The 144179-nt window shown below is 40.1% G+C and overlaps 1 protein-coding gene across 2 annotated transcripts; it reads left to right on the forward strand.

The window, feature by feature from the left end:
• Positions 1–7697: 7697 nt before the first annotated feature.
• LOC149234427 (small ribosomal subunit protein mS33-like) lies at positions 7698–90422 on the forward strand. Of its 2 annotated transcripts, none has more exons than XM_089461172.1 (2): positions 7698–8053; positions 56898–57020. In XM_089461172.1, exons 1-2 carry the CDS (start codon positions 7845–7847, stop codon positions 56959–56961), a joined length of 273 nt encoding a protein of 90 aa, XP_089317298.1. In that variant the 5' UTR covers positions 7698–7844; the 3' UTR covers positions 56962–57020. The 2 variants fall into 2 exon arrangements, with proteins under 2 accessions (XP_089317298.1, XP_089317297.1); XM_089461171.1 differs by lacking the exon at positions 56898–57020 and adding an exon at positions 89988–90422 and having other exon boundaries at positions 7722–8053.
• Positions 90423–144179: the final 53757 nt, after the last annotated feature.

The following is a 144179-nucleotide window of genomic DNA, read 5'->3' on the forward strand; positions in this document are numbered from 1 at the left end:
TTCAATTTATTTTTAGGTGTGGAGCTTGATTATCTTCCTGATTGTTCAGAGGTTTTTGTTTTAGTCAACTTGGATCCTTGCTCCTAACGGGGCGGCAATGTCAACCATTTAATCACTGTTAGGGGGTCCAAAGGGGGGAGGGGCGCGGGCGATGACGACCTTTTTGACCCTCCCCCTGGCAAGGGTTCATGGGCAACACCCCCAATGTTAAAAATAGAGAGTAATAAAAAAAATTGTCTTGTAAAATATTGTGATTTCGTAGCCAATCTGGGTCATTCATTAGGCGGGTGATCTAATAGTAGAAGTTATGTTAATTTAGGGTTTTTTACCCTAGAATACAACCCTCAATTTATATGAGAGAATTGTATTGCGACTGGGCATTATGATTCTAAGTAAGAAAGAGAGAGGAGATTGTGTGAGAGCGAAGATGAAATTACAACAGATCTACTATAGGTTGTATCTCTTCATTTTGCTAGATAATATAAAAGGGAGGACTGGTTGTTTCTCCGTGGCATAGTCCAAATTGGGTGCCATGCATATCTGTGTCTTTCTTCTTTTATGTGTTTCTGTATTTGTGTTTCCGCAATATTTTATGTGTTTCATTGCTTCGTTAATTAGTTTCTAACAACTGGTGTTAGAGTCAAAGGTGTATTTGGCTAATAAACTTGTAGGAGAGAAGGGTTCCTGGTTCGAGTGGGAGCAATGGAGGAAGATGGTAGGTTTAGGGTCGAGAAATTTAATAGCCAAAACTACCAACTCTGGAAGATGCTGATGGAAGATTATATGTATCAGAAAGATTTGTACCTACCATTGAGCGAAAAATCAAAGAAGTCAATGATTATGATGGATGCATGGGAGATTCTTGACAAAAAGGCACTAGGAACAATGTGATTGTGTCTGGCAGCGTCGGTGGCATTCAAAATTTCAAAGGAAACAACAACAAAAAGTTTGATTACTGCATTGGCCAAACAATATGAAAAACCCTCAACCTCAAATAAGGTATTTCTTATGAAGTGTCTATTTAATATGAAGATGTCAGAAGGTGGATATGTTGCTGATAATTTAAATGAATTTGACACGGTTACTAGTCAATTAAGTTTTGTAGGGGTAAATTTTGATGATGAAGTTAGGGCTTTGTTATTTTTGTGCTCATTGCCAGAAATTTGGAATGGCTTAGTTATGGCTATTAATAACTCTGTCTCTAGATCTAGTACTTTAAAGTTTGATGATATTGTTGGTGCCATCCTTAGCGAGGAAATGTGACAGAAAAGCTCTTATAAGACATCAAGTAATGCTTTGATTACAAAGACTAAGGGACGAAAAATGGAAAGAGGAAGGAGCCCAGGAAATCACAATAAGTCAAGAAAAGGTAGATCCAAATCCAGATCAAAGATAGTGTGTTGGAAATGTGGGAAGAAAGGACACATGAAGAAAGACTGCAAATCTCGGAAAGGAAAAGAAGGAGATGGACATGAAGAGAACAATCATGAAGCGAATGTGACAGGTGATGTGTTGCAAGATGCTTTGATTCCTTTATTAGAAAATATCATTGATGCCTGGGTGGTTGATTCAAGGGCTTCATTCTATGCTACACCTGATAGGAAACATTTTCATGACTATGTTCAAGGAGATTTTGAACATGTTTGTTTGGGTGATGATAAACCCTGTAAAATCATTAGAATGGGAAGGATTTTTATAAATAAACAAAATAGAAACCAATGGCTATTGAAGGAGGTATGACATGTTCCAAATTTGAAGAAAAATCTAATTTCAACAGGGAAGTTAGGTGGTGAAAGTTGTGTAACTACATTCACACACAAAACCTGGAAGGTCACTAAAGGATCCGTAGTAATAACAAAGGAGAAAATGTTGGTACATTAATGGTATTTCTTATTCTGTTAATGCTTTGACCTCCACAGGAGCATATATGACATTGTGGCATCATAGGCTCGGGCACATGAGTGATAAAGGGATGCAGATTCTTCACTCAAGAAATTTGTTGCCTGGTTTTAAGCATGTTGATTTGGATTTCTATGAAAATTGTGTTTACCGAAAATAGAAGAAAGACAAATTTATCAGAGTTGGGAAGGAAAAGAAGAGCAAAAAATTAGAGGTTGTGCATACTAATGTATGGTGACTTGCTCATGTATCATCTCTTGGTGGCTCTCGCTATTATGTTACTTTTATTAATGATGCAACTATAAAAATTTGGATTTATTGTATTCAAAATAAATCTAATGTAATTGATACTTTCAAGAAATGGAAAGTTTTGGTTGAGAATGAGATAGGAAAGAAGTTGAAGTGTCTCAGATAAGAGAATTGATGTGAATATTGCAACAAAGAGTTTGATAACTATTGTTTAGGGCATGGAATTCGTAGAGAGAAGACAATTCCAAGAACACCACAGGAAAATGGTGTGTCAGAAAGGATGAACAAGACAATCATGGAGCGTGCAAGGTGCATGAGATTGCATGTAGGATTTCCCTTGCAATTTTGGGCAGATGCCATAGATACTATTGTTTATCTAATAAACAGAGGGCCTTCAAGTTCCTTGCATGGTGGTATTCCAAAGGAGACATGGACATGTAAAAAGGTAAAATACTATTTTTTAAATACTTTCAGTTGTGAAGCGTTTGTCCACATTAATAAAGAAAATAGAACAAAGCTTGAGTCAAAATCAAAGAAATGTACCTTTATTGGATATGGTGTTAATGATTTTGGTTATTGCTTATATGATTATTAAAATCACAAAATCATTAAGAGCAGAGATGTCATATTTAATGGAAAGGCCTTGTATAAGGATCAGATGGGGGGAAAGAAACAGGTAAAGAAAAACAAAGAATACATAATGCTTGATGAGGTCACAAAAAAATAAAGGTGTCTGAAAATCATAACGATGAGCAACCACAACAACAACAAGCACCTCAAACACCCGAAAGTGGTGTTAGAAGATCCACCAGGATAAGTAGACCTCGTGAATGATACTCTCCTTCATTATATTATGTATTGTTGATTGATTCTGGTGAACTAGAAAGATATGAAGAAGCAATGCAGGTAGAAGCCATGGAAGAAGAGATGGACTCCTTGATGCATAACTAGATTTTGGACGTAGCCAAGTTTCCTCCAGGTAAAACAACACTGTAAAACAAATGGGTTTACAGGTTGAAGGAAGAAGATGGAGGTAAACACAAGTATAAGGCTAGATTTGTGGTGAAGGGGTTTTCACAAAAGAAAGATATAGACTTTGATTAAATATTTTATCTTGTTATTAAAATGACTTCAATAAGAACTATTTTAAGTCTAGTGGCAACAAAAGATTTGCATCTTGAGCAGTTAGATGTAAAGACAACCTTTCTCCATGGGGATTTGAAGGAATAAATATATATGGAGCAGCCACAAGGGTATGAGGTCAAAGGGAAGGAGAAATTAGTGTGAAGGTTGAAGAAGAGCTTGTATGGCCTAATACAGACTCCAAGGAAATGATGTCTAAAATTTGATAGGTTTATGTTTGAACAAGGTTATATTAGAGGTCATTCTCATCACTACGTTTATCTTAAGAAACAAAATGATGGCAACTATATTATATTACTATTGTATGTAGATGACATGCTTGTTGCAAGGTCTAACATGCAAGAAATAAATGTGCTCAAAGGAAAATTGGCAAATTCATTTGCAATGAAGGATTTGGGTGTTGCAAAACAAATCCTTGGTATGAGAATAACTAGAGATGGGAAATATCACAAATTAAGATTGTCTCAGAGTGAGTACATAGAAAAGGTGTTAGAAAAATTTAATATGCAGAATTCAAAACCAATTAGTACACCTTTGGCTAGTCATTTCAAACTAAGTAAGGAGATGTGTCCCAGGAATCAGGAAGAGATGGATTATATGTGTAAAGTTCCATATGCATCAACAATTGGAAGCTTAATGTATGCAATGGTTTGCACAAGGTTTGATATTACACATGCAGTGGGAGTTGTAAGCAGGTATATGAACAATCCAGAAAAAGAGCATTGGATGGCAGTGAAGTATTTGAGAGGTACCACAAATGAAGCATTATGCTTTGGTGGTTCAAACATTACTCTACAGGTATATGTTGATGCAGATATGATATGTTGTAGAGATAATATAAGGAACACCACAAGGTATGTGTTTACTGTAGGTGGAACAACTATCAGTTGGGTTTCAAAGTTACAAAACATTGTTGCACTTTCAACAATGGAAGCCGAGTATGTTGCTGCTACAGAGGCTAGTAAAGAAATCATTTGATTACAAAGGTTTATGGATGAGTTGGGCAAGAAGCAGTAGATGGGCAGGTTATACAGTGACAGTCAGAATGCCATTCATCTTGCAAAGAACTCAACATTTCATTCCAAGACTAAACATATACAACCCAAGTACCATTTCATATGGGTAGTGTTGGAAGATGGACAGTTGAAGCTGGAAAAGATACATAATAGCCAAAATCTTGCAGATATGTTAACAAAAGTTGTAACTAGGGAGAAATTGAGATCCTGCTCAGTTTCAATTGGTATTCAAGTATGATGATGAAGATGAGAAACAACCAGGTCCAAAGTGGAAGCATTGTCCAACAAGTGAAGCAACAATGGAGTTGCTATAATCAGTCTCCAAGTGGGAGATTGTTGGGTGTGGAGCCTGATTATCTTCCTGATTATTTAGAGGTTTTTGTTTCATTTGTGTTGGATCCCTGTTCCTAACAGGGTGACAACGTCGCTCATTTAATCCTTGCAGCGGGGTGACGACGACCTTTTTGAGCCCCCTCCCCTACGGGGGCTCGGGGGCAGTGCCCCTAAAGCTAAAATAGATGAAAAATTGCCTTGTAAAATATTGTAATTTCATATTCAATCTGGGCCATTCATTAGGCGAATGATATGATGGTAGAAGTTATGTTAATTTAGGGTTTTTTTCCCTAGAAGGCAACCCTCAGTTTATATGAGGGAATTGTATTGCGGTTGGGAATTATGATTTTGAGCGAGAAAGAGAGAGGACACTGTGTGAGAGTGAAGAGGAAATTACAACAAATCTGCTGTAGGTTGTATCTCTTCATTTTGTTGGATAATATAAATGGAAGGACTGATTGTTTCTCCGTGGCCGTAACCCAAATTGGGTGAACCACATTTATACGTGTCTCTCTTGTTTTATAAGTTTCTGTATTTGTGTTTCCACAATATTTTATATGTTTCATTGCTCCGTTAATTAATTTCTAACATTTGTTATATTGTAAATTGTTTTTTTTAATAAAATTATATGATATGCACATCACATTAAAAAAGTAAATTATAAAAATTATAAAACATATAAAAAAAAAATGATGCATATTTATGTAACTATATATACTATCGAGGACGTAACTATATATATTACCAACCTAGATCCATCTTAATTCCACTAAGGTCCCAGAGGGATCAAATCTTCTTCTTCTTTCTTTTTCTTTTTTCAAGGAGAAAAAAAATTGTAAGTTCAATTAGAAAAAAAAAAATCGAGTACGTATACTGTCGAGTATGCCCATCATATGCACACCGAATACTACAATCCCAAAAAACGACCATCAAAAATCAATATAATGTTGTCATCACATCAGGCATGTTTGTTCTACAAAATCCTAAAAACACTATTCTTTACAGATTGAAGACTCATATACATCCATATTGGAGAGAGTTATGCACCCGATCAAATATAAAAAAACAAAAATGAGGAAATAGGAGAAGCACCTGTCCACACTAAAAGAGTGATCAACATAGAATGATCTCGCCCTCATCCTGCACTCTACCATCATATCTAAAACTGTAGTGAAAAAACCTAGAGTTGTCACCAAACCTTTCTTGGACATCCCATCCGTCACACTGTGTAACTCCTTGTACACATGTTGAAAGGAGATACCTGTAAAGGGTTGTTTTAAAATCTCAATATGAGCCAACTAATTAACCAAGTTGTGGGTGAAAAATTTGTCTTTCCTGTAGCCTAATCAATAATAGTCCTGAAGTCTTCGTAGAAAGAAATCCGATCCAGTTGATGTTTCTTGGCCATGCATAACAATCACCAAAGGGAAAGGGTCTCTGCTCTTGTATTTGCACCCCCACCGCCAAACTATAAGAATTGAATCTTAACGTGTGAATCAATCACCAACACAGCCCCACAACCACATCTTCCAGATTTGAGGCACCATAAAAAAACTAGCGGGATATCTCACCTGTAAGAAATTCCTCCTTGGTGTGGGCGCCCTATCAACTTTGCTTTCCTGCACCCCAACCTCCAACCAAGCTTAAATGTTGGTACAAATCTAGACAATATTCGAGGGACTATCCTCAAATATCATAAAATTCCTCGCTCACCAAATTTCCCAGGTGATGAATAGAGGGATAGATTTGTACTTCCCTTGCTTGTTGAACCACCATTGATAGCAAGATTCAAGTGAGGAGAAAGCCCAAACTACAGGAAGCTGGTAAATATCCAAGACCCTCACCTGCACTGCAATAGCAAAAGGACATTATAAAAAAAGACAAAGGACATTCTCTTGTGATTCCCTATAGAAAGTATACCATCCCGAGCCATTGATGCCTCTTTTACAAATGTTGTCCCAAGTAAGAATGTGATTTTTCCACGCAAGCCACCCAAAAATAATTATTTTCAAAGGCATTTTCCAACTCCATACCTTCCTATACCAACATTTATTTGTCAAGCCATGTGTATTGCAAGAAATGTATTTGTATATTTCTGAAACTAACATGCTCCCACTACGAAGGGTTCCTCTCCAAACTAAGCCATCCCTCGCCCCCCTCAATACTTGACCTACCGACTATAGATCTGCAATGAATTGATTCCAATAAACAATGTTTGAACTAGATAGTCCTACCTCCACAACATCCATCCAAGGCGGGTAAGGAAAAATATCTTCCTTGTTTCCATAAGCCTCGTCAAGGAATAAAACAACCCTTGCATGCAAGGCGACAATTACCCTAAAAGGTAGAATATGGTTATTACACACCCCTTGAATTACATCGATCCCAACCATAATTTTATCCCCACTTCCGAAGGACAACTACAAATTACCAAAGAGCCACCTCCTAACTTTTTGGAAACTATTCGTGATGGTATGAAGAACGGATCAAATATGTTTTCACTATAAAAGAGGTTTGCATTTCAAGAGATTTGATCCCTTCTTGGCATTTGGTAGATCCAGAGTTAAGATGGATCTAGATTGGTATAAATAATATTATAAAGAACCATCATAGATTCATTTTAACTCTAGACTAAAATATTGAGAGCGATCAAATATTTAAAAATGCAAATAAGTTAAAAAAAAAAAATTACATCTTAAGAAATTTAATGCCTCCAAATTTTATACTCATCTATTTTTTTTGTTGACATTTTGAATGATTTTATCTTTCTCTATATTTGATAATTCCAAAATTTAATATTAATAAGAAAAGTAGTGAAAAACTTAAAAAAAAATGAAGATATGTGAAAGCCTCAAATTTTTTATTTATAAGTACATTTAAATGTATACTCAGTGAAATGAAGCTCATTAAGTTACCGTTTGACAATAAACTCTTAAAAATTATCCTCCTCAATATTTAAATATCTGAGATATTATACCACTTAGCAAATTGGAAATTATATTTGAAAGTTGGTTAATCTAATTATTAGAATTTTACCATCAAACAGGATTCTTAGGGCACCCTTGCGCGTCTTTCTTACGGAATATCTCTATATTTTGACAGTAAGTTCGAGCTTTAAAATTGGCTTGACGGCACCCATCTTTTTAACTACTTAAATAATGTAAAATCGAAACGCTGGTCGGGACTGAAACCTCAGGTAAAAAAATGAGTTTGAAGCTGCTTTTAAAGGAGGCTGCACTGAAGGGAGTGACAGAAGCAAGGGCAAGGATTTTTGGACATGTTCTCAATCCCACTGGTCAGAGATCACCCCACAAAATCCTGAGGAAGAAGCTTATTGGTGAACAGGTCGCTCAATGGTACCCAGACGATATCTGCAAGGATGACCCTATGCTTATTGCCAGATCAGAAAAGGAGTAAGTTTTCACCTTTTTTGGGTTAAAGTATAGCTTGTTATAATAGGGTTGAATTCAATCATATGGAACTGTGATTGTTGTTGGATTTTGCCCAAAACCCTATACCCCAGAGATTTATAAATTTCCAAAAAAAACCCTGGGCTGTTATGGCTGTTGCATGAGCTACCTTATGAATTTTATTTAATAAATATAATTTGGATTGAACTAGGATTCCACATTGGACATATCCATTACAGCTCCTATAAGGATCTTAACAGGGGAGATGCAAGGGATAACTAGGCATCTCCTACGGGGGGTGAGAGATGTCTTAGTATCCTTTTTTGCAGTGGATATACTTGGAATGTTCCTGAGATGACTCCATTCCAGAGTGATCGTCTCGTGGAACGTCATCCGACCCTCCCAACCTGTCTCCTCATTTCCAATGCACGCGAGACACAGGAGACTCATCCTAGTCCCTGTAGTGCACCACTCATAATAAGACTTCCATGCTTAATGACATAAAAAAATAACTCAATTATTACTGACATAGAATGAGGTAAAGATGTCTTGAAATCTACATTGTTAACTCGTATTGGTTGTCCATGCCAATTGGTCCACTTTGCCTGTGTAATTGTTTCAAGTTAATCTTCATTCAGTGTTTTATGAAAAAATTGTCTGAAACGATTCTTATGCAACAGCCAGTGCATCTTTCACCAGGAACCACTTGTGACCCTATTGACAATGAATGGGTTCTGTGCCTCTATTATGGATTGAGATTGCAAACAAGTTGATTGGAGACCAAACCAGACAGATGGTTACTAATTGAATATAGCTAATGACTGATCTCAGGCAATTGGTAATCAATTACTAGTCATTTCATTGTTTCACTTTTCCTTTAGCTTACATATCTCACATAATTCATTGTAAGATCAAACACAGTGTCATGTTAGACACGTCTTCAAATTTGCTCGATCAACTAAGTAATCACCTGTTCACTTTTCAGCTTGAACTATTGAGGTTTTCGCAGCTCAGAAGAATAGGCGTATTTCTTTTTTGATTTAAGCTTTGGTAATCTTTTTGAAGTTCCAATATGTTTTGGGTAAACGGTAAACCTGTACCCATCATCATTTTGCCCAAAAGTATCTCTCCTCACCATTTTCACTATGTTTTCACTGTTTGGGTCCTTTGGGATCTTGCTTTTGTTTCAAAATACTCCCCACAAGTTAACGAAATAAAATTAAAAAATTTATCATCTCTATTGAGACAGTGGTGGGCATTTTTTTCTCTCCCTTTTTGTTTAAAGATCTGTTGGACTTGGCTCACCATCTACTTGAGCATGGCTTTCCATTGCCTTTAGTTGTATGTGTTCTTGACTCTTCTAGACTGATTAAGCTTTGTGATGTTGGAAATGGCAGATTTGTAATAACCAATCATTTCTCTCCCTTTGGTGTCAAACATCCATTTTACACCATGTATCTTGCTAATCTAAGGCTTTTGTTTATCTGGAACTGTGCTGACATTTTCTACACCTTTTGGAGCTTGGCACTAGTTTTCTCATTTTGTGTGGTTTTGTGATTTCCTTATTTGAGATCTTGTTTTTTGACTTCTTCAATAAATTTAGTTTAGTTCATAACTCTTATAGACATATAGCTTCTAGTTCAGGTTGAAGTTTCTAGTTGTGAGGAGGTGATTGGGGCATATTGGAAACAAAAGAGGGTAATAAATGACCCTCATGGTGGAATGTCCAAGCATAAGGAGGCCATATACACTTGAAATTGTGAATTGAAGTGTTGCATTTATTATTGGAAAACTTGACCCTAATGTGAGGAGTCCCAATTTAAAGGAGAGACCTTCTTAAAATTAACATTTATTATTGGAGAGGTTGGCCTCAACCCAATTAAAAAAATAGACATTTAAGGCTCATTTCAAAGGAGAAATGATCATTTGTAGTGGAGCACCTTTGTTGATGTGTGCCAGGGTTTAGAAGGCTCCTTGGGAGGTGCACTCTCACTAGGATGGCCTCCACCTGGCAGTGGGATATAATTATGGTGGACTTTTCAAACCGTAAGTGCCCATATGGAGGAGTACCTGAATTATGGTTTGTCTAGGGTAGGAGGTTATAAATAATGAGAGTTTTATTTGCCAAAAAAGTTTTAAAGAATTGCGAAGAAGAGATAAAGGGCCTAGTTGAATATCTAGTTGGAGCAAAGAAGTCAAGGGCATTTGAAGTTGAACTTTATCATCTCTTCTTTGTATTTTAATGGGTGAATTTGATGGTTGAAGCTACTCTTGCAAAACTGATGTAATAATCTTTTGTTGGAAAATCCAAGGAGTTGGCATTTAAACGATTTCCCTTATTAATGACATTAACTTGTGATGTTTTCATTATTAGTATAAGATTTCTTAATTATTTTTCTTATCATCAAGATTAATGGCAAGCAACAAATAGAAGAGAACACAAGATATAGGCACGTTGCCAAGGCAAATCCCCCCTCGAGGGGAAAACCCAGTTACAAATTCTTCCTTCAGTAGATTCAAACGATGAGACGACCAAGACCCTTACAATCTAGACCCAAGACATCCTCCATCCATCAAATCAACCTTGTCATTCTTCGTCATACTTTGATCCTTGCAATGACACTGAATCAACAAGATAGCACTGAGTTTCCAGCATTGAGATATTCACTGTGGTAGCAATGAAGTACATCACTGTAATATCACCGAAGTGTGATCACTGTAGTAGCACCAAGGTAGCACCGAAACTATGATAGACATAACATTGAGTCACTCCTCTACAATCTGAATTCTATATGCCAAGACTGTCACGAAATTATCTCTGAGATCACCGAGAGTGATTCACTGATATCACCCAAACTTCACTGCAATCTTCTTCTGAGATACGAGCTAGTGATTTGTGTTATCTTACCCAAACTTCTCCTCTGAAAAATGCGAACTTCTGAGATAACCGAACTTGTACTTCTATGATTTATGCGAGCTTCTGTTATGGGTAATTCGAAAACCTCAGCCTGATATATATAGTAGTTTTCCTATCATAAATGAGCCGACATGACCATGAAGAGATGCGTCTTTGTTGTAAGCCGACATGAGTTTATTTTATGACTGTTCCTTTGAGGTCGACTTGAAGGAGTTTTGTCATCCAACAAGGAGACATTGATGGATGGAGGAGTCTTCACAAATTTGACTTTGACAGATAACCTAAAGCCTACGATGGAGGCTTGACCTATACATTTGACCCAAGCATGAAATCCATGCTTTAATAAGTCGAATAAAATAAGAATAAAATTATTTTCACTTTCTTTTGACAAATGTATTACATTTTGACTTCAAGTACAATAATGAAGACCAAACCTAGTTACATTTTCCAACACTCCCTCTTAACTAGGGAGGTATTCATATTTACATATAATGGAAGATCTCAACACATCATCTATGAAGAAGGCTTATCGCAGTCATAGGAGAGGCTTTAACACAAGTAAGGAGATGCCCTAGGAGCAATCACAAACTTGGAGGTGTGGAACAGGTCTGGATACATTCTTGAATGGATCTGACTTCTTGTTGTCCACCTCGGCATCAATGATAAGTTAACCTCGCATGACAAGGAGCAGTATCCTATCTCGACATATGTATAGGCAGCATACCTATAGGTGCTGTCTTGTCTCACAATCAAATGGATGGAGCAGAAGGCCTTAAGACCTGTAACAAGTAGTACAGTCTCAACATAGCTACAGTCTTGGGTGTAAGATCTCGGTGACTAATGCAGTCATGGATGGAGCAGAGATCTGTATTATAGAGGACAGTTTAGGATGTCCTTCTCGGAGGTTTGATATCTCAGATGAGGTACAGTAAGGTGCCTCTGCTATATCATATTTACAAGTTACAACTAGCTGCTTTGCTAGGCTGCAAGCCATAGCAAGCAGCTAAGGCTGTTCCATGACAGTATTGCAGTATGCAGCATGAATGGTGCAACATAGTGATGATGAAGTGCAGCATGAAAGTGCAACATGGTGCAACATAGTGATAATGAAGTGCGGCATGAATGGTGCATCATAGTGATGATGAAGTGCAGCATGTTGTAGCATAGTGATGATGAAGTGCAGCATGAAAGTGCAACATGAATGGTGCAGCATAGTGATGATGAAGTGCAGCATGATGGGTGCAACACAATGATGATTGGATGCAGTATGATGAGTGCAGCATAGTGTAATGAAGTGCAACACAGTGATGGGTGCAACACAATGATGGGTACAACATGGTGATGGAATCACCTGTGTTCAGATCTGCTACCTCATTTGTCCTCTTCCTAGAGAAGATCTCTGCTCTTATATTGACAAGTCAAAATGTTGACTTCTGATGTATATGTAGTATGTACTACCTCTCTCTCTGCTAAACTATTGAAGAACATAAGAATTGATCAAGGGTTTCCCCACATTGGGGTTTGTCCCTGGCTGGCGCCACATCTTGTGTCCTCTTGTCTTGGCTTGTCTTCTGCGATTTATGTTTATGTTCTATCTGCATTTTACTATCATGCTAAATGTGATTGCTAATCTGGAATTGATATTGAGCTAATGTGAAAAATTGAAGTAAATTGCTCTAAGCATAGAACATACCTAAAATTTAACATGGTATCGGAGCTGAGGCGAAGACAAAGCCCAAGCAAGAGTGAAAGAGCAATCACCAAAGATAGTTGGACAAGGTCAAACGGCTCAATGGGTGCCTCATCCCACTTCAAATTCACCAAGGGTGAAGTTGGAATAAAGAAGTTTATCAGAGTGGCGCAGCAGAAGCATCTAGTGGCCTATCTAAAGGTCATTTCTATGGGAAGTCCGGATCCAATAAGTTTGGCCATTATGTGAGGGAGTGTCCGAATAGAAGGGACACATCACTTGATGATGATAACAATCATTCCAGGGGCATCTTCAATGATCAGAGGAATGATAGGTACAATGGCAAAGGAAAAAGGAATGCAGGTCATCAAGGAAATGGTCGACTCTTCAAGAAAGCAAGGAACTCCAGGTATGAAGAATCAAATGTTGTTTTTGATAAGCAAAAGGAGCATTAACTTATATTGGCCCCCTCCACTACTTCTCCTCCGGACTCTTTGGGAATCTGGCTTATTGATAACAGTGCTTCAAGGCACTTCATTGGATACAAGGAAGCTCTCTCTAATTTGATAGAGAAGGAAACAATCGTGGAGATTATTCTTGGAGATGATGCCACCTATCCTAGAAAGGGTGTAGGGAATGCTACCCTTCAATTGAATGAGGGTAGCACGATTCATTTACAAGAATCTCTTTATGTACCTGATCTCAAGAAGAACCTGGTGTCCATTTCGATAACGAAAGTCAAAGGTTTCTAGGTGGCATTCATCGATGGAAAGGTACGTGTTTGAAAAAGGAATTTTCAAGATGCTTTTACTCTTGGGTTCAGGGTTGGCAATTTGTATCAAGTTGCAGGAAGTCCATTGGGGACCATGTCGTGTGACACATCTCTTCTATGGCACCGGAGGTCTGCCCATCTTCATTGTGGGGCCCTACCCGATGTGAGACAGATGGTGATAGGGATGCCTGAATTCAAGAAGAGCATGGAGGTACATGTCCGAGATGTACCAAAGGAAAACTTCAAGGGGACCATTCCCCTCATGTAATAGCAAGACCACAAATGTGGATCAACCCGAGGGGTTTGAGATTCATGATCGGGAATCTCATGTATGTAGGTTGAAGAAAGCTCTCTATAATTTGAAGCAAGCACCCTGGGCTTGGTATGAGAGGATTGATAGCTATCTGATGAAGCTGAGATTCACTAGGAGTGAAGCCGATCCAAACCATTGCTTTAAGGTTGTGGATGATAGACCTCTCATACTGGTACCTTATGAGGACGACCTCTTTCTGGCAGGTGCAGACCCTCTCATTTGCAAAAGTAAGAGGGAGTTGGATTCCAGATTTGGAATGGTGAACTGGTAGTCTGTGACTACCTCGATGAAGCCTAACTTTAAGAATTTATGCGATAGTGATGCCAAACCTGATTTGGAAAATGCCTCCGAGTCTCATAAACTCATACTAGCATTGATTTTCTTGGTGAGCTCTCGTCTGGATATATGTTTTGCAGTTAGCATGTTGAGCTCATATGTGGTTGAGCTTCTCTGCATTGGTGCCAAGAATCATTTGAGATATCTTCAGGGCACAATCTCTCATGGATTGAGATACATTGCCAGAAATGTGAAGCTGCATGATCATTTTGATGCTGATTAGGCAGGCAGTGTGGAGGATCACAAGAGCACTTATGGGTGTTGGTTCTGCGTCGACATCCTAGATGAGCAGGAAGCAAAAGGCGGTTGTTTTGAGCACCGATAAGGTCGGATACATAGTTGTGAGTATGACCTCCAGGGAAGCTGTCTCGTTGTGGAAGCTCTTTCGTGAGCTGTTTGGACACGTGATGGATACCATCGTGATCTTCTGTGACAACCAGAGGGAGATTCGATTTTTGAGGAATCCTGTGTTCTATAACCGCTCCAAGCATACAGACATCAGGTACCACTTTATCTGGGATATGGTACAATGGGGAGCAAGAAGGCTCCATCACTCTGGGACTGAAGTGCCGGTCATCGATATTTAGATGAAGCCCTTGGGAATGGTCAATTTCTTGACTTTCCGAGAATGACTAGGAGTCGTGGAGAGACTCTCTCCTGAAGGTCCAGTATAATATGGACATTGAGCTATGGGAGCTCTGGGGGACTTGGGGGTACTTCTTGGAGCGATGAGCAACCACAGGGTGAGTGGTTCCACCTTCCCCTAGTGGTCTGCTATGTAGGCAGGATGAGTGGTTCATACTTCTCTTGCCGAGATACAATCATAGGGTGAGTGGTTCAGCCTTCCCTTAGTGATTTGTTGTGTACAGGGTGAGTGGTTCAGCCTTCCCCTGGGATACCCCATGGCGACATGTAGGCAAGATGAGTTGTTCATGCTTCTCCTGCTGAGACATCCTACCTATGCAGTCTGGGACTCATGGGAAGTACCTCTCATCTGGCCAATGAGTAGGGAAATGAGGATAGGGACCATAGTAGTACCGATGGATGCATTGTGTTACTACCATACTCCATATGCTAGGATGATATTGATCTGAGATCAATTGGAGCTGACTTCCGGTCAATAAGAGTGATATAACTCACTCTCTTTTGGAACTGATTTCTGATCAGTAAGAGTGGTATGTTACACTCTTTTTATTTGGAACTGATTTTGGATCAGTAAGAGTGGTATGACACACTCTCTTTATTGGAACTGACTTCAGGTTTGTAAGAGTGGTATGAGACACTCTCTTTTATATGGGATTGGCTTCGGGTCAGTAGAGGATGGTATGATACATTCTCGATCACTTCTTCTTCATAGTTCAGCAGAGCAGAGTAGAGCAGTGCAGGGCACTGATAGTTGAGATAGTACGGACTGGCAGATGGATTAGCAGATGGAGTTCTCCCTAGTTGAGAGGGAGTGTTAAAATTGGCAACTAGGGCCAAACTCCATGTGGGTCTACTTATTTATGGCAACTGATATTTTTCTTGGATTCCTCTCGTTGAGAGGTGTAGGATTGATCTAAAGATCATCCAATTCTGACATGTATTCATAGAGATACAAATTTATCTGTGTTATGTGACAATTCATCAAGGTCGGCCAACAACTAAATTACCCCCATCTATCCTCAACGTTTTATTATAAATAGAGGTGGCCTTTAAGTAATTTAGTCACTCATCTCTTGTGATTTCTTCCTCTCCACTCGTTTGGGTTTTGGTGGAAGGAGAAGTCACCAAGAGTATACATTGCCCTAGAGAGAGTGCCCTAGGCTCTACGCTGCCCTAATGTAAAATACCGAACGCAGTCAATGAAGTAACCTTAACGCTATCATGTAGGACAACCCTTAACATGGTCATGGAGGAGTCTAAGAAAGGTTCCTACGCTGTCCTAAAGGAGACCTTTCTATGCAGCAAGGAGAAGCCTATATACGTTGCCACTGGATGCTCCAAAAGGAGCCCTAGTTGTAGTCTTCTTCTCACACAGTTAGACACAATCCTAATGAGAGGATATACCCTAGCCGCAGATAATAATGAGGGTTCTTCGTTGTCAAGGAAGCAGCGCTGTAAACTCTGTCCTAATAGAGGATGATCATCACATTGATAAGAAGGCTTATCGCAGTCATAGGAGAGGCTTTAACACAAGTAAGGAGATGCCCTAGGGGCAGTCACAAACTCAGATGTGTGGGACAGGTCTGGATACATTCTTGAATGGATCCGACTTCTTGTTGTCAACCTTGGCATCAATGATAAGTAAACCTCGCATGACAAGGAGCAGTATCCTATCTCGGCATATGTATAGGCAGCATACATGTAGGTGTTGTCTTGTCTCACAATCAAATGGATGGAGCAGAAGGCCTTAATACCTGTAATAAGTAGTACAGTCTCAGGGTAGCTACAGTCTTGGGTGTCAGATCTCTGTGACTAAGATATCTTGAATGAGATACAGTAAGGTGCCTCTGCTATATCATATTTACAAGTTACAACTAGCAGCTAAGGCTGTTCCATGATAGTATTGCAGTATGCAGCATGAATGGTGCAGCATAATGAAATGCAGCATGAATGGTGCAACATAGTGATGATGAAGTGCAGCTTGAAAGTGCAACATGGTGCAGCATAGTGATAATGAAGTGCAACATGAATGGTGCAACATAGTGATGATGAAGTGCAGCTTGGTGCAACATAGTGATGATGAAGTGCAAAATGAAACTGTAGCATGAATGGTGCAACATGAATGGTGCAGCATAGTGATTGTGAAGTGCAGCACGATGGGTGAAACACAGTGATGATTGGATGCAGTATGATGAGTGCAGCATAGTGTAATGAAGTGCAACACAGTGATGGGTGCAACATAGTGATGGGTACAACATGGTGATGGAATCCCTTGTGTTTAGATCCGCTACCTCATGTGCCATCTTCCTAGAGAAGATCTCTGCTCTTATTTTGACAAGTCAAAATGTTGACTTCTGATGTATATGTACTATCTCTCTCTCTGTTGAACAATTGAAGAACATAAGAAGAATTGATCAAGGGTTTCCCCACATTTGGGTTTGTCTTTGGCTGGTGTTACATCTTGTGTCCTCTTGTCTTCTGCGATTTATGTTTATGTTCTATCTGCATTTTACTATCATGATAAATGTGATTGCTAATTTGGAATTGATATTGAGCTAATGAGAAAAATTGTAGTAAAATTGCTCAGCATAGAACATACCTAAAATTTAACAATCTATCCTCACTCCCTCTCAAATAGGCAGAAGATATCTTCAAGCCCAAGCTTGTGTTGGAAGTATTCATACTTCCCTTATACCAACTACCTATTCTTCCTTGAAGATCTGTTGTAGCTTCTCAGCTCCTATCAACACCTTGCTCTTGAATCTTCCATGAAAACTGTGTTCTCTACAATGATCTTTGATCATTTCAAAGTGTCATGGTTGAATCTAGAATCTCGTTAAATAGTTCATTTTATGGAGTCAAAACTGCTTCTCATCCAATGTTTTAAAACTCAAACTCCGACTTCGACTCGGCCGAGGGTCGACTCTGACTCCGACTCAGTATCGACTCGGCCGACTCGATTTCAATGACTCGGTTGTTGTAAAAAATACATTAAATATTTATTTTTTATAAAAACACATAATTTTAAAGATTTTCATTCATGTTTCCAAACACACAGCATTAGAATATAGATAGAAGACAACATATGATCAAAGTAGGCTCATGAATATATCCATTAGATCAAAATGGCACCCAGTGCACTGTCCAATACATACACGATGATGATGAGATCAAAACAAAAACACATAACCAAGGAAGCTATAAATGGCCTCTACAACAAAAGTCTGTGACTAGTACTATTGGCTATTGCTAAAGTTGCCAACATCATCTGGCTTAGTGTTTGGGAGCGGGAGCGAAAACAGGAGCGGGAGCGACATTTTCAAAAGCTACTGGTTTGGGAGCGAATCCCAGAGGAGTTTGACAACCAATGTCACTAACATCAAGGTACATAGAGGGATTGGTGCTCTTGATTAAATACAAGCTCCATACCCTAATACATGACAAAATTCAATGGAAACATTGCAATCCCCCAATCCTGAAATCCTGAAAAACTGATAAGTCTGCTGGATTTTGAATGAAATCTAAAATTCTACTTTCTCCATATGAAATCCAATGAGGCCGGAACCACTCTCAAACATCCTGATTCATTTCATGGTAATGTTAAAAATTTAAGTAAAAGGATGAAAATGAAGATTATGGAGAATGTCACATTCTCCTTAATCTTCATTTTCATCCTTTTACTTTAAGAATTTAACATTACCATGAAATTTGAATAGCATATCAATACTAGAAGAGTGGAATGGACCCCAAAGACCAAAAAACCAATTAATAGAACCATTTGGAGTCCCCCACACTTAGAAAAAACATAATTTTTTTTTTTTTTTTTTTTTTTTTTTTTTTTTTTTGGGGTTCATTGGCCGCTTTCCTTGACCTGGCCGGGTTGATACGGACTCGGTCGAGTTAATACCGAGCTAGCCGAGTCATGCAATGACTTGGCCGGCTCGGTATTAACTCAGTCGGCCGAACCGGTTCAACCACCGAGTTGAAATTTTTTTGGCCGACTCGGACCAACTCGGCCGAGTCGATTTCGAGCTGGCCGGGTTTAAAAACACTGTTCTCATCTAACATTACAAACTACTAAATCTTTTGGCTCTCTTCTGCTCTGAAGAAGACCGAACTTAGTGTTAAGAAATCTATAGGGCTGCAATTAGGATGATTTCTCTTATACTTGATAACTGCTTGTGATGTATTTTTACTTTTTTCTTACTTATTAGCTTCTTCTCTTATTATTATGTTGTTCTTATCATCAAACAACTACCAAAAACATGAAGATCAATAGTACACAAGAACACAAGATGTAGGCTGTAAGCCAGGGCCAAAACCTCTCCACTTGAAAGGAAAACCCACAAATCTCTTCTCTTGTGATAGATTCTTCAAATGACGAATTCCAGGACCTCTAGACCAAAACTAATACCCTTCCAAGACCAAGCCAGACCTTCCAAATGATGTGCTTCTTCTGTCTAAGACAAACCTAGTAAATTCTTTCCAGTTGCAGAATTTTGACCCCAACTGCAGAATTTTAGCCTTCACTGTTGGTCTGAAATTTTCGGCCTTGCAACAGTTGTTGCTTCCACATGTGTGAGCAAATTTAGGGCTTGCAAGACTTCCTTTGACCTTCGCTTGGGTTGCTTTTCCTTCTAGGGCTTGTAGGTGACCTAGTAGTCCTTTCTTCGATCTTCTTTCTGCAATTTTCACAACTTCGACCTTGCAGCTGCAAAGCCCTAGCCTTATCTTCGCACATGTGAGAAAAAAGAGAGAAATAACCCAAATAGTTTGTCCTTCGTCCTTCTATCCTTCTTCGCTTGCCTTTCTTCTGCTTCTTCTTCGCTTGGATGATGAGGAATGAGTGTGTGTCCATAGGAGGTCGAGTTCCCTCCTATATATAGGCTTCCAAGGAGGACGACATGCCCTAATGAGGCCGACTTCTTAGCTGCCAGGCCAACTTGGTCTTGGAGGGTATTTTGACAGTTTTAAATACAAAAATAATTCTTTTGACATGTTACAATGTGCCCAATGGGTCTTCTTCATATGACAATGACTCTATTGACTTCTTGACACTAGGACAAACCATAAAAGCACTCAATGGGTGCTTGACCACTAAATAAAATGACATTGAGCATGAAACCCATGCTACAAAAATAATAATAATTTTTCTTTCTTTTTACAATATATAAGAATCAAGAGTACATTTCACATTTATGAAGACCGAACCTAGTTACACATTTCAACACTTAAGACTTGGAGATTGCCCTCTTAATTGCTTTTAGTTACCTCCAAAAGCAAATCCTTAATCACTAAAGAAGGGCACACAACCAAATTGGCCACTAACTGATTTCTGCTGCTAAAAAATAAAATCAGTTCTTAGGGTACAACAAAACTGCGCTCACACAGTCCTTTTGGCTCTTCCAAAGATGGCAGACCTAGGGCTTATGGCACAGTGCACACAACAACGAATCCTCTCATGGTTCACTATAGTAAGGCACACATTCATTGTTGTTCAAAATCTTTGGAACGACTCTTCACTAGCAACAATACTGACATACATTAGCCCACACTTTGTAGCTCTCCCACAGTCCTAACACGACTTTGGCCTCCACATTATGCCACTGTACCAATTGTACAGACTTTGGCCTACTTAACAGGTCTGCGGCTCCCTTAAACCAACTTGTAACTGCCCTTAAACTCGGCCTACAAACCTTCTAGACCTTTGTGTCATAACTTGAGGCAACTCGGGCCTCAATCGTCAAGCTACCGGACCCTCAAACCCTACTGTTCAAGCAGTTCAGTGCCTCGAATCTCCTCAACTATACTTCGACACTACCTTCCTCTTGCAAAACGTAGCCTTTAGGCCTTGTTCTAGGCTTTTTCCAACATGAAACTCAGGTACACAAAACTTAGACAAAGAGCAATGAATTTTGACCAGACCTTAGAACACAAGAAGAATAACTCACATGTCCTCTTACAACTCCAACGAGGCTTCTTGAAAATTCAGTCACCTTGGCTAGTTGTCTTCTTGAGATGTCGCACTTGTCTTGCTCCTTCATTCTATACTTAGAAAGTTTTGTTGCTACAAATGTTCCATTTCCTCCATCTTATCCCTTCTTGCAAAGATTTGGTCCATTGACTTCAGATGGGTCGGCCTTGCTGATGTAATTCTTCTTTCTTTTATGTATAAGAATGTGATCTTGGTAGCGTGACTACTTCATGTATTGGTTTCACAAAGATCAGCTTCAAATGTCATGTCGCAATTCTTCCATAGAGCTCCAACGTCTTGATCTTCAAACTAGGATATGAACCAAGGAAATTTCTTGGAGCTGCCTCAAGGAGGTATGTTTGTAACGAACTTGGACTTCTTATCTCTATAATTCAGTCCATAAGAATTCTTAGTAGCTATGTCTTGTATGTTCTTCAAAAGGTCCACACATCGATCTTCAACTATACTATAGGTCCACACATCGATCTTCAACTATACTATGCCTCATTTCAGGGATGCAAACTTGGGCTTCTAGATCAATGTTGCACGAAGCCCCCCCCCCCCCCCCCCCCCAAGCCCCGAAGCGCATCCCGTACGGAAGCGCCTAGGAAGCTTGGCCGGAAGCGCGCTTCCGAATTTTTTGCCGCTTCCTGGAAATTCGGAAGCGTGATACGGTAGCGCCGCTTCGGAGGAGGAAGCGTATGCTTCCCGTACGCTTCCAGAAAAGCGTTTAGAAAATCGTTTTTTTTTTTTTAATTTTAGGTGAGTTTGCTTGTTGGGGGTGGGTCCACCTTGGGTTAGGGTGACGAATGAAGGCAAAAAAAAATATAAATATAGCAGATGCTCCCTCATGGTAATGTTAAATTCTTAAAGTAAAAGTGACATTCTCCTTTATTTTTCATTTTCATCCTTTTACTTAAATTTTTAACATTACCATGAAATGACTCAGGATGTTTGAGAGTGGTTCCAGCCTCATTGGACTTCATATGGAGAAAATAGAATTTCATATCCTATTCAAAATTCAGCAGACTTAACAGTTTTCAGGAATTCAGGATCAATGGGATTGTGGCATTTCATTAGATTATATCAAGTATGAAGGTATGCGATTAGCATTTAATCAAGAGCACCAAGCCCTATATGTACCCTAGTGTTGGTGGTGTTAATTGTTGAATTCCTTTGTCACGCGGCACGACCTTAGCAAAAAACTACCTTTCAATCAAGTCAAAATCATCGATCAAGCATGTTAAGCTTTTTCTACCATATTTTAAGTCTTGAATTAGGTAGTTTGATCAAAATTGGGCAATGTTGACTAATATCCCTAGACAATCGAGGTAGAGGCAAAGGCTAGACAAGAGGAGAAGAATCTATATTCTAGATGGTTGATGCATTTAAATGGTTGATGCTCGAATAATTAATCATTAATGTACAATGGATGTTATATCTATCTTGATTTATGCAAAAATATGCATGTTTTCATGTCTTCTACAATTAATTTGCTATTTGGGATGCTTGTTTTGAGTATAAATGCAAATATATATATATATATATATAGCAGACGCTTCCGCGGACGCTTCGCTTCCTAGATTTTTGGAAAATGACGCTTCGGCGTCCCCGCTTCCAAAAAACGCTTCCGCTTCGCCCTCGCTTCGTGCAACATTGTTCTAGATCAAGGCAAATATATTGGTTTCAACACTTCAAATTATGGTCTATTTTACTTCATCCTTAAATCTTTCCCTTGATTATGCGTTTGCTCCTTGTAGTGTTTGTACGATATAGTGAATGTAATGAACAAAGTTCATATACTCGGAGGAATGCTCAGATACCAATGTAATGAACAAAGTTCGTATGCTACAACGGTATGCTCTGATACCAATGTAACCAACAAAGTTCGTATGCTTAGAGGAATGCTTTGATACCAATGTAACGAACAAAGTTCGTACACTAAGAGGAATGCTATTATACCAATCTAACGAACAAAGTATGTATACTTAGAGGAATGTGCTAATACCAATGTAATGAACAAAGTTCGTATACTCAAAGGAATGCTATGATACCAATGTAATGAACAAAGTTTGTATACTTCAGCGATATGCTCTGATGTCAATGTAACAAACAAAGTTCGTATACTCAGAGCAATGCTCTGATACCATTGTAACGAACAAGGTTCGTATACAGCAATAATCTTTAGAACACTTCGAAGACAATCACATCCATTGTAGGACAAGTAATTATATATAAGAATATTTGAATACAAGTGAGATGATGATGAGAATGTTACAAATGAGGCCCATATTATATACCTAAGCAGGTGCCTATTCATGAATGGTCATGTTCTTTAAAGACATGCCTCTTCTATACTAATCACAATTAATTAATCGTTATTGCAATTATCATTTTATATATATATATATATATATTTTATTCATAACATTAATACCAATGTAACGAGCAAAGTTTGTATACTCAGACGAATGCTTTGATAGCAATGTAACGAACAAGGTTTGCAGTATAGAAACCTTGTTCGTTACATTGGTATCAAAGCATTTCTATGAGTATATGAACTTTGTTCGTTACATTGGTATCAGAGCATACCGCTAAAGTATACGAACTTTGTTTGTTACATTGGTATCAGAGTATACCATTGAAATATATGAACTTTGTTTGTTACATTGGTATCAGAGCATTCCTCTGAGTATATGAACTTTGTTCATTACAGTGAACTTCAGATATCGGTTAATGGCTTGTCATAAAGGGTCTACCCTTTTTATTGATTTACTGTAGAGTGTAACCTTCATGGATTTGTGCCTCAGAGATATGATTATAACCTTTACTTGCTCATAGATTCCTTAGGATTGTTGCTTCAGATTTTGTTGTCCTCCCAAATTCCTTGAACGAATGGCCTAGTCCTTTAGTCTCCAAAGGTAGTCTTACTTCAGATTGGGAAATGTGATTGTAAACATAATTCCAAGAGATGAAACTTGCTTCAGCAGTCAAGATATTTTTGGAAATCTGCCGAGATGACAAGCTTCTTCACATATAAGTTCTGTTCTTTGCATGTAACAGTGTAACGCCTTCAAAATATATCACAGAAACGTATGTTTGTTTGCCACAGAGTTCGCATAGTACTTCATTTTGGGCACCACAAAAAAATAACTTCATGTACCTTAAGCTTTGGCCTTCTAATCCACTTGAACAAGGGCTAAGTGTGACTTCTGTGTTTTTAAGACTTGCATCACCATAGAAGGTGTCTCTAAAAATTTGCATCATTATGTACCTTTGTATCAAGCCACCACAGAGATTGCTTACTGAGTATCACTACAATTTCAGACTGTACTAAAGTGTCATCACATGTTTAGATCTGCTTCATTTCTTGGATTTGGATGCCCAAAACTTTCTTTCCTTGCTTTGAATGAAGATACACAGTACTTTGTAGATTGCAGAGGTGATGGCTTGTGTGTTTGCATCTAAACCATAGAGATTCGCATCACAGAGGAGATATGTCATAGAGCTTGCATCAACATATAGTTTTGTTCCTTTTGTGTATTTCAGATCCCAGGATCATTGTTAAAACTTCAAAGATGTCATATAGAGCACGCTTCATTGTAGAAAAAGGTATTATTGAAACTTGCATCAGCACATAGAGATACATTACAAGAATTCATATCATTGTAGATAGTTGCATCACAGAAATATGCTACAATAATTCACATCACAGGGAGCCTTATATATTTGTGTGTTACAGTCAATAAGAACTTCATATAATGCGCACTTCACAAAGATCTGATATTCCTTTCTTGCTTGAGTGAGTGTATGTATTCTTCCTTGGTATGCATCCTTCTTATTGTGCTCAGATGTGCGTAGAGGGATGATTCTTCTCACAGATATTCGACCTATTTGCCCAGACTTCAGGTGTTTATTTGATTTTCCTTAGCTCTGATACTGTGTTGAAACTCTCATAGATGATAAAATTTATTTTCATGGTAATTAGTTATGACTGATATTCATTCTTTTCTTAGTTTTTTTTTTTACTTGTTAGTTATGTCATCAAGCAATTACACATTAGCAAAATATAGAGAAAATAATGCACAAGAGACAAGAGACACCAAAAATTAGGCTCCAAGTCAGGGAAAAACCCCACAAGGGGGAAAACCCAACAACAATCGTTCTTTTATAGAATCAGATCAAAATGAGATATCCATGACCAAGACCAGACTCAAAATTCCCACCAAAATTCCTAGTTCAACCTTCCTCCAAGTTATCTCCACACTCAAACTTAATATAGGTCAAACTGCATCAAATCTGGTCAAACTGTTCCACTTCCTGAAATTTTGGCCCCTGAAATTTTGGGCCTTCTTGAAATCTCGCTCCTAAAATTTTGGGCTTGCAACAAGATCAAAACTTTGGCCTTTCCTCACAAAATTTCTTTCATATGTGCAATCTCTTCCTTTCCTTCTTCTTCGTCCTTTTCTTCATAAGTTAGGTGCAGAAGATATGTATGCTGATGATGAATGTCACTCAAAGTGATTGAACTGTCCTCTATATGTATCTGTCAAGGAGGTCGAATGGGTGGCTCTTGGAAGCCCAGGCCGACTTGTTCCCAAGGGAACCTAGCCAACCCTAAAAAGTTAGGGAACACTTTTATGGGACTTGGTCTAGTGAGATATTTGAAGATGATCCCAGTTTGAAGTATTATTATGCCCTTAGCAATTAAGTATGGTCCACTTAGACGCATCTATGGTTATTGTCCCCAATGAATGGTTGCTTTCACTTGAGTTTGAGATGGTCTTTCCAGGTGGTTTTGCATAGAGAAGCTGAGGCCTTAAGGGTGCATTATTCCACTCCTACTCCACATGAGGCCCAGGCCAGCCTACACTTTCAGAGAACATGATGACCTTGCAGATGCAGCGCTGCCTTTATACGACAGGATGTTGGGAATTTAGATGATCTTGGCAGTTGATGGACACCCCAAAGCACCTTCCTATGCTAGAATGCTGAGCTTATCTTGTTTAGCATTGAGGATCCTTGATGATGTATCAATGGTCCCAAGATGCCCCCAGGCTGTTCTTGATGGGCATGCCTTAATCAAGAGCCCAGATGAGGATGATTACCCCCTAGGGTGATTCAGGAGGGCCTGTTACACTTGATGGAGCCCCAACTCTGGAGAGAGAGTACACCGCGTTGTCTAGATGGCGCCCATAGAGATGACGCAACACACCTAGAGCTGGATCTTCGATACATGGAGATGCTTCGATGCTTGGAGACTCATTCAACCCTTCCCTTGCATCTTTGTATCATTTTGAGCCGTAAAAGGGCATGACGTCATGGTTATTGAGGGATTACGACTCACACATGTGAGCATTTATTGTCATATTTTATTTGTTGAGCTATTGGGTTGGCTTGTAACCCATTTTTATTGTGTCTACTCAAAATTAAACTTGTTTTAGGGGCTTTTAGTGAATTATTGGAAGTGATAGACCTCCTATAAAAGGAGGATCACTCCATTTCATTTTCATCATCACACTTGTGGATTTCAGCCTCTCTAAAAGAGCTCAACTTAGCCTATTGTACTTTGATACTTTTGGAGATGTGATATTATGTGGATTATTGCTATTAGAGAATAGTTTGTGTATTGAAAACATCTTTTTGGGATTGAAAGAAGGCATGTTCTTGGAAAATTTGTGAGTATTTACTGCATATTTTTTATGGTTTTATATGTGATGTAATATTGTCAGGTTTTCTATTTTATCCTTGTAAGTCTCAGTAAATTGTTGCATGTTTAATCTATTTTCCTTGAAATCCCTAGGAGACCTCCTAAAGAGCAATCTTCTAGTTAATTTCTCCCCTGATAAAAATATATCTAGGGTCTGGAAATGAAAAGTAGGGTTTCCCCCCTTACTCCATGCATGAATTTGATATCCCTATTGTTTAAACCCATAAGACTCCATCATCAAAGTAGGGAAAGGCACTAGGATCCTATTGATGGTAAAAAAACATTAAAACTCTTATCCTTTTCCTCTTGATTTACTTTTTTGGCCCTTCAAGGCAAGCCACTAGGGTAAGGACCTAATTCTACTAGGGCTTGAATTATTGGAACATTAGAGCTGATTTGGCATTCACTCACATTGCTTGAGTTCACAATCTCAAAATCTAGCATATTGTATGATGAAATGTGCCTCATTAGGGTTGATGTCATCAACCATGAGTAATTTAGGGCCTTACAAAACTTTAATTATATACAAAGCTTCAACTTAGGCCTTGTTGAAGGTTTACCATCTCCTATTGTTGACATTACCTTTATGTAAACCTTTTTCGTGTGCTTGTATGCCTAAATGCACTTTTATTGAATCATATCTCTAAATCTTAGGTCTCATGTACTCTTTCCAAGGCTTTAGCTTATGGTATGTTGCTCCTTAACATAAAAATTTGAGCCCTAATCCAGTTAAGAAGTACCTTAATCCATTCATATACATCACCTTGAACCTATTAACTTAGAAAGCCTTTAGGTGATATATACTAGGAAGCCTCCTATGTGGTGAAATTCCACTAAAGAATAGGAGGTGGAGTGCTAAGGTGATAGTAGCAACCACCTCGTTGTTGTATCTTAGTCTAGTTCTTGCATTGCGAGTCTTGTCACAAAGCTTGCTAGATTTTGAGGCAACAAATACCTAGGGGAAGAGTTGGAAGATATCCCACTTTAGCTACAACAATTGGACCTTCCACGTTAGGCTTAGCATCAACACATGCATCTATTGCTTCCAGAGGAAGAGCAGTGACCTTTGCCCATAAAAGTGGTAGAGGGAATCATTAATTCCCATTATCCTTGTGGTATCTAGATTGGTCATGATGATTCAACTCATGAGATACATTTATTTTTGTTGTTATGTGATTTTGTATGATCTTGTCAGGAATTATGACTCCCAATATTATATTTCAGTGTTGATGTATTGTTTGACATCATTTACATTTTACGTATCAATTTTATTTTTATATTTTTTGTAGCAAAATGTTTGTTTAATATCTTTGGTGAATGGATGGATATATTACATGTTATCTTGTGCCATAATTTGTTGAAAATAAATTATAATGGTTATCTAGTTGAGAATTGCATATGTTACTCATTATATAACATGTAATGAATGTTTCTAGTGGAGGAATTTTTATAACTCTCCATCAAACAACATTTATTAGGTGGGTAAATGCTAAAATTTTGTTACCTAAGGCATCAAATTTTGGCCTCCTTAGCAACAAATTTGACTTATCTATCACATCCTTGACTCCATATGCCTAAAGAGCAACTAGTCCAAGTCATTGGTGATCAATCCTAATTTTTCTCCATAATTTTTTAGGGTTATAGTAATTTTTTTTACTATTTTTTAGGCTTGATGTTTAGGCTTATAGTAAAATTTTAGAGAGGCGGCTTTGTGGTGATTTGAGAGCCTAAACATCAAGCTTAGGGTCTAGCCTACCTAACCTCCAAGTTTGGTGGGCATCCACTCAAATTTCATCAATAAAATCTCTTGCCTAGGTGTTACCCCAAGAGGGAAACCCTAGTCTTCTTTCCCTTCAACTTGAGGACTATCTTGAAGTTTGTATGAGCTTGGTACTTGTTGAAGTATATCATAAGAAGGTTTTTCTCTCAATTGCTTTGACCTCAGAAAATCTTAGACCTAAGCAAAAATCACAAAACCCTAGGCCTTGTGCATTTTCTTTATAGAAGGCGACCTAAAAAGGGCATGTCGTCCTCCTTGAAACCCTATATATAGGAGGGATCTCGACCTCCTATGGTCACTCACTCATCTTCTCATCATCTAAGCGAAGGAGAAGCAGAAGAAGGCTAGCGAAGAAGGACGAAGGATGAAGTTTTGGGTTGTTTCTCTCTCTCTTTTCACATGTGCGAAGGAAGGAGGCTAGGGTTTTGTTGCTACAAGATCGAACTTGGAGAAATTGCAGAAAGAAGGTCAAAGGAAGGTCTATTAGGTCATCTTCAAGCCCTAGAAGAAGGAGAAACCCAAGTGAAGGTCAAAGGAAGCCTTGGAAGCCCTAGATTTTCTCACACGTGTGGAGGCAACAACTGTTGCAGGGGCTGAAAATTTCAGACCTGCAGTAGAGGCCAAAATTCTGTAGCTGAGGGTCGAAGTTGTGCAGCTGGAAGAGATTTGACTGGGTTTGATTTGATTTGGATAGAGGAAGCACATCATCAAGAAGGTTAGGCTTGGTCTTGGAAGGGTATTGGTCTTGGTCTAGAGGTCTTGGAATTCATCATTTGTATAATCTATATAAGAAAAGAAGAGATTTGTGGGTTTTCCTCGCAAGTGGGGAGGTTTTGGCCCTAGCTTGCAGCCTACATCCTGTGTTCTTGTGTATTGTTGATCTTCTTGTTTTGGTAGCTGTTTGATGATAATAATAACATAATAATAAGGTAAGAAGCTAATTAGTAAAAAAAGGTAAAAAGATATCACAAGCAATTATCAAGTTTTAGAGAAATCATCCTAATGCAGCGCTATAGATTTATGAACACCATCCACCATGGGCTTGTTATAACAAAATCTAACAACCTAGTGTAAAGCCTCACTAGGCAACTTAAATCAGGTGCAACAGTGGGAGCGTCACCATTGTCACCTTAGCAACAACTCTTGTTTTATTGATGGTCACAATCCAACATAATGTAGGCTTCCCTAGTAGATCTTAGGGATTAGATAATCTAATCAGTGTTGCACGTATCATGATAATATCAAAACTATCGGGATATTATCGCCAAAAGACCCTTTGCCAAAAGATATTTTCGCCGGAATTATCATGATATTATTGCCAAAAGATCCTTTGTCGATATTATCGGCGGAATTTATCGCGATAATTTGCTCAAGTGAAATTATCACGATAATTTCGAAATTATTGCAATAATTTTGAAATTATTGCAATAATTTTGAAATTATCGTGAGATGATAAGAAATTATTGCCCTGCTAAAAAAAACATGAATATAAGTTGCGGTTTGGGTTTTTTTCGGGTCATTTTTGTTTTTCCTTGTGCTAAGATTGAGCTTTGAGGGTTGTGTGAGTCTTGTGACCATTTTTCATCAAGCAAACAAGGGGAAATCCATAGTTTTCTTTGCCATCCGCTGAGCATTTTTGGAGTGGAGATTTACTCCAGTATACCATATCCATATTTATTATTTCCAGGTATGTAAAAAAAAATTCCTTCCTTTTCTTTGTTTTCCAAGATTAGTATATACTATAAATTTAGAGTCTACCTCTTCTTATCCTCTTTTGAATTTCCACATTTGTTTTGTGTGGTAGGTCCAAAACCTGAAAATTTAATTAGAGCTCTACAAAATGGCAAAGCCATTGGACCAAATGTGGGAGTATGGTGAGCCATGTGAGGATGATAATAGAGCAAAGCTGAGGTGCAAGCTCTGTGGAATGGAAATGTTTGGCGGAATCACCCGCTTGAAATACCACCTTGCCAAAATCCCAGGGCATGATGTGCATATTTGCCCTATAGCGACCCCAAATATTGTCCTTATTGCAAAGAACTCAATTCGTGATATTACTAAAAAGAGAGAACCACAAGCTTAGTGAATTATCGTTATAGAATTATAGTATCTAGAATCTAGATGCCTCATGATGATCATCTCATGAGATGCATTTATTTTTATTTTAATTTAATTTTGTATTAAGTTTCAACTATTATCTTGTCAGGACTCAGAACTTATGATGAGGAGTCAAGACAAAATGACAAATATCATATTTTAGACTTCAGTATCTAGTAGTAGTATGAAGTATCTACATTTTATATTGTAGTTTTATAATTTTATTTTCATATTTGTGTGACAATGTGTTTGTTAATTGTTTGATGTTGATGTTTGTGAAGTGCTTTAAAGGAATAAATTTAAAAAAATGTCATATTTTAGTTATCTACGATCTAGTATTAATGATTGATGTACAACTTGACATCTTATACATTTTATATTGTAGTTTTATTTTCATATTTGTGTGATAATGTTTTTGTTTGATGTTGATGTTGCTTTAAAAGAATAAAAAATTGAAAAAAATGATTATTTTTGTATTTTTTTCAAGTTTCCCGATAATTTCCGATATTTTCTCCGATATTGCTGATAATTTAAATTTTGGACCCTCAATGAGAAATTGCTGATAATGATAAATGTAACATCTTGTCTCATCACTAGGTACACCTTAATTATGTTTATTGACTTTGTTATCGTTGCTCTTGCTCTTGTTTTGGGATCTTCAGGTACATCAGATGAATGTAAGGACCTAGTCCTCAATATCGAGATTGAGGAAGATGCAGAGCCATCCCATGATTAGATTAACACTTGATAAATGGACAACAACTTATACCTTGAAGAAAGGATCCAAATCTCTCAGGTTGATATCTCTGATTGAAGAGGGTTCCCATTCAAAGGGAGTACACTGACATATAGCAGTCAAACGAGATGTACTAAGGTAAAGAGATGTTGAAGGCTATATGTCCATGCAAGGACCATTCTAAATGACAAAGATGGTGCAGTGGTAGATGCTTCCACGATATTAAGTCTAATAGTGATAAGATAGATGCTCTTAGAGGGAGAGGACTGTCATATGATCCTAGCACTTGTTGCCGGATGTGTGTGAAGATGGCTTCATCCGTGATGTGTAAGGACGTAGCATACTTAAGGCTACCTCAAGGCTTTGAGGCACATGAGATGAGACTCATGATTGCAAATTGAAGGAAGTCCCATATGGACTGAAACTAGTCCCTTGGACCTGGAATGCTTGGATCGATGGACGTCCAATGTGGACACTAACCTCTCTTTAAGGTTACTGGTATGTATTTGATATTTGGTTTTATATGCTGACAATTTATTTTTGATAGGATCAAATCATCTCCGTGTTCAGTGCCAGAGGGAGTTGACCTCTAAGCCTTGATGATCAACATCTTGAGATGGATAGTGTAATAGAGAAATGTTGAGGACTGATTTGTTAAGGAAAGTATGCTTGGCATGATGAATTACATTGAAGCAGTTGAGAGAGACTCATCTTCTAATTTAGATCTGATGGATCCCATGATGAGCAGGTAGTCAGATGGATCCTTGTTTTGCATCATGTACTCTGAGCCCGATTAAGCCTTGTTAATTTTAGATAACAATGGTATGTTCTATGCTTAAGAGCAATTTACTTCAATTTTTCTTATTAGCCCAATATCAATTTCTAGATTAGCAATCACATTAACATGATAGTAAATGCAGATAGAACATAAATAAAAAGTAGAAGACAAGCCAAGACAAGAGGACACAATATTTGGCGGATGCCAGGGAAAAACCCCAATGTGGGGAAACCCTTTGATCAAGTCTTCTTATTATTCTTCAAAAGTTCAGCAGAGAGAGAGAGTACAATATACAAAATTCACTTTTAGAAATACAATCTCATCTGTCCAGTCAAACTACAGTCAACAGGATGCCCTAACCAGAAAGTCAACGCTGGTCAAATCAGCAAAATTATTCCTCCAAGTCAGCTTAGTCAAACCCAGTGAATTCGACCTCCAACAACAATCCAAATCAGCCCAAAATAGTCCTGAAGAAATTGGTCAAACTTGGTCAACGCACAGTCAAACCTGCGGTCAAAGCTGGTCAAACAACACAGAAAATCTCGGTTTTTGTGCCAAAGAATGTGGCCTGCCCAAATAGAATTTCTCCCAAGAAAATCACAGTCAAACAAGGTTAAACATTGCCCAATCAACACTGGTCAAACTTGCTGCAACTTTGGTCAACACAGAAATCAATAAACCCTAGTCAAACTTTCGCACGTGTGGAGGAGAAGAAGGATGCCTTGCAAGTCGTACGACCCAATCAGATGAGGAGAGAGAGAGATATGTGTGAGATGATGAGTGCCCAAATGAGGTAGATGCTCCTAATATTTATATGCAACGTTGAGGGTGAAGAGACATGACTTTTGGGCTTCTGAGCCTACATTAGATTGCTAGCCTACCTTGACAATTTGTCCATAGAAGAAACAAATTCATAATTTCATTTATACATGTCAGAAAGAGGAATCCAACAAAAATATCATCTCCATCATATGCGTTGTCCAAGGTGGAGTTTGGCCCGAGTTGCCAGATTTAACACTCCCTCTCAACTAGGGAGAACTTCACCTGCCAAACCATCTGTCGATCTGTTCCATCTCTGACATCCCTACTCTGCTTTTCTTTGCTCTGCTGAACCATGAAGAAATAATGAAGAAGAAATGATGGAGAGTGTATCATACCACCCTTCACTGACCCGAAGTCAATCTCCATCTATGTTGCGGGGGAGCGCTCCCCCCCGATCCCGCTCCGAATCCGCGCTCCTTGCGGGAGCGGGTCGAGAGCGCGCTCCCTAAATTTTTTTTGGCTCCCTGCCTTTTCGGGAGCGTTTTGCCTTTTTTGCAAATTTTTTTTGTAGTAATGTTCGAAATGCATTTTTTTTTTGAAAGAAACAAATAATTTTTGAGTGGGGCAGCTTAATGATCAAGTCTAGGCCCTAGTATTGATATGCTATTCATGGTAATGTTAAATTCTTAAAGTAAAAGGATGAAAATGAAGATTAAGGAAGATTAAGGAAAATGTCACTTTTACTTAAATTTTTAACATTACCATGAAATGACTCAGGATGTTTGAGAGTGGTTTCGGCCTCATTGGATTTCATATGGAGAAAGTAAAATTTTAAATTTCATTCAAAATCCAGTAGACTTATCAGTTTTTCAGGATTTCAGGATTGGGGGATTGCAATGTTTCCATTGAATTTTGTCATGTATTAGGGTATGGAACTCGTATTTAATCAAGAGCACCAATCCCTCTATGTACCTTGATGTTAGTGACATTGGTTGTCGAACTCCTCTATCATGACCCTCCTAAAAATGTACGCATCACTCAAACAAAATCTTGATTTGACATGCTATGCTTTTTCTATCTTATGTTAATGCTTAGAGGGTGATATTAATGACAAAGATCCCTATACAGATACAGAGGTAATGACAAAGATACCTCTGGATATTAATGCTTAGAGGGTGATATTAATGACAAAGATCTTGATTTTCCAACAAGACTAAAAAATTAGACATTTCTTGTGGTGGCAAGAGGCCCAAGCATAAGAAATAGATAATAGATTTACTTCTCTTTTCTAGTTTCTAGTAGCTTTTATAACTATTGACTCTTTCATATTTATTATGATATTTTTTTAAACAATATATGACAATTTAAGTTTGAAGTTGGCAATTATAACTCATTAGTAATGAATTATGAGTATGATGCTTCATGAAAGTTGAAAGTTGTTTCATTTCATTTCATTTTATAACATTTCATTTCATGTTAGATATTATTTGTTGTAATGGTTACACTTAGCTTACAAGTACAACTTTGGTGACCAATGATGATAAATTTTATATATTGAATTTTGAAAGCTTGAAACTTGAAGATTGATGAATCATGAGACTCAATATGTTGTATGTTACTATGTTACTAACTTGTGGACGTGGTTGATGAAGATTATAACTTCTAGATGATTGTTGTTATATGGTTCAATCTATGTTTTTTTTGTTTTTTATATCTAATTCATTATTCTACATGTTTTTGTTGACATATATGTATCAAAATAAAAAAAATAAAAATAAAATATATATTATATAAAAAACGCTCCGGGATCCGCTCCCAAACCGGGAGCTTCTGAAAATGTCGCTCCTGCTCCCCTTTTTCGCTCCCGCCCCCAAGTAACATTGGGACTCTCCATTGATCCTAGATCAATATCAAACATCCTAGCATAGGGGGGACAATAGTACACGGTGCGTCCACCGGTAGTACTATGGTCCCTATCCTCATTTCCCTACTCATTGGCCAGATGAGAAGTACTTCCCATGCGTCCCAGACTACATGGGTAGGATGTATCGATAGGAGAAGGTGAACCACTCATCTTGCTCATATGCCATAAGAGAAGGTGAACTACTTATCCTTTGCATATCTCAACCATCATGGGGTATCACAGGGGAAGGTGAACCACTCACCCTGTACACTGCTCACCATTAAGGGAAGGTGAACCACTCACCCTATGGTCACTTATCGCTCCAAGAAGTACCCTAAGCCCCTCGGAGCTCCTAGAGCTCAATATCCAACTCAAACGGGACCCTCATAAGAGGGTCTCTCCACGACTCCAAGTCGTTCACGGAAGGTTAAGAATTTGACCTTCCCAGGGGCTTCATAAGAATATCTGCGACTTGATCATCAATCCCAATGTGACGGAGCCTTATTGCTCCCCATTGTACCATATCTCGGATAAAGTGGTACTTGATATCAATATGCTTGGAGCGGTCATGAAACACGAGATTCTTAGAAAGACGAATCCCACTTTGGTTGTCGCAGAAGATCATGGTGGTATCCAACACATGTCCAAACAAGTCACTAAATAACTTCCTCAACCAAACAACTTCACAAGAGGCCATACTAGCAGCAATATATTCCGCCTCAGCGATGCTCAAAGCAGCCGATTTCTGCTTCCTGCTCATCCAGGATATCGAAGCAAAACCTACTGGGAAGCAACATCTCGATGTGCTCTTACAGTCCACCACACTGCCAGCCTAGTCAGCATCAGAATAACCATGGAGCCTCACATTCCCAACAATGTATCTTAGTCCATAGGTGATTGTACCTTGAAGATATCTTAGAAGATTCTTGGCAGCAATCCAATGTATGTGATGAGGCTCGACCATAAATTGACTGAATGTATTCACTGCAAAGCATATGTTCGGATGGGAGTTCACTAAGAACATCAGGGCCCCCACGAGTTGATGATACTCAGAAGGATTTCCCAAATCGGGCCCAACAACACTTTCGCATAACTTCTTGAAGTTAAGTTCCATCGGAGTAGTCACGCACTTACAATCCACCATCCAAAATCTTGCAAGTAGCTTCACAATGTATTTTCCTTAAGAAAGGAAAATCTCACCTAGCTTTTACCAGACCTCCAATCCTAGGAAATAATGCATCTGTCCTAGGTCCTTCATCTCAAACTCGGAAGCCAACTCCCTCTTGCATTGATGAACGAGAGGGTCTGCACCTGTCAGAAAGAGATCGTCCACATAAAGTACCAAGATGAGAGGTCTATCATTCTCAACGTTAAAGTAAAGGTTTGGATCAGCTTCACTTCTTGTAAATCCCAGCTTCATCAGATAACTATCGATCCTCTTATACCAAGCCTATGGAACTTGCTTTAACCCATAGAGGGCTTTCTTCAACCTGCATACATGTGACTTACGATCTTGAACTTCGAACCCTCTAGTTGTTCTACATGGACTTCCTCCTTAATTGAACCATGCAAGAAGGCGGTTTTGACATCCATTTGGTGTAGGGTCCATCTTTGCGAGGCAGAAAGGGCTATAATCGAACGGATTGTGGTATATCGGGAAACTGGTGCAAATATATCATCGTAGTCCACACCTTCCTTTTGAGAGAAGCCTCGAGCAACAAACCTAGCCTTGACCTTTTCAACACTTCCATCAGCTCCATGCTTGATCTTGTAGAGCCATTTCGAGGTGACAACAGATTTGTCGGTGGGTTTAGGGCCCACATCCCAGACATCATTCTTCATAATTGACTCATACTCTTCGTTCATAGCATCCTTCCAAACTTGGTGCTTCACAGCTTCTTCGAATGTGCAAGGCTTAGATTGAACATTGGTGCTCATGGCAGCTAAGTACCCTTGGTACCTATTCGGCCTCTTACTTTCACGAAAGGTTCCCCTCGAAGCAATATGATTCTCGGCATCTTCGAGAGTTTCCCTAAGCCATGAGGGTCTCCTTTTTGATGAGGAGGGATCATGAGGAGGTGGATCAATGGGATCCATTGGTCCTTCAATATTGGGCATCGACTCATCTTGCGGTTCTCCCTTCTTTCCTGTTTCCGCTTCTTTGTCCTTCCTTAGAATAGGAAGGTTACTAATCTTCCCAAGGGAAACATCTTCATTGAAGGTGACATCATGACTTATCTCCATCGAAGGTGACATGTGAACACTTCGTCCTTCTTCAAGAAATAAATCCAAGTTTTGCGAGAGAAGTCATCCACAAAGATAGCATAAAATAAATATCCTCTCAAAGATGTCATGGGCAACATACCAGACAGATCAGAATGAACCAATTGCAAAATGTCAGTAGTCTTGCTATCACTTGAGGGGAATGGTCCCCTTGTATGTTTTCCTTCGGCACATCCTTGACAAACACCTTCATGTTCTACTTTAAATTCGGGCATACTTGTCACCATCTTCCTCACATCGGGTAGAGCCTTATAATGTAGATGAGCAAATCTCCGATGCCATAATTCAGATTGAAGAGATGTGTTGCAAGACATAGCTCCCAATGGGCTTCCTCCAACTTGATATAGGCTATCAACTCCGAATCCAAGAGTAAATGCTTCTTTGAAATTTCTTTTCCAAACACGTACCTTTCCATCAATGAATGCCACCTTGAATCCTTTGTCTTCCATCGCCGAGATAGATACCAGGTTCTTCTTTAGATCGGGTACATATAGTACTTCTTGTAGATGAATGGTGTTACCTTGATTCAATTGAAGAGTAACATTCCCAACTCCCTTCACAAGATAGGTTGCACTGTATCCAAGAATGATTTCCAAATTTGTATCCTTTTCTATCAGATTTGAAAGAGCTTCCTTATACCCAGTGAAGTGCCTTGAGGCACCACTATCAATCAACCAATTTCCCAAGGCATCCGGTGGAGAGGTAGTAGAGAGGGCAGATATAAGCTAAAATTCTTTTTGCTTGTTATCTACAACACTAGATTCATCATAACTGGAGTGTCTTAATCTTTTGGGAGGTTGACCATTTCCATGCTGAGTAGCGAGAGCTTTCCTTTTTCCTTTGTTGTTGAAGTTGCCATTCCTTTGATTATTGTTGCCCCTGAAATTGTTGTGGTTGTTGTTGTCATCATCTCGAGGTGTATCCCTTCTATTAGGACACTCCCTAACATAGTGACCAGACCTGTTACAAATGAAGCATCTTCCCTTTCTTCCATCTTTGAATCCCGATCTTCCTTGACATTGCTTCTTTGAACCTGCATTGTTCTTCTTTTTAGCATGAGCGGAGAATGCAGTAGGTTCATTCCTATTTGAAGGCATGTCTCTCTCCATCATCCTTGTCTTTTCTTAGGTACATCTAGTCAACAATTCATAAAAACCTGGAATCCTGTCATTGTTGAGGATAGTAGTGTTGAACACATTCCATTCACAAGGGAGACCTCCAAGGGCAATGAGAGTGAGCTCCCTATCAGCGATAACTTCTCCAATTGAAAGAAGATCATTTTTGATCTCTATAATTCTCGTGAAGTAGGATTGGATATCTTCACCTCTTCCCTTCTTTATGTCCTTCAACTTGTTTTTGAGAAAGAGGACTTGGTTTGCATTGATAACTTTGAACATGCCAACAAACCTGTCAGACATCTCCTTAGATGTGTTCAAATCGGAGATGTGTGCAACCAAATGCTTGTTAATAGAGTCCCTGATGATCTTCTTAGCTTTGACTTCATATTTCTTGTACTTTGTCTTAGCGGTAGCTGGTGCATTTGAAGGAGGTTCAATAATCTCTCCATGCACATAGTCCATAACATCCTGCTCTTCCAAAATCAAATCAAGAGACATCTTCCATGCATGATAATCAGACTTATCATTGAGCTTGTCATCAGGTTTGAAGTAAGATGCAGAGGCCATTGAATCTTGTCCTTGTCCAACAAATCTCAGTGATTTCTCTTTTCACTGTTGCTTGGGCTTTGTCTTCACCTCAACTCTGATACCATGTTAATTTTAGATAACAGTGATATGTTCTATTATGCTTAAGAGCAATTTACTTCAATTTTTCTTATTAGCCCAAATGTCAATTTCCAGATTAGCAATCACATTAACATGATAGTAAATGCAGATAGACCATAAATAAAAAGCAGAAGACAAGCCAAGACACGAGGATACAATATTTGGCCGATGCCAGGGAAAAACCCCAATGTGGGGAACCCTTTGATCAAGTCTTCTTATTATTCTTCAATAGTTCAGCAGAGAGAGAGAGTACAATACACAAAATTCACTTGCCTAAATATAGTCAAATCTGTCAAGTCAAACTGTAGTCAACAGGATGCCCTAACCAGAAAGTCAACGTTGGTCAAATCAACAAAATTATTCCTCCAAATCAGCTCGGTCAAACCCAGTCAATTCGGCCTCCAACAACAGTCCAAATCAGCGCAAAACAGTCTTGAAGAAATAGGTCAAACTTGGTCAACGCACAGTCAAACCTGTGGTCAAATTTGTTGCGATCACCATTGGTCAAACAACACAGAAAATCTCGGTTTTTGTGCCAAAGAATGCGGCCTACCCTAATAGAATTTCTCCCAAGAAAATTGCATTCAAACAAGGTCAAATGATCCCTGGTCGTCGGTGGTCAAACTTACTGCAACTTTGGTCAACGCAGAAATCAGAAAACCCTAGTCAAACTTTCGCATAGGGGGAAGAGAAGAAGGCTGCTCTACAATTCGTACGACCCAATCAAATGAGGAGAGAGAGAAATATGTGTGAGATGATGAGTGTCCAAATGAGGTAGATGCTCCTATTTATATGCAACATTGAGGGTGAAGAGACATGACTTTTGGGCTTCTGAGCCTACATTAGATTGCTGGCCGATCTTGACAATTTGTCCATAGAAGAAATAAATTCATAATTCCATTTATACATGTCAAAATGAGATGATCTTTAGATCAATCCTACACCTCTCGGAAAGAGGAATCCAACAAAAATATCATCTCCATCATATTAGCTGTCCAAGGTGGAGTTTGGCCCGAGTTACAAGAAAAGCACATCTGGGTGCTGCTGTGGCTTGGGGTCTGCCATGACTTCCTGGATGAGACGGAAACAAAAGTCTGTTGATTTGAATACGACTGAGGCAGAAGAAATTGTTGCCAGCGTGGCTAACTGCGAGGCTATGTGATTGAGAAAGCTCTTTGAAGAGCTGTTTTGGACATGACTATGATATACTGCGATAATATGAGTGGAATATGACTTTTAGAGAATCCCGTGTTTTATGATTGGTCCAAGCATAGTGATATTAGATATCACTATATTCGGGATATGGTGGAGAAGGAAGAGTAAGTCTCTGACAATGATTTGTTGTGGAATTGAAGCAGTGAGGCGTCAGTAGATGAGCAAATAGCTAACTTTCTTACCAAGCCTTTGCCGAAAGGGAAGTTCTTGGTCTTCATAGAGCAGGTTGGGTTGGTGGATGTGACCCGGTTGGGAAAGGGTCACAGCTAATCAAGGACACCGAGCTATGCTCTCCACCTTGTTTGAGCTTCCAGGGAGAGGAATTGAGTCAAAGAGCTCCTGGGGTTGAGGGAACTCTGGACAACATGAAAACTATGATCCTTACCTCTCATGGTAAGTAGTATCTTGCTTATTGTCACTGTAGGGTGTATGTGATCCTTGTCATTTATGACAATTTGGGTATCCTCCCATACCATCAAGTTTGGGGCTTGACAGAGTATACCCTAGTATGCATCCAACCCACAAGTTGGCTATTGGTCTTGTTGGGATTACTGACCATCTGGCGAATGGATGAGGAGGACTTGGGGTTGGACCAATCCTTATCAGACAGGATAAGTGGTATCTGCCCCCAAGTGAGAGGATGCAAGTGTTCTACCAATTGGGTGGGAAAATCAATGAACAATAGGATAGCTGTGATCCTTACCTTCCATGGTAAGTTATATCCTACCCATTGTCGATCGGATATAGGGTGGTAGATTAACCTCCCCTATTTTCCGTGGATATAGGGTGGAAGTCGGAGCTGTTGAATTTCCACGATCTTGGGTCTAGGTTAGAATCTTAAAATCTCTGATGCTACCAAACCAAGAATCTTAACAAGAACTACTTTCCACAACGGAAAATATAAAATAGTAAATCACATATGCACAAGTATACACAATTTTAAACAAAATATTGTACAGTAATGTACAACCCAATCTTCGTTATATTAAACCAATCTGAATAATACAACAGTCTATGGTTTACAAGATATAGTGACAAACGTCACTACAACTTCGATGTCGTATCTTGTCCTACCGGTCCTTCGCTTCCGTACTGCTCACAAGTTGCCCCCTGGTCCTTCAAAGGACAACACATTGAGACTCCAGGAGGGCTGCCACCTAACACTACTGCAAGTCACTTTTGTAGTATGTACATGGACTGATCCAATCTAGTCTCTCGGTAGGCCTAATTGCCAAGCTCCAAATTGCTAGGCTAGTAGTCACCTTTGTGCATCAAAGCATTGCACTTCGGCACCAAACTTCACCCAACCTTCAGCTCCTCTTTGTCACTTCAAGATAGCTCGTCTAGGCCTAATTTGGGCTATCAACATGCTGCTCTCCACCAAACCAATGATGCCCGATCCTTTACTATGAAATCGGCTCCTAATTGAAGTCTTCTCACCACCCAAGTCAACCCCAATACATTGCTTCCACAGGCTGCAATACTCTGATCCAAATCTGGTCAATATCCTTGACCCAACACCTACAAGAACGCTGTCATAAACTCACTGTATGATGTCTTCTCATATGCTGCAAGTTTGGGCTTGATTAGGGCACAAAACATAGTCCCATAACAACGCCAAAATCTGCTCAGATTTGCCCTTAATTATTGCGGCTGCCCTCCAATAGTAGGCTGTCCTTATTTGCTGTAATACTGGGCAGCTCCAAGCCCTTAATACAGACTTGACCCTCCTTTTATTACTGTGACACCCTACAGGACCTTAGAACAGGGTTGTGACAACCCTTCTTGGGGACTGTCCCACCTCCAACGAGCCCTCAAACAACCTGAAACTGACCTCCCCTGCCTCGACCCTCCAGCAAGGCACTTCAGTCTTCGGCCCTCTCTCCAGTAACTCGGACTCCTAAAAAACTCTTCAAACAGTCCCTGAACTCCCACGCTGGTCTATCCCTCCTTGCTTTGTCCAAAACATAGATCTTCTCCTCAACGAGCTCTTGTGTTGTGTTGTGTTGCACAAATGGATGATCAAATAAGTCCTCCATCACCTTCTATTTATACACCAATAGAAGGGCTCCACAAATTGATGAAGAGACATGTCTACTGGATGAATTCCTCAAGCCTACATGACTTTGACTGTCTAAACATTAATTGTCAACTTCAAAAATTCATAACTTCATTTCTAGAGCTTCAGTTTGAGTGATCTTTGGAGCGTTGGAATTGGCACGCCAAGTTCTATCGCCTCAAATTTTCTCAAGCTCAAATTCTTCATGGTTTTGGCCCAAATCTCGATGGGTGCAAAATCCCTACCTTGGGTTCCAAGCCCACAAGTGACTCTTGTGGCGCTTTGTCTTCCAATCCTCGAACCCTAGGGCTTGGAGTACCTCCCAAGCTACTAAAAATTCAACACTCCCTCTTAGCGAGGGAGGTACTTCCTGTTGAAGTTTCTAAGTTTACTTAGAAACCCTTCATGCACTTTATCTGATTTATTCCTACCTACTTGTTATTTTACTTAACAAGTTATTTACAATGTAAATACTAAAAATAAACACTAGTGCATGCTCAACATATTATAGATCAACAACTAAAAGAAACAGAAACAAACACGCCATATGACACCATTATTTTTGGACTAATGTCCTCGGAAAAACCCAATGTGGGAAAATCAGTAAATCAGTGCAGCTATCTAAGGGTTTTCTTATTAAGCAATATCAAAGTACAATCTGGGTGCCGAAACTGGCCTACCCAACAGAGAATTTCCTTGGCAGTAGTACCTCTCAGTTTCTAACAAATCTCCTGGCTGAAACCCCGGATAATCCTTTTGGCAGCTACTCAGCACCAATTTGCCCCAGAAACCCTAGCGTCAACCACCCTATGGACTGCGTTATCCCCTCTCTGCCTCACACTGGCCTTGCATCACCCCGGATGGGTTTGCGTCAACCTTAAGAGGCCCTGCGTCAACAACGCTGGCCTCTCTGAGGCTCTGCGCAGCTCTTCACTGCCTCTGCGTGAGCCCTGGCTGCGCTGCTCTCTCGGCACTATCTTTGCCTCTCAGTGTCTCTGTACTCAAATGCCCCTCAGCTGCATCTCCCGACCACTGATTCTATCTCTCTTAGCAAACCCCGCTCTAGAGAATAGAATCACTGATCACTCTGGTGTCTTCTCCAAGTTACGCTCAAGCCTCCTCTTATACTTTTCCTGTTGACATATCAACGACCGAGATTAAGTCCCTAATCAACGAATAAGATTAGATCAGGCTTGATCCATGTCTTTTGGACCATTCTAACATAGTTTCATATTAATTCCAATTAATATTTTATTTTCCCTCAGTTTAGACTTAGTGACTCCATTAAAAATATTAATTATTTTAATATCTTTTGAACTGTTTAGAATTTGCCCAAACCCTTTCTAGGTATTGGAGATTTCATGTGCCCCAACCTCTCCATCAAATTTCGTGGCTAGAGCACATCCGATGCTACCCCAAATCAATACTCCCTCTTAGTGAGGACTATGCTCTAGCAATAATTCTCACTGAGTATTACACTGATCATCCAACATCGGTACCTGTGCTGATGCTAGGGCTTCCTGCCCAACATCCTCTGCATTGCTGCATCTTGTACTGCTGCCCATGGTTCTGCCACTGCCATTGCTGCATTTGTACGACAGCTCCCTCTGCATCCGCGATGCTGCTGGTCCTTTCTCATAGCACTGCATCCGCATTGCACCTCCTCTCATCATGCTGCCCATTGCTGCACTGCAACTCAGTTACTGAGAAGTATCTCAGTAACCAATCTCTTAATCTGACCTCCTTGTTGGGCTAGAGGCACCCACTGATGCTGAAGCTCTGTCTGCCGCTGACAAGTGCTCCCTCTCTGACCTCTGTGCTACTGCAACAATTCCCTGCATCTCGCACCGTTGCACACCTCTCTGTGCCATCCTGCACTGGTGCAACACTCCTGTGCCTCTCGCACTATTGCAGCCTGCTAGCCCTGCATTGTGTCGGGATTCTTGCACTGTAGCTCTCTCTGCTGCTCCATTTGCATCCATCTCTACCCGACTCAGCCAGTCCTGCTACTCCTCTTCGGGGCTCCCGTAGCAAGGTCTAATCCAAGAGGCTGGGTACCTTGAGGATCCTGCCCCTCATCCCCTGTAGTCCGCCTGACTACAACTCGATGTCTCCCCACTTCCGCTCAAGTGGTGCGTGTGCACTCATGGCACAATCATCGTCTGTCAAAACTTCCTTCTTTGCCCGTGCTGGCGCTGCCTTAGTCTCAGAAGACTCTCCCTTACTCTTCTTCCTGGGACAATGGGTCGCATAATGATCCAGCTCCCCATAGTGGAAGCACTTGATCTTGGAGAGATTTTTCTTCTTCCGCTTTTCCTGCTTTCCCTCAAATGCTAGGGCCACATCTTCCTCTTCCTGTTTGACTTTGATCCCCTTGCTGCTGCTACCTGTCTTCAACTGTCGTCTGATCTCTTCCTGGCGAAGAGCTGCCCACATCTCGTCCCAAGGTGGGAGAGTCCCTCTGCCCAGTATACTCTGGAAAAATACCTCCCAGTCTTCTGAGACAACATTTAAGGCTGTCCTCACCATCAGCTCCTGATCCGGTGTCGCCTCTATAGCAGTCAACTGATCTCGGATCTCATTCAGTCCTCCGAGGAAGGTGTCAATCGGTTCTCCCTTCTTCATCTGATACGACCTCAACTGATTCTCAAGTAGCATTCTTCTCTGCACAGAAGTATGCTGGTACAACTTCTTGAGAGCCTCCCACATCTCAAATGCTGTTTCCTTCTCGGCTATGTGTGGTACTACATGATCCTTGACCCCGTCAAGGATGATGCTCTTGGCCCTCGCCATTGCCTCCTCGTACTTGTCATTATCATTGGGGTCGACTGGGATAGCTATTACCTTTAAGGTGAAGTTCTTGACACGATCCTTGTCAAGTATGGATAAGATTCTGGCCTTCCAGACTGCGAAGTTCGATGCTCTGTCCAGTCTATCCTAGTGTCTTACTTCGTTTAGTGCCATGATGCTCCTCTACTTCCCTTTGGGAAGTTCTTTGTTCGACTCCTCTGAGTCTCTACTTCCTATCTGGAAGTTCTCTTCTGGACTCCCTCTGAGTACTGATTTCCCTCCTGGAAATCCTTTTGCCGCTGTTGAGATGCCCCCTACTTAGATCGTCTTGTGCAACCGCACCAATGATCTGGGTTCCTCGGCTAGAAACCCTTGGTAGCAACTCCTCTGGCCTTGCTCTGTTAGGTACTGGTCTGACTACAGTGCCTCACCAGCTCCACTCTGCAATATTCCTGCAGCCTTCTAAACCCCAACAACCTGATGGTGAGAGCTCCTAGGCTCTACGCAATCCCGACACTAGCAACCCGACCACCTCAACGAATTGCGTCAGCCTTCCCAGCTACTGCGTGGTTTTGCATGAGGCTCCCTTTGCCTCCTTAGCTTCTGTGCTGCCTCTTCTCGGCTCACTCTTGATGACGCAGGCACTGCGTCACCCTTCCCTTGTTGCTGCTCTTCTAGAAACAACTTCTGTCACCTCGGGACAACGGTTTTCTGCTGCTAATGCTCTGCTCGGCTGATGTCCTTAGTACTCCTATGATCTGCAATCACTCTCTGATACCATGTTGAAGTTTCTAAGTTTACTAAGTTAGAAACCCTTCATGCACTTTATCTGATTTATTCCTACCTACTTGTTATTTTACTTAACAAATTATTTACAATGCAAATACTGAAAATAAACACTAGTGCATGCTCAACATATTACAAATCAACAAATAAAAGAAACAGAAACAAACATGCCATATGACACCATTATTTTTGGACTAATGTCCCCGGAAAAACCCAATGTCGGAAAACCGGTGCAGCTATCTGAGGGTTTTCTTATTAAGCAATATTAGAGTACAATCTGGGTGCCGAAACTGGCCTACCCAACAAAGAATTTCCTTGGCAGTAGTACCTCTCAGTTTCTGACAAATTTCTAGCTGTAACCCCTCGATAATCCTTATGGCAGCTACTCAGCACCAATCTGCCCAAAAAACCCCAGTGTCAACCTCTCTTTGGGATGCGTCAGCCACTCTTTGCCTCATGCTGGCCCTGCATCACCCCGAATGGGTCTACGTCAGTAGTGCTGGTCTCTCTGAGGCTCTATGCAGCTCCCAGCTGCCTCTGCATGAGCTCTGGCTGGCTCTGCATCACTCTCCCCATCTTCTGCGCTGCTCTCCCTACACTATCTCTGCCTCTCTGTCTCTCTGTACTCAAATGCCCCTCAGCTGCATCTCCCGATACTGATTCTATCTCTCTTAGCAAACCTTGCCCTAGAGAATAGAATGACTGATCACTCTTGTGTCTTCTCCAAGTGACCCTCGAGCCTCCTCTTATACTTTTCCTCTTGACATATCAACGACCGAGATTAAGTCCCTAATCAACGGCTAAGATTAGATCTAGCTTGGTCCATGTATTTTGGACCATTCTAACACAGTTTCATATTAATTCCCATTAATATTTTATTTTCCCTAAGTTTAGACTTAGGGACTCCATTAAAAATATTAATTATTTTAATATCTTCTAAACTGTTTAGAATCTGCCCAAACCCTTTATGGGTATTGGAGATCTCATGTGCCCCAACTTCTCCACCAAATTTCGTGGCTAGAGCACATCTGATGCTACCCCAAATCAACACTCTCTCTTAGCGAGGACTATGCTCTAGCAATACTCCTCACTGAGTATTACTCTGATCATCCGACATCGGTACCTGTGCTGATGCTAGGCCTTCCTGCTCAACATCCTCTGCACCGCTGCCCATGGTTCTGCCACTGCCATTGCTGCATCTGTACGACAATGCCCTCTGCATCCGTGTTGCTGTTGGTCCTTTCTCCAAGCACTGCATCCGCACTGCACCTCCTCTCATCATGCTGCATCGTGCTCCCCACTGCTGCACTGCAACTCAATTACTAAGAAGTAAGTAACTGATCTCCCAATCTGACCTCCCTGTTAGGCTAGAGACACCCACTGATGCTGAAGCTCCCTTTGTCGCTAACAAGTGCTCCCTCTCTGACCTTTGCGTCCTGCATCTCGCACCGTTGCACACCTCTCTGTGCCATCTTGCACCGGTGCAACACTCATGTGCCTCTCGCACTGCTCCAGCCTGCTAGATCTGTGCTGTCTCGGGACTCCTGCAATGTAGCTCTCTCTCCTGCTCCATCTGCATCCATCTCTACCCGTCTCAGCCAATCCTGCTGGTGCAGCAAAACTGCATCTTTTCAAAATTCCGCATGGACCTGTGGGTTATGGGCCCACATATACATCTTTGATGAAATGAAGTTGCATCTTTACATAAATCGGAATTTTAAATTAATTAAACTCCTGTTTAATTAAACTATTGACCCCGATCTCTTTAGCGGAATCCAAAATAAATTAAATTCCCGTTCAAACTTTATCGCGTTCGGAAATGATGCTAACGAGCACATATCTTCCGGAGCGATATCCGTCAGATGTCGTCCAACACAATGAACGACTGTGATCGATCTTGAATTCCACTGGATCAAATCGTATTCCATAAAATATCGCATCTGTTTTTTAAATTAAATCCTGTGCACTTTTCGACGTGATTACCGTCGGATCTGACCCATTCAAGCGGACGGTCATGATTAACTGAGCTATTAACTCAATTCTATAAATCATCGCGTCCGTTTCTGGAATTAACGACTCCGCTGGTTGGCACGTGATGACCGTCAGATCTGTCCAATTGGATGATTCACAACGATCTTACCTTCTCCGCCATGAACTATGTTCTGCACTCCCGCTATGTTTAGATTGTCACTACTATCCCTTTGTAGCTTAATCAATAAGTAGTCTACTTCTACTCACTGTTAACCGATGCCAGAACTCAAGAGATCACCTGATACAATTAAGGGTTCACAATAGACTTGCGGTCCAATTCTAAGGAAAAATATGGTGCAGAAAGATTTTAGTCTTCCACAGTTAATTGCCCAGAGTATTCCAATACCTCAAGCCCATTATACTAAAGAAAACCGAGCTTTCAACTTGTAAATCAATTAACTTCAATTATTTCGAAGGGAGAATAAAAACCATTTGGGGTTTGACCATCTGTGTGCATAAATTAGAGAGGTATAGAAAGATACCAAATTTTACATTCAATCCTTCAATAATTCGGAAATCTACATAAACAAACATAACAAGCTTTCTTGACAAACTCTGCCAAATTTTAATTTTTAATAACACAAGAAACATACACAATTCACAGGCCCGATATGCAATCAAATGGCCTTCGTCATATCCCACTCACACACACTTCTACTCTCTAACCTCTAGCTCTCTCCCTCTCTCTCTCTCTCTCTAATTATTCAAAAGATCACAATTTATACAAATATGGATTCATGAACCAATTTAGTTCAGATCCAACAATCTCTCACTTTCTCCTAAAGTATTTCTTCAGCTCCACTCTTTTCTCAAACAAAATCCTAAATGAAGCTTTTAAATCCCTCAAATCCTCACTCTTCCTAGGATTACTCAACTGTCTCTAAGATCTCTACATTCACGACATATTCTCCATAAATAAATTTACAATTAAAATTTCCTCAAACTCAACTAAACTTAGGAAAATAAATAAAATGATTAAGGGAACCCACTCCCTTTAGTAAATGTGAAATAAGACTCATGGGTCTTATAAGCTTTGACGGATGCTCCTGCATCAGACTCCCTGAGTTGAAATAATTCATGGACTCCTGTTCATGAGTCACCCAACTGCTCTTGTTGCAAACTTCGTCAGATTTCATCTTCCAACTGGCTGTCTGACCTCTTTCAATTGTAGGTGCATTTACTGCCTTCTCTCTTTCTCCTGGATGCCAAACCGTACTTCGTAACTTACCATCTCTTTCATCAAGTTGCTGCTCCATTTTTCTGCCACTGTTGCTTTAGTCCTTCTAGGTTTCCAAATCTTATGTTGCTGCTGTCCTCTCTCTTTGCTGATGCAAATTTCTTTTGTTAATTTCCCTTCTTTGCTATGAAAGACATTTGTTTCCTCTATATCATCAGGTTCACTTAATAACTTTTCCAGCAAATTAAATCTTCCTTCATATTCAATAAGCATGTCATTTACATATGGCTCCTCTTTCCTGTATAAAACATAATTTCCATCACAATTGTCAGATTTAAAATTACTATGCTTTTCATTCTCCACAGATAATTCTGTCATCAAGTCTTTACGCTGATTTTCTACAAAATTTATGAAACTGTCAGCAAATTTGATTTCAACACTTTCCTCTGCATTACACAGTGTTCCTTGTTCTGATACAAGACTATCATTCAACAATTCAATAGCTAGAATTTCTTGGAGCATATCATTATGAAGTATCTTTTCATCTTCTGTACTTGTAACATTGCAACAAAATGATGCTGTTTCATCTTCATATATAACAGTAATCTCACTTCTTCATCAACATGCATAAGCACATTGTCCAATTGTCGTTCATTACCTGTCAAACCTGAAAACATACACAACATATTAGTTTCAAAAATACAAGGCTCTTCATTTGAAGCCTTAGTGATTAGATCTTCATGCTTCTTTGAACTATTCTGATAGTTCACTAAGTTATTGAGAAATTCTTCCTCAACATCTCCGATTTCTTTTTCATCAAAGAATACTTCTTGGACTGCAGCTTCTTGACTATGCTTGGCAACTTCATCATAGGTTTGTAAAATACCTTTCTGCTCTACACAATTCTCTCCATCACTCAGTTTATCCAAGTAAGACAATAATGTCTTTCTCTCTTCTATGATAAGACTTTGATCCTTTAAAGTTTTCCTTGACTTAACTTTTTGAGCTGAGTTCTCTGTGTCAACTTCTCTTCTTTTCATTTCACAAATCTGCAATGCATTTATTTCCTTTTCCCTGTCCATTTTCCATTGGGTTTCTATCCATGTTAATATTCCTTCAAACATGATCCAATAAGTTTTTAATAAGAGAAGGCACAAACATTCACTTATTCTGGTTACAAACTCTCATTTGCTTGTCTTCATCTTCTTGAATTATGACCAATTCCCTGCCAATGCAATTATTCTCAAAGTTATTAATTACATGCTTAAAATACTTTTCTAATCCAGCTATTTCTTCCAGTAATCTCACTTCTTCATCAACATGCATAAGCAGATTGTCCAATTGTCGTTCATTACTTGTCAAACCTGAAAACATACACAACATATCAGTTTCAAAAATACAAGGCTCTTCATTTGAAGCCTTAGTGATCAGATCTTCATGCTTCTCTGAACTATTCTGATAGTTCACTAAGTTATTGAGAAATTCTTCCTCAACATCTCCGATTTCTTTTTCATCAAAGAATACTTTTTGGACTGCAGCTGCTTGACTATGCTTGGCAACTTCATCATAGGTTTGTAGAATACCTTTCTGCTCTACACAATTCTCTCCATCACTCAGTTTATCCAAGTAAGACAATAATGTCTTTCTCTCTTCTATGATAAGACTTTGATCCTTCAAAGTTTTCCTTGACTTAACTTTTTGAGCTGAGTTCTCTATGTCAACTTCTCTTATCTTCACTTCACAAATCTGCAATACATTTATTTCCTTTTCTCTGTCCATTTTCCATTGGGTTTCTATCCATGTTAATATTCCTTCAAACATGATCCAATAAGTTTTTAATAAGAGAATACACAAACATTCACTTATTTTGGTTACAAACTCTCATTTGCTTGTCTTCAAAGTCTTGAATTATGACAAATTCCCTGCCAATGCCATTATTCTCAAAGTTATTAAGTACATGCTCAAAATACTTTTCTAATCCAGCTATTTCTTCCAGTAATCTCACTTCTTCATCAACATGCATAAGAACATTGTCCAATTGTCATTCATTACCTGTCAAACCTGAAAACATACACAACATATCAGTTTCAAAAATATAAGGCTCTTCATTTGAAGCCTTAGTGATAAGATCTTCACGCTTCTTTGAACTATTCTGATAGTTCACTAAGTTATTAAGAAATTCTTCCTCAACATCTCTGATTTCTTTTTCATCAAAGAATACTTCTTGGACTGCAACTTCTTGACTATGCTTGGCAACTTCATCATAGGTTTGTAGAATACCTTTCTGCTCTACACAATTCTCTCCATCACTCAGTTTATCCAAGTAAGACAATAATGTCTTTCTCTCTTCTATGATAAGACTTTGATCCTTCAAAGTTTTCCTTGACTTAACTTTTTGAGCTGAGTTCTCTGTGTCAACTTCTCTTCTCTTCACTTCACAAATCTGCAATGCATTTATTTCCTTTTCTCTGTCCATTTTCCATTGGGTTTCTATCCATGTTAATATTCCTTCAAACATGATCCAATAAGTTTTTAATAAGAGAAGACACAACCATTCACTTATACCTTTTAATTTTCTCCACCAATTGAAGTCTTGAAATTCTTTATGAATCTCCTTTTGTGTTTTTCTTGTCTCTGCCTCTTTCACTTTTTCATGCACAGGCTCAAATTCATTAGGTTTCATACCTGCAAATTTACATTCACACAAATAATTAATTCCAAAAATATGAGACTCTCTTGTCTGTGAAGATGCTACCAACACCTTTCTCTTATGCTGATTTGTATAGATCATCTCTTCATCACTGTCTCCTTCTCCAAGGAGAGGTCCTTTCTCTGGTTCACAAATGGATTCTATTCTTTCATTCTCAACTATTCGGAGTATTAATTTCTCAGCAAATAATTCCCTGATAGGCCACTTAACTCTTTTTCCCACATAAAATCCTTGTTTCCATTCTTCTTTGATTCCTTTTTGTATTAGCTTCTTCAAATGACTGAGTTTTGTCTTTATCTTAGCCACCTCTATGTCAATTTCTTCCTTACTCATTCCTTTGAGTCCAACTGCTTTGGCACTCTTTTCTCTCTATCTGTGACTTTCCTCTGTACCCCTGTTGTGACTTTCCTTTGGTGAACTTTCTTTGTTCACTGGTGAGCTGCAACTAGCCCTTCTCTCTTCTTTAACAACTCTGTTAGTTGGTACCCATACCAAATCATCCTTTTGGTATCCTTTCTTTTCTAGGTTCTCTGCACTAGAACCCTTTCTTCTCCTTGAGCACTCCGGCTCAACTTCCAAAGATGTTGGCTGCTGCATCTTCAATTGCTCACTTCCCTTTACCTTCAGTAATTTCATTTTACTGTTGGGTACTGCCACCTTTTATTCATCTGAGAGTTCTTGCTTCATCTTCCTTAACATAGCTCATGTGTTACGATGCTGCTATAGCTCATTCTATTTTTCAACAATTTTACTGCTTCCCTTGGCCTGCATAATCTTACCTCAAGATTCATCAAATATCCTTCCAAACCTGCCAATTTTCTTCAAAGATATCTTAAAACTAATTCCCATCTTACTTTTCATAATGAACACTTTAGCTTTTAAGATCCACTAAGATTCTATCTGAACTTCAACATTATTTATAAAATTCATGATAGACACTACAAATTTCTTCTGAAAATGTTTTTGTAAGCAAATCCTGTCTCGCTTCTACAAATTTCAAATTTCAATCCTTGTAGTGGCTCTTCTTTCAGATCTATCGAATCCAGTCTTCAGTCTAATTGTTCCTTCAACCATCAATATCATTGTCTTTAACAATACTTAAACAATCTTCATTCATTCTTCAATTTTCCACAAAATTCTTCAAATCATTTAAATGACTTCAGTGCTACAACAAACCACTCTTCTATTTGACTTTAAATTCAAAACCAATAATTCAATCAACTTACATTTAAACATTACTAAGCACTGACTTCAAATATGGAAATTTCAACTGCCTATAAGGAAAACATCTTCTCCTCTGAAATTTCACTCCCTTGTTATTCTTCAGGCATTCAAAACAAATCTCTGTAAAAATCATCAAAATAAATATTCTTACTAGACCTTCGCCAGAGGATTCATTGTTTCCTCATTCTGATCTTAGTATCCTTTGTGCTCTGATTTTGCTTTAATTGTTCTAACATGTTGGTATCTCAAATGTCTTTCTGATCATTCCAAAGACTTTTTCTGCTCTGATACCACTTTGATGCAGCGAAACTGCATCTTTTCAAAATTCCGCATGGACCTGTGGGTTATGGGCCCACATATACATCTTTGATGAAGTGAAGCTGCATCTTTACATAAATCAGAATTTTAAATTAATTAAACTCCTGTTTAATTAAACTATTGACCCTGATATCTTTAGCGGAATCCAAAATAAATTAAATTCCCGTTCAAAATTTATCGCGTCCGGAAATTGTGCTAATCATCATGTATCTTCCGGAGCGATATTCGTCGGATCTCGTCCAACACAATGAATGGCTGTGATCGATCCAAAATTCAACTGCATCAAATCGTATTCCATAAAATATCACGTCTGTTTTTTAAATTAAATCCCGTGCACTTTTCGACGCTATTACCGTCGAATCTAACCCATTCAAGCGGATGGTCACGATTAACTGAGCTATTAACTCAATTCTATAAATCATCGCATCCGTTTCTGGAATTAACGTTTCCGCTTGTTGGCACGCGATTACCGTCAGATCTGTTGGATTGGATGATTCACAACGATCTCACCTTCTCCGCCAGGTGTTAGTGCCTAAATCTACCTCAGGCTGAAGGAAGGAAGGTCTAGGGTAACATCAAACCACGCTTAACCTGGTAGCTAGCCCTATCAGGTCGGGAGAGAGCTCTCTCCTTGTCAATCTCAGGAAAATATAGCAAGTGAGGCTTGAGATGACTGATGTAAAGACTAATTTTAGGCTAGGTATATGCTAAGAGGAGTTTGATTGAGTTTTATGGTTGATTGCTGGATCAAATGTGAAAGACAGTTTTGGGTCCGGGGAATGAACTCAGTCTTGTAGAAGTTTCTGTGGGGCGAGGTAGGCAAGTGCTTTAGTACTTTGAATTAGGTGAAATGGAGAGTCTTAACACTGGTGAGGAGTTGGAGAGGGCATGGAAGTGTCATGAGGCCTCTTCACAGAATAGAAAACATGTAAAACTAAAGAAACCCTAAGGTAGAGCACTGCAATATCAATGATTTCCACCTTTATACTTGATTCATTTAGTTAAGCAGAAAAGAGAGAGATAATGGCACACATAAACATATGATAACTTGAATCACAGAAGGAGAAACAATACTAAATCACTTTGCCACAAGAATCCCACAAAATGCCGCAAACCCTGGTTTATTTCCTTGCCAAACTGCAGAAATGATGTACAATAGTGCTCAAAGCATTCTCAAGAGTCCAACTTTTACAAATGACTGAAAAAACACATGATATAGACCTCCAAACCACTTGTGCTATCCATCAGGGGTCGAATCCATGAGAAGAGGGGTGGTTTCAACCATATCTAAACTAGGAACACAAAAATAGGCAGTGGAACAGCTTGCCTCTAAAACCTAGGAAACTGATTCATTCAACTCAAAACCACCTACAACTGATGTATCTACCTTATCAAGTCAATTTTTTTATCATTTTTACGTCATAGTACATCGATTTACATCATGTCATATCATGAATTTGACCATAAGAGAGAAAAAGTCAAACTAGAAGAAAACTAGGCAAAAAATAGAGTTTTTGAGCAAAATTGGCACTTTTTCATCCTGTGCGTAGCGCTTTTTCCAAGCTGATTTTGGAAGGCTTCCCGAGGTCCAAATTAGGTGTAGGATAGCTCGTTGGAAAGCCCTGTGAGTCTACTTTCTGGAACAACTTGAATTTTTTGATTTGGAGTCCATTTGCCCCTCCAAAATTGCAATCTCCCAAGACTGCTTCCTGTGTGGCCAAAAAGTGGCAGAGAGGGCATTTTTGAGGTGTTTTTGGCCCTTTTGGAGGTCCAAAACTTGTCAAAATTTCCTAGTAATTTTTGAGCATGCATAAATTTTCATAAGGAATCCAAAAATGCCAAGTTTTCTTCAAATGGAGGTCCCTATCAAAAGCGAGCGCCAGGTGGCGCTACGCACCTGTTGGAAAAGCCTGTGTTAAAAATTTCTATGCGTAGCGCCACTGATTCTGTGCATAGCGCCGTTTTCAGATCAAGTTTTGGAGGCCTTCTCGGTGTCCAAATTGGGTGCACAATAGCTTGTTGGAAAGCTTATTGAGTTTACTTTCCAACACAACTTGAATTTTTCAATTTGGAGTTCATTTGCCATGTCAAAAGTCAAATCTCCCAAGACTGGTCAAAATGTGCAAAATGAGGCTGCCTAAAGGCAGAATGTTGTTGCAGTCAACTTTTGAAGGTCTTTTTCAACTCCAAATTGAGTTCATGATAGCTCATTGGAAAGCTCTTTGTGTCTAGTTATCATTTGCTTTATCAAGCAAGTCATTTGGCCAACCAAGCTAGGAGAAATCTTGATTTTCCCAAGGTCACTTCAGAGGTGCATCAATTTTTCTGAGGCAATTGTATTTTTGACATTTCTCTAAAACCATGACACCTGTGTAAAAAATGAAGGAGGTTTTTCTTTCTTGGCATATTATGGATGAAAACCTCTATCACTTTTTCCAAATTTATTTTTTCTTGCTCAGAAACATCATTTGAGTAAAACCTATCCCGATGTGTGGAGCAAGGGATTTGTCGAAATGAAATGAAATGAAAGGGATAAGGGGCTTCTAAATTTTTGAGAAAATTTTGGGAAGTAGGGAGGGATGTTAGGAAGCAGGGGAAAGTGAAATTTCAAATATTGAGTGAGGGGAAGGGGTTCAAAAGGGCAAAACACAGGCCTAGCCAAGAAAATTGTCAAATTGTAGCAATAAACTAGGGTTTGTGCAAAAATGAGGAATCTGAGGGATATCAGTGATGGGAAGTGTTTAGTAAGGTATATTAAGGATAGGGGAAGGTGTATGAACATCAGGATACAAGTTTTGTTGATGATTTGACCATCCAAGAGAAATTACCTTCAAAACCCTAGGAGAGGGAAATAAACCTTACCTAGGCACAACTAAAGTATGAACAAAGTGTAAAATAACCCATTGGAACCTGACATGATGATGACAACCCTCTGAATGATGGTACACTCAGCTGAATGGTGACATGAACCTCTTGGGAAGAATCACTGACAGTTTCATCATCCCTCTCATATGCTGAATCTGTTTCCATGCTTGCAAATGTGGAGTGTGGAATGATGAGTATGAAGAGATTTTCTCAAGAATAGGTGACTGCTGTTTTCTTCTTGAGGATTTGATGGTTTGACTGATAGTATAAGTGGAAAGGAGGGTTTTGATGCTGGCTGTAGGGTTATTAGGGAATGATAGGGTTTGGGAAATGAAGATTAGGGTTTGGGGAATAGTGGGAATTAGGTGTAGGGTTTTAGGGTTTGGGAATAGGGGGTAAGATAAGTGTCAATGAGAGAGGGAAAGGGGAAGAAAATTAAGGAGATTTAGTGAAGAGGGATGGGATATGGGAAATTATGCAAAGGAGTAAAAAACAACAAGAATAACATAAACTGCAAAACCCTAGATAGTTTTGCAATACAATTGTGAAGCAATTTAGGGTTTGATTTTTTACCATGCAAAACACCATCAAGGATGACAAAATCTCTTGTTATGGCAAATGGGATGGTTTACTTACATGGAGGGATGGTATTTGCAAATTTTGAAGCCTTAGAGAATCGATGGGATGAGTTTTTGGCTTGGCGGACTGGTGCGCCGCGCCAACGCCCTGGTGCGTAGCGCTTGGCAGGTGTGCCGCGCCCAATGAAAACTATGTGTAAATCCTGTGCCAGGTGCGTAACGCCTGGTAGGTGCGCCGCGCCAACTCCCAGGTGCGTAGCGCCTGGCAAGTGCGCCATGCCCATTTGAAAACTCTGTGTAAATCTTGAGCCCGATGCGTAGCGCCTGGCAGGTGCGTCGCGCCAAGGAAAAACCTGAACTTTGCTGCAATTTTGTCTTTTCTCTCCTCAAACACGATTTTTTGCTTGTTCTCTTTCACCTTAGCACAAATGAAGTCTTCTAACACAAATGATCCCTTTATATACAACTGACTTTAATTTTTCATTTAGAAAACCCACTTTCTAAAGTTTCCTTTTCACTTTGCTTAAAAAAAAAAAAAAAACTCTGTTTTGCAGTTTGGCTCTCTTTTTGTCATTTGATGGACTCATGCTTGGATTTTCTTGTCTCTTTTGCAGTTGCTGGAGTGCTGGAGTTTGGCAAGGTGACCCAGGGCTGCAGATGGTGCTTTATTACATATGAAAACAATAAATTATATAAAATTTGTACATGAAATGGAAAACTCTGTTTTCACCTCAAAACAGAGTTTTGAGGTAAAATCCTTTATGGAGCAAATCATTAGTAGAATTTGTGATTTTATGAATTTATTAAACATCTTCACGTGCCTGCTGACCTTTTATTGAACTTTTCAAGACCATGGTGGCAAACCCTAGACCTAATGAGACCTGAAAACCCTAAAATGAGTTTTGCAAGTATAATGAAATAAAAATGACAGCAGATGACCGGAACTTGTGAAAATAGGCCAGCAGGTAAAAATCACGAGGGAAATTTGATAATGAACCACTACCATCAGATGATCCATGACCTAATGGAATGCAGCTGATCGGATGGGACACCTAAAATGCATGCAAAAAGAGAAATTTGATCACTGATGAAGGGATGAAGATACCGAAACTAACACCGGGAACTGTGTTCTGCACTTCCGCTATGTTTAGACTGTCACTATTATCCCTTTGTAGCTTAATCAATAAACAATCTACTTCTACTCACTGTTAACCAATGCCGGAACTCAAGAGATCACCCGATACAATTAAGGGTTCACAATAGACTTGCGGTCCAATTCTAAGGAAAAATATGGTGCAGAAAGCTTTTAGTCTTCCACAGTTAATTGCCCAGAGTATTCCAATACCTCAAGCCCATTATACCAAAGAAAACCGAGCTTTCAACTTGTAAATCAATTAACTTCAATTATTTCGAAGGGAGAATAAAACATCCAGGGTTTGACCATCCGTGTGCATAAATTAGAGAGGTATAGAAAGATACCAAATTTTACATTCAATCCTTCAATAATTCGGAAATCTACATAAACACACATACAGGCTTTTCTTGACAAACTCTGCCAAATTTTAATTTATAATAACACAAGAAACTTACACAATTCACAGGCCTGATATGCAATCAAATGGCCTTCGTCATATCCCACTCACACACACCTCTACTCTCTAACCTCTAGCTCTCTCCTTCTCTCTCTCTCTCTCTCTAATTATTCAAAAGATCACAAGTTATACAAATACAGATTCATGAACCAATTTAGTTCAGATCCAACAATCTCTCACTTTCTCCTAAAGTATTTCTTCAGCTCCACTCTTTTCTCAAACAAAATCTTAAATGAAGCTTTTAAATCCCTAAAATCCTCACTCTTCCTAGGATTACTCAACTGTCTCTAAGATCTCTACATCCACGACATATTCCCCATAAATAAATTTACAATTAAAATTTCTTCAAACTCAACTAAACTTGGGAAAATAAATAAAATGATTAAGGGAACCCACTCCCTTTAGTAAATGTGAAATAAGAGTTCATGGGTCTTATAAGTTTTGACGGGTGCTCCTGCATCACCTGCTACTACTCTTCGGGGCTCCCGTAGCAAGGTCTAATCCAAGAGGCTGGGTACCTCGAGGATCCTACCCCTTATCGCCTGTAGTCCGCCTGACTGCAACTCGATGTCTCCCCACTTTCGCTCAAGTGGTGCGTGTGCACTCATGGCATAGTCATCGTCTGTAAAAACTTCCTTCTCTGCCCGTGTTGGCGCTGCCTTAGTCTCAGAAGACTCTCCCTTACTCTTCTTCCTTGGACACTGGGTCGCATAATGAACCAGCTCCCCACAGTGGAAGCACTTGATCTTGGAGAGATCTTTCTTCTTCCACTTTTCCTGCTTTCCCTCAAATGCTAGGGCCACATCTTCCTCCTCCTGTTTGACTTTGATCCCCTTGCTGTTGCTACCCATCTTCGACTGCTGCCTGATCTCATCCTGGCGAAGAGCTGCGCACATCTCGTCCCGAGGTGGGAGAGTCCCTCTGCCTAGTATACTCTAGACAAATACCTCCCACTCTTCTGAGACAACATTCAGGGCTGTCCTCACCATCAGCTCTTGATATGGTGTCGCCTCTATAGCAGTCAACTGATCTCGGATCTCATTTAGTCCTCCGAGGAAGCTGTCAATCGGTTCTCCCTTCTTCATCTGATACGACCTCAACTGATTCGGGTTCCTCGGCTAAAAACCCTCGGTAGCAACTCCTCTGGCCTTGCTTTGTCAGGTACTGTTTTGACTACAGTACCTCACCAACTCCACTCTGCAATATTCCCACAGCCTTCTAAACCCCAGCGACTTGAAGGTGAGAGCTCCTAGGCTCTGCGCAATCCCGGCACCAGCGACCCGACCTTCTCAGCCAACTGCATCAGCCTTCCTAGCGACTGCGTGAGGCTCCCTTTGCCTCCTTAGCTTTTGCGCTACCTCTTCTCGGCTCACTCTTGATGACGCAGGAACTGTGTTACCCTTCCCTTGTTGTTGCTCTGCTAGAAACAACTTTGGCCACCTTAGGACAACTGTTTTTTGCTGCTATTGCTCTGCTCGGCCGATGTCCTTAGTCCTCCTATGATCTGCAATCACGCTTTGATACCATGTTGAAGTTTCTAAGTTTACTTAGTTAGAAACCCTTCATGCACTCTATCTGATTTATTCCTACCTACTTGTTATTACAAGTTATTTACAATGTAAATACTGAAAATAAACATTAGTGCATGCTCAACATATTACAGATCAGCAACTAAAAGAAACAGAAACAAACACGCCATATGACACCATTATTTTTGGACTAATGTCCCCAGAAAAACCCAATGTGGGAAAACCATGTAGCTATCTGAGGGTTTTCTTATTAAGCAATATTAGAGTACAATCTGGGTGCCGAAACTGGCCTACCCAATAGAGAATTTCCTTGGCAGTAGCACCTTTCAGTTTCTGACAAATCTCGTGGCTGAAACCCCTCGATAATCCTTCTGGTAGCTACTCAGCACCAATCTACCCCGGAAACCCCGGCGTCAGCCTCTCTCTGGACTATGTCAGCCCCTCATTGCCTCTCGCTGGCCCTGCGTCACCCCGGATGGGTCTGCGTCAGCATTAAGAGGCCATGTGTTAGCACTCTGGCCCTCTGTGTCAGCAACGCTGGCCTCTCTGAGGCTCTGTGCAACTCCCGGCTACCTCTGCGTGAGCCCTGGCTGGCTCTGCGTCACTCTCCCTGGCTTCTGCGCTACTCTCCCGGCACTATCTCTGCCTCTCTGTCTCTATGTACTCAAATGCCCCTCAACTGCATCTCCTGATCACTGATTCTATCTCTCTTAGCAAACCCTGCTCTAGAGAATAGAATGACTGATCACTCTGGTGTCTTCTCTAAGTGACCCTCAAGCCTCCTCTTATACTTTTCTTGTTGACATATCAACGGTTGAGATTAAGTCCCTAATCAACGATTAAGATTAGGTCTGGCTTGATCCATGTCTTTTGGACCATTCTAACACAGTTTCATATTAATTTCCATTAATATTTTATTTTCCTTAAGTTTAGACTTAGGGACTCCAATAAAAATATTAATTATTTTAATATCTTCTGAACTATTTAGAATCTACCCAAACCCTTTATGGGTGTTGGAGATCTCATGTGCCCCAACCTCTCCACCAAATTTCGTGGCTAGAGCACATCCGATGCTACCCCAAATCAACACTTCCTCTTAGCGAGGACTATGCTCTAGCAATACTCACTGAGTATTATTCTGATCATCAGACATCGGTACCTGTGCCGATGCTAGGCCTTCCTGCCCAACATCCTCTGCATTGCTGCATCTTGTACTGCTGCCCATGGTTCCGCCACTGCCATTGCTGCATCTGTACGACAACTCCCTCTGCATTCGTGTTGCTGCTAGTCCTTTCTCCCATAATGGCAGCCGCACTGCACCTCCTCTCATCATGCTGCCCACTGCTGCACTGCAACTCAGTTACTGAGAAGTAAGTAATTGATCTCCCAATCTGACCTCCCTGTTGGGCTAGAGACACCCACTGATGCTGAAGCTCCCTTTGTCGCTGACAAGTGCTCCCTCTCTGACCTCTGTGCTGCTGTAACAACTCACTGCATCTCGCACCGTTGCATACCTCTGTATGCCGTCCTACACTGGTGCAACACTCCTGTGCCTCTCGCACTGCTGCAGCCTGCTAGATCTACGCTGTCTCGGGACTCCTACACTGTAGCTCTCTTTGCTGCTCCATCCGCATCCATCTCTACTTGACTCAGCCAATCGTGCTACTCCTCTTCGGGACTCCCGTAGCAAGGTCTAATTCAAGAGGCTGGGTACCTCGAGGATCTTGCCCCTTATCGCCTGTAGTCCGCCTGACTGTAGCTCGATGTCTCCCCACTTCCGCTCAAGTGGTGCGTGTGCACTCATAGCACAATCATCGTCTGTCAAAACTTCATTTTCTGCCCGTGCTGGCGCTGCTTTAGTCTCGGAAGACTCTCTCTTACTCTTCTTCCTTGGACACTGGGTCACATAATGACCCAGCTTCCCATAGTGGAAGCACTTGATCTTGGAGAAATCTTTCTTCTTCCGCTTTTCCTGCTTTCCCTCAGATGCTAGGGCCACATCTTCCTCCTCATGTTTGACTTTGATCCCCTTGCTGCTGCTACCCATCTTCGACTGCCGTGTGATCTCTTCCTGGCGAAGCGCTGCCCACATCTCGTCCCAAGGTGGGAGAGTCCCTCTACCCAGTATACTCTGGACAAATACCTCCCAGTCTTCTGAGACAACATTCAGGGCTGTCCTCACCATCAACTCTTGATCTGGTGTTGCCTCTATAACAGTCAACTGATCTCGGATCTCATTCAGTCCTTCGAAGAAGGTGTTAATCGGTTCTCTCTTCTTCATCTGATACGACCTCAACTGATTCTCAATTAGCATTCTTCTCTGCACAGAAGTATGCTGGTACAACTTCTTGAGAGTCTTCCACATCTCAAATGTCGTTTCCTTCTCGGCAATGTGTGGTACTACATGATCCTTGACACCGTTAAGGATGATGCTCTTGGCCCTCACCATTGCCTCCTTGTACTTGTCATTATCATTGGGGTCCATTGGGATAGCTATTACCTTCAAGGTGAAGTTCTTGACACGATTCATGTCAAGTACAGATAAGATTCTGGCCTTCCAGACTGCGAAGTTCGACGCTCCGTCCAGTCTATCCCGGTCTCTTACTCCGTGTAGTGCCATGATGCTCCTCTACTTCCCTCCTAGTAGTTCTCTGTTTGACTCCTCTGAGTCTCTACTTCCTGCCTGTAAGTTCTCTTCTGGACTCCCTCTGAGTCCTGACTTCCCTCTTGGAAATCCTTTTGCCGCTGTCGAGATGCCCCCTACTCTGATCGTCTTGTGCAACCGCACTAATGATCCGGGTTCCTCGGCTAGAAACCCTCGGTAGCAAACTCTCTGGCCTTGCTTTGTCAGGTATTGTTCTGACTATAGTACCTCACTAGCTCCACTCTGCAATATTCCCACAGCCTTCTAAACCCCAGCAACCTGAAGGTGAGAGCTCCTAGGCTCTGCACAATCCCGACACCAGCAACTCGGCCTCCTTAGCCAACTGCGTCAGCCTTCCCAGCGAATGCGTGGCTCTGTGTGAGGCTCCCTTTGCCTCCTTAGCTTTTGCGCTGCCTCTTCTCGGCTCACTCTTGATGATGCAGGCACTGTGTCGCCCTTCCCTTGTTGCTGCTCTGCTAGAAACAACTTCTGTCACCTCGGGACAACTGTTTGTTGCTGCTATTGCTTTGCTCGACTGATGTCCTTAGTCCTCCTGTGATCTGTAATCACGCGTTGATACCATGTTGAAGTTTCTAAGTTTACTTAGTTAGAAACCCTTCATGCACTTTATCTGATTTATTCCTACCTACTTGTTATTTTACTTGACAAGTTATTTACAATGTAAATATTGAAAATAAACACTAATGCATGCTCAACATATTACAGATCAGCGACTAAAAGAAACAGAAACAAATACGCCATATGACACTATTACTTTTGGACTAATGTCCCCAGAAAAACCCAATGTGGGAAAACCGTGCAACTATGTGAGGGTTTTCTTATTAAGCAATATTAGAGTACAATGTGGGTGCTAAAACTGGCCTACCCAACAGAGAATTTCCTTGGCAGTAGTACCTCTCAGTTTCTGATAAATCTCCTGGTTGAAACCCTGGATAATCATTTCGGCAGCTACTCAACACGAATCTGCTCCAGAAACCCTAGCGTCAGCCCCTCTCTGCCTCACGCTGGCCTTGTGTCACCCCGGATGGGTTTGTGTCAGCCTTAGGAGGCCCTGCGTCAATCCTCTGACCCTCTGCGTCAGCAACACTGGCCTCTATGAGGCTCTGTGCAGCTCCCGGCTGCCTCTGGGTGGCTCTGTGTGAGCCCTGGCTGGCTCTGCGTCACTCTCCTCGGCTTTTATGCTGCACTATCTCTGCCTCTCTGTCTCTTTGTACTCAAATGGCCCTTAGCTGCATCTCCCGATCATTGATTCTATCTCTCTTAGCAAACCCCGCTCTAGAGAATAGAATGACTGATCACTCTGGTGTCTTCTCCAAGTGACCCTCAAGCCTCCTCTTATACTTTTCCTGTTGACATATCAACAACCGAGATTAAGTCCCTAATCAATCGCTAAGATTAGATCTGGCTTGATCCATGTCTTTTGGACCATTTTAACACAGTTTCATATTAATTCCCATTAATATTTTATTTTCCCTAAGTTTAGACTTAGGGACTCCATTAAAAATATTAATTATTTTAATATCTTCTGAACTGTTTAGAATCTGCCCAAACCCTTTCTGGGTATTGGATATCTCATGTGCCCCAACCTCTCCACCAAATTTCATGGCTAGAGCACATCCGATGCTACCCCAAATCAACATAAGACTAGGAAGTAACACATCATCATCATCACTACTCACAACACTTGCCCAACTGTTGGCACTCACAATTGCAGCAATCCCTGTTCTGTGAACTACGCCTCTCTCGGAAGTGTCACTATCACTGTTGGAAGCACCCTGCTTCTTCTTATTTTCCTGTATCGCTTTCCAATCCTTCCATGATTTCTTCTTGGCAGTTGTAGGAACACCCTTGTTCCCCACTGACCATGCGCTCTTCTTGGGTTGCAAAGTCTCCCTTTGAACTTGCAAACTCCCTCTCGAACTCGACTCCCTTTGAGTCTCTAGAACCTAGACCTTCTTCTTGGGAACCTGTACTTGTTACTCTGAAGCTTGCACCTGTAGCTGCTCCACCTGCTTCTCATGATTCATAGGCTTGCCCGTCAGCCTATATAGACCATGCTCTCCAACTCCAAGCACGATACCAGCATAGCTAAAGCCTCTGAGCCTTAGTCTTGGCTTCCCATCCTGGAACAAGACCTCAAACCCCTTCCTCTTGATCATCGAAAGAGAAATCATGCTATATCTGAGTCCTGGTATAAACAATACATGCTGGACCCACATCACTTCTCCCGTCTCTATCCTGAATGGCAGAACTCCCGATCCACGGATCTCCTTCTGACTCTTGTCACCGAACACCATGTGCAACTTCGAGTCCCATTTAGCTAGAGTCTTAAAAGCCTCCCATGACTCTGTCATATGTTTCATTGCACCACTGTCCATGTACCATCCATCCTCATCAATAGTACCCTGCGAGAAATGGGAGATCATGGCAAAGTCCTCCTCCAATCTCCTGGTGTTATCATCTATCTCAGCACAAGTGACAACACCGACGACCTGCTTTCCTTTCTTCTTCTCGCCATCTCCCTTCTTCTCCATCGGACATCTCGACGAAAAATGACCCATCTCGCCACAGTTCAAACACTTGACCTTACTCAAGTCCTTCTTTTGCTTACCCTTCATTCGTGCTGCAAGTACCACGACATCATTGGAAGTCTTCTTCTTTGGATGAAGATCATTGTCTCGCAACTCTTCCTGAATGAAGTCGTCCCATAGCCTATTCCAGTCTGGCAACTTCTCTCTGGCAATGATTCCTTTGATGAAGGGCTTCCATTCCTCAGTGTACCCTTTCAAGGCAATCCTTGACATATCTCCCTCTGAAATAGTCGCACTGACGGCAACAAGCTCATCTTTGACCAGAGACAATCTTGTTAGATATGAAGTCATGCCTTCACCCTTTATCATCTTGGTGGACTTCAAATTATCCTCCAATAGCAGTACTCGATTCTCGTTCTTATTATGGAACAAATTCTGAAGAGCCATCCACATCTCATGTGCAGTGTTCTTTCCGGACAAATGAGGTATTAGGGAATCCTTCACACCATCTAGGATGATCAATCTCGCCCTCGTATCCAAATCCTCGTACACTTCCAGCTCCTTTGGGTCAGTTGGCTTCTTGATGGCTTTCTCGATGAACTCCTAGATCCTGTTGACCTGCAAGACCAACTTGATCCTTTCCTTCCATGGACTATAGTTGGACAACCCCTCCAACCTGTCCTCATATTGGATACCAACTTGCAACTTCAACATTGTCACCTACAATGTGACCAACTCCCTCTTAAGTTGTACTTCGTTGTGCACAACTCTGATTCACTGACTTCCAAAGTAGCTCAGACACGCTCTGATACCATGTTGAATTTCCACAATCTTGGGTCTAGGTTAGAATCTTAAAATATCTAACGCTACCAAACCAAGAATCTCAACAAGAACTACTTTGCACAGTGGAAAATATAAAACAGTAAATCACATATGCACAAGTATACACAATTTTTAACAAATATTGTACAATAATGTACAACCCAATCTTCGTTATATTAAACCAATTTGAATAATAAAACAATCTATGGTATATAAGATACAATGACAAACTTCGTTGCAACTTCGATGTCGTATCTTGTCCTACCGGTCCTTCGCTTCCGTACTTCTCACTAGCTACTCCTTAGTCCTTCAAAGGACAACACATCGAGACTCTAGGAGGGCTGCCACCTAACACTGTTGCAAGTCACTTCTGTAACATGTACACGGGCTGATCCAATCTATTCTCTGGGTAGGCCTAATTCCTGAGCTCCAAACTACCAGGCTAGCAGTGACTGTTGTCCATCAAGGCATTGCGCTTCCGCACCATACTTCACCCAACCTTCAGTGCCTTTTCGTCACTTAAAGATAGCTCGTCTAGGGCTAATTTGGTCTATCAACACGCTGTCGTCCACCAGACCAATGATGCCTGATCCTTAAGTGCGAAATTTGCTCCTAATTGAAGTCTTCTCGCTACCCAAGTCAACTCCAATACCTGGCTTCCACAGGCTGCAATACTTTGATCCAAATATGGTCAATATCCTTGACCCAACACCTACAAGAACGCTATCATAAACTCATTGTATTAGGTCTGCTCATATGTTGCAATTTTGGGCCTGATTAGGGCACAAAACACAATCCCCTAACAACCCCAAAATCTGCCCGGATTTGGCCTTTGTTAGTGCGGCTGTCCTCCAATAGAAGGTTGTCTGTTAAATTTTAGGCATGCTCTATGCTTAGAGCAATTTACTTCAATTTTTCATTTAGCTCAATATCAATTCCATATTGGCAATCACATTAGTATGATAGTAAAGTGTAAATAGAACATGAACATAAATCACAGAAAACAAGCCAAGACAAAGGACACATGATGTGGCGCCAGCCAGGGATAAACCCCAATGTGGAGAAACCCTTAATCAAATCTTCTTATATTGTCAATAGTTCAACAGAGACAGAGAGAGATAGTACATATATATCAGAAGTCAACACTTCTACTTGACAAGATAGAAGATCAGACATCTGAGATCTTCACCATGAAGATGACACAATAGTTCTGATGACAAGGATTGCAGATCTGAACTCAAGTGAAGGCACACTTATCAGATCTCATTCTTCAATAGATTCTCCAAGGTGATTCCATCACCATGCTGCATCCATCATCACTATGCTGCACTTCATCACTGTGCTGCACTTCATCACTGTGCTGCACTTCATCACTATGTTGCACTCATCATCACTGTGCTGCACTTCATCACTATGCTGCGCTTCATCATTGTGCTGCACTTCATCACTGTGCTGCACCCATCATCACTGTGCTGCACTTCATTACACTGTGCTGCACTTCATCACTGTGTTGCACCCATCATCATTGTGCTGCACTTCATTACACTATGCTGCACCCATCATACTGTCACCTACACTCAATGCATACTGCGACACTGCCACGGAAAAACATGCGCTGCTTTCTATGGCTTGCGGCCTAGCAAAGCAGCTGGCTGTAGAAATAGATTCTTCCAATAGGTCTCATGAACCCTTAATTCAAGCTGCATTTAGGGCTCCGTTGGTATGCTTAGAGTTTCCTTTAACTGTCATTAGAGTCCTCTCTGAAGGCCTCCTCTGGACAACGTACAATCTCGGTGATAGGAGACCTTCATTGGCAATGGATAAAGGCTACACCTGTCAGCTAATTAGGACAACATAAGGTGTTGCGTAGATCCTTTAGACAATGTGAGAGGGGCATCCTTAACAGTGGATTAGAACACCTTTGAGGACTGCGGCTAGGTGTCTTTTGAACATCGTATAGTTCTCTCCTTTAGAACTGCGTATAGGTGCCTCCTTTTACTGTAGATAACACCCTTATTGACTGCAGCCTAGGACAACGTATTAGGGCTAAAGCTTGCTGTAGTTAGATCTTCTTCCTTGCCTACGTTAAACCCTCTCCTAGGACTGCGTAGGAGAGCCTCCTTTAGGACAGCGTAGGTGCTTCTCTTTAGTGAGATAATCCTCCTCCAAGACAACGTCCATAGGGCTGGCTTCATTGACTGTAATATAGGGCAGCGTAGGCACTCCTAGAAGACCTTTTCTCCTCCTCGTCTAGGGCTTCTCCCTGACTGTAATTAGGGCTCTCCATGGCAGCGTTAGGGTCTAGGCTTCTTCCCTTTACTGCAGATTAGGGCATCATTAGGCCAACGTATATCCTAGGGCACTCCCTCTAGATCTCTCCTTCATCAAAACCCAAAACAGAATGAAGAGAGATCACAAGAGTGTATGTGTCTAAATGACTTGAAAGCCACCTCTATTTATAGTAAAACGTTGAGGACAAGTGGGGGCAATTTGGTTGCTGGCCGACCTTGACGAATTGTCACATAACACAAATAAATTCATATCTCCATGAATACATGTTGGAATCGGATGATCTTTAGATCAATTCTACACCTCTCGACGAGAGGAATCCAAGAAAAATATCAGCTGTCATGAATAAGAAGACCCACATGGAGTTTGGCCCTAGTTGCCAATTTTAACACTCCCTCTCAACTAGGGAGAACTCCATCTGCTAATCCATCTACCAGTCCGTACTATCTCTGCCATCAGTGCCTTGCACTGCTTTGCTCTGCTGAACTATGAAGAAGAAGAAGTGATCGAGAATGTATCATACCATCCTCTATTGACCCGAAGTCAATCCCATATAAAAGAGTGTCTCGTACCACTCTTATTGATCCGAAATCAGTTCCAAATAGAGAGAGTGTATCATACCACTCTTACTGATTCGAAATCAGTTCCAAATAGAGAGTGTATCATACCACTCTTACTGATCCGAAATTAGTTCCAAATAGAGAGTGTATCATACCACTCTTACTGATCCGAAATCAGTTCCAAATAGAGAGTGAGTTATATCACTCTTACTGACTCGAAGTCAATTCCAATTGATCGCAGACCAATATCATCCTAGATTAGGGAGTACGGTAGTTACATGATGCGTCCATTGATATGACTATGGTCCTTATCCTCATTTCCCTACTCATTGGCCAGATGAGAGGTACTTCCCATGAGTCCCAGACTGCGTGGGTAGGATCTCTCAGCAGGAGAAGGATGAACCGCTCATCCTGCCTACATGTCGCCATGGGGTATTCTAGGGGAAGGCTGAACCACTCACCCTGTACACAACAAATAACTAAGGGAAGACTGAACCACTCACCCTATGATTGTGTCTCGACATGAGAAGGATGAACCACTCATCCTGCCTATATAGCAAACCATTAGGGGAAGGCTAAACCACTCACCCTATGGTTGCTCATTGCTCCAAGAAGTACCCCCAAGCCCCCTTGGAGCTCCCAGAGCTTAATGTCCATATCATACAGGACCTTCAGGAGAGAGTTTCTCCACGACTCGTAGTTGTTCTCGGAAAGTCAAGAATTTGACCTTTCCTAGGGGCTTCATTTGAATGTTGGCAACCTGCACATCAGTCCTAGACTGATGGAGCCTTCTTGCTCCCCGTTGTACCATATCCCAGAGAAAGTGGTACTTGATGTCTATATGGTTGGAGCGATCATAGAACACGGGATTCCTCAACAATCGAATCCCCCTGTGGTTGTCATAGAAGATCACGATGGTATCCAACACTTGTCCAAGCAGCCCACAGAAGAGCTTCCACAACCACACACTTATAGGAGGACATACTCACAACTATGTATCCGGCCTAATCGGTGCTCAAATCAACCGACTTCTGCTTCCTACTCATCCAGGATATCGAAGTAGAACCCAAAGAGAACCAACACCCATGATTGCTCTTGTGATCCTCCACACTGCCGCCCAGTCAACATCAGAATAATCATGCAAATTCACATTTCTGGCAATGTATCCCAGTCCATGAGAGATTGTGCCCCGAAGATATCTCAAATGATTCTTGGCACCAATCCAGTGAGGCTCAACCATATATGAGCTCAACATGCTAAATGCAAAACATATATCCAGACAGGATTTCACCAAGAATATCAATGCTAGTATGAGTTTATGAAACTCAGAGGCATTTCCCAAATCAGGTTCGGCATCACTATCGCATAACTTCTTAAAGTTAGGCTTCATCGAGGTAGTCATGAGCTTGCAGTTCACCATTCCAAATTCAGAATCCAACTCCCTCTTACTTTTGCAAATGAGACGGTCTGCTTCATCAGATAGCTATCAATCCTCTCACATCAAGCTCAGGGTGCTTGCTTAAAATCATAGAGAGAGCTTTCTTCAATATGCAAATATGAGGTTCCTGATCATGAATCTCAAACCCCTCAGGTTGATCCATATTTGTGGTCTTGCTATTACATGAGGGGGAATGGTCCCCTTGAAGTTCTCCTTTGGTACATCTCGGGCATGTACCTCCATGCTCTTCTTTGAATCCAGGCACCATCTATCTCACATCGGGTAGGGCACCTTCGATGCCATAAAAGAGATACGGCATGGTCCCCATTGGACTTCCTGCAACTTGATACAAATTGCCAACCCTGAACATCGATGAATGCCACCCTGAAATATTCCATTGTTGAAATTGACACCAGGTTCTTCTTGAGATCAGGTACATAAAGAACTTCTTGTAATGAATCGTGTTAACCTCATTCAATTGAGGGGTAACATTCCCTACACCCTTTCTAGGATAGGTGGCATTGACTCCAAGTATAATCTCCACGATTGTTTCCTTCTCTATCAAATTAGAGAGAGCTTCCTTCTATCCGATGAAGTGCCTTGAAGCACTACTATCAATAAGCTAGATTCCCAAAGAGTCCAGAGGAGAAGTAGTGGAGAGGGCCAATATAATCATACCTGGAGTTCCTTGCTTTCTTTGAAGAGTCGGCCATTTCCTTGATGACCTATATTCATTTTTCCTTTGCCATTGTACCTGTCATTCCTCCAATCATTGAAGATGCCCCTGGAATGATTGTTATCATCATCAAGTGATGTGTCCCTTCTATTTTGGACACTCCCTCGCATAATGGCCAAACTTATTGTAAGCAAGGCATCTGCCTTTCCTTCCACCCTTAGATCCAGACTTCCCATTGAAGTGACCTTTAGGTAGGCCACCAGATGCTTCCGCTACGCCACTCTGATAATCTTCTTTGCTTCGACTTCACCCTTGGTGAATTTGAAGTGGGATGAGGAACCCATTGATCCTTTTGACCTTGTCCAACTACCTTTGGTGATTGCTCTTTCACTCTTGCTTGGGCTTTGTCTTTGCCTAAGCTTTGATACCATGTTAAATTTTAGGTATGTTCTATGCTTAGAGCAATTTACTTCAATTTTTCATTTAGCTCAATATCAATTCCATATTAGCAATCACATTAGTATGATAGTAAAGTGCAGATAGAACATCAACATAAATCACAAAAAACAAGCCAAGACAAGAGGACACATGATGTGGCGCCAACTAGGGACAAACCCTAATGTGGGGAAACCCTTGATCAAATCTTCTGATATTGTCAATAGTTCAGCAGAGAGAGAGAGAGATAGTACATATATATCAGAAGTCAACACTTTGACTTGACAAGATAGAAGATCAGGCATCTGAGATCTTCACCATGAAGATGACACAATAGTTCTCATGACAAGGACTGCAGATCTGAACTCAGGTGAAGGCACACTTATCAGATCTCATTCTTCAATGGATTCTCGAAGGTGATTTCATCACCGTGATGCATCCATCATCTCTATGCTGTGCCCATCATCACTAAGCTGCACTTCATCACTATGCTGCACTTCATCACTATGCTGCACTCATCATCACTATGTTGCACTTCATCACTGTGTTGCACTTTCATCACTATGCTGCACTTCATCACTATGCTGCACTCATCATCACTATGCTCCACTCATCATCACTGTGCTGCACTTCATCACTGTGTTACACCCATCATCGCTGTGCTGCACTTCATCACTGTGCTACACCCATCATCACTATGCTGCACTTCATCATTGTGATGCACTTCATCACTATGCTGCACCCATCATCACTGTGCTGCACTTCATTACACTATGTTGCACCCATCATACTGTCACCTACACTCAATGCATACTGCAAAACTTCCATGGAACAACCTTAGCTGCTTGCTATGGCTTGCAGCCTAGCAAAGTAGCTGGCTGTAGCAATAGATTCTTCCAACAGGTCTCATGAACCCTTAATTCATGCCCAGACATAATCCTGATACAACGCTGTCTCCTTCACTAATTCAAGCTGCATTTAGGGCTCCGTTGGTATGCTTAGAGTTTCCTTTAACTGTGATTAGAGTCCTCTTTGAAGGCCTCCTCTGGACAACGTACAATCTCGGTGATAGGAGACCTTCATTGGCAATGGATAAGGGCTACACCTGTCAGCTAATTAGGACAACATAAGGTGCTGCGTAGATCCTTTAGACAACGTGAGAGGGGCATCCTTAACAGTGGATTAGAACACCTTTGAGGATTGCGGCTAGGTGTCTTTTGAACAACGAATAATTCTCTCCTTTAGAACTGCGTATAGGTGCTTCCTTTTACAGTAGATAACACCCTTATTGACTGCGGCATAGGACAACATATTAGGGCCGAAGCTTGTTGTAGTTAGTTCTTCTTCCTTCACTGTGTTAAACCCTCTCCTAGGACTGCGTAGGAGAGCCTCCTTTAGGGCAGCGTAGGTGCTTCTCTTCAGTGAGATAATCCTCCTCCAAGACAATGTCCATAGGGCTGGCTTCATTGATTGTAATATAGGGCAGCGTAGGCACTCCTAGAAGACCTTTTCTCCTCCTCATCTAGGGCTTCTCCCTGACTGTAATTAGGGCTCTCCATGGCAGCGTTAGGGTCTAGACTTCTTCCCTTTACTGCGGATTAGGGCATCATTAGGCCAGCGTGTATCCTAGGGCACTCCCTCTAGATCTCTCCTTCATCAAAACCCAAAACTGAATGAAGAGAGATTACAAGAGTGTATGTGTCTAAATGACTTGAAAGCCACCTCTATTTATAGTAAAACGTTGAGGATAAGTGGGGGCAATTTGGTTGCTGACGGACCTTGGTGAATTGTCACATAACACAAATAAATTCTTATCTCCATGAATACACGTCGGAATCGGATGATCTTTAGATCAATTCTACACCTCTCGACGAGAGGAATCCAAGAAAAATATCCGCTGCCATGAATAAGAAGACCCACATGGAGTTTGGCCCTAGTTGCCAATTTTAACTCTCCCTCTCAACTAGGGAGAACTCCATCTGCTAATCCATCTACCAGTCCATACTATCTCTGCCATCAGTGCCCTGCACTGCTTTGCTCTGCTGAACTATGAAGAAGAAGAAGTGATCGAGAATGTATCATACCATCCTCTACTGACCCGAAGTGAGTTCCATATAGAAGAGTGTCTCATACCACTCTTACTGATTTGAAATCAGTTCCAAATAGAGAGAGTGTATCATACCACTCTTACTGATCCGAAATCAGTTCCAAATAGAGAATGTATCATACCACTCTTATTGATCCGAAATCAGTTCCAAATAGAGAGAGTGTATCATAACAATCTTACTGATCCGAAATCAGTTCCAAATAGAGAGTGAGTTATATCACTCTTACTGACCCGAAGTTAGTTCCAATTGATCCCAGACTAATATCATCCTAGCATAGGGAGTACGGTAGTTACACGATGCATCCATCGAACCACTATGGTCCCTATCCTCATTTTCCTACTCATTGGCCAGATGAGAGGTACTTCCCATGAGTCCAAGACTGCATGGGTAGGATGTCTCAGCAGGAGAAGGATGAAACGCACACCCTGCCTACATGTCGACATGGGGTATCCCAGGGGAAGGCTGAACCACTCACCCTGTACACAACAAATCACTAGAGGAAGGCTGAACCACTCACCCTATGATTGTGTCTTGACAGGAGAAGGATGAACCACTCATCCTGCCTACATAGCAGACCACTAGGGAAAGGCTAAATCACTCATCCTGCCTACATAGCAGACCACTAGGGAAAGGCTGAACCACTCACCCTATGGTTGCTCATTGCTCCAAGAAGTACCCCCAAGCCCCCCTGGAGCTCCCAAAGCTCAATGTCGATATCATACAGGACCTTCAGGATAGAGTCTTTCCATGACTCCTAGTCGTTCTGGGAAAGTCAAGAATTTGACCTTTCCCAGCGGCTTCATCTGAATGTTGGCAACCTGCACATCAGTGCCAGAGTGATGGAGCCTTATTGCTCCCCGTTGTATCTTATCCCATATAAAGTGTTCCCTGATGTCTATATGGTTGGAGCAATCATAGAACAAAGGATTCCTCAACAATCGAATCCCCCTATGGTTGTCACAGAGGATCACTATGGTATCTAGCCCGTGTCCAAACAGCTCACAGAAGAGCTTCCACAACCAGACAGCTTCCTAGGAGGACATATTCAGAGCTATGTATCCGTCCTCATCGGTGCTAAAAGCAACCGACTTCTGCTTCCTGCTCATCTAGGATATCGAAGCAGAACCCAAAGAGAACCAGCACCCATATGTGCTCTTGCGATCCTCCACACTGCCTGTCCAGTCATCATCAGAATAATCATGTAGCTTCACATTTCCGGCAGTGTATCTCAATCTAGGAGAGATTGTGCCTTGAAGAAATCTCAAATGATTCTTGGCACCAATCCACTGAGGCTCAAGCATATATGAGCTCAACATGCTAACTGCAAAACATATATCCAGACAGGAGTTCACCAAGAACATCAATGCTAGTATGAGTTTATGAAACTTAGAGGCATTTCCCAAATGAGGTCCGACATCACTACCACATAAACTCTTAAAGTTAGGCTTCATCGAGGTAGTCACGGGCTTGCAATTCACCATTCCAAAATTCGGAATCTAGCTCCCTCTTACTTTTGCAAATGAGAGGGTCTGTACCTGTCAGAAAGAGGTCGTCCTCATTAGGTACCAGTATGAGAGGTCTATCATCCACAACCTTAAAGCAGTGGTTTGGATCGACTTCACTCCTAGTGAATATCAGCTTCATCAGATAGCGATCAATCCTCTCACACCAAGCTCGGGTTGTTTGCTTTAAATCATAGAGAGAGATTTCTTCAACTTGCATATATGAGGTTCCCGATCATGAATCTCAAACACCTTAGGTTGATCCATATCTGTGGTCTTGCTATTACATGAGGGGGAATGGTCCCCTTGAAGTTCTCCTTCGGTACATCTCGGGCATGTACCTCCATGCTCTTCTTTGAATCCAGGCATACCTGTTACCATCTATCTCACATCGGGTAGGGCACCTTCGATGCCATAGAAGAGATATGACATGGTCCCCATTGGACTTCCTGCAACTTGATACAAATTGCCAACCCTGAACCCAAGAGAAAAAGCATTTTGAAAATTCCTTTTTCAAACACGTACCTTTCCATCGATGAATGCCACCTTGAAATCTTCCATTGCCGAAATGGACACCAGGTTCTTCTTGAGATCAGGTACATAAAGAACTTCTTGTAAATGAATCGTGTTACCCTCATTCAATTGAGGGGTAACATTCCCTACACCCTTTCCGGGATAGGTGGCATTGACTCCAAGTATAATCTCCATGATTGTTTCCTTCTCTATCAAATTAGAGAGAGCTTCCTTCTATTCGATGAAGTGCCTTGAAGTACTACTATCAATAAGCCATATTCCCAAAGAGTCCAGAGGATAAGTAGTGGAGAGGGCCAATATAATCATACCTGCAGTCTCTTGCTTTCTTTGAAGAGTCGACCATTTCCTTGATGACCTGTATTCCTTTTTCCTTGCCATTGTACCTGTCATTCCTTCGATCATTGAAGATGCCCTTGGAATGATTGTTATCATCATCAAGTGATGTGTCCCTTCTATTTTGGACACTCCTTCAACCCTTAGATCCGGACTTCCCATTTAAGTGACCTTTAGGTAGGCCACCAGATGCTTTCGCTGCGCCACTTTGATAATCTTCTTTGCTTCGACTTCACCCTTTGTGAATTTGAAGTGGGATGAGGAACCCATTGATCCTTTTGACCTTGTCCAACTGTCTTTGGTGATTGTTCTTTCACTCTTGCTTGGGCTTTGTCTTCACCTCAGCTCCGATACCATGTTAAATTTTAGGTATGTTCTATGCTTAGAGCAATTTACTTCAATTTTTCATTTAGTTCAATATCAATTCCATATTAGCGATCACATCAGTATGATAGTAAAGTGCAGATAGAACATAAACATAAATCGCAAAAAACAAGCCAAGACAAGAGGACACATGATCACTATCTTGCACCCATCATCACTATGCTACACTTCATCACTATGCTGCACTTCATCACTGCGCTGCACTTCGTCACTATGCTGCACTCATGTATTAAGGGTTAAAGACCAAGTTTTCCAGGTCTTTCATTTGAGAATACAACAAACAATAAAGTGACAAATAAGTGACAATAAACAATAATTATTAATGTCTTAAGCACAATTTCTCTACAGCCAGGAAATTGGTTTCTTAAGGTACAACATTAATTGGCGCCGTTGCCGGGGAGAGAAGACAAGAACACTTTTCCCTGGGTTTTTCAATATTTTCCTCTGGTTGTTCAGTGAGGAGGAAATACTTGGTTGTTTTGAATCAAAGCAATAACTCTGGCTTCAAGAAGACCCCATACAAGATCAAACACTTCACAACAGAAGGTTCAAGCCCTTTCAGATCCTGAAAGGCTAGTTTCTAGGAGGGTTGGAAAGTCTAAGATCCCAATTACACCAATTCCTACATTGTCTGCATCAGGCAGCAACTTATCCGAACATTCATCTGATAAAGAGTCATCTTTTTCATCATCTTCATTTTAGGAACCTAACTATCAAGAGCAATCTTTAGAGTCCGTTACTTTTCATTTACCTGCTATAATTATTCAACCTGAACCAATATCCACATTACCACCTCTGCACATTCCATTTACCTCTCAGTCAGGTTCCACTTCTGTTGGTAATCAAAGTTCAATAAACATGGTAGCACCTGCATTCTTGATGAATAGGTATGCACCTCTTCAACTACCACAACCGTTCAATCAAATGCCACAGGATTACCTCAAAACTCTTCCTCATTTTTCAGGGGAAGATGAACAGACAACAGAAAGTCTAAATGTTGAACATTTAGATGTTGTTCTAAGACTTTTTGTTCAATCCTTGGATGGAGAAGCAAGGAAATGGTTCAAAGGACTTCCCAATAATACTATTCCTTCTTGGGAAGAGATGGAACGTTTATTCATTCAGAAATGGGGAGAAAAAAGAGACCATGGGTATTCATTAACAGAGTTTAATGCCATAAAGAAGAAGTCTGATGAAACTGTGGTCGAATTTGTCAGAAGGTTTAACAAATTGTACAATAGTCTTCCAGTGGAGATTAAGCCTCCTCTTGCTGGTGCAAAAATAACTTTTGTAGGGGCTTTTGAATCAAATTTTGGATTCACATTAAGGGAAAGAAGATCTCCAACCCTTGATCAAATCCAAACAGATGCATTAGAGATAGAAGCAGCTCTGGTGGTTGCAGGAAAAGCACTAGAGACACACCCTGTCCAAGACAAGGGAAAGGCAAAGATGGAATCCTCTCAAAGTCAAGCATTGGAGGATATGTGTAATGTAATTAAAACTTTGTCAAATAAGTTAAATAAATTAGAGTTTGAAAATAAGAATTTTCAGAGACAAACATAGTATAATAAGAACTTTAATCCCCAATACAGAAGACAACCTTTGCAAATCTTGCAAAGGGAAAGAAAAGATCAAAATCAGATTCAAGCACCATTATATATAGAAGCAGATCCTAGTGAAGAACAGGACCAACCTGAGGATCAAATTTCTACATTATACGCAGTAGATGAAGATGAACTTGGTATCGAAGGAGAAGAGTATGTATATGATGAAACAGATGCCATTCATGATGAAAATGAAATTGATGAATATTGGAAACAATTCTCTGATTTTATGCAGGCTAAACTACATAAGAAATATGACTTGAGATCGAGGAAAAGATCAAGAAATCAAGAAAATGAAAGTGAGCAGCAAGTTTCAACTTCCTCACCAAAGGCGACTCCACAAGAATCTCAGCTTGCAAAACAAGTGAATAAAGGAAAGCAACAACAGAACGCAAATGGCAAGACACAAATACTTCAAGGTGAGTCTTCTCAAGTACAAACTAGAAAAATTCCTTTGGAGAAACTTGTTTCAATTCCTCAAGTAATTCTAGTCATGAAGAAAGGTGAAGATGAGAACGAAAGGACTGCTAAATAGGGTCACTTGTTTAGTCTTACTAAGGAGTTGGAAAAGGTAAGAATACAAGTTCCCCTTACAGAATTGGCAAAAACACCTATTTATCAAAAGGAGATTGCTGAGTTTATTAATTTAAAAGAAAATGAGAGTATAAATGACACTGTAAATTTGCAAGAAGATAAACCAGTAGTGGTTTTTGGTCCACATGTAGAGGAAGTAGATTCTTCAATACCTCCTTTTTATATTTCCTTATTGGTTCATGATTTCCTCCTACATAATTGTATGTTTGATTCGGGAGCTTCACACAATCTTATGCCTTTGTCAGTAATGAAGCAACTAAATCTACAAGTTACCAAACCTTATAGGGACTTGTATTCTTTTGATTCGAACAAAGTCAAGTGTTTGGGGGTTATTAAGGATCTGGCAGTGTCACTAGCCCAAATTCCAGCTAGAAGCTTGGTCATGGATGTAGTAGTAGCAGATATCCCTGCTAGATTTGGAATGCTTCTATCTAGGTCCTGGGGGGCTAAATTGGGTGGTGTTTTGAAACTAGATTTTACATATGCTGTTATACCGATTTTTGGTGGGGAAGAGAGGAGATTGTACAGAGAAACTAGATTTGTAAAAACAATTACAAAAATGGAGCAAGTAATTCACCTGTATATAGCCAGGAGAAGGATGACTTTGCTTGTTTCACACTACATGATAATGCAGAGCTGGTTGAAGATAATCAGAAGCAGCTTACTTCAGCCAATGTAATTACAGAGCTGCAAACTGAAGGAGTGTGGAAATGCTTCTTTGATGGAGCTTATTCCAAGGAAGGAACAAGTGTTGGTTTTCTTCTAATTGCACCTGGAGGTAATATGTTCCCTTTTTCCTTTAAATTAGAGTTCGAGGCAACAAACAATGTGGCAGATGAGTCCTTGATTATTGCTTTACAAACAACTAAATAGATGGGAGTTAAGTCAATTTCTGCTTTTGGAGATTCAGAGTTGATTATTAAGCAAATAAAAGATCACTGCCAAACAAAGCACCCTAGGCTTAGAGCATACAGAAATGAGGTATGGGATTTGATTGAGAATTTTTTTGAAGCTTTTAACATTCAATTCATTCCAAGAGATGAGAATAGATTAGAAGATTCATTGACTGTGGCTGCGAGTACTTCAAGCCTCCTATTAATCCAAGTCTACTAAGATACGAGATAGAGATGAGACACAGACACTCTGTTCCTGATAATGTTAAGAATTGGCAAGTTTTTGAGGATGATTAGCAAATTAAGGAGTTTTTGACTATGGTTGAAGAGTTCCAGGGCACAAAAATTGATCAGGATGAGGAAGAGACAACAGAAATTGCAGAAGTCAGTGGTTTAAAAGATTCAATAGCAAATCAGAAGATCTTTCAATTGAAAGATAATATTTTGCCAAAAGGACTTGTTCCTCTTGAAAGGCTTTTTAATTCCAATGATGTGGCTGTTGACTTAGGGAAAATTTCACAAGATGAACATATTCAGGATCACAACATTGGAACTCAGGAGAATCCCAGGTTAGTAAAATTATATGGTGGAGTTTCACCTAATTTTCAAGAGAGATATATTAAACTTTTCAAGAATTATGTTGATGTCTTTGCATGGTCCTATGAAGATCTCAAAACCTATGATGTAAATATTATTCAGCACAAGATTCCTTTGAAGGAGGGAATTAAACCCTTCAAATAGAAGCTTAGACAAATAAATCTGTTGCTTCTACCAGCAATTGAAAAGGAGGTCAAGAAGTTGCTTGATGCCAAAATAATAGTTCCACTCAGGTATTCTGATTGGGTGGCTAATTTAGTGCCTGTGAGAAAGAAAAATGGAGAAATAAGGTTATGTGTGGATTTCAGAAATCTCAACAGGGCTTCTTTGAAAGATAACTATCCATTGCCTAAAATGGATCATGTGCTGCAAAAGGTAACAGGATCTTTTAGAATGTCAATGCTAGATGGATTTTCTGGTTATAACCAGGTGGCTGTGGATAAGGAGGATCAGAAGAAAATGACGTTCACAACTCCCTGGGGAACCTTTATGTATGCCAGAATGCCTTTCGGATTGATGAACGCAGGTGCTACATTTCAAAGGGCTATGGACATTGCTTTTGTTGGAGATAAGTTTGTAGTAATATATTTGGATGATATTACTGTTTTCTCAAAGTTTGATGAAGAACATTTGGACCATTTGAAAAAAACTTTTGATAAATGTAGAAGATTTGGACTTTCCTTAAATCCCAAGAAATCCATTTTTTCCTTGGAAGAAGGAAAACTATTGGGGCACATTGTTTCCAGAGATGGAGTGAAGATAGATCCGGCTAGGGTACAAGCTGTGCAAAAAATACCATTGCCTAGGAGTAAAATGGATATTCAAAAATTTCTGGGAAAGATAAACTTCCTGAGAAGACTTGTATCCAACTATGCAGAAATTGTAAAAGAAATTACTAATATGCTAAAGAAGGAGAATGAAGTGAATTGGACCAAAGAAGCTAGAGAATCATTTTCTAGGATTAAAGAGGCATTACAGGCAGCTCCAGTCTTAATCAACCCTGATTACCAAAAGCCTTTCTAAGTTTTTTCATTCGCATCATCAAGTTCAATAGCTGTTGTCTTACTACAGAAGAATGATGAAGAGAAAGAGCAACCAGTTGCATTCTTCAGTAAGATTCTTAGGGATTTTGAGCTGAAATATAATATTCTTGAGAAACAGGTGTATGCTTTGGTAAAAGCCCTGAAAGCTTTTAGAACTTATGTGCTCGCAGTCACAAATCATTGCTTATGTGCCAAATGCTGCAGTGAAAGATGTATTACTACAGGGAGATGTAGAAGGCAGAAGAGGAAAATGGATAGCCAAGATCCAAGAATATGATTTGGACATAAAACCCACAAAGTTGGTGAAAGGACAAGGATTGGCAAAAATGTTGACATAATCAAACTTTTAGGCATTGGGAATCAACTTGCTGGCACCTGTGGATGAAAAAGCAGCTGAAGAAAGTGAAGGAAAGCAAGATCCAGGTATGAAGATCAGGTATAAATTTTTGTGTTCAGAATGGTATAAGCATATAATTCATTATTTGTGCTTTCTTTCCTGTCCCCAATCCTTAGATAGAACAAAGTATAGGGCACTAAAGATCAAGGCACAACCATATGTGATTGTGGAAGGCAGATTGTACTGGAAGGATCCTGCTGGAATTTTATTGCTATGTTTAATAGAGGATGAATTTACAGAAACAATCAAAGATTATCATGAGGGGTTATGTGGAGGACATTACAGTTGGAAAGTAACTGCACATAAGATCCTTCAGGCAGGATTTTATTGGCCTACTTTATTTGGTGATACATATAAGTTTGTTAGAAGTTGTTAGAAGTGTCAGCTTTTTGCCGAGAAAAAGGGATTAGCCCCTTTACCTTTGATTCTAGTTTTTATAGAGGAGCCATTTAGATAATGGGGATTTGACTTTGTTGGAGAAATCAATCCACCTTCAAGTAGACAACACAAGTGGGTTCTCACAGCAACTGATTATTTCACCAAATGGGTAGAGGCTATATCTACTAAGTAAGCAAATGATCAGATGGTAATGAAGTCCTTGGAGGAGAATATTTTCAGCAGGTTTGGATGCCCCATCAAAATTATAACAGACAATGCTCAAGTCTTCAATTCAAGTAAGTTTATTGCTTTTTGTCACAATTGTAATGTTACTTTGTCCCATTCAACGGCTTACAATTCACAGGGAAATGGATTAGCTGAATCTACTAACAAAACTTTAATGAAGATCCTTAAGAAAACCGTTGCAGACAATCAAAGAGATTGGGATTCTAAGTTAAAGTTTGCTCTGTGGGTTGCTAGAGTAACTACAAGAAGATCTACAGGGAAGTCACCGTTTGAATTAGTATATGGAACTCAGGCTCTGTTTCCAAGTCAACTTGTGAAACCGGTGATTGCAATGATTCAGGAGGCGAAAGAAGAACCAAATGATTTGATAAGAAGAATGAATAAAGTGGTGGAGCTAAGTGAGAACACGGACAAGTTAAGAGGCAACTTGACTATGTATCAATCCAAGATGAAAAATATTTTTGACAGAAAAGCCAAGGAAATTGATTTTGAAGTTGCAGATTTAGTATGGAGATGGGATACCAGAAGAGAAGATAAGGGTAAACATGGGAAGTTTGATCCTCTTTGGTATGGCCCTTTTAGAATTGCTGAAGTAAGATCCAATAATACTTTCATTCTTGAGAATCTTGATGGTGAAACTCTACAGCTGCCTGTCAATGGGCAATACTTAAAGCATTACTTCCAGTTCTGAGGAATAAGCATCATTTCATTGTAAATACCAGAGTGAAATCAGTGTACAAATGCCATAGAATTTAAATTTATGTGAAGCAATATATGACTCCATGCCCGAAGTGAAGGCACTAATTTGCGGTTCTTAGTGCTTCTGTGGCAAAAGCACTATCCCTAGGTGGAGCCAGATGTTGTAACATGCATTTTTGTTGCTTGTAGTATTCATTTTTCATTCAAGAACTTGAAAATATTTCAAAAAATAGATAAAAGCAAGAGGAAGAAGTGATAATGGTATATCGGAAATCGCTAAAGGAACAAGTAAGAATAAAAGAATTGGCCCCGGTATAGCCAAGGATCAAATCAAATCATAATATAAATGGTTATATGTAGCCATAACCAATATATATATATATATATATATATATATATATGTTAGCGATGTGATTAAATCGCAATCGCAAATCACAGTGGGTAGTTATAACATAGCACCTCAGCTTTGGCCGATTGCGATTCGCGATAGTCGGACCTGAAACACATATATATTATGTTTTAAAGCCCCGGAACCACAAGATACTGAAGAAATGGTGCAAAGTCAAAGTGAGTGGATAGATGAAGAATGAACGCACAGGAACCATTGGATCTTGGAGATCAACGGATAAGGTCGAAGGAAATGAATGATCCAGATTAAATCATGTAGATTGGAATCAAGGAATGAACGGCGGAGATTAACCAGAAGCGCTGGTGGAAGAGAAATCCAAAGGTGCGTTGCCATTGTCGATGGTCGAAGATCTACGGTCATCGGGCGCGAACAAGTCCGGGCGTTAACCAAGACGAAGGGCGGATTTAAAACTATAAGCGGGATTTCGGGCGGATGCAAAGTGGTAAACGATATTTAGAGGAAAGCGCCCGATTCCATTCAATGGTTGACACGTAGCACTAAAGGAGAGAGAAAAACCGCTCATTTCGGGCGGGTAACTCTCGTGCAAATAGCCCACCCGAAATTGATATCAGCTGTCGGATCCTGGGGTTGAAATCTACGGTGGAGAATGGCTGGACCCGAAAATATATGCATTATGTTTTAAACTCTCGGCGCGTCCGCCTTATCGCATATTGTAAAGGTTTACATTGATATAACATTTGAAAGGGCTGATTGCAATTTGCGATGCGAAGTCAATGGAGCGCTGAACGGGCGGATCCGACGGATTTATGAAGCAAGATTAATTCTTTTTGAGTTCCGTATTAATCAAAGGTTCGCGTTGATTTCGCTGTGTAAAGAGGAAAATCAGTGTTAGAGCCGAATTTGAAGAGGAAGGCAATTGGGTATGTTTTCTTTGTATTTTGGCCAATCAAAACGCCCGATACATATGTAAGCCCAGGTTTACACAAGTCAAACACATTTCATTACGGCTAAAACGAATTAAACATCATTAAGGCATATACAGAGGAACTCGGCAGCGGATTAACAGAGCAAGCCAACAGTTATTGTCCTCTTCTAAATTCAGTTATTTTCCTGTTATTTCATGTTCTTTGAGGTGTTTTTTACCCTCTGTAAAATTCTGTAATAGTTTTTACTTCAGATAGTTAGAGAAGCAGTTAAATAATTTGGCAGTTTCAGAAATCAACAACTGTTCCACAATGTATAGAAGGATGAAAATTTACAAAGAAGGGGAATTTTGGAGAACCCAGAGACTAGGCCACTGTATTCCTGATATAACTGTTGATTAATGAAAGAATCAGAAGTTTCCATGAATTGTTGGGTATAATTTTGTAACTTCTCTGTCATGTGTCATCTTATGTTTTCTTCTTTCAAGTATAGTAATGAAGCTGCAGGTCTTTATTTGCTTATGTAGATAAAGTTAAAATTCCTTAAAAGAGCGCTCCTATACTTGAAGTTTTCACCTTCCTTTCTAAGTTATAGATAATAGTTTCTGTGTAAGGCAGCATATTATCTTTAACTTCTCCAAGGGTTGCAGATAGTAGTTTCTATGTCAAGCAACATATTGTCTATGATTCAGTTCTCATTTTCATAATTCTTCTAAGTGATGGATAGTAGGTTCTGTGTTAAGCAGCATATTATCTTTAACTTCTCCTTCAAACTTTCTTCATTCATCATTTATACCTAGCAACAAATGGCATTCTGAGATTTTCCGGTCACATATGTATTAAGGGTTAAAGACCAAGTTTTCCAGGTCCTTCATTTGAGAATACAACAAACAATAAAGTGACAAATAAGTGACAACAAACAATAATTATTAATGTCTTAAGCACAATTTCTCTATAGCTAGGAAATTGGTTTCTTAAGGTACAATAGGTGCAAAACGCCTACCTTGAGTTACAAGCACATAAGTGACTCTTGTGGTGCTTTGTCCTCCAATCCCCAAACCCTAGGGCTCGGAGTACCTCCCAAGCTATTCAAAAATCAACAGGAGCTCCCCTATGATGATTCTTCTTCTTTAGATAGAGACATCATTATTCAACTGACGATCAAAGGAGGGATAAGTGGAGACGTGATGTGATGAGATGGATGTCTTGTTGATGCAGCTGAAGGTCATGCATTTTGACCTGAAAACTTGTAGGGTTTGGAGGATCTAATCGATCTCCCCTACCGTCGGTTGTGAATTCTTCTTCTTCTATGAGAGGAGTGTTGAAGGAAGTGGAACTAGGTTCGATCTTGATAAATGTACTTTTGATATTTTTACTTATCCAAGAAAAGAAATATTATTTTTATATTAGATGATAATGAGTTTCTTGCACATTGTAGTAGGTCTAGCACATGTCAAAGTGCTATAGGTGAGTCAAATAATCAAGAGATAATATTGAAGGCCTTAAGGGCATGTTACACTATGTATAAATATATATTAAAGTTAAAGGGAAACCTCTAAGCAAAGTCAAGTCTACTCCTACGCAATGACACCTTCAACAAGCTCCTTCAAGCATGCTACAACACCATGGAAACTATCTGAAGACTGCTCAATGAGTCAGCCACCAAACTGCCCTCAAAGTCAACTTACAAGTAAGAGGACAAGTGGCCTAAATACAGTCAGTCAAGTCGGCTTAAATGGAGGGACAATCCTCTATTTATAGAGGCTGTCCACTCCAAAGACAACACATCAATTGTGCTCTGAAATCCACAAGAGAAAGAGAACAAGAAGGTCGAAGGAAGTCAAGGTAAAGGGGCTACTAGGGCAGCGAAGAGGAGAGGAGGAACAACGAAGAGTAAGGGATTGTTTTTAGGGTATACACAGTCACACGTGCGAGGGAATGAAGGTTAGTCTGCAACTACAACAACAGTAAGATCACAATTGGATATTTCTGTTTGTTTGGGGCTAAAACTAGGCCCATAAAGGCCTCCTACTCCAGCGTGGAAGAAGGACATCAAGCAAAGTAAGAAAGAAGGAGACCGAAGTATAAAGGACTATTTCTAGGTCATTGTTTGGATGAGAGATCAAGCCTACAAGGACTCCCAAGCCTAGTGAAGGAGCCTATCTCTCTAAGGTAAAAGGACTCTAATTGAAAGACGAAGTGCTGGAAGAAGTGCCGGAAGAAGTGCCGAGGTATATGGTGCAGAAAGGAGTAAAGACTTGACTTGTGCTTGGAGGATCTCTTAGTCAGAGGTCTAGGGTTTGGCATTGATCAATAGAAGCTTCAATAAGAGAAATTCACTAAAGGGTTTTCCTCTCAAGAGAAGAGAGGTTTTGGCCCTAGCAGAGAGCCAACATCTTGTGTTCTTGTTTTTATGTTTGGTAGCAGTTTGATGAAGTACACACATATGCACTAATAATAATAAGAAGAAAAATAAGCTAACAAGAAAAGTAAAAAGACTCCACAAATTGGTATCAAGTAACGAAGAATCACACTATACTACTCTGCCCTAGATTCTTCAACAAGGAGATGATATAAGATGAGATGAGATGAGACATGATGTAGCAGACATGGACATCCGTGATGAGACTTATGTAGCGGATGGAAATTCCTCCCTAGTTGAGAGAGAGTGTTGAAAATTGGGGTAGCTATAGGACAAATTTACCCATAGCCCTAAAAGAGCCCACCATGCCTTAAAGGTGAATCCAAATTGATAAAGAAGTTATTATTATTAATGTGGCGCAAATGTGGGCAAGTAGTTATTTGTTAAATATATTTAATATTGTTATAAGCAAAATTTGAATTGAAGTATTTTCCCTCCAAGTCTCTAAAGTCAGCTTCATTTCATCATGTTGGCCTAACCATAAGTCGTGACCCTTCGTACATAGAAACAACTATATATTGTTAATGATCCTCTCCATTTGGATGTGACTTCGGTGTTCTGAGGCAGGTCAGCTCACACTATATCCTCTAAGGCTCGCAAATAATTACAATGGCTCAATCCTTGGTGGATTGCATGAATATATTTGTGGTTCACATTACTATGGCTCGATATTGCAGTGACTATGTAGCTCACATACAATGGCTCGCACATCTCACTGTGGTTCTATTTTCTGTGGCTCGTATTTTGTGCAATGTTACCAGACTCAGAATTGGCAACAAATCGGCGAGTCAAAAGAGCGAAGAGTTTTAATCGGATTGGGTAAAAATCGATGAATTCAATAAATACAAATATACCCATATATTGAATTAAAAAAAACATTTGTCATTGATATTCAATAAAGCCATGTCCAAACAATGCATAATATCAATAGATATCCAAAATGTCATGAATGAATAAGTATCTCATATATGTTATGAGTCCAAACATGATCCAAAGTACTAAGTCCTAACTCCTAACCAGTGACTACATAGAACCAGAAGCATATGCTTCTAAAAGTTTATAAAATACTGCATACTACTCAGTAAAAAAACAGTGACTGAAATCTCTTGATTGCTACTGAAATGATACGATAATGGTTTGCTACTGAAATCTTTGACAGAGCACACGCTGAAGCTACATTGGAGCACACTGCACACTACGCCTCTATTACACTACGACTCTATTATGCGGAGTAAATTGAAACTGAAACCATGCCTCTATTACCTCTCAGCGTATGAGTTGCGGCCCTGAGCAGTGAGAAGTCAATTACAAACAATGTTTTAAAAACTAGAACTGGTGACCGGACTGGTCCACCTAATGAACTGGGTTTCGAACCGGAACCGGTCGAACCGGGACTGGTCAGGTCTAAACGAACCGGTTTAAAAAAATGCATTAAATAATTATTTTTTAATGAAAAAAGCTATTTTAAGATTTAAAACCATGATTCCAAGCCAATAGAAACAAAATATGCAAGATTTGCTCATCTATATACCATGTAAAGGTGAATATATCAAAATGGCATCGAGTGCAATACATATCCGCAACAAAATACATAATCAATGAGGCTCTAAATGGCCTCTAGAGTTCGAAAACAATTCTCTAAGCCATGGGATCACTGAACTACTACAAGTCTACATATCAGTGATCAACAACATGATCATTCCTCATCATGATCAAACTCATCACCACTACTAGACAAGAGACCATCAACATGAGCTACATAAATAATATGCCTCCGAGTTTGAGGACTACTAAAACACCTCTACAACTTTAGTAGTAGTAGCAAAAATAGACATCAAAACTACAAATCACTGATCAACATGGTCACTCACGAAACTCATCATTGATTCAATGCTACTAGAAATACATAAACATCATCAACAAGAGATACATGAACATCATCTAGCTCAAAGTCTTTAGACTTGGATTGCTCAACCTTAGAACATGATAGAAATTGAAAAGGTTTAACATGCCTAACCAATGTTTTTGGTTAGAGTGAAGGGTTCATCTCCTCAACCTTATAATGTGGTAGAAAAAGATTAGCATGCCTAACCAGTTGTTTTCCTTTGAGTGAAGGGTGCATTCTTGTTAAGTCCATGGTAGAGGAGTTCAACAATCAGTACCACCAACATCAACAAAGTTCAACAATCAATGCCACCACGATCAAGGTTCTTAAAGGGCTTCATGCTCTTGATCAAATGCCAATCTCATACCCTCACGCATGATAGAATCAAATGGAAACATTGCAAACCCCCAAACCATGAAATCCTGAAAACCATGAACTCTGCTGAATTTTGAGTGAAATCTAAAATTCTAGTTTCTTCATATGAAATCCAATGAGGTCGAAACCACTCTCAAACATCCTGAGTCATTTCATGGTAGTGTTAAAAATTTCCCTCAAAACAGCTTCAAAACTCACAAAAATGCATTTTGTGGGGGTTATAGTTGCACTGGCAATAAACCAGTCGGTTTAGGACAGAACCGGTCCGTTTGACCATAAGCTGTCTGGTTCCGTCCTAAACCGGTCGGTTAGGACCGGTTAGGGCAAAAAAAAGGCGAAATGAGGAGGTAAAGCAGGTTTTTAAGCTAGTTTGACCTGGTGGGCTTGCTAACCGGCCGGATTGACCGGTTATCGGTTCAGACTGACCGGTTTTTAAAACACTGATTACAAACCAACGTAACCTAACTAAACCACGCAGCAAAAAATGCGGGAACCTTAAAATTTAAAACTTGTGCTCGTCGAGTTGAGGGCTGAAAATCATCTCAGTTGCCTAAATCGCAATTAGTCGGTGAGTTGCAAGTCAAACTCGCGTTGACCAAGAGTCAAACTCGGTCAACGCGAGTTTGACTCACCCAGAGTTTAATCGGATCATTTGAGGGAAGAGCAGAGTTTGGACTTGTGATTAATCGCGAGTGATCGGAGATTCATGTTTCACTGATTTTGTGTGGCACGCATTACATTCCCTGTGCCTCGCTCTAAGGCTCACATTTATGTGGCACGAGATATTTATTCCCGTGGTTTGCTTTCCTATCTGTGGTACACATTGCTTTCCCTATGGCATGCTTATGGCTCACATTATATTTCAACATTGGTTCACACTCATGTTCTGTGGTTCGTAACTCGATCTCTATAGCTTGCTATATCCCGTGGTTTACCTTGATTGTGGCCAACATTGTTCTTTGTGGCTTTGATTCACATATCTCAACAGTAGTTCGCACATTCTTCTCTGGCTTGCATATCTCAATAGTTGTTCGCATATTCTTCTATGGCTTGCATTAATGCTTTGAGGCTCGCTTCAATATATCTATGACTCTCATTCTATCTGTGGATCGTTTGGTAATTTCTGAGGCTCGTATTATTCTCTACGAATCGAATTCTCGGAGTGATCTTGTATGCATATGTCAGAGAAGTATGGCAATTGATGTCTGGATAGTATAGCCGTAATGTTCTGAACATATGACAACAATGGGTGACAGTAACCCAGTATCACAGTAACCTTGACATAACACATCGACTGTAAATTTGGATGACAATTTCATATGGTAGAAATGTATGGTTATATGATAGTGATTTTGATGTGATCCTTGATGGTAATATATAACAATGGCAGTGACCCTTAGCAGTGACAATAAATTAGTATGGCATTGACCCTATGTATATGACAGTGCTCTTGATATGACTGTGACCTTGTTGCATAACAGTGATTTATACAGAGACCTTGTTACATATCAGTGACCTTGTTAAAAGTGACTTTGATGTTAGAGATGACAGTACCCTTTGATAGTTGTGCAAGTAAATTTGTGACAGAGCCTTATGACAGTGATGTTTTATTACAAGTACCCATCTTTATAGCATTAAGTAGCTTTACTTTAGTTTTATTACATATTGTTTTTCACTTAACCGACTGACACTAAAACAAATGTATTGCTAGATCTAGCCTCTAGGCATGGGAATTTTTTTTTTTTTTTTTGGAAGCCGTTGTAATGAATTTGGTTAATAGGAGGTATCTCCTAAGTCCTACCACAAAAACTGTAATGGGTGTACTAAAAAATGGTAATAGCTTCTATGGCCTGTCATTTCTAATATTTTATACTTTTCAGGCGTCTGGAAAAGCTTCAAATGTTGAAACGACGAGGAAAAGGGCCTCCAAAGAAGGGCCAGGGAAAACGAGCTATAAAACGTTCAAAGTAGATCAGGTTGCCATGTTTCCTTACCACTGAACTTTAGATCCTCAGTGCAAATATCTATTGTGTAATAGTGTCTCAATTATTTGCAGGGTATCCATGTAACTTTTAATCTGTATGAGTTAATTGAATGGTCAAATAAAATACTGAGTCTGGCATTCAATGGAATTGTTACTAGTTTTACCATGGAGGAATTATTGTTTGTTTTAACTAAAGGCTAAGCAATCTACCAGAACTGGATTTGGAGCCTGGAAGTTTCGAAACTAGTTTGCCTTGTTAAAACAATCAAAAGGCAAAGTTGTTATACTTTCTAACAAGTTAAAGTGGAATTTGCATAGCTTTCTTGTGATACATGATGCACATTGCTAGAACACTGATTGGTCTTTAAACAACTGGGCTTTGTTAATTCAAGGTTTGCACTGAGAGAAGAGATGCAATTGATTTGGTTGAACTTATATGCATTATCAATAGAGTTAAGATGCCTCAAAGAACAGTGCAATCAGAGAACTTTATAATAGTTGCATACTTGTATAGTTTGTTGGCATCTCTAGATTATATTGTTAAACATGTTGAGCTGTGGCTTAGTGGTTGGGATGGGGTGCCACCATGCAAATGGCCCAGGTTCAAACCCTGGTGGAGCCCTTGTGTGTATGTATAAGGGAAGGTGTTTGACCTCCCAGAGGGTTATTTTTCTATAGTATGAATAAAATGCCATTACTTCTGTTGTTTTTCTCTCTTCCTTTGGGATTCTAATTCTACTGATGTCATACTTTAGATTTCAACCTTTGGCAACCTTTTCTAGAGATTGTGCCTACTTGAAGGAATTGGTTTTCCTTTCTTGTAAGAGGTTATGGATATTTAATTGGACTTAACCAACATTGGAGAGCATGTATGGTAGGAACTTCTGTTGTTTTTCTCTCTTCCTTTGGGATTCTAATTCTACTGATGTCATACTTTAGATTTCAACCTTTGGCAACCTTTTCTAGAGATTGTGCCTACTTGAAGGAATTGGTTTTCCTTTCTTGTAAGAGTTTATGGATATTTAATTGGACTTAACCAACATTGGAGAGCATGTATGGTAGGAACTTGGAAGTCTTTGGTGGCTTGGAAATGATGCCAGAGTTTTGAAGTAAATATTTTTGTTTAACCTTTGCTCTTAAATTATGTTGCTGCCATATGGTCTTCTTTGCAGATCATAGTTACAAATATAACATCCAGATATGGACGTATGTAGTTTGGAGATACTTGAAGATATTTATGTCAGTCAAGAGTACTCCACAATATTAAGAGCCCACATGTACATAGAGGTTATTTTTCTTTTATACTGTCATGTTCAAGCCTAGATTGAGGATGAAACATCTGTATGTACAGGGCCCTTAAAAAAAGAGTTGTCATACGCTTTCATGTAGAAAAACTACAGAAAAGACCTATAGGAATCCTGAGTGGCTGGTGGAATATGCCATGTAGACTGTAGCAAATACACGGAAAACTTTGGGTGTGATGGTGATTGAAGCAGCAGGTAGGAGCATTCTGCCATTGGGTATTAGCATCAGAAGATTCCCTGCAAGTCATAACATGAATGTCCTATGGGCATAATATTTGAAGTTTATTTCTCCATTTAAAATACTTGAACAACCTCTGGTACGGTGATAGATTAGATTTCAAACTACGGTGATAGATTAGATTTAAAACTACATTATGATATGCGTTTTCCATAGCTTTGTAAATCTGTTTTCCTATGTAAATCGTTGAAATATGTCAGATGTTTACACCTACTTCTGTTGCTATTTTGGCTTTCTTGCCCTTTTAACACAATTTCTGATGCAAAATTTGAAGAGTGATTAGGATACAATGCACATTTCAGAAACTATATTGATTATGGTGACTAATTCTCTTAAATCAAGTGTAATGCCCCTACCTGATCCTATTACCTTACATTATTTTACTAGCCTATTTGCTGAGGGATTGACTTTTGTGCTTGACTACAATAAGTATTATTAGTATATGTTTGAGGTATGCATATGCTAGCTACATGTCCACACTTCGCACAAATATTCTAGTATTCTAAAGCTTAATAGGTTAGATGACTAATTAATGGTTAAGCTTGATTAATGATCAAGTTTATGGATAGCCTTAAGTTTGATTGATGGCTGATCATGATTACTGATTAATAAACTTTAAAACCCGATTTAAATTAATGATTATATTTTAAACACAACCTATTTAATAATTAAATTAATAGGATTGTTCAGGTTTGACTAACATTTCAAGGATAATATTATGTTATTAAATTAATAAGGGGTGCTTGGGGAATGAACCACTTGAGTGTTAACTAAGGGACAAGGGGTAGGTGGAGTGATAAGGAGGGGTGTGGCTCTAGGAGGTGTTAGGGGGAAAGTCAAGGGCCTTGAAGTCAAAAGAATGGGGGGCCATTCAAGGCATTGATTTCGAAAACATGGGGGGTCATTTGTGCATTGGTGACAAGTGGTTGGCATTCATTTCAATGGGGTGGGAAGGGGAGGCGGTACACATAAGGTGAGAAAGGGAGAATGAAAGGGGGAATTTTGGTCTTCGTGTTTTTTTTGGCTTTGGAGTTTGAAGTGGGAAAGGAGGGGGGAACTGAGAGGAAGGAAGGAGGGAGAACTTAGATTGGTTGTGGTTGGAGGGTGTTGGATCTAACTTGGACACACTATAACTGCAGTTGGACTTGGGCTTGGAGGGCTAGGGAACCTGTGGAGATTCTTTGGGCTAGGAAGTCGGATAGACTCTCCTAGTTGACAGGGTGACATATTCAATCGGATGATCCCAACAATAACATCGCAATCAAACCATTGTATCATGTAGTTTTCCTCTTCTTGTTTAATTTATGTAATTTGATACAAATTAAATTCCTTACATGTTTAATATGCTGTAAATCAAAATTTATTTATATGCTATTGTTAAATAATTGTTGTTTTATAAACATGTTATTTTCCTCGCTATGAATTTAGTTTTGATTAAATTAGTTTGGGTTAGAGGATATATATATATATATATTCTTTTTTTCCCATGTAACCAAACACCCATCTTCCAACCCATAGGCAAGGGTAAGATATTCTTTAGGGATGCAGACCATACAACAGGCTTGAAGCCATTACTTCTCTCTTTAAAGGAGGACATGGGGATATGTGTGCACAGGTCATGAGACCATTTAATATGATGTCACTGGGTGCAACCACACATTTGACCACGACCTCAAGGTGTCCCCATGGGTCCAGGCTAGACCCTCATGGGTGTGTGTGTGTTTGTCTGTGTGTATGGAACTAAAGGATATATTTATATTGTCAGAACTTTACCTATATATAGTTGCAGTGGGAAATCCATACAAGGATTCTTTAGACAAGTTTGGGGGTCCCATTTAAACAAACCCAAAAGTGTATCTTCAAAAGTAACTGTCATGGGATTGTTACCCACCAAAATGGGTAGCCCCATAGGAGAAAAAAATTCTCCTACATTTGATAGCTAGCTGGACAACTAGCCCAACAACCCCTGATAGTGATTGTTTGATGATGATATGAGATATGCCTCCGCCATTTACATCAACCTCATGCCTCTCACCATTCGACATTGCTACTTGGATGAAAGTGCGCTGTCGCTCAAAAGGTATTTTGATCATTTTGCAATAGGGTGTTTATACTTGTTTGTTTTGGGCATTTAGTATGGATAAGGGGGTGATTTAGAAGATTGACAATCTTGATTGTAAATCTGTTCTCTCACCTTACTATGGGGGGTTAATCTTTAGCCCTAGTCTAGTAGGACCTCCCTTGAGGCCTTAGGGTTCTAGGAGGGGCACTACTTGGAAAGCCCGAGTTGAGATAGCGTGATTCATTATCCCCTACACCACACTTGACATTTCCATGACACATTACAAGCCCCATATACCACCTCCATTCTTTGGGTCTAACTTGTTATTGGTTCATTGGGACTTGGCACCCTCGTGTCCACACTCCTTGAGTAAGGCTAGAAAACATTGCCCTGGAGGTTGATGTAGCTAAAAGAATGGAAAGGCATATCAATGACCACAAAAAAAGAATAAGAATAAAATCAAAATGCAAAAGATGGTTGGGACAAAAATTAGTGCATGGGCAAAAGCCTAGCGTGAGCTCTACCCTCGTTATTAGCCATCACCCTGTTCTTGAACACATGAACCCTGATGAGTGATAAATTGCCCCATCTTAAGGGGTAATATCAAATGCTACATCATAAAGAGCAAGTTGGAACCCTTGAGCTAAGCACCATAATACAAAGCATTATCAAGAATAAAATAAAAGGCACACTAGAGGGGTGGAAAAAGTAGTTCGAGTAGAGTAACTCATGCCTCCACATTTTCTCTTCTCACATTCATACACTCAGGATGTGGACTGCCCATTATTGACCATGGCACTTGGCCATGAAGCCTTTTCCCCTCCTTTGCCATACAATTACACTAACACCTATTGATTTAACGGTTAACCACAAGAATGTCACTTCCCCGTGATGGTTGGAAGCACCTAATAGGGTTGAACATTAGTCTCTTCTTCCAAGGTAGGGAACACCTTTACAAGACTTGGTCTAGTTAGATATCGGAAGACGATCCTTGTTTGAAGTATTAATATGCCATTCACATCCAAGTTTGGTTCATTTAGATGCTCATATGATCTTAGTCGTTGATGGATGGTTGTTTCCTCTTGAGTTCATGTAGGTTTTGTTTGGTGGTCCACAACAACCCATGCCTTGAGGGCACCCACTCTACAAGTACCCAAGCCCTTTCAGAGAGAGAGAGATGACGTTCAAGATGTAGCGTTAAGAGCATTGGGCCCCTTGATGACTTAAGCAGATGTTACATGTCCTTGAGCACCCTCAAGGCTCAAGACTTTGGTCTAATTTGACCTAGCGTAGAGGGTTCTTGATGATGGCACTATTGGACCCAACATGCCCCAGGCTGTTCATGACACTACCTAATGGGCAAGCCATGATTAAGAGCCTAGATGAGGATGGTTTCCCATGAGAAACCAGGGAGGGCTTGTTGCACTTGATGGAGCCTTAACATTAGAGAGAGGAGGCCTTGTTTTGACCATTGGAGACCCATGGAGATGACATGGAGACACCCCAATTGGATTTGGGACCCTAGAGGAGGACTTGAGGTGGATTTGAGGGATACTCAAATTTTGGATGATCCTAGAACACAGATACTTTTTTCAGACCTCATCACACCATGACATTGTTGGAAAATCGAGAATCTTGTATATTATGTTTGACTTTCCTTGTGATATTAGTTGGTTTTTTATTACCTTTTATTTCTTGTTCATCAATCCATTACCAAAACAATGAAGATCACAAAGAGACAAAGTACAGAAGATATAGGTTCCAAGCCAAGGCAAAACCCCTCCAACGGGAAAAACCTAGAAATAATACTTCTCTTCTTATAGAATCAGTTCAAGACGAGACTTCCAAGACCCAAGACCAAAGCCAAAATTCCTTCCAAGCACCAAGCCAACCCAACAACAAGATCTCTTCCAAACGAGCCAAATTCTTCCAAAGTTAGCGAAGGTCAAACTTAGTCAAAACAAATTCAATTCAAGGTCTTGGCCCTGCAAATAGGTTTGCAAATTCAGCCCCTGCAACTCGCACATAAACCCTAGATAACTTCGCACGTGTGGACAGAAAAGAGTGTTTTCCTAAGATATCTTACTTCGACTTCTTCCTCTTCTTCTAGGCTTCCTCACTCTTCTTTCTTCTTCGTTGTTGCAGATTGAACTTGATTGAGTGAATGTGTCAAATGAGTCGAAGTCCTTATTTATAGCCTTCCCAAGGCGTCAAATAGGCCTCTTTAGGCTGAGTTATCCTTGTTAGGGCCGACTTGGTCTTGTAGGATACTTTTGCTTTCTTGACTAAAAAACAATTATTTTCTTTTGTTACAGTGAGTCTTGTTACCCACCACTAGTGGGTGACTCCCATAAGAGAAATTTTTCTCCTCGATTATCTTCAGTCGGTAGGCAACAACACCTTGCAAATCCTAGATAGCTTGATGTACTACCATCTCCGCCACTTGAGCTAGCCATTATGTGCCCTTGCCCATTCTATCATGATTGTATGTTTGAAGGCAGGCCTTCCAATCCTGAAGGTAGGTCTTTTCTTATGTAAATGGGTATTTTGGCTTACTTATTATGGACAAATTTGGACATGGATTAGTGGGGGGATTTGGCAGAAATAATGGACTTGGTTTGTACTCTTGTCCAATTTGGTGGTTAGTCTAGTATCCTAGTCCCCTAAGATCTCATTTCTTGGCTACTAGCTTTAGGAGTGGCACTACATGGGAAATATCAATTTTGGTTGTGTGGCCTCGCTTCCCTACACCACATACATCAGTCCCCTCTGCTCATTATAGCCCCTTTCCACATATTTCCCATCCAGGTCTACATTTGTTCATTAGCTCCACAAGAAGTTAGCCTCCCCCTCCCCTTGTCCACACTTTGGGTCGGGCCTGGAACGATGCCCCAGAAGTTGATGCACCTAAAAAGAAAGTAAAAAGCATAATTTGGCCACTCTCAACAGGAAATGTACCATAAAATGAAAAGGATGGTCACGACATACAAATTTAGCACCTGGGCAAAAGCCAACATGAGCTCTACCCACTATCATTATGGCCATCACCTTGGTTCCTTGGGTCCCTACATGGCCTCCCTGTGTCATTAAGGAACCTGGTGAGCGCTAGTATTGCAACAAGAATGCTACAACTCCTGGGCTGCCAACTTTACTTTTATCAACCCGGTAGTTCGTAACAAACTTGGAAGCGTTGGCGCTGTATGCACAAGTACTAGTTCTTACTGCAGGTTGTCACTTGGTCAGCTGGCGCATGATCACCAGGGGCTCAAGCCAACTTCTATAGATCTCAAAAGAAGCTCTATGTGTGATGAAAGAAAGAAAGAAAGATTACTTTGCAGAGGCTATTCTAATTGTTGAAAGGAAAAAAAAGACTGGAATGTAAGGCAAGACCTAGTAAACCCTAATTAACAAGCTAATTCTACTTTTGCCAAAAACACTATGAAAACCATGAAAGCAATGCCATTACCTACTCAAGAAATCAAACAACATCTAACCATGCTATTTCTGGAAGTAAATGAGCAAAAAACATATTTTTGGATTTTTATGTATTTTTATGTGAATTTGACAAGCATCTAATTTATTGTGTGCGAGTGTAGCAGTGAACAGGTGGCGTTAAAGGGTGGTTTTGGAGCTTGAGAGGATGGGAGATGGTGTGAATGGGTCCTAGGAGGTCTTAGGTGGCCTTCTGGAGGCTTTTCCCACACTCGGCCTTCAAAAGAATGCCTACAGGAAAAACTACAGGAGGAAAACAGGGAAACTATAGGAGGCCTACAAGAGGAGGCCGAGAGCAATTTCTGCTATTTTGAGGGTGTGAGAGTGGGTGGAAAAGGTGGATGAAGGTTGGGATGAGTTGTTAGGGTGCCTAAGGTCTACCATGAACCACCAGGAGAGAGAAAGATGATTGGGTTTGGTCAAGGAAAGAGGAAGAAGTTCTATGAAAAATGCAGGAAACTAAGGTAGAATTGAGGTGAGGCTTGCGAGACCTGTAGGGCATGGATCAGATGGAGGGTGTGATTACTAATAGCTGGCCTACTGCTGGAAGAGATCTACTACAGAGGAACTGACAGTTAACTAAGAAGATCAAGCAAACAATGAAATGAGTGCATTTAGGAAAAAAACAAAGTTTTGCATTAAAATGGTCTAAACTATGATCTATGAAAGGAAATGCTGCAAGAAAGGAAAGCATGAAAGAGGACTATTGCAAATCAAGAAGTGAAATTGATAAAGGAGATTTGAAGCAAAGCAAAACTGGATTATTAACCTACTAAATAGCTGTAAACACTAGAAGTCCTATGAAATGAGGAAAATTTGTGTTTTTGGGGCAGCAAGAGAGTCTTTGCCTCAAATCATGGTCCCAGAGGGAGGAAGAGAGGCCAAGGCACTGTTGCTAGCCTTTTGAATATTTTCTGGTCACTGTTTAACCTGCTACAAAGAGCACAAATGAAAGCAAACTACTAAATCATCAAAAACAACCTATTTTAATCATGAAAAAAATACATCTAGTAGCAAATTAATCTACAACCTGAAATAAGCATACAAATACAAGTAAAGAGAAGTTTGGCTGCTTGGATTGGGCCCTAACCTTAGAGCTTCAGCCCTCTGAGGTAACTCAGTGCTAGCTCAAAAAGGATTCCATCTTCATTATAAAAAAATAGCAAGTTTACATGAAACTGTCACAAAATAATAAGCTCGAAATTTGAGCAGAGTTTACATAAGCAAAAATCCGACCCTAGTGAGGCCTTAGGCCTCTCTACTTATACATTTGAAGCTACCAACAGCTTCCTTAAAATCAGGGAGGCTTGGCTCCCAAAACTCGAGATAAATCTCAATCATACTCCACTTGCTCGGCTGCCTTCTAGTGCATGATTCAGCTGCTTGTACTTTGAGCTGAATGAAGGGGAATTCGAAGTGAGGAGTAATAAATGAGGGGGATTCCCTCCTATAAGTCCTCTCCTCTGTCTACTTCGAGTTATTGCTGCCATTTGACCATTGGATCCTCAGCTTTGACCTTGAAATCCATCAATAATCTGTATTAAATACATGTTAGACCACATGGCATCATAACTAACTCAACTCACTCTATAAACATAAATATAATCAGAAAATCATACAGTAAGCTAAGAGAATGGTTGATTTGACTTGGTTAGGAGGTAAAATGAGCCCATATAATTACCCATTTATGAGGCTCATCATCACCACCCTACTGAAGGTGTTGCTCATCCTCTGAGCAACTTAGTCAATCTCCTCATCTTTTATGGCCCTGGTGGCCTCCCTAGCATCCCAAGCTTCTGATGTGGTCTGCTCATGTTGGCCATAAAACCTTGCCTTTCTTTCTATGTCCTTCCACTGCTCCTCTTCTTCTCTTCTGCCTTTCATCATGCTTAATAGGAGTGGGGGACTCAGTTTGAGGCCTATCCAATTGACCTTCATCCTTTGCATGCAGCGCTTGTACATTGGCACTCTTTTCAATGCCTCCTTCAGCCTCATGGGGAAATGGTATTCCCTGATCTGCAAACTGTGAGGTAAGGTGTTCCATCTTCTCATGCATGCATGCACACAATGATCCCTAAGTAGCCTTTGCATATCTTCAAAGTGTTGAATGGCTTGTGCCTGATTGGTTAGATATTTAGGGGCAATCTGGTGGTCATTGGCAAGCAGGTTGTGTGTGCTGATGAGTGCCATAGAATCTGATGGCTCAAATCTTATCTAATAGCTCATTTTGCTCTTTTATCAATAATCTTTTTATTTCGGCTGCCCTCAATTCTTCATGGTTCATCCATGAGGCCATGGCCATTAGTTGCAGGTCCCCTGGCTTGGCATTGGGGTCCCACACATTCATGTCTGTGAGGGCCATGTTATGTAGGTAGAACTTTGCCATCTTTGCTTTATCCTCTGAGGTGCTCTGGTCACACAAGTCCATGAACTGCCTGTAGTCTTGGAAATGCATTGTGCCTCTTTGTGCCAAGGTTTTTATTTGGAATTGAAGCCATTGGTCCTTCAGATAGAGGCCATAAGATTTGGTTGGTGTTCTGCATTGTAATGCTTCCATGGATACGCTGGCCATGTATGCCAGCTGAGTCTTTTTCTCTTGCAGCTGCCTCCTTAGGATTCCATTCTCATTTTCCAGGTGGCTTCTTGTGATGGCTTCTCTGTCTCTGAGAGCACTCAATTCTCTACCCATTTCCCTAAGTTTGTTTTCCATATGGCCAACATCCTCAACCCCTTTTGATTTGGCTATCTGCATCCACCTATGTGTTCTCACTCTTTCTTTCTCTAATTCAAAAAACAATGGAATTGCAAATTTCTGTGGGATTATTCTGCCTCCCTCAAGTAGATTGTAATAGGAGGCAAGACTAGGCTGGGGGTTAGGTTCTTGTAGCTCTTTTGCTTCCTCCTTCACCTCTGGCTGTCCTTCTATCCTTTCCTCAAGCTTTTGGGTCTCCTGTAGTTTAGACAGTGTCTCCTATAGGACTGTCTCAGCCTCTTGTAGTTCTGGTTTTGGGTCCTGTAGTACTGCCTTTCCCTTCCATGTAGAAGATCTTGGAGTCCCCCTTTCATATGTGATAGGTGTCTTGGAGGGAGACTCTTTCACCTTGGCAGATGGTGAATCTTCAATGGTAATGGGAACTTTTGAAGAGGGCTGAGGTTTGCCTGTTTTAATCCTTGTGCTCTTCCTTGCCCTGAAATACATGGAGGTTTGTCTTTTCCTCTTCTGTTTTGGCTTGATTGGTGTACTGAGGGCAGTGAGGGTAGCTGCTGCCTCTCTTTCCAAAGTCTCAGGGGATTCTTCCCTTTCTTTGCCTTCTCTACCTCCTTTTCTCCTTCTTCTGTCTCTTTTTTTGTCTCTTCAACTTTTCCCTCTTCTGTTTCTTTTCCTTCCTTCTCACTTTCTTGCTCTGTTTTGCCACCATTGGCTTCATCTTCTCCTCCTTGCTGTTCTTCCTCCTCACTGCCAGTAGGACTGACATCATAGGTTAATGCTTTTATGTCATCTTCAGCTGTCATGTTTCGGAAAACTTCCCATGCTATAGGGAGTGTAAAGGTATAGAGGGCTTCCTCTGCTAGGAGGTTGATTAAGCCATGGTGAGCTAACTGCCCCGAATTTCCTGCTTGTACCTTGGTGTTGGAGTCAATGAGGGATTGAAGGAGAAAATAAGGGATACTGAGCTTTTGAGGTGCTGGGGTATCCATGCCATACCTAAAGTCATGAAGGATTATGAAATGATAACCATAGACAAAGCTGTGCCTCCCCTCACAAGAAATGTATTTGATTATTTTGTAGCTAACCTTATCCCAGGGATATGGTATACTAGCCCTTCCAATTCCATTTTTATCTTCCACAGGGGTTTCAGTATTTTGGAAGAATTTCTTCTTGGCAGCCTGTCCAATGGGTTTTTCATCTTTACTCCAAGGCAGCCCAAGAGGAAGGGTAGTGACCCTACTGATGAATTTTGGGGTTATTTCGATGGAGATGCCTCTAATGGTTACAGTGTCGTGTTCTTGTGTGAGGGACCAGATAGAGAGCAAATTCTTGGGCAATCTCCTCATCAAACCCTCAGAATTTCTCAAAAAAGTTCATCCAGTTTGCTCTTGTGAATATGTCCACTACTTGGGGATGTGCATGGAGCCTAGTGGAGTTAGTGGGCTCCCTTCTCATAAACCCTCCTGTCATACTGCCTGTGCTTTAAAAAAAAAACAAATATGGAGGTGGAGACAGAGAGTTTTTGAGAAAAATAAAAAAACAGAGGAGACTGTGTTTTTTTAAAATAAACAGAATTTTTTTTGTATGTATTTCTTGCCCTCCTAAAGACTGATTTCACCCTCAAATTGAGACCACTTCTTTCATATATTGATATTCAATAGGGGGCATGCATGAACCCTACCTCTTCAGACTGAATTTCGTGCCAAAAACCGTGTTTTCTCCCTTCAAAATGGCTCACTGCCCCTCTTGTAGAAGCCCGCTGTCCCTCCTGTAGATTTCCTGTAGGTGCTCCTGTAGAAAACGCTGAGAGCAAAGATAGGGAGGAAATCAATGGAGGATGGTGGTTACGAGGCTGTGGGGGCACAAGAAGGCTGTTGTAGCTGAGTTACGAGGAGAAAATGAAGAAAAGGTGGTGAGAATGCTCGGGGAGGAGTGCTCATTACCCTTTATGGATATTTTCGGTTATGAGTGCTGAGCTGGCAAGGTGTACGTTGGCCATATTTAGACCGTTGGTCCCCACCTGCCTTGTCATCATGGCCCCTCCTCGTAATCATCCCTCATTATTACATCGGAGTTTACTCTTTCTCCACTTCCTATCCTTGGCATCTTTTCTTGAGTTCACTGTGCGCACGTGCAGGTGACATCTCGGATGAGTGGAGTCAACTAGATGAAGGTGGTCAAGTTAATTGGCCACCTTTCCCTCGTTTAATCTCAACCATCTCGTTGCCTTCGTATGACTCCTAATTACACAAATGCAAATAGAGGAGTGATTTAGTTGCTTACCTGTGATGCGAGTGTATTTGCTGTGAGGTGCTATGGCTCTCTTTGCTGCATGCCTTCATTTCCATTTATGCATGCTGTCTCTGCTGGCTGATGTGTTGTTGTGTGTTTTTGCAGGTTCTTCCTTTGCTGGAGCTGAGTTGCATGTGCCTCTTCAACCTGTAGATGTGCACTCTTTTGCTGTTGGTGCTGGACTTCTATGGGATCAGCTGCTACAGGAATTCCTACAGGAGCTCCTGTAGCTGCTTCTCCCCTTGAAACTTCAGCTTTTCCCTGTGCTTGGAGCTCAAGAATAATGCCAGAGGTGTCATGCATGATGGAGGGAAAATAGGTAAGCTTCAGGTATGGTTATTGGTGCCTTTTTCCCTTTTTTTGTTTTTTGTTTTTTCAATATTGGAAAACTGTTTTTTTCTGTGTTTTTCTTGGATAGGAAAAGAAATGATGCTTGGGGGTGTGATGCAGGCTTGGAAATGATAGCAAGGAGGCTTGAAGGTGGTAAGAGGGATGATAAGTTCCTCATGAAGCTCTCCTGGTCCCTCAAATTGCCTTCTGCAGACATTTTTGGCTCTCTGTAATTCCTACAGGAGCCTCCTGTAGAAAACACAGAGCCTCCTGTAGAAAACATAGTTTTGGAAAAAAAAGTACAGTGGGGTGAAAGAGATGCCAAATATGATGGAGGAAGGTGTGGAGAAGGTGAGATGGGTGCTGGTGTGAATGTCAGGGTTCCCTTGGCACCTTCTTCTGCTCCCTGTAGTCCTCTTGCAAACCTGCAATGCAACAAAAAATTATTTTTTTCCTTTTTTTTTCGAAAACAACTAGGGTGCCTCAGAGAGGTTTTCACCTTAATTGCTTGCCCTGGGCGCCTCCAAAGGAGGTTTTCACCCAGGGATCTTATTTTTTTTTTCTCTTTTTTTTTTCATCATCGGGTCGCCTCGGAAGAGGTTTTCAACCCAATGATGGGACTCCAGCGCTTCATGGAGGTTTTCACTTGAGTCCTTATTTTTTTTCTTCAGTGAGTGGGTGAAGTGGAAGCTAAAACATGTTCCACTACCATCATTGTTTTATTCAAATCTTCAATGAACTCTCGGTTGGAGGGGTTTCTTGTAGACTTTCAACCGATGTCCATTGACAAGCATGGGGATGGCTTTATCATCAATGGTTCTAATCAGAACTGAACCATGTCATTGCATTTGTCCACAGTGTAGGGTCCCAGCCATCTTGTCCTCAGCTTGCCTTTGAAATCTTTGTATTTTGAATCATAAAGTAGTGCCCAATCTCCCTCTTGGAATTGCTTCTCCTTGATATTTTTGTTATGCCATATCTTTCTCTGAAGCTGAACTACCTCTGTATGGAGAAGGGCTTGCAATCTGTATTCATCCAATCCATTGAGCTGAAGTAATCTCTCCTTCTGTGCATGGCTGAGGTCTAGGTCCAGCTGAGCTGCCATCCTTAGGGTATTGAATTCAAACTCTATTGACAACAAAGCCTTCTTCCCATAGACCAGTTCATAGGGTGTGAACTCGGTGGTGGTCTTCCATGTTGTGTTGTAGGCCCAAGTGGCCTCAACTAATCTGTCCGCCCAGTGTTTTTTGCTGCTGCTCGCTACCTTGGTTATGATCCCTTCCAAAGCTCTGTTATTGACCTCCACTTGCCCATTGGCTTGTGGAAGGTAAGGGGTGGAGGTTCTGTGTTTGATCTTATGATGTGTGAGCAGGTCTTCAATCAGGCTGGAAGTGAATTGACTGCCTTGGTCTGTGACCAACTCTCTCAGATACCCGAATTTGTAGAATATGTTTTCTCTAAAAAACTCAGCTACTTTTTCTTCTGTCGCTGCTTTGATTGCTTTTGTCTCTACCCACTTTGTCAGGTAGTTGGTGCACACAATGATGTACTGCTTCTGCTTTGAAGGGGGGTTGATAGGCCCCACAAAGTCCATGCCCCACTTCTCAAATGGCTCAAAGGTCACTTGAGGTTGCATGGGCATTTCATCCTTTGGAGTGGGTTTCCCCATCCTCTGACACTGATCACACTGGCTCGTGTATCTCCTCACATCCTGATGAAGAGTGGGCTAGTAGTAGCCTGCTTGCAATATCTTGAAGGCGGTTCTTTTTGCTGCAAAATGACCTCCACAAGGCCCATCATGACAGGTCAGGAGGATGTCAAAGACTTCCTCCTCCCTGACACATCTTCTCAAGATCTGATCTGGGCCAAGTTTGAAGAGATTGCCTCCAATCTAGGTGAAAGGGGTGCTTTTCCTTACTATCCTGCTCTTCTCTTTTGAGGACAGGTGTGGTGGGAACTGTGTTGAAACCAAGTAGTTTGCTATATCAGCAAACCATGGAGAGAGTACTGATATAGCAAACAGATGTTCATCTGGCATTTGGTCATCCACCATTCCTTCTTCACCTGTAGGCAAATTCACTCTAGACAAAAAGTCAACAACAATACTATCTTTACCAGGCTTATCAATAATTGTCAAATCAAACTGCTGTAGTAAAAACAACCATCTAACAATGTGAGCATTTACATCTGGTTTGTTCATTAAATATCTAATTGCAGTATGATCAGTGTGCACAAAGGTTTGATAGCTGGTGATATAATGTCTGAATTTGTTTAAGGAATGCACGACAGTTAGGAGTTCCTCCTCGGTCACTGTGTAGTTTAACTCTGTTTTTGACAAGTTTTTGCTTATAAAGTATATGGCACAGGGTAACTTTTCATCAACTTGTCCTAACGCTGCTCTTATTGCTTTGTTTGAGGCATCTGTGTGAATGTGAAAGGGTAGGGCCCAGTTTGGGCCTCTCATAATTGGGGTAGTCACCAGCGTGCTTTTCAAGGTATCTAGGGCTTCTTGACAGTTTTCCGACCATATTGATCCAGGTGGATATTGGTGGCCACCTGCCAAGTCCACCTGGACCCCCACCATTGTCTTTCTCAGCATTTTCAGTTTCCTTAATTGTAGCACAACTTACTATTTTTAGCAGTTTTTCGGGTCCTGAACTTCCGGAGCCGTTTTGAGGCCCTAAACGACGTTTTTTGGGAAATCTGGGGGCAACATGGGTCCATGGACCAATGTTGCCCTTCCCAAAGTGGTAGTGCTCGGATAGATCTTTCTAACGAGCTATTGTACGCGTCAAACAGAGATCATATGCCAAAGTTACGACCCCGGGAAGTTGATGTACCAATTTACCCAAACGGGGCCCACAGTTTGGCGTTTCATCTCCTAGGGTTAGGTTTTGGAATGTTAAGGGTTTTCCATTGTTTCTCAACAATAAATAGGCCTTCGAGCCTCATTGTAACACAGTTCAGAGGCATGTAGCCATCACATCTCTTCTCAGAGATAAGCTACCATCGCCCTAGCTAGTTTATTGCCATTTCTGTTTGTAAGCATATTTCAGTATTTTCCATTAATGAAATGAAGTATTATTTCCGCTGCATCTTTGTGTATATGGTTATCTCTGTAATTTGTTGCGTTCCTGTTTAAATCCGGATCAGTGGTATCAGAGCGGTCTGCTTTTTCTCTGTTTTTCTTTGCATGTCCCCAACAAGGTCGGGATATAAGGAGTTAGGGCTTGAACTGGTTGAACCTTTGCAAGACCAGCCTCGCAAATCCCGACGGCCTTCCATGGCGGACGAGAAGAAAGACGAGGGGGCAGGAGATCCCATCAAAATCTTGCTCGAAGAAGCGCTCGAGCGACAACGGAACGCGATGATGGACAGCTTTGCGCAGATCCTTCAGCGGCTACCCAGAAGCGGCGCATCGGCTTCCAGTAGCTCCTCTGGAAACACCACACCCTTTAAGGTACAAGTTAATTTTGAAATCCCCATATTCGAGGGTCAGATAGACGCCGATGCCGTAGATAAATGGTTAAATCTGCTAGAGGGTTATTTTTCTGTTCATGAATTTTCGAGTCGGGAAAAGATTGTTTTTGCTCTTCTCAAAGCAGCCCCCCACGTCAAGGACTGGTGGGAAACCTACTGCGAGCAGAAGGATGAAAGTACTGGCTCACTGTTTTCAGCCGCACCCACCTGGGATTCGTTCCGGGATGCCATCAAGGAGCAGTACTACCCTGTCGGAAGCTATGAGGATGAATACATAAAGTGGACCACGCTGCGGCAGGGAAGGGACCAAGACGTGCCGGAGTTCACCAATCTTTTCCATACCCTTCGCACAAAGTTGGGTATCAAGGATTCGGAGCAACATTTGATACTCAAATACCGTGGCTGCCTGCACAAGTACATCCAGGAAGAAATACAGTTCTTAAACATCCCCTCGCTCGGCGCAGCATACCGGTATGCCGTCAAGGTCGAGCAGAAGTTTAAACAAAAGAAGCGAGACTTTGGATCTGCGAATCCAAAGCAGGGGAAAGGTGCCCCTAAACCACAGAACAAAGGACAAAGCCAAGGCGGGACAGCCCAAGACAACCAGCCGAAGCTGCAAGCAAAGAGCAACGCCGCGAAGCCGAGAAAGGACACTGGAAAATGGTGCGAGTTCCATAAGAGCTCCACTCACAACACAAGTGAGTGTCGGGCCAAGCAGTCACTGGTGGCTGAGCTAAAGGTTTCAGAATCAGATGCATGTTCCGACTCTGAGTCAGAACCCGATAAGGGGTATGAAAAAGGGAAGCATATCATTGATGCGGATCCCAGCGCCACTGTTGCTACCGCAAAGATCCAGAAAAATGAACCCGAAGATCCAGAGGAGGAGGAGCGTCTCTTCCACTCCCAGATGTGGGTAAAGGGCTCCCCGATACAGTTCATTGTTGATAGCGGGAGTCAAAAGAACCTCATTTCGGCAGAGGTCGTGAAGCGGTTGGGCTTACCGACCACAGCACATCCACAACCATACACCATTGGGTGGCTTCACCAAGGGCGAGATCTTCGCGTGAGCCAGCAGTGTCGCCTTCCATACAACATCAAGCCCTTCACGGATGAGGTATTGTGTGACATTGCTCCCCTTGAAGTTTGTGATGTATTACTAGGACAACCATACTTGTGGAAGCGACATGCTGTGTATGAATCAAGGCCCCGTGCTGTTATTATTACATTGGGAAATAAGTTGTTCAGGATACCAGAGGTAGCACCACCTGCCGCCATCTCTTTGATTACTGCAAAACAATGCAGTAAGATCATTTCCAAAACCAGGAAATTTGTTTTCCTGATGATACGCCCTCAAGGGAAGAAGAAGACAGTGGCCACGGCCTCCAAACGGGGTTCCTCTGCACGGCAGCTACAGATGGACAAGATTGTGGAGGAGTACGAAGACATTTTCACCTCCCCGGCAGGGGTTCCTCTGCACTGTCAAGTCAAGCACTCCATCGATCTGACCCCAGGTGCGCCGCTACCCAATGGACCAATTTATCGGCGCTCCGTTCTGGAGAACAATGAAATCAAGAGACAGATTCAGGAGCTCCTGCAGAAAGGTCACATCCGTCCGAGTTCTTCGCCCTGTGGTAGCCCGATAGTGTTGGTACAGAAGAAGGATGGGACGTGGAGACTCTGTATTGACTATCGGGCACTGAACAAAATCACTGTCCGTAATAGGTACCCGATCCCGCGGATTGATGACCTCCTAGACCAACTAAAGGGGGCGAAATATTTCAGCAAGATCGATCTGAAGTCAGGATATCACCAGGTACCAATTGAACCCTCAGATGTGTGGAAGACTGCCTTCAAATCCAAGGAGGGCCTCTTCGAATGGTTGGTCATGCCTTTCGGATTGACGAATGCTCCTGCAACCTTTATGAGGCTAATGGATGACATCTTGCGGCCATTCACCAACTCCTTTGTAGTAGTATACTTGGATGACATTCTGATCTTCAGCCAGAGTTGGGAAGAGCACCTCCACCACATCCGACAGGTTCTCCAAACACTGCGGCAACACAAGCTATGTGCCAATTTGGAGAAATGCACTTTTGGCATGACCGAGGTTCAGTATCTGGGATACATCATTGATGAACAGGGGGTGCATGTCGATCCAGCCAAGGTCCAAGTCATTCGGGATTGGCCCTCTCCAACCACTCTAACAGAGCTCCGCAGCTTTCTAGGTCTTGCCAACTTCTACCGCAGGTTTGTGTTGGGATTTTCTCATATTTCTTGGCCCTTGAGTCAAGTCACCAAGGGCGGGGCGAAAGCAAAATTCTTTTGGTCTGAATCTCAACAGAAGTCATTCAGGGAGTTGAAGGATCGCCTCTGCACGGCACCAGTGCTCGCGTTACCAGATTTACAACAACCATTTGAGGTCGAGACAGATGCCTCTGACTATGCTGTTGGGGCAGTCCTTACTCAACATGGACATCCAGTGGCATATCACAGTGAAACACTTTCAGACACAGTCCGGAAGTACCCCACTTATGATAAAGAGATGTATTCCATTGTACAGGCCTGTCGACAATGGAAGCATTACATTTTGGGGAAGGAAACGGTCATCCACACAGACCACCGACCTCTGCAGTTCATACAGACCCAAGGGAAATTGCAGAATGATCGCCATCAGAAGTGGTCTACATACCTGCAACAGTTTCACTTGAATATCAAGTATAAAAAGGGCAGCACCAATAATGTTGCAGATTGCCTCAGTCGACCACCGATCATGGCGCTAACCACCGTGCTCAACTCTTGCGGGCACGAGACTTCTGATTGGCCACTTCTCTACAAAAGCGACCCAGAATTCGGCCACACATACCAGACACTCTTGGAGGGTCGGCAGGTTGCAGATTTTCACCTCCAGGATGCCCTATTATGCCACCTCGGTCACCTTGTGTTCCTTCAAGCGAGCGTGCCAAGATGATTTGGGAAGCACACTACAGTCGGGCTGCTGGGCATTTCGGGGTCGAGAAAACAGTGGCAGTACTGCAAAACTATTTCTATTGGCCGAATCTTCGACAGGATGTTGGGAAGTACATCCGATCATGTACTGCATGTGCCATTGCCAAACCGACCATTAAGAAGCAAGGCCTCTATACCCCGTTGCCTACCCCTAGTCGACCTTGGGAATCCATCTCCATGGATTACATGTCAGGCCTTCCTTCCACTAAGCATGGAAATGACTGTGTTTTTGTGGTCGTCGACAGGTTCTCAAAGATGGCCATTATGATGGCCTGCAAGAAGAATATCACAGCAGAAGCCACTGCTAAACTCTTCTTTGAACGAGTGTGGGTGCACTTTGGGATCCCACAGTCTATCATCTCAGATCGGGACAGTCGGTTCCTCAGCACCTTTTGGTCCAGTCTCTGGTCAATGCTGGACACCAAACTCACGAAGTCCACAGCCTTCCATCCTCAAACTGATGGCCAGACGGAGGTTGTCAATAGGATGATTGTGCACATTCTGCGCATGTATAACTCAAAGCATCCACGCACATGGGACGAGAGCCTCCCCTACGTTCAGCACAGCTACAACCGAGCTCTTCACAGCTCCACTGGCCATAGCCCTTTTCAGGTGGGTTTGGGATTCCAGCCACTATGCCCCATTGATGTGGCCATGCCACTTGCAGCTACTCACATGAATTCAGCTCATGTCCAGTCCGAAACAGATAAGGCCACCAGCTTCATTGAGCGAATCCAACATATTCGCCAGCAGGTCCATGACATTCTTGAGAAATCAAATGCCAAGTACAAGCAGCGACATGATCAAAATCGGGTGCCACACAAGTTTCAGGTGGGCGACAAAGTCTGGTTGCATTTGCAAAAGGAACGCCTTACTGGAGCCTATCGAAAATTGAGACCACTCCGATATGGTCCTTACACCATTACTAAGGCTATGGGAGACAATGCATTTGAGCTCAGCATTCCCCCATTCCTTGGCCTGCACCCAGTATTTAATGTGGACCGCCTTCGGCCATACTTTCCACCATTGTTAGACACATCCGACATTGCAGAACATCTCAAACCCACAGAATTAAATTCAGATTGCATGGAACAAGCTGCAACTGATCGGATCATGGACACACAGATCAAGAACACTCGCCAACAGAATATCCAACTGTATCGAGTTGTCAAAGCGGGCCAACTCCTTCAGCAGGGCAAGTGGCTCACCAGGGAACAAGTTCAGCAGAAGTTTCCTCATCTCATGGAGGAGCTCAACGCAATGGGGACCATTGCTTCCTAAGGGGGGAGGAATGATCCAGGTGGATATTGGTGGCCACCTGCCAAGTCCACCTGGACCCCCACCATTGTCTTTCTCAGCATTTTCAGTTTCCTTAATTGTAGCACAACTTACTATTTTTAGCAGTTTTTCGGGTCCTGAACTTCCGGAGCCGTTTTGAGGCCCTAAACGACGTTTTTTTGGGAAATCTGGGGGCAACATGGGTCCATGGACCAATGTTGCCCTTCCCAAAGTGGTAGTGCTCGGATAGATCTTTCTAACGAGCTATTGTACGCGTCAAACAGAGATCATATGCCAAAGTTACGACCCCGGGAAGTTGATGTACCAATTTACCCAAACGGGGCCCACAGTTTGGCGTTTCATCTCCTAGGGTTAGGTTTTGGAATGTTAAGGGTTGTCCATTGTTTCTCAACAATAAATAGGCCTTCGAGCCTCATTGTAACACAGTTCAGAGGCATGTAGCCATCACATCTCTTCTCAGAGATAAGCTACCATCGCCCTAGCTAGTTTATTGCCATTTCTGTTTGTAAGCATATTTCAGTATTTTCCATTAATGAAATGAAGTATTATTTCCGCTGCATCTTTGTGTATATGGTTATCTCTGTAATTTGTTGCGTTCCTGTTTAAATCCGGATCACATATGAACTCAACATCTTTACTTAGGAGGCTAAACAAAGGAGAGGCTATCTTGCTGAAGTCTTTAATGAATCTTCTGTAATATCTGGCTAAGCCTAGGAAACTTCTGACATCTCTCACCTTTTGAGGAGGTGGGACCCTTTGGATGATGGCAATTTTGTTGGGGTCCACTTGCAGTGCTTGTTGAAATATTACATGACCTAGCACGGTCCCTTCAGTGATAAAAAATTCACATTTTTCCGGACTGAGGGACAGGTTCATCTCAATACACTTATCTAGAACTTTTCCTAGGTTAGATAAAGCTTTCTGAGAGCCATAAGGAGTAAAATCATCCATGTATATTTCTACTGCATCATGAACCAGTGCAGAAAATATGCTCAATACTGCTCTTTGGAAAGTGGCTAGAGTGTTGCACAAACCAAAAGGAAGGATCCGGTATGCAAAGGTACCCCAAGGACAAGTGAAAGTGGTCTTATCTTGGTCTTCCGGGCTGATTTGAATCTGATTGTACCTGCTAAACCCATCTAGGAAGGAGAAATTTTTTTTCCCTGCCAGACCGTATAACACTTGATCTATGAAAGGTAAAGGAAAATGGTCATTTTTAGTGGCTTTGTTCAATTCCCGATAGTCGACACAGATTCTCCACTTACCATTTTTCTTTGGCACTAGCACCAAAGGAGAGACTCATTCACTGTCAGAAATGGGATAGATGAATCATGCATCCAACAATTTCTGCAGTTCTTCCTTAACAATATCTTTAAGTGCTGGGTTCATCCTCTTTTGAGGTTGCCTGACTGGCTTGCAATCTTCCTTGATGTATATATGATGAGTACATACTGAAGGGTGCACTCCCTTCATCTCCTTATAACTCCAAGCGAAGGCATCTAGATGTTTTCTCAGTAGGCTGCATAACTCCTCCTCCTGGGAAGGAGATAGGGATGGATTGATTTTTAGTGTTCTTTCTAGGCCGAACTCTATATTTTTGACATGGAGAGAAGTAGGGCGGGCCACACAGAGATTAGTTAAGGGGTTGTTTGGGGTTCTCTTACTATGTCTTCTAATGGTGATACACTGGGAGGTGGATTCCGAATCAAATTTTCAATCATATCATCCTCATCTTGCGGTTTTCCTCCCATGGCGATTTCCAATGCACAAAGCGGTGCAGAATAAACTTCATCCTCATCCTCCTCCTCCAATTAGAGAGGTAGTTCCTGTTCTAGAAAGGGTTGTGTAGGAGGATACAGGGTCAACTGCTTGGACATATGCCTATTCTTGATGGTCATGTTCCCAGCTCGGCAGCTGATGTAGGCATCGGCTATAGCCAACCAGGGTCTTCCCAGAATGAGAGGATACCCAGTGAGCTTTGCCTTTGGCTGGAGAACTAAGAAATCAGCAGGGTACTCCCAAGAATCAACAGAGACCATCACATCTTCCACAATCCCCTCAGGGGTCACGGTGGAGCGGTCTGCTAGCTACAGCACCGTCGTAGTCTTCCTCAAGGAGCCCTGGAGGTTAAGTTTGAGCATTGTGTCCTTCGTCATCACATTAATGGTAGCTCCCAGATCAATCAAGGTATGTGGGGCCATTGTGCCATTGATGTGGACATCAACCACTGGGCTTCCAAGATCTAGATATTTTGGACAGATTATCTGTCCCAACATCACGTCGGACAGTTGTCGTATGACATTGATGGTTGGGGCATCTCTCTTGCGCCTTCCTGGATGCCTAAGGCACTTCTCTTTGATCAACCTATTGTATATAGGTACATATTTTATGGCTTGGAGAAGTGGTATCTTCACACATAAATGTTTCAATTCTCCCAAGAGTTCAGTCTCTTCTGGGGTAGGCTGGATTGTCATGGATAGACTCTCAGGAAAGGGTGGATTTGCCTTAGGTTCACTTTCCTCTTTATCTTCCTCAACCTCCCTGGGTGGAGTCTGGCTATCTGGGAGAACTTTCCTAGATCACAAGTTGATTTCTTGAATCTCTACAGCATAAGTTGGGCATGATGGTTCCCCACTATACACTTGCTGAGCCTGTCTGTTGTTCGGGTTCGGATAAGTTGGGCATGATGGTTCCCCACTATACACTTGTTGAGCCTATCTGTTGTTCGGGTTCAAATTTGGCTGGGCAGGCATTTGGGGTTGCCTTAGTGGAGTAGAAGGTAACGGTTGTGGTTGGATAGGTGGTGGAGGTAGAAGAGCAGGAGGAGAGTTGTATTGGGGCCTCCACCCCTGATGAGATGCATTCCACTGAGGTTGCGGCTGAGCATAGGGTTGAAATGAATGAGCGACTGGTTGGGCATGATATTGAGATGTGAAGGACCAAGGAGGAGGTGTGGAACAGGAAGGATGAGCAGGGGGCCCTAAGAAGGTGTGACTTGGCTGGGGTGGTAGTATGCCTGAGATGTCCCTTGCATCCCCTGCTGGTATGGTCTAGGTCCATGCGGCTTCTTTTGGTTTATGTAATAGATTTGTTCAATGGATCCTTCAGCCCCTTGGTATACAACTTTAAGACGGGGCAAGGAAGGGCACTTATTTGTAGAATGATTCTCTTCACAAACTGAACAGATCTCTATAGAGTTCAATGGGCATTCATTCCTAGGATGCCTCTTGATGCATCTAGGACAAAAAAATGGCTAAAGCCCTCTCTGTTTCTTCTTGCTTTCTTTTGATATGAAGATATCCATTTGCATGGCAAGAATCTGCAACATCTCACTCTTGAAATATTCCAGCATGCTTCCAATTTCCCCTTATATGGATGAATTGGAAGAAGAGGTACTAGCTATGGGTTGACTCCCCCTACCTTTCTTTCTGGCTGCTCTAGAATGGTTTCTAAAAACGGTCTTTATGTCCTCATAGGATAGTTGGTAGATGTCTCCCCCGGCCAGTAGATGGAGGGTGCTTAAAAGGTCTTCCTGAATTCCCCTGAGCAGGACCAACTTCAGACTCAGGGTCAAGTGTACACCCGACCCTTTTGTAATTAAGCTGGAACCTCTCTTCATAGTCTTCCAAGGACTCATCACTTCCCATGGTCATTCGAAAGATTTCTTCTTTAGTATCTTTTGACCTACAATAGTCTCGATACTTGTTGTTAAAGGCCTGCTGCATCTGAGCCCAAGTTGTGATGCTATTGCTAGGTAACCCCATGAATCAGCGCAATGCTGTGTCCTTGAGAGTAGAAGGGAACAATTTCAACTTTTGCTCGTCTTCTGCATAGTCATAAGTTCGATAGATGACAACGAACTCAAACAAGGTGGTGTCAGGATCTTCTGTAGTCAAGCCATGGAAGTGAGGTAGGGCTGAAGGAGTTATATTTTTCATTTTGGTGTCCCCATTGGTCTCCCGAATGGGAAAGGTACCCTCTATTCTTTCTCCATTTCCCCTAGCATTTCTGTTTTCAGCCATTGGCTCCAGAGGAATGTTTTCTTCTTCTTCTTCCCCTATAGGTTCTTCAAATATGTCTGACTGTTCACCTAAGGGTTCTTCTTGATCGCAACCACCGAAGAAGAGAGAAGGTTGGTTGTGTGAAGCAGTGGGGGTGTTGGGCAAAAATTTTCCTAAGTTATCTTTATTCCTACGAAGCATGAAAGGAAATATTTTTGGTTGGTTTTTTCTTTTACCCACACTGATAGTACCTGCAGAAACTGAAACTGTGATTGAACAAAACAAATTGCAACTAGCTGAAATGAACTTGCTGAATGGAAATTTGCAGAATTGAAAAGGAAAGCAAGGAAATGAAGAACAGAAAGAAAGGAAATGATTAGTCTACTTTTGCTGAAATGAAATTTGCAAAATTAGAAAGGAAAGCAAGGAAATGCAGAACATAAAGAAAATAAATGACTAGTCTACTTTTGCCGAAATAAACTATTAGTAGAATGTTGTAATAGGAAATAGAAAAAAGCAGTAATCACAGAATACTCTGATGCTTCCCCGACAACGATGCCAAAAAGTGGTGAGCGCCAGTATTGCAGCAAGAATGCTGCAACTCCTGGGCTGCCAACTTTACTTTTATCAACCCGGTAGTTTGTAACAAACTTGGAAGCGTCGGTGCTGTATGCACAAGTACTAGTTCTTACTACAAGTTGTCACTTGGTCAGCCGGCGCAAGATCACTAGGAGCTCAAGCCAACTTCTATAGATCTTAAAAGAAGCTCTATATGTGATGAAAGAAAGAAAGATTACTCTACAGAGGCTATTCTAATTGCAGAAAGGAAAAAGACTGGAATGTAAGGCAAGACCTAGTAAACCCTAATTAACAAGCTAATTCTACTTTTGCCAAAAACACTATGAAAACCATGAAAGCAATGCCATTACCTACTCAAGAAAGCAAACAACATCTAACCATGCTATTTCTGGAAGTAAATGAGCAAAAAACATATTTTTGGATTTTTATGTATTTTTATGTGAATTTGACAAGCATCTAATTTATTGTGTGTGAGTGTAGCAGTGAACAGGTGGCATTAAAGGGTGGTTTTGGAGCTTGAGAGGATGGGAGATGGTGTGCATGGGTCCTAGGAGGTTTTAGGTGGCCTTCTGGAGTTTTTTCCACGCTCGGCCTTCAAAAGAATGCCTACAGGAAAAACTACAGGAGGAAAACAAGGAAGCTACAAGAGGCCTACAGGAGGAGGCCGAGAGAAATTTCCGCTATTTTGAGGGTGTGAGAGTGGGTGGAAAAGGTGGATGAAGGTTGGGATGAGGTGTTAGGGTGCCTAAGGTCTACCATGAACCACTAGGAGAGAGAAAGATGATTGGGTTTGCTCAAGGAGAGAGGAAGAAGTTCTATGAAAAATGCAGGAAACTAAGGTAGAATTGAGGTGAGGCTTGGGAGACCTGTAGGGCATGGATCAGATGGAGGGTGTGATCGCTAATAGTTGGCCTACTGCTGGAAGAGATTTGCTGCAAAGAAACTGACAATTAACCAAGAAGATCAAGCAAACAATGAAATGAGTGCATTTAGGAAAAAACAAAGTTTTGCATTAAAATGGTCTAAACTATGATCTATGAAAGGAAATGCTGAGAAATGCTGCAAGAAAGGAAAGCATGAAAGAGGACTATTGCAAATCAAGAAGTGAACATGATAAAGGAGATTTGAAGCAAAGCAAAACTGGACTATCAACCTACTAAAGAGCTGTAAACACTAGAAGTCCTATGAAATGAGGAAAATCTGTGTTTTTGGGGCAGCAAGAGAGTCTTTGCCTCAAATCATGGTCCCAAAGGGAGGAAGAGAGGCCAAGGCACTGTTGCTAGCCTTTTGAATATTTTCTGATCACTGCTTAACCTGCTACAGAAAGCACAAATGAAATCAAACTACTAAATCATCAAAAGCAACCTATTCTTAACCATGAAAAAAATACATTTAGCAGCAAATTAATCTACAACCTGGAATAAGCATACAAATACAAGTAAAGAGAAGCTTAGCTGCTTGGATTGAGCCCTAACCCGAGAGCTTCAGCCCTCTGAGGTAACTTAGTGCTAGCTCGAAAAGGATTCCATCTTCATTATCAAAAAATAGCAAGTTTACATGAAACTGTCACAAAATAATAAGCTCGAAATTTGAGCAGAGTTTACATAAGCAAAAATCCGACCCTAGTGAGGCCCTAGGCCTCTCTACTTATACATCTGAAGCTACCAACAACTTCCTTAAAATCAGGGAGGCTTGGCTCCCAAAACTCGAGATAACTCTCAATCATCCTCCACTTGCTCGGCTGCCTTCTAGTGCATGATTCGGCTGCTTGTACTCCGAGCTGAATGAAGGGGAATTCGAAGTGAGGAGTAATAAATGAGGGGGATTCCCTCCTATAAGTCCTCTCCTCTGTCTACTTCGAGTTATTGCTGCCATTTGACCACTGGATCCTTGGCTTTGACTTCGAAATCCATCAATAATATGCATTAAATAGATGTTAGACCACATGGCATTATAACTAACTCAACTCACTCTATAAGCATAAATATAATAAGAAAATCATACAATAAGCTAAGAGAATGGTTGATTTGACTTGGTTAGGAGGTAAAATGAGTCCATATAATCACCCATTTATGAGGCTCATCAGAACCCATGATTGTCCTAACATCTGGTGGGCGATGAACTGGCCAACCTTGAGGGGGTAATCACTGCTATATATTATGCATCATGCTCCCATCATGCCCTCATTCCCTTGAGCCTCGGGCAATTATAAATAGAAAAATCAATAAAAGGCAAAAGACATATGAACAAGGGTGGAAAAAATAAAGGCCAGGGTAACTCATATACCACGATTGCTCCCTTTTTCATCTATACACCCATGTGTGGGCTTCCCTCATTATTGCTACCCTTGTACCATGACATGTGGCTTGGAGCCTCCCCTGATGTCCCAAATCCATTCCATCATTATGTCACATGACATTCGTTATTTGAGGAATGTACCATGGACTTGTCACTCCCTTGGAGGCCGAAACCACCTAATAGGATCCTTGATTAACCTTTTTCTTATACCTTGGAACACATGTACATTTTAAAGCCCATTATGGAAGGACATGCCACTGTGAAGTGTCCACTGGGTTCCATGATTTGCAATCTTGTTTAGTCAATTGCACTAATGAATTGTTGTCCTAGAAAGTGAGGAGACACATCAAATCTTATATAGGGTTGCAAGTGGGTCTTCATCCTGGGGTTTGGTCTCTTTATACAGGGTCCAATTCCTCTAGAGGGTCTTAATGACACTTGTGGGGTGAGAGTTGAGAACCACAAGCCTCCACTATAACATAGAGCAGATAGCCATGCCTTGGGATCCTTCAACACTTGTTCATGTCCCATTTATTCGATGATGATGATGCACCTAGACCACCTTGCTCAATTGATTACACATTTGCACCACACACTTGGTAGATGATCCAGGGCGCAGATGGGGTTTTGTCTCACCTAGGGAGACAAGGTAGGGCTTGCATCATTGTCCTAGCCCTTACAGATGGAGCACATGATTGTTTGATTCAGTTGGAGAAACATGAAGATGTTCTTTGTGCCTCCTTTCTATATATAGGAGTATAAGGGGTCATAATGTAATCAAAGTCGACATAACAATAATAATGTAAGGGCACAACAATAAAAATAGTGTGCTTCTATGGGGTACAATAATAACAATATGGGGACTACATGGGCACAACAATATAATAAGGGGGTTTCACTAATAACAATAAGGGGTTACACTAGTAGTATAGGGACCTAACATGCCCCTCCCCTTCAAAAAGTGTTGTCCTCAACACTTGAGTAGTTCTGGATGCTTTTGTATAAAATTCTCGTCCTCCCATGTGGAATATTCAACGGGTAAGTTCTTCCACATGATGAGATACTCTAAAATTGATCGATTTCATAGCTCTCCGGTTCTTGTTTCTGTGACTTCTTCAGGTTCCAATATGATTTTTTGTTCCTCGTCAAGTTCTAGAAATATTATTTGAACTGGGATCTTCTGCAACTTTTGAATGAGTGGCCACACTTCTTCATCATTCTTCCATTCATCCCTCGCTTTGTTTATCCAATCTGGTTGGATAGAAATAACACAAAACAATGCTTCCACATCCTCATCCTTTCTTGAGAGTGCATTTGCAAAACATTTTTCTTCCCTTTTTTGTAGATGATTTCAAAGTCATAACCCAACATATTTGTGACCAATTTCTTATGTTCTTCTCAAGATAATCTTTGTTCTAAGAAGTATTTAAGACTATCATGATCCGTTTTTTCCTTGAAGTGCCTTCCCATTAGGTAAGGTCTGCATTTATTAAATGCATGTAGTATTGCCAACATTTTCTTCTCATAAATAGCGTGCTTGAGGGACATTTGTTTGTATGGATGTAGTTGTAAAATAACCCATTCACCTACATCAAAACTTCTTTCACTGTGATGTTGATCTGCCTATTCTTTCATTCGATTCTGCACCAAAGTGGTGTTATCCTTTAAAAGTTGGATAACTTGTTGTTGATGCTCGATGTGATCTTTCACTTCTTGAACCTTTTTCTTCTTGATATGTCCTTCTATCTTGAGAGTTTGAGGAGTGGTAATTTCTTCCAATGCAGCACAAGATATGGTCGAATTCATTTCTTGATACTCGATGTGATCTTTCACTTCTTGAAAATTTTTCTTCTTGATATGTCTTTCTATCTTGAGAGTTTAAGGAGTGGTAATTCTTGCCAATGCTTTACAATATATGGTCAGATTCATTTCTTCTTTCTCTGGGGTTGGTTCCTGGTGTATATCCTCTTATTTTGATGTTTCTTGATCATTTTCTTCCTCCTCTTCACAATCTATGCAAAATAATTTCTTCTCAACACACTTATGACCTTTAGTGTATTTTTTATCACAACTGTAACAAAGCCCTTTTTCTCTTTTTTCTTCCAATTGTTGTGGTGTAAACCTTGTAGGTTGTGGAAGGCTAGGAGAAAAAACACTTCCATAATTATAGTCATGAGTGGTGGGATTCGTTGTTTCCATAATTTCGCTTTCAATTTTTCTTGCCAACCTGAATGCCTTCTCTAATGAATCAGGTTCCCAAAGACGAACTTCATGTTGAATGTTAACCTTTAAAGTCCCTATGAAGACATCAATACTTTACTTCTCTGGAATATCATTTACCCTTATATTCAATTTTTTAAATTCCTCAATGTGCTCTACCATTGAACCCTTTTGTTTGAGATTTATCAATTGGCTAAACAAGGTGTTTCTCTTTGTATCCTCATAATGTGTTATTATTTCCTCCATGAAAATTGACCACGTGACAAGTGGTTTATGATAACAAAGCCTTTCATACCATAAAAATTGTTTCGGTTCTAAATATAAAGATTCAATATGTACCTTTTGTAACAGTTGCACCTCATGTAAATCAAAATATTGCTCCATCTGTAGTATCGAATTTAATGGATCCTTGTCATCAAACTTCCTCATATCGTCTTTTTTTGATTTTAGGAGTTCAATCTTGAAACCATTGTAAATTTGTAATTTCAGATCTCCAATCTCTGAAATTGTGTCTTGCAGTATCCCTCTGAGTCTTGTTTATAACCTCGCAGGTCTGATCAAGATTGGATTCTGCAGGGAAGAGTTATGTCAAATTTCCCACGATGACCTAATTATAGACTGGTTCAATAGAGAGAACTTGTTAGAAGTTCCACGTGTCACTGTTTCAACCTTAGGACCTAAAACTGATACACAGAAAACTGCATTCCATCCTCTTTTTGTAACTTCTCACGCAATTTCCATCTAATGCTCAAAGAGAAAGTTATGACGATTTTCCCAAAGTTACCTATTTGGGGTGTAATTCGGGAGCCTACAGAAACCCTAAATTTCTTGGACTTTATCTTCCAAAATATAACAAAACAAGATCTGAATTTCGGGGCCGAGCTTCACCACGTTTTTAGCTCAAATGGGTTTTAATTGTAAATTCTGAATCTTCATAGAAAACAAATTATAGCTAAAATTCCACGATGACCTGTTTGAGATGGAATTGTGGAGCTTGCAAAAACCCTAACTTCCTCAGATCATATATCCGAAAATATAGTGAGACAAGATCTGAAATTCGGACCCGAGGTTCGAAACGATTTCTTCTCAAATGGGTTTTTTTTATCTTCTAAAACGTTCAAGAAAAAAATTATAGCGAAAATTCCATGAAGACCTATTTGGAGCAGTGAAACCCTAGAATCCAAACCTCTGATACTAAATGTTATGATACCAGCTCACAAATAAATAGAAAAGATAGATCAACGACTTAGAAATCAACCTTTTCGAGGGGGCAACCTCTTTTACATTACACAAATGAAAAATTCTTGGATGATACAAATGAAAAGACCTCCTTTCTATATATAAGACTCTAAGGGGCCATAATGTAATAAGAGCCGACATAACAATAATAATGTAAGGGCACAACAATAATAATAGTGTGCTTCTATGGGGCACAATAATAAGAATATGGGGACTGCATGGGCACAACAATATAATAAGGGGGTTTCACTAATAACAATAAGGAGTTACACTAGTAGTATAGGAACCTAACATCAACACCACCCATTGGACTCCTAGTACAACATCAGCACCACCCATTGGAATGGAAATCATTGGGCTATTCAATACATATTCTCCCATGGATAGCTTGATATTATGGCACTTTACAGAGAAATTTATGGTTCTTCCACTTGCAACCATCACTTGACACACTGGTGCTGGATATAGGAAGCAATTCAATTCCTTGGCTATCTTACAATGAATAAAATTATGGGTACTTCTCGAATCAATCAACACTATTACCTTTTTCTTCTTGATATGTCCTTCTATCTTAATAGTTTGAGGAGTGGTAATTCCAGCCAATGCATTACAAGATATGGTCGGATTCATTTATTCTTTCTCTAGGGTTTTTTCTTGGTGTATATCCTCTTCTTTTGACGTTTCTTGTTCCTTTTCTTCCTCCTCTTCACAATCTATGTAAAATAATTTTTTCTCAACACACTTATGATCTTTAGTGTATGTGCTATCACAAATGTAACAAATCCCTTTCGGTCTTTTTTCTTCCAATTGTTGTGGTGTCAACCTTGTAGGTTGTGGAAGAATAGGGGCAACAACACTTCCATCTTTATAGTTGTTAGTGGTAGGCTTCCTTGTTGCCATAATTCTTCTTTCCATTTTTCTTGCCAACTTGAATGCTTTCTTTAATGAATCAGGTTCCCAAAGGCGAACCTCATATTGGATGTGATCCTTTAAAGTCCCTATGAACACATCAATCCTATGCTCTTTTGGAATATATTTTACCCTTATATTCAATTTTTGGAAGTCCTCAATGTGCTCTATCATTGAACCCTTTTGTTTGAGATTTATTAATTGGCTAAAAAAAGTGTTTCTTTTTGTATCCTCATAATGTGCTATCATTTCTTCTGTAAAAATTGCCCAGGTGAAAATTTGTTTACGAGAACAAAGCTATTGATACCATACAAACTGATTTGGTTCCAAATATAAAGTTGCTATGCATACCTTTTGTGTGTTTTGCACATTATGGAGATCGAAATATTGCTCCATTTGTAGTATCCATGTTACGAGATCCCTTCCATCAAACTTCCTCATATTGATCTTTGGAACATGGTGGGTCTTCAATCCAACGTTAGAGTCTATGAAATCATGATTAACGTTTCTTTTTTTATCCTCATGAGTTTCCTTTACTACCCTTTCGCCATTAGTAATCATTTCTTGTAGCAAATTTGTCAAATCTGTCTTCAAATCTTTCATGATTCTTTTAAATTTTTCTTCTATACCATCCATCTTAGCTGTTGAAAATAGCAACAAGAAATGCTAAAAATAACATTGCTGTAGATATCATTTCAGGATACATTCCAATTTTAATTTGTCCTTGAATTAGAATTGAGAATTAAAATTTGAATTTAGTCTCACCAGCTGTTTGAAAAATAATTAATTAATTCATATTGAGTTAATTAGTTGGTGAAATTCAAACATGAAGTCTTTGTGAAGACATGCAACAGTTATTCTTTTGATTGAGGAAGTTATCCCTTAATTTAGGAGATAAGGATGAGTTGTATTTGAGTTGTAATTAGTTAGCTCAGTTAACTGAGTTAAGTTCAGCTAAATTAGTTCCAAACAGTTTGTGGAACTAATTGTGAGTTCAGTCAGTTAATGCATGCATGTATGCAACTAGTGTTCTCCAGATAACTGAATATTCTCTCATAAATAACTCATGCATGTCAGTTCAGACAAAGACCCAGTTGAGATTAAAGGCAGGGACAATGTACGATCAGTTGTTAGAATATTCCCATGTGAATATCTCTTGCATGCAGAAGGAATTAATTCTTGGAGGATTGCGCAGTTATTACAGAGGTCAGAGCAGTGTGTGAGGTGAGAATCACACAGGTGGCAGCTGGAGAACCCAGGAGAAACTGCACAAGAAAATAGGAGGCTTGGAGGACTGAAGGAATGCCTATTTGTTGTCTATTATGTCTATGAGTAGCAGTGAGGGATTGTACTGAGAGCTGGATAGCTTGAGAGCTAAAGCTTTTTGTAATCTCTGAGATATTTCCACTTGTATGATAATACAGATAGCGGGGTTTTTAGCTGAGGCTTTTCCCAGAGTATTCTTTTGTGTTTCATCTGTGATTGATTCTTCTTCTCTATTATATGTGTTCTATTTGATCTTGCTCAAAATCGATTAAGCTTCCGCAAGTTTGATTGTAGAAGTAGATTAAGTATTTTGCTTTAGTACATTACATAATTAGTTTAATCTACAGTGAAAATTTCTACATTAGCTTCCACACCTTTCATTAAACCATCCATCTTAGCTTCCACGCCATCCATCTTAGTTTCCATGCCTTTCTTTAAACTATCCATCTTAGCTTCTGTTACTTTTTGTGAGTGAATTTTGTTGCACTTGGTCTCGTAATTTTGATATATCAAGTTGCATTTATTCCTCTTCTTCATGAGTCATGCTAGCGCTTTCAGGTTGCTTACTAGGTGTTTCCATTTTCTTTTTTCGGGGCATCAATTAATGATAATAATGCTTCACTATGCCCTTTGAATTCCTTCAAACTAATTTTTCAAACCAAACTTATGCAAAATTTTAAAAAGACTACACACATTTTTTCACTTTGTAGGAGCTTGATATTGAATCTGTTGTATCTCATCAATTTCGAATCTCTAAGGTCTGAAATTACGTCCGACGGTAGCCCTATTAGTCCTCTTTCCAACCCCGCAAGTTAGATCAAGATTGGATTCTCCAAGGAAGAGTTATGCCAAATCTCCCACGATGACATGATTATAGACTGGTTCAGTAGAGAGAACTTGTACAAAGTGTCACGTGTCACTGTTTCGACCTTAGGACCTGAAACCGATACACATAAAACTAAAGGCCATCCTCTTTTTGTAATGCTTTACTAAATTTCAATCTGGTGTTCAGAGAGAAAGTTATGATGATTTCCCCAAAGTCACATTTTTGAGATATAATTCGAGAGCCTACAAAAACCCCAAATGTCTTGGACCGTATCTTTGAAAATATAGCAAAACAAGATCTGAAATTTGGACACAAGGTTCAGAATGATTTCGGATCAAATGGATTTTTTTTAGCTTCTAAAACTTCATAGAGAAAAAGTTATAGCGAAAATTACACGATGGCCTGTTTGGAGTAGCGAAACCCTAGAATCCAAAGCTTTGATACCAAATGTTATGTAACTAGCTCACAAAATAGAATAAAGATAGATCAACAACTTCAAAATCAGCCTCTTCGAGGTGGAATTCTCATTTACATTACACAAATGAATAATTCTTGGATGATACAAATGACAAAACCTCCTTTTTATATATAAGAGTTTAAGGGGCACAATATAATCAAAGCTGACATAACAATAATAATATAAGGGCACAACAATAACAATAGTGGGTTTCTATGGGGCACGATAATAACAATATGGCGACAATAGGGGCACATCAATAACAATAAGGGCTACAATGACAATAGTAATAGGGGAATCACTAGTATTATAGGGACCTAACATTCTTCATGAACTAAATATTTCATAGCTTTTAAGTGATACGTTGAAACACTAGAGACTTCATGTAGACTGTAGTTGAAGTGACACTACCATTGTTCCATAAGTCACAATGTGACATAGGATAACTTTCATAAGTGAGTGGTGATTCAATGTCACTGTGACAAGCCCCTGGCCCAAACAATCTAATAAGGGTGGGTGGCCAATACACTCAGGGAGAGAAAGTGGCAACAAATAGGATTGTCGTCCAAATTCATGAAGGAAGAGGTTTTGTGCTTTCGGCTATGTAGGTTTGATGATGCACTAGCATAATCATGGATTGATTGTTTACTTCATTCAAGTGGTATTTTTAACGTTGTTTTCGTAAGAGATAGATGCATATTCATTGGATTTCAAGGACACTGTTTGGACTTGGTTTCTAGTCCAACTTACCGTGATTAAATGAACAAATTGTGAGTTATTGAATGACATTTCTTCTGAGTATGAAATATATATGTTTTTTCCCCTTGTCCCAAAGATAAACACAGTGAACGTATAGGTGACACCTATGGGAATTCAATCATACTAGATCGAGCGCCTGATGAGATCTCATCATGAACAAAAACTTTCAAAACCAAGCCAAATTTGTTGTCTTGTGGGCATATATATATATGACATTAATTGATATAAAGTCTCTATAGACTAGATGCTCATTGATCACTTATTGTGGACATATATTTAAGGAGACTAGGTAATAACCTTTGTTGAATGGCATCATATCCATTTTTAGTGGTTGTCTGTCCTTATGCTATAGGTGCTTTTATACAAGTTGGATGTATATTAATTCATACTTGAATAAAAATATGTTTTTCCTTCTATGTGTGTGCACATTCCAATTCATTAGGGAGCTCCCTTCAACTGTGACGGTCCACTCACATGAACCTCACGCTGCATTAACAAGGAAGCAAATCAATTAAAGGTCAAAAGGAGCGTAAATAGATTTGCACATGGAAAATTGAAAGCTTGCAATATTAAGGGCACAAAAGAAAATAGAGGAAAACTAAGAATGTGAAGCTTAGGTGTAAAAATACACAAAATCTTTATCTATAAGTTTATAGTTTTTATTTGTAATAATTCCTAAAGCATAAAAAGAGCCAAACAAAGGCCATTTCTAGATGGTTTTGTCAAAAAGGTTTTCAAAGTAAGATATCTATATTAATATCATGTTTACAATTGAGTTATTCAACACCATTTTTACATCTATTAATTTTAATAAATTAATAAATGGTTTCTAGTGATGTTTTAGATTCGCTCATTCTCATGGTGAAATTTTACAATTAAAAAGTTAAAATTTATCTTACTTGAACACTTAACCCACTTTATGTATTTCAAGTACATGTTTCAGTAAAACACCTCATCGTTGATGGATAGAGGGGTAAAACACCAATGGTGGTAATAGTTAAATATACACGCACTTTTTACAAACTTTATAAAAGAATTGTGTTTTTAAATTAGAATTGTTGACAATTTTTTTTAGGTCTAGAGAATGTCTTAAAATTGCTTTTGTTTCGCTAAGTGTTTGATTTCGTGGGAAGTAAGGAAACATGTTAATGGGCCAAGACCCAGAGACATTTGGTAGGAGTGAAAGCTAGACCATGAGGTGGTTTTTCGTGAATACCTATGATGATTCAACTTGCATTATGGATAGCCACTAGTGACGATTGTCCCCTATGTGAGTTTGACAACTATATTATAATCATTTTTTCGAGTGTGTAAAAAGAGGAAAAAATAAACACAAAATATTAAAATATTATGGAGAGCAATTCACTAATTGTATTTCAAGTATGTTTTTAACCAAAACATCATTAAAAAAAAACACTATTTTTTTAATTGTGTTTATTAAATTTTAATTGCTTAATGTTGGAGAAGTTTTTAAACATACTGAATTGATTTATACATTCAAAAAAAATATTTAAACTACACAGAACTATAATTTAAAAAATAAATTATTGAATTCCAACCCTAAAAACTAAAATACTAAAATAATTAATCATAATCCTAACATATATGTAAAATAAACACTTTTCTAAATTTAATTTTCTATATCAAGCACATATAAAAAAACATAATAATTATAGTAAAACCCAAAATAGCTCATAATAATCTCATTCATATATATATAATTTCTAAATTTAAATTTTCTATATCAACTACATTTAACAAATTGGTTGTTATAGTTATTAATAAACTAAACCATAACTAATATATTTTTATAAAATTATTTATATATATATATATATATATATATATATATATAGTAAAACCCAAAATAGCTCATAATAATCTCATTCATGTATATATAATTTCTAAATTAAAATTTTTTATATCAACTACATTTAAAAAATTAGTTGTTATAGTTATTAATAAACTAAACCATAACGTATATATATATATATATATTCCAATTTAAAATTAATAAAAGGTTTATTTTTTAAATAATCAGAAATACAGTAAGATAAGATTGTTGTTTTCGTTTCATAAAATATAAGCAAATTGACTATGGCAATGGATGAAATTGTTGTCTACTCTTCATAAAATGTAAGTATAAACCAATCCATTCATAAAATGTAAGTATAAACCAATCCATTTATATGGAGTTTATTCATCATGAAAGCTCTTCCGTTTCAAACCTTAAACTATCACATATATCAATGATCAAAAGCAACTACCATTCAATCCCCACATACCCCAATTTTAGACAACCATGTCGAAACTCACATGGTTGTCTTCCATACAGATTCCCTTAGTCGTTTGCATTAGTAAGAACGAAGCTCTAAAGAGTGGGGTGGTCATGAATAATCTCTTTTAGTAAACAACAATCAGGGAGCTTCTGGTCCACACAACTCTTAATTTTCAGCCAACTGTTTATGTAAAATAAAGTCATGGAAATTGCCATTAACGTCCTCTAATCCTTCCAAACCTTCAGAATCATCATCAGAAGCTACATGTGTTTTCCTTTTGGAACCACTTTTCAAACCCTTATTCACCAATTGGCGCAACCTCAAAAATTACACAACTCTACGAAGTATTAAGGTTATAAATGCAACACTAGTGGTTTCAAACCCTTATTCACCAACTGGCGCAACCTCAAAAATTACACAACTCTACGAAGTATTAAGGTTATAAATGCAACACTAAATAACTAGGAGTTTCTGTGATTTTGAAGATAAAATTAGAGTGCAAACCACATCTAATAAGGCAAACTGTTCGGATTTCAAAGTTATGTAGCAACACTCTGTTTGAATTCCAAAGTTATATAGTAGTAGATTTGTTCAGATTTCACAGTTTTACGAAGCAAAGATTCGAAATTAATGTTTATCTGTTGACAAGACCATTATACACTTATTATAGTATTTCATTTGTTCCAAGTTGGGAGTGAAGGAAAACTTCAGTTAATGGAAAAGTGCCACTCTGGATAAGGTATTAATAACGTCTTAAAAAAAACCTAGCAGTCAAAAATATGTTTTGCACCCTTCAAAACACATTATACCAGATAGTCATTTAAAAATTTTCCACGTATTTTATAGGCAAAATGGCCTCTAACGAGAAAAATGCCCTTCAAATTCCAACCCCGATGGTGAACACTGCACTCTTCAAAATGAAAGCTCCTCTCAAAACATTAAAATAAGATGACTTAACATTCCATTAATCACGTCGAATTTGTCTTCATCGAACAAAAACCTAAATATTGACATCCACATAAAGTTGTCCTCCATTAAACTAACATAAGATTCCATACACATCTCATCATCAATCTCAAAATGAATGTAAGAAAGAGATATAATAGGAGCTTTAACATAATGAATACCCTCTGCAATTGCTATATATATGTAAGCCATGTAAGCGATATAACCAGGGATTGAATTCATATAATACTTTGAAAATATACTTCATATTCTCTTCATTGCATCGATTGGTTAATCGATTTTAGAGTGGTTAGAGTTGAGGATCTTCCATTTATCATGAGGAGCTTACTCGCTTTTAAAGCATATTGTTATAAAATCTCCTTATCTAAAACTTCTCATTTCACAAATTCACTAGTCCAAACCATTTTATTCACTAGTCCAAACCATTTTATTGTATTTAATAATTTTTTTTTTTATATATAACATGTTTACCCATAGTACATATTTAAGCTTAAATGTATTTGAATGTATACGGGAACCAATATATCCCCACAGAACACTTTAAATGAACCTTCCCGTTATTGTTGAATATTAAAAAATTAATTATTCGATAAATTTTTTTGTTTTTAATCTTATTTTAATTTATCTTAATTTTTTTAAATCATTTTTTTTCTTTATTTTATATTAAAAAAAATATGATAATGACAAATGGAATGTTATAAATTAAAAAAAAAAAAAATCAATATTTTTACAATTTTTATGTTAAAAAATTATCATAAACATTTCAAAATCATTATAATTTTGTTGATTTTTCATAATGTATTAAAAATAATTTAGTCTTGTTGATTGTCTAAAAAGTATTCAAATTTCCATAAACACCATAGTTTTGTTGAGTTAAAAAATTAAGAATATTGGTAGCATGACAAATATTTTGAAATTTAGATCTAATTTAACTCTATGTTGGATAATATAAGAGAAAATATTCCTGATCTTCTATCTTTTTAGATTCACAAAAGTGACAAAATTATTCATCTCAATATTTTTGGGAATTAGTTCATATTTTAGCATATTTAATTTCTTCTTTTTCCTCTTCACGCTAATCAAGACAAGGAATTACTTTTAATTTTCGAAATTTGGGTTGATCTCATCATTATAAAATCTAAATTTTCTTTTTCTTCATAATTCTTTATCACCCCACAACTTTTCATTAAATATTTGATGCCATCTTAACTTGAGCAGAAAATAACTTTGAATAAAGTGGAGAACAATTTTAAGGAACCTCTTACTTTCATAATGATTAACCTATTCATATATATAATATACATTCATAATTTCAATAACAAAAAACTTGTCTAATTTTATAATAAAATAAAATAAAATTAATTAAATAAAAATATTTTAAATATTACTTTTTTATATTATTTAAAAAATAATTATTATATTTTTTCTAACCCATCTCTTAAATGTAATTTAAAACATTTGTATTTTGTAAGATTTGATAATTTTTATAAAATTATTTTATCAATAAAAAATAAATTTAAAGTATTAATTATATCTCAGCTAATAACAACATTTTTTTATTCTAATTCTTATATTTTAATTTTTGTTATTCTGATTTTTATATTTTAGTTTTTGGAAAAAGTTTAACATTTAATGTAATTAACCATTATTTATAAGTGTGATAGGGCATAGTTTGAGCCTTATCAAATGTTATGGATTTTAAATAATTCAAGTCATTTGTAACGATGATGCCAAGATTAAAGTTATTTGGAACAAAATTTACATTATAACCTTGGATATTGATACTATTTATTTTTATGTTCACATAAGTGATCTTTTTGGAAGAAAATTCCCATTATAATCTCGGGACATTGATAATATTTGTTTTAAGGAGAATTCTACTAACACCCACAACTAATAAACCTCTAAAGTTTAGTTGTTTTTTTGTAGTTCTATTAAATGCAAGGAGAGAATAAAGATAAGGTTCAGATGATTTTCATTATTTTATTAATGGATATTTTTTTGAAAATTTATAGCACATTAAAGTTGTAATAAAAATAAATGATGGTGAAGACATAAAATTAAATTAGTTATCACCATTCAACATCAATAGCCTACTGTGATTGTTCTAAAAGTTCCTCTCCATCCATGCATAATCACCCATTTACATGCATGGATGGGGTTGGTGATGAAAACCTTGAGTTTTATGAAACATTTATCAATTGCAATATTTATTTTATTCTGTTTTACTTTAATCATGCATGTAGTAAAAACAACATATTTAACAATAACATATATTCAATTGTACCTTTTGTCGAAAAAAATATAAATTTTCCAAACAAATTTATTCAAATAATAATAGATTAAAATGAACAAATATGATATTAAAATTTATAAAAAATTATTCATAAAAAAATTCCTATTATCTCTATTATCTCTATATAGACTATCCAATCATGAATTATCTTAATATTTTAATTATAATTTTTATTAATATAAAATAATATATCTTTATTATTTTTAATTTTAATTTGACTATATTTAAATGAATTAAAAATAATTACTCTATAACTTTTATTCAACTATAAAAATTAATTCATATTTTACAAAACTCAATAATTAAACTAAACTAAACACTAACTCCCAAGCTTTGTTCATTTTATCAAAATTGTAACATAAAAAATAAATATCCAATTTTTGAAAATGAATTTGAAACCTATTTACCTATGTCAACTCATCCACAAAGCACGGTAATTTTACGCCTTTCAATTACCAGCAAAATCTTTCGTTCATTTATGTATTTGTATTTAAAAATGATTAAATTACTTTTATTTTATATATAATTTTTTTTATATATTTTTTATTAATTATTGGGTCAGAAAGTTATTTATAATTAGTCATCCACAAAGTATAGTAATTTTACACCTTTTATTTACCAGCAAAATCATTCGTTCATGTATTTTTATTTAAAAATTATTAAATTATTTTAATTTTATATATTATATTTTTTATTAATTATTGTGCGAAAAAGTTATTTATAATTTAGTGTAAAAATATAATGTTGATTTAATTTTTAAACCAGGTTACATAGTAGTTAGTATTTACTACTTAATTTAATTAAAAAATTAAGAATAATATAGAGGTAAAGTTTTCATCACAAAAATAAAATAATTAATTAAATATTGTATTGTTGAATATCTTCACCAAAAATTGAGAAATATGATTACTAATATTACTTATATTAACATATATGCACATTAATATATATGTTTGTTTTTTGGAAGCTTGGCAGGACCTTTCCATTCATTTTCTTCAATAAAAAAGGAATAGGTTATAACCAAAAAGCAAGTGGTTAGGTGGCCTCAACTTGCCCAAAGGGAAACCAGATGTGTTGGCCACCTACTTGCATTATATGTCATCCAAAAATAGAAAAGTTAAAGACTGTCAAGCAACGAGTATCTTTAAACTTTCTATACTCTAAATAACTAAAAATTGAAAACAAAGTCTATAACTTCTTCATATGACAAAATTAAGAACTAAAAACTAATCCAAACATGCTACTAGTCATCAGAAGAATCCACTGGAGCTGGATCCTTCGCGCTCGACCTAGGAAGTTCAATCTGTGGGGGGCATGGGATATGTCTTTCAATGCGACTGAGATGCCCATTTTGTTGCTAAAGCTGAAACTGAATTAATCAAAATTCCTTATGGATTTCCGAAAGTCCATGATCAGTCTTGGAGGAATCCACAGAAGGATTAGCCAAAGCTTTGGCTACTATGTTTTTCATTAACTAGTAAAGATAAATTGTCTACTTGTATGAAAAAACATGGCTCTGGAATGACCAGGGTCGGGCACTAGATCCTGCAAGTCACCCAAATCAATGTTTGTGTTTGTTTCCTGTTGATTCAACTCAGCTTCCCAAACCGAAATGAGTTGTCGAACCTCAGGCAGATTACCAACATGAAATGCTTGAGTTGCATCTCGGATAAGACGAGAGGTTGTTTTGCGGCCTCTACTTCTCGCCGCGCAAGGGTGGGATTGACTACCTTCTTGGCTCGACCCTAGTTTCCTACCACGTCCATGACCACCACCAGCCTGAGGACCTTTGACAGAGGCAGAATGAGCCATATGACTATTTAGCTTAGAACCCTTAGTGTCACAAACCTTGGACAAGGGCAATAGGACCTTGGGCTTACGACAAGAAACGAGCTTAAAGTACCAAAATCCTCGCGGAGTAGAGAAACATGTAAAGTTATCAAGGCATGAATGCAGATGTCAGTAAGTATAAAGGTGTGCTACCCAACAATAGTCGTTGAAAATGTTTTGGACCTAGCCCCAAAGTCCACGGATACTCAACCAGGGCTTTTCAAGGCGACTTGGGATATGGTGCAGAGACAAGCGAATACAAACCAGAACCGTGAGAACCCAGTACGTATGGACCAATGCAACTGACAAGCAGTCAAAATAATTACCACAGGCAACCATGCATGAGATAGAAATAAATTTCCATACTAGACAACCACAATACATTCCCATGCGAGAAAGCAATATTCCAAAATATACATAAACAATAGTGCGGTATTCAGACAAACCATCATCAAAACTGGCGGTTTCCTTCCTACAATCGCGGGTGAGATTCCATCGAATGCCAAACATCGATATATGAGCACTCCTCCAGAGAAAAAGCATATAGATTGAGCGAACATGGGAGGTGAGGCGAGATAATCCTAGAAAAGAAACCTACCCATTGAGAGAGACCACGGATGGACAAAGGTCGGCTGTAGCTAGGTGGCGAACCACTTGGAGCACCGTCTCGATCCCACGACGATCAACTAGAAAACTTGTGACCAGATCCTTTCTCAAAGCATGAAATTTACTTATCACCGTTGTGGAATTGCCACCATGAAAACCCGCCTCAGAGGCGGTTCTGCCACCTTCTCCTATACCATAAATTCTTAGCATGTGTGATGCCACCTCTCCCTACGGCTCAAGTGTGTGAGGGGTGGTGTAAATTTGTCCTCTTACCCTGCCCTCCATCATACTAAATGGATTGACGATCCAAATGCATCCGACTCGCACCCCAATCGGAGTATATATATTTTTTTAATATATGTTTTTGTGTTTTATTTTTTATTAATATATATAATTTTTTACAATTAAATTTATTAAAATATGTCTTTAATATAATAACAAATTGTTTTAAATTGAAAATGTAGAGAAAAAACTATAATTCATGAAAATGAAAATAAAAATAAAAAATGAAACAAGATCAAAATAAAAAAGTTAAATAAAAATAATAAAACAAAAAATTAGTAACTAATAGAAATGGAAGTTCGAATTTAAGCTTTTGTGATCCATAATCTGTATCAAAGAAAATTTTTCAGAAAAATCAACTTGTCCTGACGATGAACCACACTAGTTGGTTCGAAACGCGTCAACATAATTCTTCTGATGTTATTTTTCCAAAAATATTTCTTTCACGTAGAAATGGAATCTACCAAACAACCCATAATAAGGCCTCAACCAATCACCTTACAAATAAATAAATTTAAATAACAATAAAAAATAACAAAAATTGAATTCCCAATGTTAAACTATGGATACTCTGTAGAAATTTTTAGTCAATGACAAACTAATACATAGTCAAAGGCAAAATTGAATGTTAATACAATAATAACAAGGGCTACATAGTAGTTGGTACCTACCACTTGGTTTAAATATAACTTAATTAAACTAAAAAACAATAAAGACATTAATATTTCATCACAAAAATAAAACAACTAATAAAATATTGTATTGTTGAATGTCATCACCAAAAATTAAGAAATACGTTTATCTAATATTATTTATATTAACATATATACCCCCCGATCGAGGTGTGAGCTGGAGGGCCATGCCATCATGGTGAATTAATGGGGTCTCCTCGAGGTACAAACCCACCACCCTCCACATGCTCGAGGCATATGGCGTGGTGGCTACATGCATGCGAGGTATTAAGGTTCCCACTGAAGGTGACAGTGCCATTGTGTTTTGGAAATTGGTAAGTTTCTCTGTGAGGGATGTCAATAATCATGTAGTGTATGGTAAAGGATTGTTGAAGGGTGGTGGTGTTGGGCTCTGTGGATCGATGTAGGAGCAGGCGAGGTCGCAATCTTGGCTTCTCCCCACGCTGGTTAACGGGTATGTGGTTTGCCATATTTTTCTCTCCTCCATGCATCAACTGAACAGTTTGATGGAATTGATATTTTATGGTTTTGAACCATCAGGGTTTCAAAGTAAGAGGGGCTCCATGCATTTGCATGCGTTTGTATGGCATATGAAGCAGGTCAAATCACCTGGTATTGTTTCTATGTCTATTGTTTTTGGGATTTTTATGTCTAAGATGGGGTTATATTGGGAGCTTGTCTCTGGGTCCATCTCTGGGATTACCTCCTGTCTCGACCCAACATCGAAAGGTCTTGAGGAATGGTAGGTCTTAGATTCGTTTTTGGGTTATGTCTTTTTTAATTTCCTTGGGTAAGGTTGGGGTTTTTCCTCTAGATGTATTGAAGCAGAGTTAATCTTTGTGGGTTCCATCTCTACGAGCTCTATGGTCTCTTCCCATGTGGATGTTGTCTTTTGCGTATGATTTTGCCTCACCTCTAGTTTTGGAATAGGGTTTGTTTTTGTGGATTAGATGGCTCTTGGAAATGGGGGTCACATCTTTGTTCAGGTCAGTCAGTAAGGGATGTTTGCAATGTAAGAGGAGGGGGGCGATCCCTCAGGTTCTATACTGGAAATTATTGGTTCATGTTTCTTCTATGGAAGGTGTGCAGGGTAGTAGTGTCTCTTGGAAGCTAGGAGCTTCTAGGCTCAGGCTACCACCTGTGCAAGTAACTAGATTAGTCACAGTCTCCACAACAAAGTGTAGGCGTAAGGCAATGGTTCGGTCGATGACAGCAAAGGAAAAAAGCCTATCCTCGAGGGGACATAGTAGAAGAACCAAGGGGGCCTCGGTGGCAGGGAATCCCATCTCCTCTGGGGGCAGAAAGAGGGGCCGAAATCCAGTCTACAGCATCATAAATGATGCGGCTACAACCTATCATGAAGGCACATCGGAAGAAATTCAACAATTAATAGAAGAATGGGAAGAAAATCTGAACAGGCAGGTCAGCATGATGGAAATCAACATGGAATATTGGCGAGCTATGGTGTCGGACCCAAGGAACACCCGAGGTCGCGTCACTCAATTTAAACAAACTCTACTCTTGTATTGGTCTATGAAGAGTATCTTGGCAAAAGCTTTGGAACAGATTTATGTGGGTATGGCAGTAGCAGTACAAATTTTTCCTGACTACAAATAGGAATTTCAGAAGCTCCAGTTTCAGATGCAAAAGCAGGATGATCGACTTCATAATATTGAATAACATCTTCCTTGTATTCTCCCATAGACAGAGCTCCCATGATCCAATGCTAAGGACTCGGCTCTGGTGGAGTCTGGATGGTGCATAGTAGTTTGATAGTTGGTCTCTTAGTTTTCTTTTCTTTTATGTATGCGGGAAGAATTTAGTTTTGAGTGTGTTGATAGTTATGTTTTTAGGTATATAGAATTTAGGCAATGCAAAGACAATCAGACTTATTTAGCTTGGTTAGAAATACTTTTTATTTTTTGTTACTGGATGGCATATCACACTGTTAGGTGGTCGACAGACTTGGTTTCCCTCTGGGTAAGTTGATCCCACCTAATGATATGTATGTGGATGTAACTTGATTTTTATATATTAATGAAAAAGGAAGGACCTACCAAGTTGTTGATGGTGCTGGACTCGCCAACATGTAAGGGGATGTCCCCTGTAAGAAGTCCCAACAGTAGGTCCTAGGGTAATGCCTTGACCGCCATTTCGCACAAAGGCAAGTAATATAACTCTGTTGATAGCAAGGTTGTGACAGTTGCAATAAGTCAAGGAAGGTGCATGAGAGGTTCTAACACACTGAGGGCGAGGTGAATGCACCCCTTGGAAACTTGTAATAGTACTCGGCTTGGAAGGGAACACATGAGCGAAGATGCATCACAAGCTGGAAAGCAAGTTAACGAGCAATCCAAAGTGATGGTTAAACCAACAACACATTTTAGAAAGATTCATGCATACTTATACAGAATAGTCCATACATGCATGCGTAAGCAAACAATACATATATCATTTAGAGTAAACCAGATAACATAGAATACAATACAACATATGCATGAAAGATGTTGGCTTTGTTATATTAAGAAGTGTAAGTTCCAGTCATACAATACACCCATGTCCAACCACTAGTTCCAATAGTGGAATGTTACAGCCACAACCGTCTGCTGCTCCAAAGAGATGTACCAGCTCTGCATAGTGGAGAAGCCAAGGCTCATTAAAATACTGTCCAAGCTCTCTCTAAGATAGTCTTATCAAAAGCTTGGATGACCAAAAGCCTCTACAATGATTTATGAGGTTCTATTTATAGCAAAGGGTGGGGTGACCCTTTACATTCCCCTTTGTGATAGTTCATCTACCCTCATGATTATTCATCTACCCTATGATTGTTACATCCAACTATCGACACTTGAACTTCCACTTGACAAGATGTTACATTACAATGAACATGTGCCCATGTGAGACAAAATGGCTTGAGCAAGCCATGCAAGACATCACTGAAACTCAATCCTTTGTGGTGAGACCAACTCTTTGGCATGCTTGTCATGGTGAAGGTGTTGAGTTGATGCCAAGCTTGGTCATCCGTGATGGTGTGCATGTGCTCCATGGCGACATCTTTCTGAAGCAAACTCTCGCCTCCGTTGCATCCGGGTGCGTTGGTATGGCTCCTCCATCCAACTCATCTTCTAACATGCGCATGTTCTTCTTGGGTGCAGCCGAACCGGCAACATACTGATGCATAATGTTCATGTTAATCTTCTAGTGTGTGTTGGTGGTCATGTGCATCAACTGTCAACTACATGCTCAGCTTAAGTCGGACTTGCTTCTTGTCTTCGCCTTAGTGAGTGTGCTAAACGGGTGGGATCGCATGCGTGTGCACAATGACATGCATTTTGTTGCATTCCCTTGCATGCGATCAACAACACTGCTCACCTTGTCTACTCTGTGCCCACTGCTGGGATAGATCTATAACTTATACGGGTGCAGTTTCATCCATGAGTGCATGTTGCACCCCATGTTTTTCCTGTCCCTATTGCAACTCATTCTCTCATCTATGCAGCTCCTGTTCTTCCTCAAGTTGTTGCTTTAACGCATGCAACTCCTTCTCTGTTTTGTTCTCTGTCTTCGCGCGATCTTCATGTCATGCCATCACCTCATAGCCTAAGTCTCCAAAGTTGCTTTCATCATCAACGGATATACTTGAGCTTGCAACTTTGTTTCGCCTCTGTGTTGTCAAAAACCTTCCTCTTGCATTCATTGCATCTAGTATGCTACCTTCAGCTTCTGTTCATGATGTTGCTCGTTGTGATGTTGATGTTGCTCGTTGTGATGTTGCTGCCATCATATCTTGATGTTCTTATCTACGAACAACTTGATGCCGTTGTGGGTAGGTCAGTCCATAGACACTTGATTGACTACATCCCCAAGTTTTCTCTAAACAGTATCTTCGACTATTATTTCTTGGGAACCATTGTACTTGTACTGCTGAGAGGCAGATGAACACTTGCGATACCTAGAGACATGGCAACACTCATGGCAAGCAATTTGTCAGTCAAAAACCAAAATTAAATTGAGAATTGACTTGCAACATACTTGTGTGAATGATCCTGAAGGTTGCGTAATTTCCACCGGGAGGTCGGGAGACTGACTGCACAAGGCACAGTCTGGGCTGTTGGGAGGTTGACTGACTGCTGGAACTACACAATACACAGTCCAGTCTAGCTGCTGACTACTGGAATTGTGCAATGCACAATCTCAGCTAGCAATGGTTGCAGGCTCAGTGATTGCATTGAGAAATTTTCTAGGCTAGCAGTCACTATCCCTCAGAATTGCGCAATGCAAGACTCGAGGACAGTCACTGGGTAGAAATGCACATTTCCTGAGAGGAAGACAGAGCCTTCCCTCTCAGGATTGCGTAATGCTCTCTTGGTGAGGCAGAGTCTGGGCCAAAGCTGCCCAGACTCACTGACAGGAAATTGAACGTGAATGTGAATGCGAATGCATGGCGATACTGAGTGTAAGCATAAGTGAATGATCATGCATGAAAATGGTGAAATGAAAGTTTAAAAAAATGAAACAAAATGCATGTGGGTGAGGTGAGCCGCTGAATCGACGACCGTTCGTGAAAGCTGCCCATACTCACTGACAGGAAATTGAACGTGAATGTGAATGCGAATGCATGGCGATACTGAGTGTAAGCATAAGTGAATGATCATGCATGAAAATGGTGAAATGAAAGTTTCAAAAAATGAAACAAAATGCATGTGGGTGAGGTGAGCCGCTGAATCGACGACCGTTCGTGAAAAGAGTTTCATGCATGCGACAACAGTGAGATGTTAATGAAAACTGAAACGGTGCTAGTACAAGCTAGTATGTATCAAAATGATAGCAAGCGCTCATTGAAATCAAGCAGACAACGTTCATACGAAGTGAAACACAAAAAGTGCCAGAAATGAAACACAAGGCATGGAAAGCGGGATTACCCCAAAACAGCTGAGCTGAATGTGCCGACGGCTCCTAGATGCAATGTGGGATGTCAGAGCTACAAGTTTGATGTGACGAATCAGATCTGCAGTGTCCGGTTGATGATTTTTTATAAAATCGAGGTTGTGACGCACATGCCACAAATCTAGGGAAAGCGACACTTGGTGGGAGGTTTCTGAAATGATCCTTGCATGCAACCTCAAACTGCCAAAAATAGATCCTTGAAACAAGGGATGCCTTTACATGCTGCCTTGGGAGAAGCAGGCCATGCATGCAAGTCTGTTTTGCTCGGTCCCGGAGGGAACTGATCAACTCAGCTACACATGCAAGAGGTTGTTCAACTGCTGGGAGAAAATGCGCATTTCTGGCTGGGAGATGGGCCGACTGCTTAGAATATTTACGTAATTTCTAGGCAGAGCAACTGACTGTTGCCTAGATTTGCGCAAATTCTGGGTTGAGCAGCCTAGCTGGGAAGGATTGCGCAATTTTCTGGGTGAAGCTTGCTCAGCAGAATTGCACAATTCTAGGGCCCAGCAGGCTACCAGTCAGAATTGCGGAATTTCTGGAGGGAAGGCTAGTTTCCCTCCAGATTTGTGCAAATTCTTGAAGGATCTGCTCAGCCTGTTGCTGGACCAAGTCTGGATGAACATTCTGTGAGGGGAATGCATGAAGGTTTGATCGATAGGCTATATTTCTACAAGAATACCACTAGAGCTTGTGTACTTGACGAAGCAAGACATGTTGCTGTGAAGGTTTGTAGGGAGGCTCCAAAACGAATATAAGGCAAAATTTTGGAGGGTGGTTGTAGCCGCTGCAACACTTGGCGACACACTAGTAGATCTCCAACTCTCTCAATGGACCTTGTTCATGAAAAGCAAGTCTAACACCTCCGGAATTATTGTTGAGTTCTCAGCTTGTCTTGGTTTCACACTAGCTTGATTGTAAGATGTAGCATTCGCCAAGCTCTTGGTCGATTGACACACATTCCAAGCCAAGTCAACACAATTGTTTTGATTGGGGTTGAGGGGTATATTGATGCACAAGCATTATAGTTGTCAGAGTCTTAGTTTCATCTCTGGTGTTGCTCCGCTGCTAGCAGGCCTGGATAGTACCTTGGAGGAGTCACATAGGAACACAAGCATGGCTTTGCTGCCAGCGAGCCTGGTCAGTACCCTGGCGGAGTTACTTGCATCACCTCTCTGTGCAGGAATCCTTTTTGTTCTTTCACCTTATTCATTTTTCATCTTTTCAAACTTTTTTTATTTTTTCATTTTTGTAACTATGCATAACACTTATTCATTTCAGAGGCGGAAGAGGGATCCCGACTTATTGAGATCAGAAGAGGTTGTTCCAGCAAAGAAGTAGTTTATTATACCTTTAACGTGCCTGTTAAGGTTTCCCCCCTCACCTTACTCTACTTGACTGAGTTGACAAGGGTTAACCCAAAAACAACCGACTAGAGTAGGTGACACTAGTTAGCACACAAGCGTTTTGTTTTCACCAAGGTTCACTTCGAACAACACGTATTTTCCTTCGATGTATCATGGACTAAAAGTAACAAGTTCTTCATACAGAGGCAAGATGACAGATAACCAAGTAGTGATAGTTGCACAAGGCCTCTTGTACTTTACCCAGCTTGTTTCAAGAGTCATACATGGTTTCATGTGAAACTAACCTACGAACAAAACAAGCAAACTAACAAACAACAAAGCAAAGCAAGAGTAGAAGCAAAAGCAAAAGCAAAGTGGTCAAGCAAACAAGCAAGAAAACAAACAAACAAATAAAGAAAGTAAGCAAACAAGCATGCAAGAAAACTGACTAAAAGCAAACACTACTCCTACTCCTAAACTAATGGTGCATGGGCCTGATCACGTGAAGTGATATTTCCAATGCAGCCACCGACGCATTGGTTGACCCATGTTGGTGAAGTCTTGGTCCGCGAGAAACCCAGTTGTGCGAACCAGTAAGCAAGAAAGATATAAAAATGAATACAACCACACTTTGTGTTTCAAAGTGCCCACAGGACATAAGTGAGTGCAAGTGCATGACAAGCAGTCCATGGACTTATCGTGGTGCTATGTGACACTGCGTGCAACTTTGAAGCATATGCACACTCTTAACTATGACATGCAAGAAAACAAAAGAAACAAAGATAACTTGCATCGTGCACGTGTGCCTGCAATGTAAGATTCCTCTAGTGCATGAGCGATAAGATCGTGTGGTTCGAGTGGAGGAAGTATGATCTGTGTGTGAGATTGATCTTCAATGCATATAGATGAGTGATGAGGAGCCTTGGGTGATTGAACAGTTTCCGTATCGGAAGTGAGACAACCCCAAGAGAGCAAGGGCATGACATAACCATCAGCTCAGGCTGAAGTGCCTCGATAGTTTTGGGTGTTTCAATTTCCTCTTAAAATAGATCATCATAAACTGATGGCTTCGAAATATCAACTGTAATAGAGTCATGATCGTGATCAAATATGGAAGTGAATGGATCACGACAACCACGATAAGAAAAATCAATTATTTCACCGGCATCCTCATGATTAGATGAATCAAACAGAGGGGTAGATGAGAAGCGAACAAATTCATCCTCTATGTTTCCAGGAAAGGCAGATGAAAGATCAAGTGGATTTTCAATGAATAACTTATCCTCTCTGTTATCGAATGATGGACCAACATCCGGTGTGTCCTGCGAGTGATAAAAAATGGGTGCATCCATGGATGAAGATACACATGCGAAATCATAGATGGCAGGTTCACCAAAGATGTCAGGAAAGAACGGAGAAGGCTCGAACAGAAGGGGGTCATCCTTTGCCGAGTGTTGATACTCAAGCTCCCACTCATGCTCTTCATGAATGACAACGCATGTTGGTTGTGCAACACCAACTCCGTATATGGCTTGTTCCTCATTCACAACAAGTGTAGAGTCCGGAATGGAGGAACACAAGACATTATCATTCGAAGGAAAAGCCGAGTGCAAAGATGGAGGTTGTGGAATAGAATGCATATGACAACTCGATGGACTCACAACCAAGTCTGCACGAAAATTAAGTGAAGTGATGTTGGGACGATGTGAAACATGAACAGGTGTGTGAGCATGATCCTCAACATCACTTTGTAGTGGTGGATTTGTTTAATGAGGGGATGGCGGATAGTTAGTCGTGACATTGACCGCATCCATTTGAGATTGTGCAGCTCCATCACTAAAGAATGTTGAGCGAGACTTGATTTCAAAATTCTTCTTGGGACGAGAAGATTTCTTGATGCAATACTCGAATCGGTCCCAAGAGGAATTTCATCTGGCTTCTCGAAACTTGAAACTACAAGTCACAGAATCACTGCCAAAAATCCATAATTAATTCATGCAGAGCCTTCTGTTGTTGTAACAGTTTTTGGTCAAGATGGTCTGGATCAAAATGATAGAAAGTGTCTTTAATAAGATCATTGAAGTGCTCAAGTGAGTGCACGTTGTCATCCGGTAGGCTGCACAACCATCGAAGTGGAGATTCAAGAAGTGTGTATGCAAGCAACAAGCTAGTTTGTTCGTCAAAACACCCATCTTCCTCATGAAGCATGGAAAGAAAGTCATGTAAGTACTCAGGCCAGGCCACTTCTACTTCACCATCATACATGTAAGTGGACAAGTGATTGAAAAAATCCCTCGTGATGGTGACATCTTCATGATTTTAAAAACATCACGGAGGGAGAAGAGTACAAGAATCCATGAAAGATATGCAAAGGTTCAAAATAGGATGAGAGAACACAACTTGTCATCTGGCCCTCCTTTTAGCGACAGAAATATTGACGGTGTTGGACCCACCAACATGTCAGGGGATCTCCCTGGTAAGAAGTCCCAATTAGACCTTAGACCGTTTGGTCTATGAGTCCCAGCAGTGGGTCGTATGGTAATGCCTTGACTGCGATTTCGAACAGAGGCAAGTAAGATAACTATGTTGGTAGAAAGGGTGTGACATCTGCAGTAAGTCAAGGAAGGTGCATGAGAGGTTCTAACACACTGAGGGTGAGGTGAGTGTGCCCCTTGGAAACCTGTAATAGTACTCGGCTTGGAAGGGAACACACGAGCGAAGATGCATCATAAGCTGGAAAGAAAGTTAGCAAGCAATCCAAAGTTATGGTTAAACCAACAACACATTTCAGAAAGATTCATACATACTTATACATAATAGTCCATACGCCTGTGAGCATCACCCAATGCAATGAGTCCTAAGTGGACTATTCAAAAATTATGAGAAATTAGTCAGTTACGACTACCTCTCATGGAAATGGTCATAGATGAATGACTTACTTAACACTGTTGAATCCCAAAATTATATCTAATACATATATCATTTAGAGTAAACCAGATAGCATAAAATACAATACGACATATGCATGAAACATGTTGGATCTGTTATATTGAGAAGTGTAAGTTCCAGTCATACAATACATCCATGTCCAACCACTAATTCCAATAGTGGAACGTTATAGCCACAACTGCCTGCTCCTCCAAAGAGATGTACTAGCTTTGCGTAGTGGAGAAGCAAAGGCTCGTTGCAATACTGTCCAAGCTCTCACTAAGATAGTCTTATCAAAAGCTTGGTTGACCAAAATCCTGTACAATGAGTTATGAGGTCCTATTTGTAACACAGGGTGGGGTGACTCTTGACATTCCCCTTTGTGACAGTTCATCTACCCTCATGACTCTTCATCTACCCTATGACTGTTACATCCCACTATCGACACTTGAACTTCTACTTGACAAGATGTTGCATTACAATGAACATGTGCCCATGTGAGACAAAATGGCTTGAGAAAGCCATGCAAGACATCATTGACACTCCGTCCTTTGTGGTGAGACCAACTCTTTGACATGCTTGTGATGGTGAATGTGGTGAGCTAATGCCAAGCTTGGTCATCCGTGATTGTGTGCATGTGCTCCATGGTGACATCTTGCTGAAGCAAACTCTCACCTCCGTTGCATCCAGGTGCATTGGTATGGATCCTCCATCCAACTAGTCTGCTAACATGCACATGGTCTTCTTGGGTGCGGCCGAACAGGCAACATATTGATGCATAGTGTTCATGTCGATCTTCCAGTGTGTGCTAGTGGTCATGCGCATCAACTGTTAACTACATGCTCAGCTCCAATCGGACTTGCTTCTTGTCTTCACTTTGGTGAGTGTGCTAAATGGGTGGGATTGCATGCGTGCACACAATGACATGAATGTTGTTGCATTCCCTTGCATGCGATCAACAACACTGCTCACCTTGTTTGCTCTGTGCCAGTTGCTGGGATATATCTATAACTTGTACGGGCGCAGTTTCATTCGTGAGTGCATGTTGTGCCCCATGTTGTTCCTATTCTTGCTGCAACTCATTCTCTCGTCTATGCAACTCATGTTCTTCCTTGAGTTGCTGCTTGAGCACATGCAACTCCTTATATG

The sequence above is a fragment of the Pinus tabuliformis genome, chromosome 8 (assembly GCF_031772625.1).
Source record: "Pinus tabuliformis cultivar Carrire ecotype Pingquan chromosome 8, CPIR1, whole genome shotgun sequence".
NCBI classification, from domain to species: domain Eukaryota; kingdom Viridiplantae; phylum Streptophyta; class Pinopsida; order Pinales; family Pinaceae; genus Pinus; species Pinus tabuliformis.

Coding starts and splice junctions, on each gene's coding strand:
- LOC149234427 (XM_089461171.1), top strand. CDS start 7,845: ATGAGTTTGAAGCTGCTTTTAAAGGAGGCTGCACTGAAGGGAGTGACA. Junction 8,054..89,987: donor ATTGCCAGATCAGAAAAGGA/GTAAGTTTTCAC, acceptor TATACTTTTCAG/GCGTCTGGAAAAGCTTCAAA.